At 40.7% G+C, this 144179-nt stretch overlaps 1 protein-coding gene and 1 long non-coding RNA gene across 12 annotated transcripts; both read right to left on the bottom strand.

Annotated features, from left to right (window-relative positions):
• Nucleotides 1–36989: 36989 nt before the first annotated feature.
• Nucleotides 36990–41740, bottom strand: LOC142032201 (uncharacterized). Its single transcript, XR_012650776.1, has 3 exons — nucleotides 39288–41740; nucleotides 38427–38588; nucleotides 36990–38048 (listed from the first exon to the last, which is right to left on the bottom strand). It is a non-coding gene; the product is annotated as an uncharacterized LOC142032201 (long non-coding RNA).
• Nucleotides 41741–42010: 270 nt separating this feature from the next.
• PCNX1 (pecanex 1) lies at nucleotides 42011–137209 on the bottom strand. 11 transcript variants are annotated; one of them, XR_012650775.1, is made up of 37 exons: nucleotides 136895–137209; nucleotides 128584–128792; nucleotides 122415–122520; nucleotides 119302–119347; nucleotides 118332–118421; nucleotides 114973–116673; nucleotides 103203–103335; nucleotides 98336–98520; nucleotides 90428–90518; nucleotides 88650–88707; nucleotides 86318–86535; nucleotides 85064–85217; nucleotides 84290–84322; nucleotides 83065–83236; nucleotides 79414–79524; nucleotides 78837–78928; nucleotides 77449–77558; nucleotides 75595–75700; nucleotides 73734–73826; nucleotides 72000–72150; nucleotides 69944–70085; nucleotides 68379–68556; nucleotides 67861–67969; nucleotides 67120–67249; nucleotides 65925–65983; nucleotides 64866–65081; nucleotides 64186–64439; nucleotides 63020–63250; nucleotides 61512–61612; nucleotides 60090–60240; nucleotides 58213–58443; nucleotides 57557–57831; nucleotides 55577–55818; nucleotides 54046–54482; nucleotides 52478–52618; nucleotides 48721–49015; nucleotides 42011–42547 (listed from the first exon to the last, which is right to left on the bottom strand). XR_012650775.1 is itself a non-coding variant. In XM_075030545.1 (37 exons), the coding sequence occupies exons 2-37, from the start codon at nucleotides 132436–132438 to the stop codon at nucleotides 48875–48877; spliced, it is 6957 nt and encodes a 2318-aa protein (XP_074886646.1). In that variant the 5' UTR covers nucleotides 132439–132530; nucleotides 136895–136980; the 3' UTR covers nucleotides 47428–48874. The 11 variants fall into 11 exon arrangements, 10 of the variants coding, with proteins under 10 accessions (XP_074886646.1, XP_074886640.1, XP_074886643.1 ...); XM_075030545.1 differs by lacking the exon at nucleotides 42011–42547 and adding an exon at nucleotides 132379–132530 and having other exon boundaries at nucleotides 47428–49015; nucleotides 136895–136980; XM_075030539.1 differs by lacking the exon at nucleotides 42011–42547 and having other exon boundaries at nucleotides 47428–49015.
• Between the last annotated feature and the right edge of the window lie 6970 nt (nucleotides 137210–144179).

Below are 144179 nucleotides of genomic sequence, written 5' to 3'. Positions count from 1 at the left end.
TAATGTGAATTCTAAAAGCTCATATGCAGAAATTAAATGCAGATAATTCCCTTCCCTTTTCAAAGTCTCTCCTTTCTTCTTTTTTTTTTTTTTTTTGGTCTTCTTTTTTTAAATCTTTGGATTTGCCACCGCTGAAACTTATGTTCACTGGACTTTTCCCCTAAATGCCGGAAGGCTGAACTAACCACCCAGTGAGCTGGAAATGGATGCAAAGGCCATAACTAATGCCAGAAAGGTAAATCACTGTGACAGTAAGAGTTTGTGGTCAAGATGCAGTGCTTAACTTGAATAGGAAAAGAGAGGATGCAAAAAGGCTCTTCCTTTGATTAAGTGCTGGGTGAAAAAGCTTGGAACTAATGAAGAGTTGATTTTAAATATGAAAAACTGGGGTTTGAGTTAAATTTCTGCTTGATTCTCTTCACTGTTTTTTCTGGAAAGCTAATTTCCGGTCTTTAGCTCCAACATTACTGGTTGGTTTTTCCTGCATTATATGCTCTTTCATATAATTTCTTTTTCATATGGCTGTCTTCAATCTTCAAAGCTGCTAACCATGGTTCTCCCATCCCCACGCACAGCGCAAGGCTCATATGCATCTCATAAAGTGATATTGCAAGCTCACATCGTTCACTTTGGGCAATTATAGAAAGAATGAGATGGACCGGGTTGGTTTAAAGTATATTTACACATGTTTATAAATGTCTAAGGGAAATGTGAGAATGCTTTTGACCACCCAATCATCAAGAGGCAGAAAAGCACCAAGAGACAGGTCTGCATACGGAAACACAGTATAGTGTCATTGAACACAAAGGTTAAATAGCCAGTCCTGATCCTTCCTGGCCAATAGAAAAACCAAGAGCTCAACAAAAAATACCCTCGCTCTAATAACTGTATCCAGTCCTTTATTAGCAACGGGGACCTATCAGGAAAGTGAAATAGGAGAAGCTTTGAGGCACATGTAACTCTGCAGGATTAAAAAACCCAAGCGGTTCCTATTTTCCTTCTGTAGCATGAAGGTCACCCTCCAAAGCCAGAGGCGTTTCAAGATGTTAGTGCACATTCTCACTGTGAATGGCTAATATATGGAGTATCATGCTCACCAGACTCTAGCAGATTGCCATGCAGGGTCCAATCCAGTAGGAACTCCATCCATCTATCCATCGCGTGGAGAAAGGCCATTTGAACACTTGCAAATTCCATACCTGCAGTTAACAAGACAGAGGCATTATACACACCTGAGATGTAAAACATGGACTGTAAGAACTCATCTATATATATGTAAGGAGGTTGCAAAGTGAGGAGTGCTCAGATCAGCCCCATAGCTAGACAAAAACCAGAACATGCATGTTTACATGCACCACACCCAGGCATTGGCACGCAAACCCAGAAATGGAAGCCTGGGGCTTGCAGCATTCGCTAGTATCCTTGGAGTGGCAGATTTTTCATTTTCTCTGGGGGACATTAGCAAGGACAAGGATTTTTGAAGTTCCCACCACCATAAACTATTAAATATTTATTTGGTTGGAGCTGTCAGCATCAGGAAAGAACAATTCAGTCAGGGTGTTCGGCACATAATGCATGAAGCAGCTGATAACCTTGAAACTGTGGCCCCAGAGGCAGCCATGCCTTGAGAATCGAAGTGTTCCCACAGGATGGAGATTGAGCAGAGGGAGGAGGGTTGGCAGCATTACCGGGAAGGAGTAGGGTAAAAAGGCTCAGGCAGGGCAAAGCAAGGCTTTGCAGGGAATAACTGCCGAGGGCAAGGATTCTGACCCCTCTAGGTAGCCCTTCCCACGGCTGTGTCCTCTGCAAGGGGGTTTTGTACGTGGGTGCAAAATGCTAAAGCCCTTCCAGCCTTACGGACGGTGGGCCCCTGAGGCAAGAGGCTTGCCTTACTGTAACGTGCTCCCACTCTGTCCACGTAAGTAGCACGGAGGAGCGAGGAGCAGGCACCGTGCTGGCCTTCAGGTGCCTTCCCGGGCTGCCTGAGCCAACCCTGCTCATCACCGCCGGAGCAGCACACGCTCAGCACCCTCGGAAACGGCTCAGACACCCTCCTCCGCGCCACTTACCTCAAAAGCACCAAGGGCACCTCGCGCTCTCGACCGGCCGTGCCCGCTCAGCCCGAGCTGGGGAGTCTTTGGGAGCTCATCCAGGGCAGAGGAGAGGGAAGGGGGGGTCTGCGTTTAGGAGAGACCAGGCAAAACCGAGCTCACGCGGACTCGGCCGTGCAGCTGCTGAAGTTGCAGGAAGTTTAGTTAGCGACATGGTTGAAATTCAATGCTGAATTGGCACTGTGTGCACCTCCGACCTGGGTTTTTCTTGTAGCAGTTGGCCGCGTTTCTGTCCGATCAAGCCTTCCCTCCGTGTGCCCGTGTGGAACAGATCAGCTTCTCCTCCCGTGGGGTTCACAGGGAGCCCGGTGCAGAGAGCTCTTTGCTGGGCACACAGAACCTCAAGTTACTGCTACTAGGCCAAAGCATCCTTTTTTTTTTTGGTGGAAAAATCCATCAGAGAGGGCCAGGAAAACTGTGTGGTTTCTGCAATAGCTTTCTGTCTCACAATTTTGAGCCATTCTCCCTCTCCTGAGGCTCACAAGCCGGGTTTTCAGCAGAGTGGGATTGCCACGAGTTCTGCTTCTGGCTGCTGCCTTTTTGGAGGATCATTTTAAGAGGAAAAACAAGGTGGTATTAATTTGAAGCAGATTCCCAGCTGGTGTCCACAAACAGGAGCCCATAGTTAGGTCCCCCATCACCACAGTTTCTTTCTTTCTCTGGATCCCTTATGCTGCGCAGAGGGGCAAGAAAAAGGAAGGAGAGCTGCAGGAAAGTGGCTGAAGTCCAGGTCTCAGAGACTTAAAAATTCCTCATTTCAAATTGCGCCTAGCAATTTTGCATCAGTTCAGAGGTTGTGCCTTTCCTGGTGAGAGTTGTTTTTCCACAATGCTGAAAAAAAAGACATGACTTTATGAAAGAACTTCAGGCAGGTTTTCAAGTTTGGTTTTTGGTTTGGTTTTTTTTGTTGTTGTTGGGTTTTTTTTTTCCTTTACCCCATTTGAGAAACAGCAACCACCAGAATAAATGGCTAATTCTGTCTTCAGGAGCATCCATATATCACCTGATAGATTTTTCAGGGAATTTTGTGCTGTTTTGATAGGCAAACAGATGCAGTTTTGTGCTATTAGTCCTGATGTATATATAGCAATACAGACACCCATCATACATCGTGAAGATGCTTCTGCCTCATCAGGAAGAGGACTGAGATCAAGGCCAAAGGTGCCGTTTTGCTGCTATATAATAGCCTGGTGCACTCACGGCAGCGGGGTGCAGCTCAGGTCTCCCCATCTCAGGAAGGATGTAGCAGGGTTAGAGAAGGGCAACTAGAACTGCTGGGAGGATGGAGAAGCTGCCTTATGAAGAGAGACTAAAAAGGCTAGTACTCCCCTCTTTGGAGAGAAGGCTGAGGCTGAATATGATCAAGGTCTGTAAAACCATGGAGACAGTAGGTAAAACAGGAATATGGAGATGTTCACGAAACCCCACAATACAAGAAGCTGAAGCCGAGAGTACTTGATGAATCTAGTAGGAGATCCATTTAAAACAGATTTGTAAAAGTTCACCTTTGCACAGAGGGTGGTGAACTTCTGGACCTTCTTGCCACGGGAGGGTGTGGAGCCAGAGAGCGTCAGCAGGTTCAAAAAGGTATGAGACAAATTCATGGACAACAGGTTCACACACAGATACCAAAAGGTATACTCAGGTATATGCCCTCTAGCACCCCAAATATAATAGCTGTGATTGCTGGGAAAGTTCAAAAAGGGGAGCGAACTACCAAAAGTGGTCAGGTTCACACTCCCTGAACAGGATCTCCTGCCATCGCCAGAGACAGGGCAGTGTCCTAGGTGAATCGCTGATCTGACCCAGTGGGGCATTTCTCATATCTTGTGTTTCTCTTGGGAAAAAAAAAAAAAAAATACCCAAACTAAAAAAAACACCCCAAACCATATATATACACTGTGTACCACAGAATCTCCATACTACCCAGCCATTGGTCTGCCCGTTGAGATTGTCACCAGAAAGGACAAAAGTAAGGTTGATTTCTGTCCTTCTAGAACAGGCATAAGACAATTTAATAACAAATATATAAATGCCACAACGAAGGCTACCTGAATTTTGACAGGTGTCCTGTAAATGAAATTAGATATTTTATTGCCAGTCCCCTTAAGGCTTTTAAGCTTCCACCTCACAGAAATTTGTTTCGAATTCTTTTCCAACAAATAACTAGATTAATAGATTTTAGCAGATGCCTCAACTAGTCTCTGTTCTCAATGGGAAAATTACATGAATTAAAAATCAAGGCTTTTATAGTTAGGGAAAGATGTAAGTGATATTAGGTTACTGAGTAAAAAGGGATCCTTCAGCAGTCAGACCTCAGCTGAAATCCTGCAATTATGCAAGGTGGGGCTCTTTTGAAAGGTCTCAGAGGAAGACATGCCATTCTCACCACAAAAATACGCTTCCAGCAAACAAATTAGAGCCTCTGTGCTGCTGTTGCTGCACAGAAAGGGAATTAAGTGGAAGTCCTTTGGGGGTATTGGTGAGAAAATTAAAAAAAAAAAAAAAAAAACAACAAACCTAACACCACCACCAAAGCAGATGCGCTTGGACAGACTTGTAGACCAAAACCACAATCTCTATGAAGGAACAAAATGAAAAACAGGACAGGGTGAATCAGCAGGCCCCTAGGCCCACTGCTCTGCTGTTGAAGCTGTATCTAACCATGCAGACTGTACAGCTGCAGCGTATCCTCACTGGTTGACGCATCTCTAGTCTGTATATTTATTAGCGTTTACTGCATCCTTCCTAATCACCTTCACAGCAGAAACATGGATTCTAAGTTGCTCTTATTCACTTGAGACATCCCACTGACTTGGGAGGGTACAGGCTGGCCCTTCCAACTGCATGCTGCAGGGCAGGAACTTGTCATTGTTACTTGTCTATAAAATGTCATTCTTTGTTGTTGTCATGGTATTTTACCAGTTGTACAAGTAATTAGCTCCCTGTAGACATGGTATTGCCAACCCCAGCAATCTTCAATGGCTTAATTATCAGAGTCTTAGAACAAGCAGCATTGTGTTCCTTGCTGTCTGAGCCATTGTGTTTCGCCTTCACTCTTGTCCACGTTCAAACTTGGAAACAAGCAATCGAGCTGAGGTGCTCACCCCACCAGTTCTCTGCAGAACTGCAGCTTTAAGGAAAACCATCAAACACTGTGCATCTTGATACATATCTTAACAAGAGAAACTGTCATTATAAGCATGGATTCAGCCATCATCTCCAAAACTTACTTATGGGCAGCCTATCTGTAGCTGATAGGAGCCTCCGTTCATCACCCTGGGACTTCTCTCCCACAATTTGGTCCTAAGATTGAGCCCAGATCTTAAAGTGTATGAAGAGTCTTGTCCAGATCCTCTGTAGGGACACAGATTTTGCCCTTAAAGGCTTTGGGAAAAAACTCACAGTGTGATTTAGAAGCCTGAACCTTACTGACTTTCAATGTAACTTTGGCATCCATACCATCTGAAAGCTTCTGAAAATATAATTTGTTTGTAATATTTCTAAAGACTAAACTTTTTTTTTCTAAGTAAGAGCACGATGATGTCAATTCATTCCTGATGCGAGTTTTACACTGCAAGTCACATCAAACCTTTAATGCCACTGTAGATATTGAACAAAAAAAGGGCCAGTTATGAAATTGTTATCGAGTGATATTCTGTGGCAGGTTTAATGGAAACAGAGGAAAATGTAAACTTTTGGATCAAAATCAGAAAGAAGCATCAGTACAGCTTCTATCTTGCAAACGAGCAATGCTTTCAAAAATATGGGCTGCATTCCGTTCTTTATTGCTGCCTGTCCATTCCTAGATAATAAACATGTTTAGCGAGGGTTTACTGTGACATATCTATATGTTTTGTTGTTATAGAGACTTCTGTAAAATACTCCCCCAAAATTATTTTTACCTTGCTATCAGCATGTTCATTACAAGCAGATTGGAACATGGCCACCTACTTCATAAACAAATCAAAACAAAGAAAGAGGGGAAAAAAACCAAACCCTGAGTCATACCCTTGTCTTCCTGACAACACTGAATCGAATGTTGTGCACTACTGCCTTAGTAAGGGGTAAAAGTAGTTAATCTAGATTGTCTTTGGACTAGGTAGCATGACATTGAATTGCTGGCCAGTTTATTTGCAGCCCAGCAGAGAATCAGCTGCAGATAAAACGAACAGAACCCTCACCTCCCTAATAAGCTCAAATGTCTGCTATCTCTTCCAGATAATTCATAATTGTCTGCTGTAAAGTACACATCACCTATACCCCACTCAGGAACAGTAAACACTTACTCATTGCAATGAAGAGCATTGCCTCTGGCAGATTAATTACTCTGACTTTCCTCCTCCCTAAGTAAAACACAGTTTCTCATTTTTTTCTGAATGTTATTTCAGTTCTTCATCCAAACACTTGGCAGAGGGACAAGTGCCCTAGACACTCCTTAAAACTCCAAGACCAAGTTCCTCATTTTATTTAGTATTCTTGTACGCTTTGGTTAAATAAATAAAGTGCTTTATGGCACTATCATTTCAAGGAATCTTCTCTGTGATTTTTTTTTTTAATTTTGCTTAATTTCCTCCTTTTTTTTTTTTTGTTAAAGCAGTTATGTAACACAAACCTTTCATGAAGATACTCCTGTTCTTGGCTGCTGTATTTTTGCAAAGTCCTCCCAGCAGAGGCAACTTCAGCTACTTATGGTCATATCACTGACCTTGAGTGAGCCTGGCACCCGTGGCAGCAGAAACACTGCACGGTCCGTACCAGCCCTGCGCTTAGTTTCATGCGATACCAAGACTAGCACAAATCGCAGCCGTGTAGTAGGCTGAAATGCACAATAAGGGCTTTTCATGACGCTGTGGGAGAACTTGCTTATCCTTTCCGGACACTTGGCAGGGAATTCTGGAAGGCCATGGAGGACTACGGGTGGTCTATGGCAGTAGCCTGCAGCCACTCTACAAAGCAGCGTAGTACACCCACTTGGCCGTCTAAGCCAACCGATCCAAGCTGCAGAAGGGTTTTGTGTGCAGATGGCAGCTAAAGTAGGGCAACACCTGTGCTCTAGCTCAAGTTAACATTGCAAAGAGAAACACTTTTGAAGTAATAGATAAAGGAAGTTTGAGAAGCCATATGGCCAAATGATGACAAAGGAACTGGGTGGTGGCATCGGGATTATCTATCATCAGCCCCGAATGGGACGTGCTTCAGGTGAGCATCCATCTGGCTTACTTTAGTGATCTGCAGAATGGTGCTATCATGTTTGCTTGTCTTGCAGAGGAATTAAGGCAGGCTAATTCAGCAGCGCCGGATTTGCAAACCTTTTTGAAACCTTTGGGTGGAAGGTGCACTGTCACATGTGCAATGTTTGTTTCTGTTCTCAATACTGCCAGCACATACGCGTGGGTAGCCTCAATAGATGGTGCTTTCTGCGTTCTCTGCAGTGACAAATGTCAGTTCCCCTTCATCGGTGCAAGATGCTGGTATTGTCTGTAACAAAATCCTCTTCCTAGCCCATGCACTTCACCGTGGCAGGGCGGGCTCCAACATGAGAGGCAAAACAACCCTTTGCCTCTGGTCCCTCATGCCAGCACAGCCACGGAGCCGATTGCCTAAGCGGTGGGAGTCTGAAAGATGGAACCGTGCCCCAAGACTCCACTCTTCCATAGCACGTGAGATCAGAAAGAGAAGCTGGGGTCTTCCCTGGTTGTACAGGCAACCTCAGGAGCTGGGGTAGTGCTTACCCCTACCCTACTCACCTACACAATTGAGTAACACCCATTTTGCTACCAGCTTGTCTTTGCTGCTTCCTGACTTTTTATATTCACGATGGTCTGTAGCCATCTCCTTGGTACACGATCTGTAGCCTCTGAGCTTCATGTGATTCAGCAGTTCTGCATTCCTACTCAGGACAGCAGAAACCGTCAGTGGCACAGCAAGCTGGACCCCTTTCTGGCAGAAGGCACCAGCCTGCCACGTGCAGTGCCGAAAGCTGGCTCTGTCGAGGGAGCACATCTTGCAGTGGAGGGATGCCTCATATATCTCTGTGCAAGGCACCTTCTGCATAGTCCAGCAGCTGTATGTTTTTTGCCAGTGACGTGAAACATCACTACACAGTGAGTAAAGGGGTTGGTAAGGACGATTCCTGTACCTTAAAGTGTACGAGGAAATCAGCACATGCTGTAGGAAAATGTTAAACAACGAGACTGTCGGATGTGTAGGATGGCAGGATTCAAGCCCCCTGGCTGGTCTGTACACAGCCCTGGGTTGCCTGTCAGTGCAGACATTCCTCTCCTCCTTACAGGGAAACAGGCATGGCTGCCAAAACAGTGGAGGAAAAAGAGAAACATTTTTTTAAATATTACTTGGAGGTCTGAGGACCGCAGGGTCATTTTGAGAAGTTTCTGTCCAAAGGGTGGTTGGTCTCCGTGGAGGTTCCTGCCAGTCCTCCCCAGCACCACTCGCAGGGCAGAGGGTGCAGCCCACTGCACTGATGGTGCTGCTCTCCGGGTGACTCAACTCCAAAATCTTAACGGCAGCGTAATGACTGGCAGCGTTAGCTCACAAACACCAAATCCAAACATCAGTTGGGGCTTCTCTGCTGTGGACAATGACACCTTCTGGAAGCAGGCAAGCTTCCTATGAACTTCTGAATGTTAAAATCCTCTTACAAAACCAAATAGGCTTCAGAGAAAGCCCAAGGGCATATTTTAGAGCACTTTGGATTTTAGCCTGTTTCAGCCTCTACTGCCAGCTATCCATCTGTCCTGCTAATGTACTTCATAATGCAGCTAGGTAATGAGCCTACAGCTCCGTTACTGGTGGATTATAATTGCAAGGGGAAAGGGAGACAAACTTGTTATGTGGGACTCAGGACGGGAGGACCATAAGGGGATTTTCTCATTTTTTCATTCAGTTAGAGAACCTATCGTTCCAGTGAAGTTATCCCCATTAGTAAGAAATATGTCCCTTTTCCTTGCCATGGGGAAGCTGAAGTCTGGTTCACAGGGCTTGCCACAGGGGCTCTCAGAGGTGATGTTTCACCGACATGAAGTGGTGTCTCTGGATCTGGCCATGCTGCCTCAACAGAGCGTGGGAATGGGCAGACCGATCAGGGCAAGAGGAACATGCTTTTGCTATTATGTTTTCCCTGCACATTAAAAGGCAGAGGTTTTAGACACAGAGCTCAGAAATGCTCCGACTCCAGCAATCACAGCTTGCCTTTTGTTCATGCCTGGAAACTACTCAGCTGGCACAGGTGCCTTCTTAAGGTCCAGCCAGCACGGATGGGATACAGCAGGATCAAGCTGTGGCCAAGCTCCTGCTCCTCCGCAGGTCCCCTCACCTTCCACTGCTCCCCTTGGTGCCTGAAGGGATCCCCGCAGGTCCCATTTACATGGCTCAGCTTTCCCTGGGCTGCTTTGGGAATTCCCCCTTTTGCAAAGGAATGATAGCAGGAGGCACATACATCCATTATCACCCTTTACCATCCTCTACAATGGGTAGAAACTGATCTTTGTAGTGGTTTATGGCTTTAGAAGCTATTGTGCTTTCAGTTAATTCCTTGATTTTAGCTGCCTGAGTCATTGATGAGCTGACTGCTCTGATTTTAGTGGTTTTTATTTTGTCTTCCTTGGAATGGCATTGCCCAGTGGTAGGCAGTTTACCATCTAAATGGACTAAATATAAAAGAGTTGTTATATTGTGCAGTCATGGTGGGGAAAGAGGATTTGTTTTATTTTGATGAGTAGTCTAAATATTTTCGTATCAGATTTTGGCATTTCAAATGCAGAAAGGGCTGCCTTTGAACTCCACTTAGCTACTGAGAAATGGCCCTTCTGCTTAATGTCACCAAGGCATCATCTTCTATAGTTTTCTAATAAGGTTTGGATCTGACCTACTGTGAAATCGCAATGTCAGAGTAACTTGACTGTTTTCAAGCACATTTCTCATGTAAGCGCTTGCCTTAGTTTAAAAATAATAGGTAAGCTGATATTTTAGTAATTTTACATTTCTCTTTGATTATGAGCTTCTCGTGATTATAAAAGTCAACTATAATATAGTAATGGCAGTACAATTATACAAAGCTGGTGTAGCCAAAAATTAAAAAAAAAAAAAAAAAAAAAAGAATTATACACATGCTATATTTCTGGAAGTAGCCAAGAATAATAGAAGCTGAAAACTGTCAGCAACTTTGACAATAGAAATCAGAGCCTTCAGGAGAGGCACACAAATACTGAGACTTCCAAAATGAGAGGTTACTGAAAAAAAAGGCTTGATCCCAGTGCTTTTCTCCGGGGCACATGCAGTGCTGACCCCATGGGCAGCTCAGGTCTCCTGACAGTCAGCAGCACTCCAGTTTCAAGGTAAGAGTCTCTTTCTGTTACACTACGGTGCTTCAAATGGAATTGAGTTTCCTCTAAGCTTCATGCTTGATGGAGCAAAATAATGTCCTAATTGTTGAAAGATTGGCTATTGGCCATAGCAACTTTAAAAAAAATAAATTAAAAATAGTCTGAATTATAAAACAGACAAAAAAAGCTTATACTCAGGCTGGCTTTAATGCCACCAAACAGACTTAGTGTTAGCTGTGGCTCTGCCTTTAAATATCAGCTTGTATCCGGCACCATCAAAGAAATACCCCCCTCGGAGAGCCCAATTCTCCAGCAGGACCACTCTGCTAGGGAAAATGTTGAAGAACAATGCACAGGCAGAAATAAAAGGCCAAACTGCTGCAGCTGCGTCGCTTGAAAAATAGAAGCCCACACTGAAAGAACAAGGGCTGCCTTGAACTGTTTGGACAGCCAATACCATACCAATAGCAGGAGGCGAAGACAAGTGTAATTCTGCCATCGGCTACCCAGTGTAATAGATTACAGTGGTGATCACATTACTGGAGACTCATTTATGCTGTATCCTGTTTTTCCATCAGGATAAAGACCTAATTTGGTTCAGTTTTGAGAAAATAATGATCTTTATTGGTTAATTGGGTTCATAAATAAATGTTGCCTACCATGTGTATGCACACTGAATGTTTTATCTCATGAACTCATCATAAGCCCTTTGAACCTAGTTATCTCCTCATCCTTTGTACACAATATATCTTATGTCTCATGAGCACCACTCTTCAGGAGGTTGTTAAATATCAAATGCCTAGAACAGTAACACAGGCACCAACCATTTTTTTGGGTTCATTTACACCCAGAGAGTCCCACCACCCACTCACCCTGGCTTGTCAAGCCTCAGAAACCAGAGACAGGTTGTTGACATCCCTGGGAAGTACCTCGCATACGGCAGCATCTCTGCTTTGCCAGGCTGGCCTAGCGTTACGGAGGGCTTGGGATGCCTTACCCAGCAGGGCAGCAACTCACACACACTCGCTCAACCCCTTTTGCAACTGCTGTGCAAATTATTTCTCACCTCACCAGGGCTTTGTGTGTGTTTTAACAAAAGTCTCACAGGTTTGGTAGTCTTTGCAGTTACGAAAGAGCTATCTTCACCTGGAAGGAGGAAGCCTGGGACTTTAAGCTTTTGTCTTTTCTTTTATATTTTCAGGCTCATTTTTCATAGGGAGAGTGAATGACCGTCACACTCATTTTGCCCTTGTTTTTCCCTAAGTTCAGGCTGTCCTTTGTCCTGTCTAAGCTAGAAACAGAATCAGCAAACATGCCGGAGCAAGTTCCACCACCGTTTCCTCAGCCCAATCAAGCAGAGTTTAGTCCTCCTAAGAATTACTCTAGCCAAGCTGCTTTAGACCTGCGCCGAAGGCACCGATTGCTCTCAGACCAAGCAGGAACCTCCTCAGCGCCAGCACTGCTGAAGTCTGATCTGCCACAGATTTGCATCCTGTATCCTTCAGCCTTCCCCGAAATTTCCCCCGTGCCCCATCCCTGACCCTTCCCGGTCTTTTCCATGCCCATCCCCTTCACACCTGCGAGGGCAAGTCCCGGCAAGGGCAGCCCGGAGAGGACAGCGGGCTGGCTGGAAACTGCCTTTGGCACAGACCGGGGCTGAGGTATTGCTGCCTACCTGGCAGCAGCAGGGCGTGTGTCTCTCGTCTACCCACATGCCAGTGTCGTGAGTTATCCTTCACAGCTCCGAGACCTCTGCTCCCTCTCAGATTTGTTTAAAATTAGCATATGGATGTAAAAGCTATGAGTGCTTGCGTGTGAGGGGCAGGGAGGGTAGGGCTGGAGAGATGTAGTTGTGTAAGCATAACTCACTTAGGAAAATAGGCTAAAAATAATAAAGCTACATCATCACATTCTTTCACAATGCTTCAGAAGAACTGGAGTGGTGCTTACAGCTGCGATAAATCCCTACTAAAACCAAAGGGAAGTAGGTGAGGATGGAAAAACCCCCTCTGTGTCCTGCTCGCTCTGCCAGGCAACACTGGACCAGGGTGCTGGAGCCCCTTGCCCCATCCCACTCCACAAATCCCCACTTATGTGCAGGCCGCAGCACTGATGCTGAGCAAAATCCTTACCACTCTGCTCCAGGTTAGCATACAGGAACCTCGTTAAAACCTCCTCTCAGCTGAAGGGCTCCCCTGCCTCCTAAACAGGTTTTTGAAGACAGCTCGTCAACAGGGATGACGCCAGGTGTTAATCTGTGCTCCCCCCAAGCACGCTGACTAATTAACTAAGTTCACAGGCTGGCTCTCTGGGAGCTCTGCTTGCATTTGTATGAAGGAGGAATATGACCGTTCAGGAAAGGAGAGACTGTAGGAACAGTAGGACTTTTCAGACCAAAGCTTTGCCAAAGTTTAGGGTAGCTGTGTACAAAATCGTGTGCATATTCACCCCTAGTTCTGACTTCTTTAAACATTGCTGCCCTAAGTTGACTATTCCCGTTATCGCTAACTTTTAGTATTTTGTGGTTTGGGAGCCTTTGCCGATGGAGGTGGGTGGCACGTACAAGGAAGGCTCCTGCTGCAAACAGCTGACACGCTGAGGATAAGATAGGAAGAAAAGAAAGAAAGAGATAAGAAAGAGACCACAATGTACTGCTGAGATTGTATCTGTCAGTACAGCCGGCGGTGGTCTCAGCACACCAGGAGCTGAATCACTGCTAAAGACTGTGTCGTAGGGTGTAGATACGGGCTAAGCAGTGTCTTCTTCAGCAGAGCCTGCAGAAAGAGAAGAGAGAGGCTTTGGCCACGGGGACCCAGCACAGCCTTATAGCAGAAAGCGCTTGGCTGAAAATAAACCTAGAGGGTAATGGCCAATGGCACTGTGGGCAGTTCAGAGGTGGGAGTCTAGCTCTCAATAAGTGATGAGCAGGAAAGAAAGGCCACTTGTTTCTCTGCTCCCATTTTTTGTCCCCTCCCTGAGCATGGAACCGGCCTGGCAGTGCCGATGGGGATGGGAGCGGGGCTGTGGCTGAGCTGCTCCGGCACCAGCCGCAGCTTTTGTGCTTCAGGACTTGGTTTTCCCCATTGAATGTTTGCTGTACCTAAGATGGGTAGACAGTCAGTTCCTTTTCTGAAGTTATGTATTTCTGTGGAGACACCCAGCTAGTCCCATCCCCTAAGCAGTAAGGGATACTGCTGTAGCAAGGGCACTTATGTCCCTCATTTATATCCATCTCCTAGGGCTGTCTTTACAGCAGGTTGGTTGGTGCAAAGGAATTGAACACTGCGCTGGGTGTCTGTGCTACACGGGGCCTGAAGGAAACAGGACAGATGCTTTCTGGTAAAGAGAGGAAGAGAAGGCTGACAATTCATGTGGTGCAATGCTGTGAGGGCTGCAATAAAAAAAGGAATCAACATTTCTTTTTGGCGGAGCCACGTTCCAATGGCTAAACAGGCTTTATAGTCAAGAAAAAGCCACATTTACACTGCAGTTGAAAATAGTGAGCGTACACTTTTATTATCTCATTAACACCCTCTCCCCTTCTCCCCAGGATCATTTGGCTCCAAGTCTGGCAGCACGGTGCAATAATGTTCCCAGCAGAAACAGCTGGTATGGAGACAGGATATTGTTCGAAATGGCCTGAGAGACGTCGTCACCAGGTGGCATTTATCAGCTGTATGCAAACGCCGCGCTTGAGTAAGGCAGTCTAAGAAAGGGTATCTATCTAAAAAAAAAAAAAGAGAAGTACAACTTAGCAAAGAGAGGATTTGTAGCTGAAACCTCCTTTTTAGTATAGGTGGAAGGGAAGGGAGTAATAAACAGCCCTGTTAAGCTAGTCTGTTGGCTTTAAACCAAGGTAATGAGGCATGCGGGTGCTTTGACAAGGAGCCAGAAACTGCATTTTGCCACCGATTTGACTTCTACCTTTTTTGTCTCTCTTAAGCTGACAGTAAATTCCTCACAGTCCACTGAGCATATCAAAATGGAGCTCAGGCTAGGTCTAATGCACTGTTAATTGGGGATATAACCTTTTAAAATAGTACTAGGAAAATCATTTACTTAATTAAATATTTCCAGTTGTGGAAACCGCCCTCTAGGCAAATTGCACCACCTCTTCCCCCTTTGCACACACAAAATGTAGAATAAAAATGGATACGCTCATTTTTTTCCTGCACACAGCATTTCCCACCCCCATCCCTTCTCAGCTGCCCTTCCTAGGGCTGCTTGCACAGGAGGGAATGTTACTCTCGTGTTTGAGTCAGAGAAGTGGGAGGGTGAGCTCCTGGCTCTGCTGCCCGCTTGTTTTGCAGCCCTGGACAAATTCTTAACGCCTCTTTGTGACAGCTTCTGCATCTATGTGGCCTGGAGACAAGCACTGTCCTTCCACCCCATCACTCTGCTCATTGACTAAGTGTCCACCGGCAGCTTAGACCTCCTTTGGTAGGAGATGTTAGGTAGAAGAGGACTAAGTTTGTTCAAGCCAGAGCACTGCCAGTCTGTTCCTTGGATAGGATGTTGCTCAGCTCTAGGTACAACAGACAAACCCTGCCTTTGGGGAACTGCAAGCAGCATGATCCCACCGCCCGATCGAAGGTTCATGACCACTCCAGGGAGCCACTGGTGGCCTGCATTGGCAGAGGCCATGTAGGAGGACAGAAGTACACAGCAAAATAGGCCTAGTCATTTTGTACAAATCTCCCTGACGCTTTAGAGAATCTCATCATGGAAGAAAACTTGGGGTTTGTACAGAGACAAGCCTCCTGAAAGGAGAGCATCAAATCTTAAACCCTCTTGCAGGAGTACTTTTTTCTCCAGATGCAGTACCATCACAGCCAGACCGAAAATGTCACCACTGTGCTTCTGGATCCCTTTCGTGACATGAACGCAAAGTTTCTATTGGAGAACAAAGTGTTTTAGTGATCTTCTAACAACCACCTCTAACTAACTTGCAGTACTTGCCCTGCAGTAGATAGGCTCCTTATATCTAAAAGGTGCCCTGCAGCGAAAGGTTTGAATCAAAACATACCTGCGTCTTTGTGCACAGTTGCTGTTCAGTGTATAACCTGTACCGGGTCCCCAGGCAGTTCCTTGTGCCTCTGTTTTGTCCAAGGGCACATCTATGCTACCACTGGTATCTGCTAATATTTCTTCTTTGCGACTGAGAGAATTTCCCCATCTCTGTGCGTTTTGCCTGCCTCCCGCTAGGTACCACGACAAATACGTACAAATGATGGCTTGCAAGCGAGGAAGGCACAGCAAGTCACGCATTAGATTTGCTTGTACTGCTCAGAGACTTGTTAACTTGCTCTCTCCTGCAAACGCCTCAAAGGCTGGGAGGTGCGTTCTCCAGCGTCCCCCATGGCAGCAGCACAGGAGGCAGGTGATGGAAGCCCGGCTTGGGCTGTGGACATCACGTACACGGCGCTGCTCCGGGGACTGCTGGGCACGCCAGGTTTGAAGGTAGCACCAAAAGCACTTTGGGGCACGCCGAGCTGTCAAAGGATGGCGTTCCTCAGCTGGCAGGAGACGCTCGCCTTGGAGCTCGCTCGCTCCTCGCAATGAGAGCGCTGGCCAGCTGCAACACAGAAACTGCATTTCAAACTGCTTCCTCAAAACCAAGGAAGAAAGGGTTTGGGGTTTTTTTTTGGCCCGTAATGAAAACAAAGGGGAAGTGGGGAAGCCACATTTATGATCTGGGTAGAAATTTTACTATCCACTCCAACAGGAAGGGTGTTTTCTGACAGGCTCTTCAGGACACCTGTTTTTCACTGCAGCGCACCTCCCCGCAGTGCCGGCTCTATCGCTTGCTGGTGTGTTTTGACAAGGAGCTTGCATTCCTTCCGACGCTATAAATTCAGAAGAGGCCAGGGTAATCTCTTTGTCTGACCTCCTGCCTCATGCAGGCCACAGAAGAGCCCAAGTTCATTAATACCTGAATTTATTCTACACGAAAATTAGTCTGGAATAACCACTGCAAAATTTATCTTTAACAGCCCTTAGAAATAATAAGTCCTCAGAAAGACAATGTTCTGCTGTCTGAGCGTAGCAATAATTATTTGATTATATGGGACATTTCAGACCCTTTTGTATGCAGCTGTTATGAGTTGTCCTACCTGTGCCTGTTTCTGAGTGAGTTTTAAGTACATTAATTGATGCCACATGCTGCCTCCATAAGGAACACGTGAGTCATTTGGCAGATTGTGTGAGGCCAGTTGGTGGGTCTCAGCCCAGGTCATAGTGGAGAGATGTCAACAGCTCAAGGAGCTCCCAAGTGTTCATCCCGCAGCCTAAATGGCTGGGGACCCCCCCACTTTAAAGAATACCCTCGTTACAGAGGTTTATGTAACATCTGGATAGGTGCCTCTGGTCTCTGGCCCTGTCGGAGTGATACCTTTCACTGGCAATGAGCTGGAGCTATTTTTAGGATTCAATGGGGAAACAAACCTTGCAGTGGTCTCATTGCTTAATTGCTCTCTATTGCCTTAAGTACAATGGCTAACAGCTAAAATAGACTTTGGGGTGTTGCCTACAGAGCACTGTAATGGTTTCCTGCTTTTTCTTTCTATTTGCAAGGTATTTTAAGCTGTTCTACCTTTCCTGGACTGCCCAAGAGGAGTGCACTGTGTTGTGCACTTTCATCAGCTGATTCTGGGAAATGTCAGTTATGCTGTTCTTCTGCTAGTAATACATTTCTTGAACGATTTAAAAATAGCACAGTATGAAACATTTCCATCTTCTCTTTTCTGGAGGAGAACTGAGGGGGAGTTAACTCTTTTCTGCTTTGCTGGAGCAAGAAGTTGTACAGCGTTCAGGGGCTCTGGGGCTGGAATCAGCTACTGATGCCGGCAGAGGCAACCTGACGAGGGCTCCTGGTGGGAGCCCGACCTAAAGGAGTCCCTCGTCGTTGTGGAGCCGCTGGCAGCCCCGGCACACGTAGCAGCCGTGTCAGTGCAGGACATCTGGGCATCTGAATGCTGACCTGCCTCTCTGCCGCTTTACAGCTTGCTCAGAGGGCTTCCCAGCCAGTGTCCACACGGCCAGCTGATGCTGACCGTGTTAAAGCTCCTCTCTCTCAACTGCTCCAATACACATTAACCCTAGAGTCTAAACCTACACTCGGAACTATATCTCCCAGACATCCACATCAGTCCTATTGTACGACCCCATTTTTAACCCCTGTCGGAGCACCTCAGTACTGGCTGCTTGGTCCGTGCCTTGTGTTCATTGGTGTCTCCTTCCTCAGCTGTTCAGTTTCTTGTTAACCACCCCTCCGTTTTGTTTTGACCTTCCAGCACCTTTTTCCTTTCTTTTTTGGTCCTCCCCTCCTGGCTTGTTCCTTTTTGCTTCTCCATCTCTGACATTTCCTCCAGGGGCACCTTCTCCTATGCTCCCCATCCGAAGGCAGCTTGAAAGACAGTCATCTGCGGTGCTGTCCCAGGGAGCTGCTTGGCAGCAGCCTGCTGTGATAAACCTGTATCTACATATGTCAGAGGCAGAGGGAGAAGAAAGATTCTTTTATCACCTGAGCAGCAGAAGCCTATATTCATCAGACAGCTTCTCCTATCCGTTTGCACTTGCCACGCACTTTTCCTCTGGTGTGTGGCCCCTTTGGGACTACTCTGGTAACCACAAGGTTGGGAAATACTGTTTCAACCGCAAAATGCAGCTTCCTCTTTCGATGACAATTAACTTTACCCTGGTGTCTGTGGACAGCCTAGAAACATTTAAACAACAACTGGTCTTGGCCTGCTTGTGTAAGCACCTCCAAGGTGCCCACATGGTGGCTCAGACTTTTTTCTCTGATGGCTCTCCTGGACACGTGTCTCCTCCAAACCTCCCCTGCCGAGTGCAGCCCCTTCCAGCTTTGCCTCCCCCTCGGTGTGACCCAGGTTTTCTGGATGCAAGCTGTTGGTGCAACCACACAAACGCAGATCGCCCGCATCATCTGGAGGTGGAGGAACAGTAAGAGGTCAGTAAGACTTTACCGGCACGTGGTGGTGGTGGAGGGGTAAAGAGGAGAAACAGCGATGCAGTTAAGTACAGATGACTTGCCCTGGTTCTGGCTGAGGTTTAGTGCCGCCTTTGCTCTGGGCTGCAGGAAAGGCTACACAGGAGAGCGTTTGCTTTGGAGCCCGCCCTGTTGAAACGAATACAAATATCCCCACCAGCCTCACGAGTCTGGGGCTATGGGGCGCCTCTTTTCAGACAGGTATCTAGAGGCACGTCAGGGCTTTAAACTGCTTCCAGAATGGTACTATCTCGTTTTGTTTTCTTTCTCTTCTGATGGGCAAGTAATACTCGTGGTAGGTCACCCTTGCTTTCTCTACCTGTCCGTAACTGCTTTAAAGCACTGATTAGATGGTTATAAATCACAAGGGATCTATGGTATTTTGAATCATTCTGAACTTTGGCATTATAGCTGAGGTCTTGAATGCACTCTCCAGCAAATCCACTCGCTACTGGTTTCTGTTTATTCAGCAGTGATGTCATATCAAACTTTCTGGAGCACTCTGATGGAGACTTAAGTTTATTAAAAGAAGCCTGGACAGCAGAGCCAAGTTTAGCTGCAGCCAATTTATTCAGTAAGACAGCAAGTTGGGTAGCAAAGCAGAAGGATAACTCTCACCTCTGTGCTGATGCCTGGCTTGAGAGCCTGCATCTGCTCCATCTGCAAATGCTGCCATGTGCAAGGGTCCGTCCTGAACAGGAATTATCTGCACCCACAGCAACCCAGGGTTTCAACCTTAGCTCATGTGAAGAAGACACCTGTGTGCTTTATTTGTCTCCGCTTGAAACTAACACTGGCCCAGATGCATTTTCCACCAAATAAAGGACCTACAGACATGGGGAGAAACAGTAGCATATTTTGCAAGAAAATGTTTTCCAGTGGGAAAATACTAAGTCGCTAATGTGTTTCAGAAGCAACTTCTTTTCCAGGAATTTTCCAACAACATGAAGGAAGGTTTCCAAAGTTGCTTGGCAAGCAGCATTGCATCAGTACGATGCATGGATTTTCCCACAAGTTTCCTTGCTCCTCAGGAACCCACCAATATTTGCCATACATCCCCAGCCCTTCCCTGAAAGAGATGCAATAGCTGGGAATGCAGGGCTTTTACGCTCCCTGATAAAGTGTTTGCTGGGAGATATAGACTCGGGAAGCCTTTGACATCTGCTGACTAAAACTGGCATGGTCCTTGTCACCTCCACCACTCTTTACAGCTGAATATCTGCACTCAAACCTCTCCACTGTAACGGCAGAGATGTGTCACTTCAAAGCAGCAGTTACCCCAGGTCTGTGAAGCGTGCTTCACCAAAGAGAAAAAAAAAATATGTAGCTACTCTGCAGTATGAATTTCCTGTGATTTCTGTTTCCTGGGCGATTCTGAAAAGAGTATTTTCCTTTAAGCATTGGAACAAAACCCAGAACGAGGGCTTCATACTAACAGTATACCCCAAGTTTCAAGCAGCCCTTTGCACGTACATGTTCCCTGCCACGCTTGATGCTGCCCGCACAGCCAGGCTGGGGGGGGGGGTCATCTCAATCCCGCTGAAACGCTAGCACTTCTTGAGGGGTGTGGGAGGTATACGGAAAAGGGTTAAAGTAAAATAATTTAATGGCTTTTTGTAATGCACCTATAACAAGGTGACCAGGACTAGCTGCAGCCACGGCTTTCTATGAGCACAGCTTCGTTTCCCCAGTAGCAGCGAGTTGTGCTGCTCTAGCGGGTTGAAGTGTGTTTTAAAGTGCTTCATACGTGTTCAAAATGTCCCGAGAAGGCCGTGCACTGGTGGCCTTTCTGAGCAGCTGGGAGGGGACCCGTGGCTGCTGCAGGGCCAGGGCACAGGGTGCCTGCGCCAGGGGCCCTTCCTTCGGAGGTTTGCTGCACAGCCTTAGCCAAAGCACTGCGATGCTGCCGGCCGGGCTCTCGGGCACTGTAGCGCAAGCTGCCTCACACAAAGGAAGGTGGGTGAAATTCCATGTTTATAAAGTACAAGCAGAACATCCCAGGGCAGCATAAAATATTACCTTTTTTCCTTTATTGGCACTCACAGGAACAGTTAATGCTCAGTTTGGATAGAGCTGACGACTCTGCTGTTGTTCATCGTTTATCATCTCTAGATTATTGTGGCTGCAAATCATTTGGTCGATTTCTCTTTTTTTCTGCTTCGCAGATGGCAGTGTCCATGAAGCATGACACCCTTGCGGGCATCTGACTTACTGCAAGGAAGCTCAAGGACCTTTCAGGATAAAATGACCCTCAATATTAATTGACCTCTAACGTTCGTGGACTGATGTGCTGTGATTTGCATGGGCCTTCCCAATACAAACTCTCTCTGCTTGGGTCTTTGCTTGAAGACTGTGCTGCTTCCAAGAGAAGCCTGTGCCAGTGATGGGCCAGCACACACAAGAGTGTAATTTTATTGCTGTGCTACTTTATGCTCATGCTTCAGCTCCAGTTCAACCTCTTCCAGGGTGGGGCTCTAATGCACTTAAGGTGTAGCTAGACTAAAGCAGCATGGAATAAGCCCACCACTGTAATATTACATGAAAGGAAACAGGCAGAAGCTGCGTTTCTCCAGCTGTTGTCCTGTTTTTTTCCAGGGTGGACAGCTAACAGAGCTGAGCAGCTCCTGCAGCTGCAAACAGAGGGTGTTTCCAGCCCCAAGACACACTGAATCAGTCAATGATGTGCTGTTCTCCTCTGCTGCCTTATTAGCAGTTAAAAACTAAGAAAACACAATGCCTTCCTCAAACATCTGCCTCATTTGCCTTCCTCTCAGCATAGCAACAGCCCCCACCACAGACTAGCCCTCATTACAGCAGCTTGGGGGGGAAGCGTAGGTCAAATTCTTCTCGCATAACGAGCTGCAACCCTGTGATCTTTAATAGGATTATACTGGGGGAAAAGGACAGGACCCAGCCTTGTGATTGCAGAGCAACTTATGATTCATGGACATCAGTGTACTATCTGGGGACATCCTGGACACTGCCTCCTCCTCCTCCTCCCATTAAGATTTCTTTGTGCAGAGACACAGGGTTTGTTCAGCTGTTCCTGACCTCAGCCCCTGACCCTACGCAGCCAGCACCATCCAGCTGCTGGTGGCTGGGCCGAGTCCAGAGCAGGATGGAGCAGCCCAGTGAGCAACAGAAATGACCAGGCATGCTCTCTTGGGGTTTGTGCTTTGGGTTTGACTGCCTTTTGGGCTGAATCGTCGTACAATTCGGTCTCATCTCCTCCTGTCCCTATAAAATACAGCTACTTTTTGCCTTGCAGCTCTCCCCTGGAAGAGTACTTTGATGATAACATGCAGGCTGGCACGGGCTGCAGCACTGGTGACTCTCAGAGGTGAACTTTGGAACGATGCTTCTTCTCTCCTGCATGCAACTTTTTTTGGTGAAACTTACAGGATCCTTGCTATTTTTGAGGCCCTCTTTGTCAAATTCAGTCGAAATTGGCTAACAGGCTCAAACATAAGGGTGACAAAATGGGTAGTCCACGAGATTGCACAAAACTTCCTTCCGTAGGAAACAGGTCTAAAACGTACCTAAAACTAGGTGAAGGAGTGCAATGCGTTAGGAAGATGGGCAGATTTAAGGGACAGAGCCAGAGCATGTGCAGAGGCACATGCCCCTCTCCCAGGAGCATCCTTCTGGACTGCACTCACAGCCAAATAGCCCACTCCCACCCACAGTTAAAAGCTCTTTCCAACATGTGTGATGGGCCTGTACTGAAGGGCAAAGACCTAGGCAATGCTGAATCATGCATTTGCCACCTCCCACCATCACTAATGCACCGTACGCCACTTAGGAACGAAGGTTCAGGGTTTCTAGAAATAGAGAGCAATAAAATATCATGTCATCTGCCTGAAGATTCAGCAGCCCACGTGTTCTCCCACACTCACTGCTGCACGCTGGTGCTTTGGGTAGTCCTCTGGCTGGTCCTTCAGCAGTGGATTAGATTCAAGCTCTGACTCCTGAGCAAGGGCATGCTTCAGAGACAAGCGCTCACGTCAGTGGCATTTACCAGGGGTACTGGTCCTCTCTGCAACAGGATGAAGCTTGCGTGAGTTCAGGACAGACGAGTGCTACCGGCAATATTATCAGTACAGCCTTCATTCTTCTTTCGCAGGAATGGGATGATCTGATTGTAACCAAGCCTGAACACAAGCCCCTGTCTTCTCAATTTAGCCCACCCCTTCACTGCAAAATACAAAGGTTGGTAAAAAAAATTCCTAACATATCCTAGTAGGGAGAAGAGTGTCTCCAGAAAGTGTCTATTTATATAATCTCTGCAGCACTCGGATACCATGGAAATCAGTAAAGAATAATATCTTAGTGAGCCCGTTGCATTGCAGCTTTACGTATCACTCTCTGTTACCAAGCTTAAACCTCTTTCAGGGTTCTGCCCCCAGGCTGGCCCCAGTGAGTAGTTATATTTTGGGATCACTTTGCATTTTCCACACATTTCACCACATTATTTCTAGCCATTTTTCCTTTCTCTGAGCCCACAGCTCCTCCCTGTCCAGTACTCTCCAGGAAGAGCAGCCAGGTAATGCTTATTCCCCCACCCGGCTCCTGCATGGGCATAGTTCTGAATACAGATTGCAGACTATTTAACATTGCACATCTCAGTACCACCCCACGATTCTCTTGTGCTCTCCCCTGATACCTTACTGCCAGCTATCCTTTATTAGCAGCGCTTTGGGCGGTTTTTAAAATTGCTAAGTCTTTGTCAGAGCCAAGGCAATTTGAATGATGGTTGAGGAACTCTTTTCAAATGTGCTTCTGAGACCCAAATATATTCCACTTTATTACATGCCCCCTGAATCTACTAAGCTTGCAATTCTAGCTGGTAGATTCATTTAAAATTCATTTTGCTGGGGCATATGTACATTTGTTAGACTCCTTATCCCATATTCTGAGGAAACTGCCCTTTAGGCAACCCTATTGCTGGGAAGTCTAAAGACCAAAGTCCAAAATGGTTTAGTTCACATCCAGCCCCTGTGGTGGTTCACTCATTAAAAGAGATTTCATGTCTGTCTGCAAACTTCATGCTGCCTTCTGATGGGTCACAGGCTCGTTAGAGACTCCTGTCTTCTGCTCATTTTATGTGATCGATTGCGATTGCAAGCTCCAAACCCTGATCCTCCCCTTGCCGGAGTCCTGCAGGAATATCTGATTTCTTTCTGGCACTGGTGATTGCTGTGGAGCTCATAGCGGCTCAAGACAGGCAGATGGGCAGCATCCAGAGGACCTGCCCTGGGGGACAAAGACTAGGCAACAGTTTTACATGGATGGTTTACTAACATATTTATCTGATGCCAGAGAGGTCACACATCCTTTTCTTTAAGCACTTGGGACATCAGGAAAAAGCTTTGGACTGTCTGTAAATATGGACAAAATATGAATTATTCAGCATTGCTGAGGATAGCTCTGTTATTCAGGGAGCAGCCCAATTCAAAAAGCTCTCCGGGTGTAAAGAACTACGAAAGAAATACCAGAACAGAAAGGAATAATGCGTGGCTTAGGCTATAAACAGCCATGTGTACCGAAACACGCGACAGGTCCGAGCCCTGGGTTTGCTGGCCCGCTGGCCGCGGGCACACGCGTGTTGAAGTGGCAGCTGCTCGCCCTGTGAGGAGAGAGGGACGTGTCCTCTGTCTGTCCTTTCCCTACAGCAGTTTGGGGGCTTCTGTTTGAATCAGCAACTTTGTAGGTAAAGACCAACTCTCTCAGCCAGCTACTTCAGCGAGTGGTTAATGGGACGGCTCTGGTCTCTGCACCCCTGGTGCGCTTCATACTCGCCCCAAGAAATTCAGCACTGCAGGGACGTGTCCTTCCACACATGCCCAATGCAGCTCCTCACAGTATTTACAATGATCTTTTGTCGCTTCTCAAACAATAAAAATGCAAAAGAAAGCTTTCATGCTGTAGGCAAGTGCGAATTCTAGATCATTTGGGCTATTAACCTTCTTACTTGTGGATATTGCAAACGTTTAAAGATCTGCTTGGCTAAGCACCCTTTCATTAGCTCATGTAGCTGGAAGTTAGATATGTGAACAAACTGAACAGAATGCAATGAATGACTGTAAAGATCATCTAGGTGGACTGCTAAAAAAAAAGTAGCTTTATTTTTGCTGTACACATTTTATGTACACATTGATTAAATACATTATTCTTCAAAAGGGAGCAAATTGCTCTACTCGTGCTGACCAAGGCTCAAGGAGTTAATGCTTGTAGCACAGCCAAGTGATGACAGGAAAGACCTGAGAGGGTTTAAATACTATGAAGAGCAAGGAGCCAATTAGCAGAATGGACCAGGATAGAATTAGCATTCAAGGGTAAAGATAGGAAAGGAAAATGTGGAGTATCAGGAAGGACTTTGTGGCGGTGAGATATGCAAAATTATCTCCCAAAAGTAAAGTGGCAGAAGCTCTACTGCTTGGTACATTTAAAATTAAGTTGGACAAAGCGATAGTGAGTGAATGCAAGATAACAGTTCTGCTTCAGCAGGAAGACGGGCTCAAGCTATTTTCATCTTCAGCTCCTTGGAGCTGGCTGTTAGCATGATCATTTCTAAGCAGGAAACTAAAAGTGTTCCCATGATAGCAGGTAACAGAGAGCTATGCCTGTACCTACTACTAGCTCTGGCAATTTTAAGACATTTTGCCAGACAGATCTATGAAGAACAGGAAAATCCATGAAGGCCGAGACTGTTTTTCAACTCTATGCTAAATCAAGAAAAAACCCAACACAAAATTCTAAAATAAATTGTGTGAGAGAGAGAAATTTAGAAGTAAATGGGAAAGAAAACAATAGAATATGTATACACACACACAGTGATATCATTAGGTTATACATAATAGACAGTCATTATAGCATCCTAACAAGAATTTACACCTCTGGACTACTGAGGACATTCCCCCAGTTTGCCTTGTAAAAGAGATGTGTCATCAATATTTTCTGGTTCCAGACTAAATGAGGCATTTTTTACAGGAGATGTTGCAAAAAAGCCCCTCTCTTGTGGCAACAGGGGAGTCAGGGCTGGGCTGGGACAGGTTCTACCACTGATTTCCTACACGACCTGAAATCGCTTCCTCTACCTTCCCCAGGGTAACCCTGACAACATGACAGTGGATGGGACCACTTGCCAAGCACGCTGCATCTTATATCTCTTGCTCAAATCATTCTGAAGACAAAACTCTCCCAGCTGTGACTAAATATTAGTCACGCACAGAAACAGGGACTTGCGTGAAGCGCGGTTAGCAAAATCACAGCCTACTATGGTGAGAATTTAATAAGAGCATTTAAACTCCCAAAGGTTAAAACAGCTCCCTTGCAAAGCAACTGAGCCTGGTGCTGAGTTGCAAGCAGCCTTAACGTGGTGGTGAGCCAAGAAGTCGGGTGGGAGGCAGGGGTCGAGGGCAGCTCTCTGCAACCACCCGCTGCAGCGCCCGATTTAAGGCACGATGCGATACGCTGCGGATCTGGCTCCGTACCTGTTTGCGGGTTTGCTGGAGGGGCTCTAGGACCTCAGATCCAGCATTGCAAGAGAGCGAGACAACCCTTAGGAAAAAAGGAAATTGTTGTGGAAAAAGCCTGCTATAACTCACGAAGGCAGCAAGCAGCTTTGAACAGGCACAGACCCTACATAATAAAAGCGACCTACTCATTTAATACATTTCTTTCAACAATAGCTGGGAACTATAAGGCCCAGCTGTGCAGCACAACACATCATCATATAGCCAAGTGGATACCTATAGATCTGACTTTAGCAAATTAAGCAATCCATTTACTGCCCATTTCTGCTACTGCTGAGATTTGCACATGGATAGTATATGAGGGGAGAGCAAAGATGCAGCGAGTTAGATTTGTGCTGCTGCCAATGTCTGTTATCACAGCAGAGAGAAGCATTGTTTAGATACTAGTCTGCGTCTTGAGATCTTGGCCAGAGTCATCTCAAAGCTACAGGATAACTTTGATCAGTAGCAGCTCCCAGGGAGCAGCTAGGCTGACAGCATCACCAGCCGTACAGAAGAAGGACAGGCCAGATGGAAATCAGGCCTAATACATTTTATGCTTGGCAAATGTCACTATTAATGGTGATTGTGACTACTTTTTCCTCAAAGCACACTTTCAAGTCTTAGGCTCACATTGCAATCTGGTTCATGTTCAGAAGGGAGAACAAGTCAACCCTTCAACACCCCCCCCCCCATCCCTGCCCCTGTAATGTATTTTTCTGGGAAAAGTCACAAGGTTATAATAGAAAAAAATGGGACAGATCTGAAATATTTCTGGGCTACAAGCCCTGGCCAAGCAGGGAGAACTGTTAAACACTGGGACAGTTTTCAGGCAGAAAGGACACAGCCCGGTCTCATACTTCATTCAAAACTAGGCTACCAAGAGCATTGGAGAGTACACCATAGGCAACAATCTTGCAGGGAGTCCAGAGGACAAGCAAACAGAAACTCAAAAATTAGCCATAAGGCCCCCCCCCCCCCCATTTCATTTTCCTAAAGCTCCACAAAACCATGCACAAGGAAAGCTGACTTTCCCAATAGAGGCAATTTTGTCTATACAATACCTGTGCCTGTTGTCCTGGAGGACCATCTGGAAGTAGCTGGTACTATGTTCTCCATTGGGCTTTCATGGCTGAAAGATTAGAAATACATATTTGTCACTTATATTGACATTCTTATTACCTCTGCCATTAATCTCATTACCTCTTCTGGCTAAGCTATTGCTTTCTTAAGCAGCTGACTGTACCCAATTAAGGAGTAAGCTGTGTATATCAAATCACATAGGTCAGACTTTCCTTCCTTCTCTCAGGAAAGGTGATTTTAAACAAAAGTTTCTATTAAGTGAGGTTGGAAAGAAATTCATCCTGGCTTTTATCTTAATGGTCTTTTGAATGTCACCTTTCCATTTAGATCCTCTTGTGATAATCAGGGGCTTCCCACTGACATACAAAGGCTTTGGCAGCTCTTTTCATAATACCTGTCCCTTCAGGCAGCGCTCTAATTCAGGGAGCTTGAGTGTCTATAGAAAGAAAAGCAGTGCTTATTAAAAAGAGCACACAAACTTCATCCACTCTGAGCCTCGTACATTATTCCCTGGTGAAAAGGATTTCCAGTTCCTCTTTATGGAAGTGGAGACTCATGAATACAGAAAACCCAGTGGATCAGTCTGTTAGTCATGCCATGTCCCCTAGCCTTCCTCTAGGATAATAGCAAGCCTCAATTAGGCACAAAAAGAATTAGTAAAATATCAGCACAAACGATCAGACATCAGATATCTATGTGGGACTTGATAATGAAGCACAAAGAATTAATTTTTGTCTGGAAGGCTGTATCTGTTGTGGTTACATGGCATTACCAGTTCTGTCTGAAATGCCTTCTCTGGCCCTTTACAAACTGCCTTTAAATCCCTCTTGAAAGTAATTTTCTTCCTGTCTCTTCTACAATGAGAAAACAGCAGGTACTGGTTTGGGGTTTTTGGTCTTTTTTTTTTTTTTAATATATGTATTTTAATATGCCTGCTACGAGACCCATTAAGAACCGCACCCTCACTGACAGTAACAGATCTCTTTCTTCATCCGATCTTAATGCTCCTCTTCTCATCACCTCCTGCTACGACTTCTGAAAAATACAACAAGCAGGCAAGGGGAGGCAGACAGCAAGTCTTCTCACACTTCTTATCCAACTTCCTGCCATTACAAAAATAGGTCTCCAGGGATGAGTGCTTACCCCAAAGAGTTCAGTGAGGTACAGAGAGAGGCAACACATGTTATTCCTGCAAGCAATAGTGTGATCATCGTGGCTTCGCCCTATTTCTCTTCACAGCCTCACCTGAGAGTGATTGCTTTGATCATTGCTAGTGCTGTGGGCAATTAATCTATCAGTGTCTGCTTTTTACAGCGTTTTGAAGAATGCTGCATTTGCAGGGCCCTTCACCAGGCATAAACTGATGTAGCTCAGTTGCAATGTGATGGTCCGGCCTAACGCAAATAAAAAAGTAAGCGTAGCTGCATGTTGAATGGAAAGATCAAGCTGAATTGCAATGTAATCCTCATCTAATACTGACACGGAGGCACAGTCACTGCCTAACAGGACACAGACAACCAAGAGCACAGAGTTGCTGATTAAACAAATAAAACAGCTCTGATGAGCAGAGAAATGCCGAATGCTTCCATCAGCAGTTCATTTAGGCAAGCTCTCAGCGCATGAGTAAACAGATGCCAGATGCCCCCCAGAGCAGTGCAATGATATCAAGAAAAATTCAGGTGATGGATGGGATATCTAAAGCCTTAAAAAAATCTATTTCCTTGCACTGCTTTAGAGCAATAAAGGAAGTATATCTGACACAAATACTGGCCAGCAACACTGGAATGCTGCACTTCTGCCTGCTTTCTGCCCGTTTCAGTTGATCAGCAAGATTTTCAGGAAGGTCAACACATTTTAATAATGTCATCCTGGCCAGAGAACAAAGAGTTTCCAAATCTGAGCAATTACTTTGGAAAAACTCAGGCTAGCATCCCCATCAATTCACAAATTTTTCATTCTGTGGGACAGCCCTAAACTGAGTGGGAGGCTAGATGATAAGCTTATGATAAAATCTCATTAGACCCTACCCTCAACAAGAAAAGCATTGCTCTTTGCAAGGAGAACAGAGCTTTTTCTGCCATTCCTGTACAAAATAATGCATGGGGCGAAGCTGCCCTCCTGCAGCTCTGGGGGTGCCTCGTCGCAGGCTGCGCTAGTGCAGCTCCAGCTCATCTCTGCAGCTCCGGCACGTTGGCCATGTGGGGCAATGAATATAGGTTTTGGTCTTGCACTTCTCCCTGCACTTTGTGGCATAAATTATGCCAGCATGTTACCACCCCTCCCTATCTAGCCGTGCCATGTCCTTTCCCAAAAGATTTAATGCCCAAGGCTTGCCTTTTTCTCTTCGTGTTAACGTGCTATAAACACCCATTTCTCAGAAAGTGGCAACAGCATTTGATTCAACCTCACGTGCACCATTATCGTCCTGCTCTTCATGGCAGTGCTACTCTAAGAGACCTGGACTGAATATTCAGCCTGGCAACTTATTCTTTTGGGGATTTGAAAGGATTTTTGTATGATTCTAGATATAAAACCCACAGGTATGTGTGGTTTCATCATTATCTCACCCACAAGTGGAATAACTACTTCAAGTACCGGTGAGAAAAAGCAATCTCAGGTAGCAAACCCAGGAATTTCACAGGTGGAAATAAATCATCCCTTTCCAACCTCAGCTCTCGGGAGAGAACAGCTGTGAAATGCCACCTTCAGCATTTATCCGCATGGAAGACATTAGCCCAGCTTTCCGAACTAGCTGTCACCTTGGAGCAAGGGAAAGAAAAAGCTCTCACACCCAGACTAACAGACATACAGACTTACTCACTAAAAGTATTGATACCTGACATGACAAAAAGGCCTCTTTTTTTCTTACTCATCGATATTTTGTTTTATTACAAAACACAACAACAAGGATAAAAGACCTTTTTCCCCCTCGTACCTGGACCAAAGCCATATGAATAGGCTTAAATCTTTCAATCAGGTGAAACAAATGCATGCTCGCCTAAGTCCCATTTACAACCCAGTCTGGGGGAACAGGAGTCCTTATTCTTTTATTGCACAGCTTGCATTGTGCTTACATCGTGTTTGAGTTAGCCTTATAAAGCCTAATGACTTCAACTATAAGGTATTAGATAGCTTATTTAGTTTAAATTGTTGACAAAATGCATATAAATTATTTACAAATCCTAATACAACTGCATGTCCAAACTCATGCAAATTCATTTTCTCTGTTAGCAGAATGATACGAGTATTCTCAAACAAAAGAACATTTTTTCCTATCTTTGCCTTGCAATATAAGCACCTTATGCAATATGTACACACATGTGTATAGATATGCACATGCACTGTGTTACAGCATAGCTGATACAGGTTATTTAAACAGAGGGTGCATGCATCTGAAAATTGCGCAGGGACTAATTGACAGTTTTCTGCTTTGCCATAATTCTTTCTCCTAGTGTGTGTCTCGTGGACTCTTAATGAAGCAGAGATCTAATGGAAAAAAAAAAAAGAGTCGCTAATTGTGTCATTAAAAAGGTGATGTGTTGGTGCACACACAGCCTGTCAAATCCAGTCCTATCAGCTCTTCAGCCTGGACTAACGCCATGTGCCTTGTAACACTAGCTGTGTTACCCAACAGCCAAAAGTGGTTCTCTCCAAGAGAAGGAGCTGTTGGAGGATGGTTGTGGGAACCATCCTCATCCCCGCCTGCCAATGCTGATGGCTGTCGGGATGCAGGTGGGTTCCTTGAATTGGATCGCAGGGGACTGCTGAGCAGGGCTCCGACTGATGAAGTTGCTCATCTTGACGTGCTTTCTGTCCAGCATTGAGCTCATGGTGGGTTGGGGTTTGAGCTACTGGTTCTCTGCTGGTCCGGAGAGAGGAGAAAGCTTTAACAATTGCATTAGGAAGCCCCTGGTTTTTTCACCATGTCAGCAAATGTGCAGCATTTGCTTTAGAGAGGACGCTTCCCTACCCTCCAGAAGCACATTTGGTAGTTGTTTTTGTAGGAGACCATTGTTTTTCTAAGTTACGCGAAGAAAAGCAGAGAAAGAGTTAACAAGCTCAGTCTACTAAAGTGAAATTGCATAGGGCAGGTGAGGACTTGTTCATCCTTCCACGGCACAGCTGGGAGCTTCTCAAAAGAAAAATCACAAGAAAGGTTTGTACCAAAAGTGAAGATACCCTGAGCATAGAGGCTGCTACGAGACTGAACACCCGTCCTCTTATATTCAGCTTCGTTAAAGCTTATTTACTAGCCATCAAATAAAAAGGTGAAAGTAAGTTACAGCACTACACTAAAGAAATACTGGGCATATTCCAGAAGTGCTAAAAGGTCATGGCAGTGAAGCATGCGGTGTTAGATCCATCTAACCTGCACCTGTGGGAAGGTAAAGAGGATGACACCTGAAGGACAGGATGCCATCCAGAGGGACCTGGACAAGCTCAAGAAGTGGGCCCACGTGAACCTCATGAGGTTCAACAAGGCCAAGTGCAAGGTCCTGCACCTTGGTCAGGGCAATCCCTGGTATCAATACAGGCTGGGGGATGAAGGGATTGAGAGCAGCCCTGCAGAGGAGGATTGGGGGTACTGGTGGATGAAAAGCTGGACATGAGCTGGCAATGTGCGCTCGAAGCCCAGAAGGCCAACCGTATCCTGGGCTGCACCAAAAGAGGCATGCCCAGCAGGGCCAGGGAGGGGATTCTGCCCCTCTGAGACCCCACCTGCAGTACTGCCTTCAGCTCTGGAGCCCTCAGCACAGGAAAGACATGGACCTGTTGGAGCGGGTCCAGAGGAGGGCCACAAAAATGATCAGAGGGCTGGAGCACCTCTCCTGTGAAGAAAGACTGAGAGATTTGGGGGTGTTCAGCCTGGAGAAGAGAAGGCTCCAGGGAGACCTTATTGTAGCCTTCCTGTACGTAAAGGGGGCTCATAAGAAAGATGAGGACAGACTTTTTAGCAGGGCCTGTAGCGATAAGACAAGGGGTAATGGTTTTAAACTAAAAGCAGGTAGATGCAGACTAGATAAAAGGATGAAATTTTTTACAGTGAGGGTGGTGAAACACTGGCAGAGGTTGCCCAGAGAGGTGGTTGATGCCCCATCCCTGGAAACATCCAAGGTCAGCTTGGACGGGGCTCTGGGCAACCTGACCTAGTTGAAGATGTCCCTGCTCATGGCAGAGCGCGTGGACTAGATGGCCTTTAAAGGTCCCTTCCAACCCAAACTATTCTATGATTCTGCTCTGCTTATCTCCCCCCACTGACTGCAGAGGGATTCTGAAGGACTATGGATCCCTGCTTGCTGCAGCAACCTAGTGACTCATGCTGAGCTTTGAGCCTCGCTGGGTAACCAGATAACCAGCTACTGCAAACCAGAAAAAAGGTGTTTGGTACCTGTGGTGTGCCAGGGGAGATGGGATGATGTGTCTCTCTCATGCAACCGTGGGAAAGAGACGGAGCCTGCATTATTCAATGCAGTCACAGGTTTTCCTCCAAAGGTTTGGGTTTTGCAAGCCTTCTGTAGCCGTCCCTTCCTTGGGGAGGGAAGGGGTGTCCAGTGAGAAACAACCTCCTGGTGAGCAGGTTTGTCTGCTCTTCATCAGTGTCTGGCGTGTGTTCATCCTGCTGCACCAGGGCTGCACATGGAAATCCTGTGAGCAAACAGTTCTCTCATCCAGGATAGGATGTGGTAAGCAGGGAAGTTCATTTTGCAGGGACTTTATTTTGTACAGAAGCGAGCTTGTGTGTTGTAGCTTGGGCAGTTAATTAAGAACGGAGAGCACTTTTCCTGGGGCAATGTGCTTGTTGGATAAAGACCTTCCTTAGAGACGGCAGTTGATATTATTTATGGCTTGAGCTGACCTAACAGCTTGCTGCCAAGGAAAGGAGAAGTCCCGCTTCTCCCTCCCTGGATTGACACCAGCCCTGGCAGCCCTCTGAGCTGCCTCTGCTCCCTGAGCTGGCAGAGGCAACCTCCCAAAGTGCCAGGGGAGCAGAAACCGGGAGCAGGAGGACCCCTCGCCGGGGCTCTGTGGCAGAGGAAAGGGAGCAGACAGCTGTTAGATCACATCAGCTGCAAGGTGCAAGTTCTCCTTCGGTGCTAAACAGAGGCGAGATGAAATCTGCTCGAAACACTTTGATCTGGCTTCTTGGCATACACAAATAACAGTAGAAGCTGGTTATAGCATTATTTTCCTGCAGGACACCTGCCTCATTCACTAGGCAGGATGGGCCGTCCAACACTCTGATTCATTCACTGCACAACATCCAGCACGTTACACAAGAAACATACACCAGAGAAACATATAATCAAGTAACGAAGCAGCGTCGTAACAAAAAGGCACTGTATTACAAAGTTAAGGAAGGAAGCACAACTTTATTTCTGTAAATACCTTAATTCTGAGTGCTTCCATCGGAAATGTGTCCTTTTACACGTAGCTTGTAGCGTAAGACTTCCTATTTTTGTAATGGTAAAGAAACTGCGTGCAATAGAATGATGTACCAAACCGAAGTTATGCCCAGCTGTGCACAAGCTTATTTGAGAGTGTATCGCCACAGCCCCCTGTCATAAGAAACAGTCGGGTCCTTTTAGCTAATTGATCTCGTGCTGCTTGGACCATTTCAGGGGGAAGGAGCGCTGCTGGCATTTCTTGTAGCTCTGGTTAATGGGCCAGAACTTCTTCGTATTTGTCATCTCAGCAGAGGTCTTGAGGATCAGAACTTTGAACTGAAGCACCTGTAGTGACATTTTCTGTCTAAGTACTTTTGCGGACCAGATTTCAGCTCCTGTAAGTGCTGAATTAACCTATTTCCATGACCTAGAAATGATATTTTTTTTCTGCATACACAGCATTGCTGAGTCTCAAGGTTTATTACGTCTCCCTGAATATTTGGTATGTTTCTTAAATCTCTTGCCTGTGAAGAATGTGAAAATCTTAAATTCTATCAAAAAGGAAAAAGTGCTGCTTGTTCTCACTGGAAAGAAAAACTGGTAGCCAAGGTGGAGTCTGTAGGTGCAGCAGCAGAAGGCAAACCTCGCCAGGTCTGCTCCGCTGCAGGCATCATTCCCAGCGCCCATCCTCCCTCTTCAGCCACTTGCCTCAGTACAAAATAACAGAACGTGGTTTTAAGATCTCTGCACACAATTCAGAATATCACAGGCGGGAACTCGGACGACGACGTGAAGTACAGATTTGCTCAGGCACATTGTGCCATGACAGTGCCAGGCAGAAGGTGGGTGTTCAGGGGGAACGGTCAGCCAGCAACTGGTCCGGTGACACGAATGGGACCCAGCAAGGTGTCCCACACCGCACCCTGAGGAGCTGCCCTGAAAGGCTCCCGCAGCTACTTTAAGTGTGACACTGTATACAAATCTCACGGACATCACCTGTAATTTGACGCGGTTTGTATTTAGAAAAGCCGGATAACTGAGGAATCGTGGTTTTGCTTGCAATCCTGATTTCTTGCCGTGGCGATGCTGTGACTTGAGTCTGGGGGCAGTGGTCAGAGACCCTCTGAGAGCACGCTGCCTGCGCCGCCCGCTCCCCAAAGTTTCTACCTACCTCCTTGGCTGCGCTGGCTTCCAACCAGCAATGACAATACATGTCACCGGTTTTTAACGCAGATGGAGTATTTATAGTTTAGGGCTTTTGTACTCTCTTCCATAGCTTAATTAGCAATATAATTTCCTGTAGATCTTCCTGTACTTGTGGGAACGGAGGAGAATGGCAATTACTGTGGAAAGCCAGGGGCAGCGGGGGGAGAGGAAGAAAGACACAGACATACACACAGAGCCATTTCTCTGCAAGTGCGTAACGAGGAGGTGGCACTGAGCTAATGCCAGCGGAGGGGACGGTCTGCGGCGGCTTTATAAGGGAGTAGTGACTTATTTCATGTTCGACTTCAGGAAGGTTCCCGTATTGCATAGGAAGAAATCTCGTACATATTGAAGTAAACTGGCTTCAGTCTGCACTACCAGCACAGCCTGCATTACCGATACTTTCACATTCGAAGAAAAAGGATCTAAACAATATTATAAGTGTGCCCAGGAAATGTGAACAGCTAAGATATTCATGTTACAGTAAGTGCTCAAAGGCCGTATTGTCTAAGGAGCTGTACAAACATAAAAGGCAAGATCCGTGCACTAAATCTAGCTTACATCAAGGAAGATGAAGGGAAAAATGTGAAGCAGCGATACAGGGAAGGAGGTCCAGAGCAAAGAGTTCCTGAGACACACTGTTCCCATGGTGAAACCAGCCTAAGCAGATCCCCTTCCCCTGGGCAGGTATTTCTCACAGAAAACCCTCTTCTAGCCTCCAGCCCTGTCCCGGGCAGCTGGACTTATGCTGGTGCATGGTGTGTTTATATCACCCCAAAGGCTTTTCTCCTGACTTCCATGAAGTGCATTGGCTGCAGAGAAGCCCCCCTCAGAGCTCTGGCTCCAGCTGTTGCAGGGGAAGGGGCTACGACTGCAGAATTCATGGCTGTGAGTTCAGATTTCCAACACCACTGAGCGTGGCAGCGCTCGTGGAGCTGGGCTGCTTTCTCAGCTGGCTTCTAGCTCTGTGTCGAGTAGGCTGATTCAGAAACCCTGCCTCCCTCCAAAAATGAGAAAATCTGAAGCTCACATCTACATCAGTATTATGAAAACCTTTATAGCATGACATACACATATAGAAATTGCTTCTCACAACACTTCTTTCCCATGAGGTGGATAAAACTGTTTTCACCTATGAGAAGGTATGAAAAGGGAGGTGGAAAGAATTAAAATGATGTGAAAGTCACCATAGCAGCAGAGTTTTGACTGCAATCCAGGCCCCTGTGCCTTGCTGCTCAGTTTTAACCTCTGCACAGACACCTTCTCCCACGGCATTCTTGGCCCCTGCTACAGCAGCTGCCAGCTGAGTCAGAATTCATATTTTAAGCAGTTCTCGCTCAAGCAATTATGTATTTTACATGACTGTTTTGTAATTATGTGCACAACAGAGGCATAGTTCCCTTCACTGCCACCCTTTGCATCCTCCTAGGTGTCATTTAAAACCGGTAAGGAAAACATTTAGAGAAGAGTTAGGAAAGGTGAGCATCTGCATGTTTATGAATGAGAGAGTGAGCCGGTAAAGCCACGCTTGTCCCCAGGCATTGTTTATAAATCATTTGCAGGATGAAAATGAAAATGCAGTTGCAGCCACAGATGTGAGCAAATCCCTGAGCTGGGCTCAGGCAGGAACGCTGAGCTACTGCTACAGTTTTCTCCGAGCTTCCAGCTCATGCGACCCACGCGCTTTCTGCCTAAACCTTTGTGCGATGCCTGCTTTGCTGCAGACGTTCCAGGACATGGCTCTGTGACGCAGCCTTAATTTCAGAAACTAGTGTGTGTGTGTATATATATATACAGACACATGGTACATATATGTATGTATATATTTATGTACATACACATAGAATAATGTGTCCTGGGATCTCTCTAGCAAACCAGGGACTGCCCCTGCACTACCCTGAAAGGCCCGGATACAAGCCACGAGGCTGAATCATTGCTCACCCTGCCCAAATGCCTTCTGCAGCCGGGTGACCGGAGGGTCTCAGCCTGAACATACTGCCCAATTTATGCTTTGCACGGTGCCTGTAAACTCACCCTCCTCTTCCTCCGTCCCCCCACCCCTGACCACGGAAAGACCTCAGGCAGCGACAGGCCAGAGCTAGAAGCAGCTTCCCAGGGTGCAGACAGTGACCGATGCACATCAGGCACGTAGCTGGCACTTGGGCATCTTTGAGTGGCATTTGGGCATCTTTAAGGAACAGCACTCCATCGTGGGTGGGCGGCCGGGCTGTGAGCAGCCCACACACCTGGGGGAGGGCAGGGGGTGCTGGGGGCGAGGGCGGGGGGGGGTGGGCGGCATTTTCACCTTCTTTCAAGGCACTCTTTATATAGCCGGTTACATAAAGCTGTGCAATTTGGCTCCTGTTGGGAGAGAAATGCGGGCGTAGGAGTACTGGTACACCAAACCCGACTGTAAAAGTCATCTGTGTGGTTTGGGGGTTTTTTTCCTATCATTCACCACTAATCTCTAGAACAGTCGCTGCTAAATATTTAATAAAACAGAGCATAACTTAGCAGTAAGTCATGGCACGCCTCTAAACCCTGAGCTGGCAGCCGGAGGATGGCCCCCGTACAGTTTTCCAGCCGTGCCGGTGCCAAGGCCTCCTGGGGACAGTGATGGGCATTCGCCCCCTTCCCGCAGGGGGGGACAGGGACAGTGAGGGGTGGCGGGGAGCTCAGAGGGGGCCCGTCCGCCCCCTCCCCAGAGGAGCTGCGGTGGTCGGGGGTGAGAAAGGCGAGGGGCTGCTCCCCTCCCTCCATCCCCCAGCTGCTGACAGCATCTTGGCCACGAGGAAGGGTGAGCACGCGTTTTTGAGCTTGGCACGGGAGCGGAAAAAGCACCGCTTCCCCTAGACTTGACATTTATTCGCGTTCACGTGGTGCGTTTCGTGCCCGAGACGAAGCCCGGCTCTGCCGTGCCGCTGTGCGGCACCGCCCGCACCGCTGCCGTCTCCTTCAGGGAACGCATTTTCCATAATGAAAACCAATTGTGTTGAAAATAGTTAGGGAGCCGTGCAGCGTAACATCACGTACAGATGAACTTGTAATTGCAGCCAGCGCCGCGCTCCAAGCCAATTACTCATTACACAGGTCACTTCCATTCATTATTATCCACGAGGGGGGGGTTGCAGCACAGGCAAGAGGGGGGGGCGGCTGGTTGCTCACAGCAATTCCTTGGCACACGTGCAGGGCTCCGAAGGGCTCCAACCTCTGCTGCAGCAGCCAAGCCGGAGTGGCAGGGAGGGCCAGGCAGAGATGGGGTCGGTCCCACTTGGTTGGTTAACATCAGCCTTAGCTGTTTATCAGCTTGGCAGCAGGTAACGCTGTTTCTGCTGTCTGGCGCTCCCAGTTTCTCACACCCAACAGGTACCTCGCCTTCCAGCTTATGAAGGGAGCTTGTAAGAAAGAAAGGGACATTTTACCAGGGCCTGTAGTGACAGGAGAAGGGGTAATGGTTTTAAACTGAAAGAGGGTGGCTTTAGATTGGACATAAAGAAGACTTTTTTATGACGAGGGTGGCGAGACACTGGAACAGGTTGCCCAGAGAAGGTGTGGATGCCCCATCCCTGGAAGTGTTCAAGGCCAGGTTGGATGGGGCTTTGAGCAACCTGGTCTAGTGGAAGGTGTCCCTGCCCATGGCAGGGGGGTTGGAACTAGATGATCTTTAAGGTCCCTTCCAACCCAGATCATCCTGTGATGCTACCCCATGTAGGCACACCCATCCAGCATGCTTGTTGTCCAGGCACAAACTCCCAGGGGCCGGTAATCCTTACCTGGGCTGGAAGATTTGCAGAGGGGATGAAAGAGCTCCCCGTGCGCAGGGTGCCCACTTGACTCAGAGATCCCAAGCAGTAGCACTTCCATATGAAGTTAGGGCTGTCTCTTCTCACAGGTGCTGGCTTCCTTGGTCCTAATGCGCTCTGCGTCACACCAAACTGAAAAAAAAAAAAAAAAAAAGAGCGCGGAGAAGGCAAAACAGCTCTCAGACCTCAGCCGTGGCTCCTTGTGAGCTGGCAGCAGGCAAACGGGCTGGCAGGCACAGCGCTGGGGTCTGCCGGTGGGCAGCGCGAGCGGAGGGGTCAGCGGGGAAGGTGGACGCAGCACGCGCAGCGCGGGGTGGGATGGGGGAAGGCTCAGTGCAGGCGCTGCTGGTGAACGCGGCGGTGCTGCTGCCCTTACTGTGGTTTGGGTCACCCTCTCCCTGCCTAGGCGGCCCTACGGCAGCGACGGGCTGGTGCCGTTTGCCCTGGAAGCGATCGGTGCCAGTGAGGTGCGTTGGTGGAGCTGGGGGGAGCGTGGCTGCAGCTCCCGGAGCACACCCTGGATGGCAGGGAACAGCCCTGGCCGGCCAGGAGACCCTTACCCAGGTACTTCCCTGACAGCATCAAACCAACCCACCTTGAATTATGAGGCATTTTTCAAATACAATTTATTTATTTTTTTTTTTTAAGTCAGGTAAGGCATCCATAAAGCAGATCATCCAGGCCACAGCCAGGAGCCATTCTCAGGGATCATTCTTACAGATTCGGTGAAAAAAGACAAGACCACTGCTGGAAGCTACAGCCCAGAGGTTTCCAAGCCTTAGGCAAAGGTGAGCGCAGAGCATTAAAACCAGGGTGCAGCAAACAGGTTACCTTGCTGTTCACAGAAAAGATCCTGAGAAGGCAAGAAACACGAGCTGCTGAGCTCTGCCATGGCCGGGCAATCGGTTACCACCAGCCCCACTGGGCTGGCTTCTTTGCAGCTCCGGGGAAGGAAACAGCCCCAGTCTCGCTGTAGATGTATACAACACACGTTGATGGAACAAAATGCTGCATTAATAGCAAACAACAAGAATGACAAGAAGAGGGGAAGCTGTAGTTTGTAATTACTCCTAATAAATCATAGCGCTGCTTCTTCCAGGAAGAGCTGCCATCTTGTAACCCACAGAGGGATGAGCTGCTACCAATTTGGCTTTCCACACAACCGAATGACGGGGCTTGTGATTGCACCAGCAAGGAGAGACATTGCAAACAGCATTGGCTTCCTCTCTCAGCGGGTGTCAGGGAACACCAAGGGCTGATTGCTCAAAGTGCTAGTAAGTATGAAGTGTGCAAGAGAAAAAAAGTTAATGTACCGCAGCAGTTACACTGCAGGGGAGGGGGAGCCAGTGTCCTCCAAACCTCAGGTGTCCCCACAGTGAAAAAAGAGGAGGGCTGGAATGGTTCCTCTTGCTGGAGAACATCGCTACAGCCTCTCCGTCCCCAGCAGGCACTGCCGGGACACGTAAAACACACTCCACCGGCAAAGGAGGAAATTGCTTTCTACAAAGACAGCATTGACTTACCGGTGACAATCTCCCACCTGCGTCTTCTGGCACCCGCACCACATGGAGCAGGTAGGCTTGCAGGAGAGATTCACCAGGGCACAGGTCCCAGGCAGTTTTTTCCACAGCAGGAGTGAAAAAGAGTTATTGAACTGTGTGCAGGTTCATGGTACACCTCTCCGAGCCATCCTGTGAGACCTGCCACACCAGTGGAAGGGATGCGGGGTCTGGACAAGCAGCAGGGGCTACTGGGATCCTCATCAGCCTACATTTCAAGCAATTGCAGTACACGTATGTGTCTGGGTTGCAGGAGTTAGCCATGCATTTCCAAGAACTACATGTGGAAACAGCAGCCATTTCATTCCCAGCATCGCAGAGGAGCACGGACACTGTGGTCTTAAACCAAGGTTTAACCTGCAATTTTGCATGAAAATGATAATGCACCACAATACATAGATAACGTTGCAGTGAAGAAAATGGCCTATTATGACCTTTTTAGTAGTTTCCAAGACAGATGTTTGCTAAATCAGAATTGTATTCAAAATTAATTTGCACTTCTAAGGAATTTGCCTCTGGTTCACTTAAATACAGGGGAATTACTGGAAAGAGGCTGAGAAATTATGCTGGAGCTGCCCACTTGATCTCTTCCAGCTTCCAGAAAGACGGAAGGCGGTCTTTCTCTTTCCTCACATATCCTTTGCCCAATATATCTTGCTGTTTGTTCCTCTCTTCTTGCTTCCCTAGCCATGGCATCGCTAACAGTCAAAGAAAATTATTGATTGGGTGGGTGTCTTCCTTTCTTTTTGACATCTGAAAAGACGTTACGAAACAACGCTAAAACCCCCCAAATCAAACAATCAAACTCATTCAACCCTACCCAGGTCCACGGAAGGAAGGACACAGACCCGAGCAAAGCCAGCCAGCAGCAGAGCCGATGGGGTCGAAGGGCTCCTAGAAAACCGCCCCGAGCTCACGCCAGGGCTGCGGCAGTGGTCGGGCACGCGCTGCTATCGCTCTCGGCGTGCCTGATCAGCGCAGGGCTGCAGCCAGCCCCAGCCACCTGGGCACACGAGCATCTCAGGGATGCAGGGTGCGGGACGGAGGGCAGCGATGCCCTAACCGGCGGGCAAGGCCGCCTGCGCTGCCGTGGGGAACACGGGCTGCTCTGCTCCCGCTGCGGGTGAAGACTTTCTCAGCAGTTTTCACTGACAGGTTTGGGACACTCATCATTATGACTACGTGGTGGCCCAGCAAGGTCCCAGGCACCTCATTTCAGGCTGCGCGATCCCTAAATGAAGCGCTCGGCCTCGGCCCCCCGCTCGTTCCTGCCCTGCTCCTTGGCTTGTTCCCGTTGCAGGGCTGCTAGGGTTGGGGCTGCGTTCCCACCTGAAGATAGGGAGGAAAGGCTTATATTTTTAAAGCAGGACCGGTTCCCTGACAACGTACGGGAAAGGGCACGAACTAGCAGGGGCTTTCTGCCACGGGGGCTCTGGCCGGACCCCCCCAGCCCTGCAGGGAAGGACTGCAGCGTCCCCTCCACGCAGGATTAACGGGGCGGCTCGGCACTAACCTGCTGCTTAGCTTAGCACAAACATCTGGGTGCTCCGGCAGGGAGTGGAGACGAAGACGGCATCGCCGAAAAAGAAAAAAAAAAAAACCAAAACCAAACCCCAAAGGCTCGCTAGAACAGATGAGCAAGCAGAAAGCCAGGTGGGGCTTTAAAAACGAGCTCTCTGCAATCACGGGCATTGTGTTTCGGAAGGGCTGGGGGGGTTCCTCCTCCGAAAGGCGGCCCCGAGCCCCCCCCCCCCCCCCCGTCAAGACCACCCTGCGCCCCCGGTTGAAAGCACACGGGGGCCAGGCCGGCAGCGGAGCCCCAGCCCCCTCTGAGCGCCGGGGAAGCCCCGGTCCCTCGGGGGGGGGGAAGCCCCGCTCTGCCCCGGCCCGGTCCCTGGGCGGGCTCCTGCCGCCCCCTGCCGGCGGCGGGTCACCCCCGGCCTCTCAGCGGCTGGGAGCCCCTTCCTCTCTTGAACACTCCAGGACTCAAGAGGGAACGGGGGGGGGGGTGGTGGTGGTTTTTTTTTTCTCCTCCTAAATAGCCTCTTCGAGCTTCACCATCCTACGGCGTGGGGCACACTTAGTGACGCGGTGTAATGAAGCTAAAAGCTGCTGCTCTGCAACTTTACCCTTTTCAGAGTTGTTTCTGACACAACTAATCTTTTCATGCGTTTTGGTAGACTGAAGGCAGCCCCAAAATCACCTGACTTCTCGGTTACAAAAGTATAAAGGCAGAAAGGGGAGCTGAAAAGGAACCAAAATGCTCAGCCAAAACCTCCATCCACCCAAATTTTTCTCTTGTTTACAGTCACAGCATACCTTGGTGCTCCTTCTGTTTACATAGCAAAGCGCAGAAGGCTGAACCGCCAGAAAAAAATGTTAAAACAGACCTCTTGCACAAGCAGTTTAACTGTGTCAGCTCAGTTCTTGAGTAACTTCTTCGAGTTTCCACCAAAAGCACTCTGGTACCCTGCATCATCAGCGCTACATGGGGTTAGCGCTGCACTAGGACAGGGTGGTCTGCACCAGTACCTAGGGGGAAAAAAACCCAAATCACTTCAATGAGTCGGTGCAAAATCTATTTAAGCTGATCCAACCAAAAATGAAAACTCTCTTAAGAGATGCTCAAAAGTAAGCGTGGCAAAAGTTCTGCTGAAACCCAAGTATCACCTTTCTACACAAGAATTATTTTTCAGAGGAAAGCTGATTAAAAACATGATACAGGATCATCTTTGGCATTACAAGGAAGCCACAGGATTGGCATTACACTCACACAGACCAGGTGTATGTTTTTAAAGCAAACATCCTGTTCCCAGTTCCCAGACACAGGCTCACGCATGAAGCACACAAACTGGATTCGTCTCAGGCAAAATTAAACCAGTAAATAGAGTCCAAGCCCTAACCGAGGCTCCAGTCCCCCAGTTTTTACCAGTTGCAGTCCTTAGGCTAACACCAACAGCAAGAAACAGTGGACTACAGTCTAAATCCATCCTTTCCTTTGCCACCTCTAAATCACACAGGAAGGGGGGGTTGTGCCCCTTTTTGATATTGTCACTGTTAAAAAAATATAGCTGGAATCTCAGCTGTTTGTTGTAAGCACAGCAGTTACAGACCTTCTGATCTTTTCAGTGAGACTCAGTAGCATTTATTGAAAAGGACTTGTTTTTCCCCTAAGAACATGTGTTAGATTTGTACTCTCCTCTTCCATTCACAAATTAAGGCCTGAAGCAGCTGTTGGTCAGGTTACCTCATCTAGCACAGGAACACAGAAGCAAGTTCTAGGAGACAGATAATGTTTTGGTTTGATTTCTTAAGAAAGCAGAACATCCAATCTTTAGTTTGAAACACCCAGAGCTGCCCAATGAATAAATTACTGTCATTTTTACATTTGAATTCACTTTAACTCAGAGGGGTGAGATGATGGTGTAACTCTCTGTACCAGCTTGAAGAAATGTGAGATAGTATACAGACAGCAGCTGAGTATTTTTAAATTAGTATCGCTGTATCAACAAGTGCTTCATGACAGTGTAGCGTTCATCAGGACTTTACACAGTGCTGCACTTGGCTATCAGCTCAAGGACCACAGAAAGTTAGAGATCACTGATTAAACCACACTAGGTAAAATATTGCCCTGGGAAGGATGAAGAATGGAAAATTACTGAGCATAGAGACAGTACAATAGTGTTCTGGGCTTTGAAAAAGATTCAGAGGGAAAGGAAATCTATGATAAATATGCAAAATGTTTCAACAATGACAAGAGAAAAACATTTTAACTGTGGAAGAGGGAGCACACAGCACTCATTTATGTAAAAGCATGAAAAAAGGTACGATGCTGGCAGTAACATAGGAAAAGCTGAGGTTTTCCTTCCTACTACTACAGCTATGTAAGAGAAAAAAAAAATAAGAGAATCCTTCACTAAAGGCTGATTTGAGTAAGCTTAAAATAGTTGTTACAGGGAATTTGTGAGAATGACATCTTAAGAGAATGCAATAGTGCAATAAATGACAACAAGTGAAAAAAGGATTTTTTATTTCTCAGTGTTTCTCCACTGTCAATACTGTCCTTTTGCTGCAACATGTTGCAAAAAACTCTCTGCCTTTTCCATTTTAAACAGCTACAATATTTACAGGCTGTTTCCAGTAACACACGCAGACACATACACACTCACAGACACGCAGGTACATATATCCCTGTCCCTGGCAAGGTATCCGTTTGCTGGTAGAGGCAATATAATATTTTCATTGTCCATTAAAACCCCAAAAGCCATCCTCCTGTTTATGCTCTACTCCCCTCTCCCTCCATTTCCTAGCCAGCAGCTTATTGTCAAGCTTTTGGGGGTGTCTGTGTAACATGTTAACATACCCAGCTATTTGATCACCATCTTTCAGATTTGTGGACTAGGTGTATTGGGATTATCTATTCAAACTGTACATACCAGAAGTCATAAAAATTGCTCATACTCAGATGTCTGTGACGGAGTGATGTATGTATACTCCTGAAATCTTTTGGAGCAGCCATCTTAATCACCTTTTTGGAAATATGCATATCATGCTGGGGTGAAACAAGCCACATGCTTTACTTCCCACCAAGGTGTTATGTACCCACTTTTTTACTAAGGCACCAGTAATTACCGGTATAATTTCTGAAAGAGTCCAGCGCAACTGAATGTACTGCATTAGATTATCAAATAGCAAGCCAGACAAGAAAAGAATAGATGCCTATATAATAGGTATAAAATTCCTTAATAAAATTAAGTACATAAAACCTGTGGTGGTATAACCCCGAATTCAATATAAGTTGAATAATATTTGAATAATATTGTTAATGGTAAGAAATGCAATATCCTGCTCCATTTTGTGAACGGAGAGTTCTGTAATTGAGAAAGATCTTTAAAGCGGTGTCTTTGTATCTACACTCCTAGGTCATATGGTGTTGTGTGCATTATCAGAGAAATGATCTGAAGTTGAATCTAATTGTAAGGCATCTCTTCTCCCCTCTCACCCTCACACCCTAGTTCAGACCAAGCTTTATGGCCACTTGCCAAACAGCCAAGGGCATGGAACCGTGCCACGAGTCTTCATCTTTCACCTCACCAGTCATCTAGGCTTCTTGTAAGAGTTCTTCAGTTCCCAAAGGGGTTGTGAACATAGGGGTAAGGAATGCCTTGTGATGAACTACACAACCAACCAGAAAAATCAAGACCACCACTCAGAAATACGCCATATGGCCCAGGCAAACCTACATGGAATTACCTCAAAAAATAATCATCATCATCTCTCCCCCCAACTTTGAAATCATTTCACAAATGCTGAATCATGAGATCCCCAGAACTCGTCACAAGTATCATACAGTGCAAGTGGCACAGAAGTCTAGCTGTCATCAGTAGCATCACATACATTTCAGGCTTTTGTTTGTCTGTTTTAGTCAGAACACTTTAAAAGATTTCACAAGGCTGTGAAATGGGAAGAGGTTTTAAAAAAATTAAGTAGCAGCCATTTTTACCAATGAACATAATCTAGTTAGTGGGGTTTTCAAGCATTTTTCTGTAGTTGAATATCTGTTTTAGGGAGCAGCAAGTCCTTACGTATGTACACATAGATACCACCTTTGAAGAAATCTGAGAGAAACAAAATCCATTGGGATCTACCTGGAAGCTAAAACAACTGGACTTCACTGGAATGTTCTCATGGCAAGAGAATATCACACAATGCAAGGGGACAGAGTTAAAGTACTCATCTATAATGGGTTTTCATGAAACCTTAAGAAAGATTAAAGAAAAATCTGCTCTATGCTGAGCTCAATCTCGACTGACAGGACTAATTGGAAAATATCCCATCTTTTCCACACTCACAACAGGAGAAAGATACTATGCATCAAGACAAAGGCCAAAGAAAACAAAAGATGAAATTATCTCCATCTGGAACTGAAGTTTCCACAGACAGATCTATCCTGCGGGGATTTAGAAGAAAACAAACACAGTTTCTGTTGTGCAAATGACAAAACAAAGACAAACTTTGCACAAACCAACATAAAATCATATGTGTATCTTAAGAGTTCTGAATACAGGAAAACTTTGAAAAAAGTTACTTTTCCAAAGCCTTATGGAAGAGTGAAATTTCAAGCAGGTGGCTTCTGTTGAGCAGATCTGGAATAGATCTGAGCGCTATGTGAATGGCTTTACAACACGTGTTTGCTGAATACCTGAAAGAAGGTATTAACCTGTTAACTGGTCACAGTAAAATCCATCTCCTGAAGGCAACACACCAAAAGCCTGAAGATTAAAAAAATCGAAAGATTCATCAATTCTCTTTGCCCCTTAAAAAAAGCCTTTCTTCCTCCCCATCTGCTGTTTGCTGATCTAATTCTAGGCAGTTACAAATTCTCTAGAATTTTCATGTTAACAAGCCATTAACTCCTATCATGTCTATTACCAGCAATGGACATTGTCATTATCTTGCCCTGAAGAGAGTAGAAGAGATTGTTCAGAGCCAGCATTAACATCCTGAAAGTTGCTTCAGTCAAGTTTTTTTAAAAAAAACAAAAACCCTACATCTTTTGTTTTTCAGTCATTTGTTTATCTCAAGGCTTCAGTAGAAGAAAAAAACTCATGCAACTAATAACTAATGGGGGCCTATTTTAAAAAAAATTCCTCTTTCTAAAATGAAGCAATATTCTTAGTGATATGGGAAACCGTGTAATTATCTGAAGGGAAGGACACAGAATAAAACCTTAACTAGAACACCTTCAATTCAAAACTTAACAGATTTTCTGCGTTCCTGACAGCAATATTACCAGACTGCTGAAGAAGGTTCATCTACTGTACTACATTTTCAGATATGCAGGAGATGAATTCAACTACACTGTAATATGCACATATGATAAACTACGTGGAACAGCAAAATTATTTCAATGGTGGCAGATCCAGAACTGTGCATTTATACCAAGACTAAATGGGACTGCATATGCATAAACCAAATAGTAATATGCAACTAAGATGCACAGTACTTCAAGTACAAGTTTGCATAGTGTATGATGTAAGCAAGGTCCCAGTATAATTTACTGGGAATGGTATCAAGAACTGACTAGCTACCAGGCACACAGACTTACCCTTTCATGGCTAGATGGCATACAGTGACTTGAGTCAAGACACCAATATTTCTTAGGTAGCTGTTTCTTCCTTTGTTTCTTCTCACCCCATATAATTTCTCTTACATTAGGTACATAATGGACAAAGTTTCTCTGATGTCAGAGAAATAATTACAATAACCTCTCTGGTATATCAGAAGTCTCTTCTGGTTACCTTACATATAAAGAAGCAGAGGTGACTGGGAAGAAGATGGCTGCTCCCAAAAGCTATGACTGTGTGCAGTTTCCCCACAGAGTCCTACATAATTACAGGTCAGAAACAGGAAACAATCACAACAGGTACATTTTTTTCTTACGGATTAAGAGAAGTGAGTCATAGGAACTGCAAGTAAAGAACAAACCAGTTTCCCTCTCACACTCCCATGATAGTTCTGAGTTACTTGTTTCCCTGAATACACACTTTTAAAAAAATACAATAAAACCTAGGATATGCAACACATGAATAATTCAACTTCACAGTTATAAATACTCAAATTACACTTACATAGAATATATAATCACAGAAAATAAAATTCAAGTCATAGAAAAGAATGAAGACTAAAGGGAAAGAAAAGGCAAGGTGGCAAAAGTGATACAAGTTTAGGGCTGTGCCTTCTATAAAAGCTCTTTAAAAGCTGAAGTCAAGTTTTTGTTGGGTTTTTCTGTTTTGTTTTTTGGGGGTTTTGTTGTTGCTGGTTTTTCTTTTTAAATTGGATGGAATCAAAAAAACCTTCAAGCATCCATGAAGTAATCATGGACCTGCACCTCCCCCTACAAAACTCAGCTGTCTCTGCCAGAGAAGAGCCAATGAAACAACATAGCCAGCTCTGGGTGTAAAGAAGCAAAGTAGCCATGGCTAGCGAAGGGAGGACAGATGAAAAGTAGTATATTGGGGTCCACTTTAAAGCTAGATGTGTTGTACAGATTTGAGGTACCACTGCCACCACAATAGTCTGATGTAGTACAGGGATACTCAGGTGCTTCTTTATATATTTGTTATTTTACCATTTATTGTGAAGAGGATGCAGCAAATGCACTTGTACGAAATACAGAACATAGAACCAAAACCATGGCACAGCCCTTACCATCAACATGTATATGGAGAGGGAGGGGATTAATCCCAAAGGCAATTTAAATAATGGTATTTTATATACTTATATTTATATATATAAATAAATGTTCTCAGCAATCTCAGGGTTGTTTTTAGTGCATTGCTGTAAAAAAATTAGTGCAGTTCTCATTAATGTTTAGCTCATAAGGAATAAGAATCTATACATCTGTTCAGTCTCTTCTTGCCACACCTGAAACCCTTACACTGTTTCACCAAACTGAAGGTTTGTAGTCAATTTCTTTAAAATAAGGTGGATGAATTCCACTCACTCTGTGACAAGACATGGCAATTTTTGGCAAAACAATTAGAAAAATATGAGGTGCTCTGATCTTAGAACTGAAAAGTTTGTTGATTTAAAGCATTACGCAATGCATAAACAAAATTTATAAACAAAAAGATATGTCTCAACAAATCTATCCTTCATGCAAATGTTTCTTCAGCAGCTAACAACTTTAAGAAATTTCTTACACTTGTTTATTTGGGGAAAGGGACTTAGACAAATGTGTTTCAAGTCCTTTCCTACAACTGGACCGAAGTTTCATGCCCTGGGAGCTGCTTCTTCTGGACCCTTCTTCTCTCTTCGGAACCGTTGGAGAAGGGCAAGTTTCAGTCTCAAAGAGATTTACACTTCAGCCCCAAGTTCAAGGACTCCAGTTTCAACAACAGCAACATATTTATCTTCAATTTGAACCAGCAGGATGGTTTTATCTATATGGGACCGACTACTCGGATCTCTGCTGCAAGGCACCCAGCGGTGAATCACCTGGGGGGAAAAAAGTAGTATAATAAAACATAAGTTCCGTAGGGAAAGCTGCCATATCAAAGTTGTGGCTGATAATTCAAGACCCTTACAGGGCAAAAGAAGCAATAATATAAAGCACTATACTGACTTCGTTGGTTGTTTTTCAGTGACAGCGCACTCACAGATAAGCTACTGATTTGAAGTCTTGCTGGAGATCTGCAGCTTACCTGAGAACAGCCAGCCTTTGATTTCCATTTCAGCAGGAACAAACAACTTGACCCAAATCAGAACCAAATAGTTCATGCAAAGTCAGTAACAACTGAAAAAAGTGTACACATATGGATTTGGGATATTTTGATGCTCTAGCTGTAATAGTCTTAAAATACCTCAGTGTTGTGCAGCACATAATAGCACAGAACTGTAGTTTTATCAGGAGGTAGGTGTAAATTACTGTCTCCTCTAAGTCAAATCCTTTGCCCTCGTTTTGTTCCCTACTCACTGTGAATTCAAGGTTGATCTTCTAAATTAAATTATTCAAAGATAATTTAAAATGAAAAAATATTACAAAAGAGGAAGGGTTTCAGAAACAGTGCCATAAACTACTGTCCCATACTCCCTTGGATCTACAGAATTCAGGTACTTTGATCTGCTGCTTCCAAGGATCCTGACTGATATTGACCATCAGAAGGTCCCTTTTCCATACAGGCCCTTGTACGATCTTGTACATCCCTGCTCAGCTGCCTCCATAAAAACACACCCTTAATTTCTGGGTGCCCCAAAGGAACCACAAGGATGCTCCAGTAACACAGTTTTAAGTATTGCCAGCTCCACAGAAATAGAGTTATCTCAAATTTGCCAGTTGTGGGAAAAGAACCCTAAATTCAAGACAAGGTAAGGTAAAAAGCAAATAAAATTAATTTTCACAAAATCCACGATAGTACAGTTCTCAAGAGTTCTAAAGATACAGGTAGGGGAAAAAAAAAAAAGGACAGAAAACCACAAGTAACCTACATCTTCCAAGATCAAATCCAAGAGACTCCCCTTAATCCTCACTATACCCAGCTGACAGCTGCCAATTTCTCTAACAGTGGGTGAAGGAGATTCAGCTTTGTCCACTGCATGAGTTCTATACTGTATCCAAAGGGACAGTATTTCAGCCAGGGAAGCATGGCATCTTTAGTTCCCCTTCATTTGATGCAACAGCACAGTATTTAAGCTGTCTATTCAAGTTTGACTTCAGAGGCTGTCCAAATAAACTTTTTACGATGCTGTATGGAATAAGGCCAGAAATAATCTATCCCCAGACACATAAAACATTTCCCAATAAAGTCCAAGTACTACATCCTTGTTGTCCAACTTAAAACTGGTGCCTTTGAGACAGCCAAGGGCTCAGTTTTACCATCTCTTCTATCATGATTGGTATTTATTTGATACCCATAAGTGACAGATAACATGCAAAATGATGTCACTAGACAGTCAAGAGGTAATAATCTCTTGCGGGGGGGAAAAGGGTTCTTTCACATGCCAGTGTCAGGTATCATAGAAAGATAATGCAGAGTATCCCTTAATCTCAAAAGTCCTGGAAAAAGTAGCTACTATACAAAGAAGAGTGCTAAATTTCATTTCCTTGAAGAAACCCTATAATGTCTTCATGTATTATATATACTGTACTGTATACTCAGCAAAATAAAAAGCAAAAGTTCGGAAAAAATGCTTTATGTAGTAGGAAAGTTTTAAACAACTGAGTGCTGAACTTCATACTGAGAGCACTGACATAAGGCTTTGGCTGGTAAACTGCTTGATGAGCAGCATCTCAGCAGGTAAGAATCATTTCTGCCTGTTTGCAGAAAGGACTGCAGCTGCAGGATCAGAAAGGGAAGACTGTCCTAAGAGCTAATGGCTTTACTGATACTAGTATGTTTAACCACAGGCAGCTGAAGCATGCAGTGGAAACTATGTCATCAAGTTAAATCCTCTCCTCATAATCACACATAGGATAATCTGGTGCTTTCCTCCTTTCTTCTTAGGTTAAAAGATGCTCTTCTAAAAAAACCTGCCAGTATGCTGCACCAAAAATAGATGAGAAGCATTCAGAACAGTAGCTTACTCTGACCTTCAAATCCTCTTGTTTTAATCCTTCTGTAACATAAATCACTGTACATGTCAGCATGCTGCAATTTGCAAAATACACTCACGAACTCCTGAAAAAAACTGCCTAATGATACCAGGCAACAGGTCGTGTTTCAACACAACCCTTTACATTCACCATCTTTAAGACTTCCTTGATCTGCAACAGCTAGCAACAAATTCCAGAAGTATAACGTCCAAACCCAACGTAACTATGAATGTTTACAACATTCTACTCCTAGGTGTTGCCTATGAGTAACCCTACTATCTTAAGAGTGGACTGTCAACTGTGATACAATTATTTGTGGAAGGAATTTATTTCCAGGGCCCTTCCTTCATATACATGTAACATCAAGGAAGATTTGGCATACACTGTGTTATCAGCATATTACCATTTCTTACCTCAAGTTTGCGCATACATCCACAATGATGTGGATGTGAACTGTCAGACAGCAAAATCCAGCCCCTGAATACAACTGAGGTAAGCAGTCAATCAAAGCAAATTCTTATAAACTGTCAGAACTGACATATTCCAAATGAAAAAACAGTTGTATTGATAAACCAGTGCAGATGCAATGCCAGTGACTCTTCCCTTTTACTATTTATCACTGAAAGAATACTCACTGGAGCATATTTATAGACATACAAGTCTAAAAAAATGTATGCCTCAGTAAAAAACAAAAAGCCTCAAAGATAGAGCTGTTTTCTTTTCCTCCTAAAGAGAGCCTAAATTGGGAGATAAGTTTTCTAACTAATGCAGTGAATTTTTATAAAATGCAGATACAACACACCTAAGGAAAAGGGAGACGGAGTTTCAAGTCATAGGCTTTTGCAAGTTTTAGTTACAGCAGATTTCCTTCTTAAAGGAAAGGAAACACCTATCACATACCTACTATATAATAGAGACATCTAAAGACAATCTCACTTCGCTCTATTTTCATCTGAATAATTTAAAAACAAATGCTGTTAACCACTCAATTAAGGACTCATTGGCAAATTGGCCTTCTATGTTTGCTCAAGGATTGACAGTTTAAGGAAAGGAAAATGAAGGTTGGATGAATGAGTGCAATGCTTGAGAGCTCATGACAAGACCTGGAAGAAGGCAAGGAGGGAGAGGCGGTTGACAACATCTGAGTCATCATCCTGCATCTTTTGGATACAGTTGCAGAAATATCCCTCTACTTCAAATCAAGATTCTAGACCTGCTTTTGTAGGAACAGCGACTTGGAAGACAGCTGCTGATCCAATTTACTACTACTACGTGTATCTTTGGCCTTAACATCAAGGCAGACTGCCATAGAATCAAGACACTCCCTTTTTTAAAAGATAGCTTGTCAACTTCTAAGCAAAACTTACATGGCCTTCCATGCCTTCCTGAGGACTCCAGTCTTTCCAGCTGTTTCTTCCAGCTTTTAGCCGTATCACCTCATCTGGCCACTGCAGCTCTTTCCTTTTTGACACGTTGATCCCTTCCAGTACTTGACTGGGATCCATTAACTATAAGTAGGAATTGAGTTTTGACTGTTAGTTCAGCCAAAATTTAAAAGAAACAGATAAACTGTAATCTTTTGCATACTTCCAGAGAACTGAGTTTAACGAACAGAAATCAATTTCTGACCAATTTCAATGTTGGAAACTCAAACTCCAGGCTAGGAAAAAGCTTGAACAGCACAGAATTTGGAAATTAGTCTGTGGTTCCAGACACAGCTGACAAGGTACCAGTTCACTGCTGTCTGAAGCAGCAGCTCTGGTTCCCTTTCCTACCCCTTCTTTCAGTTACACTAGCTCATGGCAGGGTCTGAGGAGCTGGCACAACACAAGCATTGGCAGCACATGGTCCAGTAGCAGGGAAGAGTTAAGTGATGATGAGCTGTTAAAACTGGCTCATCACTTCTTACAGAATATTTTAAGAAACATGGTCAAACATGGTCTTGGAGAATTTACTGTTAGATTGAAGAACTATTTATCTACCAGCATGGTTATTTGAGACCCACTGCATGTTTTGAAGTAAACTGGCCTTTCCACAGGGGCAGCAGGAGAAAACTCCTGCAAACTGCTTTGGGACAGAGAGAACTGCATTATGTCCACCATCCAAGGGCACATGTCAACTTTGCCTGTATCCTCCTCATGGAGGAATTAAGCAGTTTCATGAAAGGGCCCTTGCCTGCAAACTAAAGCTACTAAGTACAGACCTGCAAATTAGTTTAACTTTGCCCACTATGATGCAGTTTACAAAGTATTACTCTAAAATGAGGTGATTTCAGCAACAAAATCATGTTTGTTATGATCTATCCTATTAAACACACTTCTTGATGTTTCCCACTAATACACTACCAAAAACATATATGTGGGGCTAATAAAAGCTAGAAGAGCAAGAATACAAATTTCTGCATTTTCACAAAATCAGTAAGGCTGCCATGATTAACTTAGTCAATGGTGTACTGCTTGCTGCTCAGTAAACCCAGGCTTGTGGCAATATCCGAAGAATACATATGAAAATGAATAAATACATATGAAAGTGAAAATGAGTACTTTTACACTTACTTTTGTGGAAAATCTACTTGATTTAAAAGAAAAAAGCTAGTTGCTTTCTGCCCTGCAAATGGAGCTGTTTAGCTTTACATGTTGTAATGAATAAAGGCAAACTAAGTATGAAGAAGAACTGAGTTCAGCTGACGTTCTCAAAACTGCACTACAGCAAAACATGTAAGTAATGTAAACTGGGATGTCTAAGCATGTAGGAAGGCTGGCTGTCCAGAAAACCTTTTCTTCACATTAGTTCTCCAAATGTAACTGCACAATAGTTGTACACTGAGACATTCCAGACTGTGTGTATTCAAAAGTAGTGATTTCAACAACATACAAGGTAACACTAACAAAAGCATGTGGAAGCATAGGTTAACTTGTTCTTCTGGACTATTCACCTGGATTCTGTAAATAACGTCATCCTTTTTGGCTTGCATTTGATTTGCAGGGCTTGCATTACCACCTGACTGAGTTTCAGTTGCATTACTCCCTCCTTCTGTCCCTAGAAAGCCCACAAGGGCATGCTGTTTACAGGCTGGGATGCTTTGGCTGGAGCTGCTAGAAGAAGGCAGTCCATGCTGTGCGCTGACCCCAGTCTGGCCAGTAGGTTCCATTTGGTTCACCATAGACAGGCGGGACTGGATGGATGATGGGAGGTTACGAAGGGATATCTGACTGGTGGAAGAGCGCCGACAAGGCACAAAGCCTGTTGTGGATGTGCGAAGAGATGAATGACGACTGCCGTAGCAATAAGATGAATGGCTAGCTACCGAGGCACGGGCAGGGGAATGTCTGACAAGGCTCGACTGCACAGAGTGAGAGCTGTGACTGGTGCCTAAAAGCAAAAGATACAGAATCAGGAGAGTTTGATAAAGCCTCCCACCCACATTAGATTGCCAACACACATATGTTTTAGCACTTAGATACAAAACTGATGGGTCTAACAACATCTGAAACAGCTGTATTGCAGAAGACCTCTGTTGCATTTCATATAGCAGAGCATTTGAATACATTCCATTCATCTTATCTCAGAATTTTATATTCTGTTCAATTCACAATCCCTGCAAGACAAGTAAGCTTGGAAATGCTTCAGCCTTGCTCTTCCCACATTAACAATTTGTTTCTTAATATTAAGATTTAAGTTTCCCATGCTTAAGGCATTAAGGCAGGTAGAGATGTCCGTGTTTCAAAAAACTAAATATTCTTTCTTAATATGCTTGACTGGATGTTCAAAGATTAGTCAGAAAATTTGTTAGAGCAAAAGCTGTTTTTAAACAAGTTCAGAAAAATTTAATACCCTTAAAGTGAAAAACAGGAATTGCAGTTTATGAGCATTTGTGTCATTGCTTTTCCTATACTAAGTACTTGTAAATACCTCTCCACAGCTGATAGATCTAATTACATCATGTAAAAAAAAAGTTCATTCAACTACACAGACTTTTATATTCTTTGTGAGTAAAGGCAGTGTTTGGAAAGCTTTTTCTCAGCTTTACTATTTATCACCTCCCTAACTACAGTTCACTATGGACTCCTAGATAGGATTCAGCTAAAATACTATGGAAATAGAGAATCCATTCCGCTGTATAAATAAGAAACATAAAGACATTCACAAAAAATGACAAGTTTAGCATTTGCAGACTATACAACAGAAGCAAAAAGATCCAATCTGTAGAGACGTGTTATCAAAAGTTATTTAATCTATTTTGCCAGCACAACTATACTCCTATTGCTCAAATTTCTGTTTGGGAACTTTGTATTACATAAAATGGTACTGTAGCTTGATATGAATCCAGCAGGTGTTAACACCACAAAATCAAGTCACTTTTGTTTGCTTTTTAACTTAGGCCTGATCCAAAGAACTGGAAGGCCAGTTCTGTCTATAGGATTGTACTTGTATAAAATTGTTGCTTTGTGTTATTTTAATTTTACCCAGAGTGGAGGGATGAGTTGGTGGATGAGCTGCAGGAAGAGTTATGGGATGAGCTGCAACAGGAGGGTGCTGTACTGCTCCAGGTCCCTGCCCTGTAGTTGCACTCCCTCCTCCTTGCGACATGCTGCTCTGCGACTCATTGATAGTTGCATTGTTACTTGTGCATGAAGCTCCACCTCCAGCATCTGAATCTTCAATATTTCCACCACTATTGCAGCCAGCTCCACAGCCTTTCCTTAGTCTGAAAACATAATGCAATTGACACTTTAAGTCAGGCCTTGTAATCATCAGGATTTTAAGAAATGCCTTATAATGACAAGTGAAAGGCTTTACTCAGCACAATCCACAGCATTCCCTAAAAATCTGATAAAACTTGACTTTATTTTCTCAGAACATGCTTTGCAAATATAAATACTGCTTTCTAAGGGATTGCAATTTTCTTCATGACAGCTATTCAGGTAACAGTTATTTATGATAAGCCAAATGCTCATATAAAATAGCTTTTGAAAAAATCAAGCCACCTCTACAGTACAATAAAGTGATAAAATTCTAAATATAAAATGCTGGTAGAACATACTGGTTATTTTGTAACAGTTTAGTACAGTTTATGCTCCTTCACACACCAGTCATGTATTCTGATACCACAAAATCTTTGTCTATTCAGATGAGCAGGAAAAGAATCTTTGTTGGGTTTTTTGTTTGTTTACTTTTGTTGTTGGGTGTTATTTTTTAATGTATTGGATTTCTTGTTACCTTCAGTAATGTACACAGTTGTTTGAAGCACATATTGTAGTTATCACAAATCCTCATGTGAATTTTGAGCATTCAGACAATAGGTTATTGAACATTTTCCAGTGTATATAACCATACAGGCTACCACAAACCACATTGTTTGCATTAATAAACTTCAGACAGACACAAAAAACACAGCACATTCCTCCTCCCTTCAATTTCTACATTTTATTATTTTTCTTTATCACACTCAAATACACTGAGCATTCCTTTCCAATTTTATTTGCCCCTGGGATCCAGAATCCCAAATCATACACAACTTGGATCCAAATACTTTTCTGTGCCATACTTTCACCTGCTATTCTATCCATGTGTCAGACAAGCAGATGGTGACAGAAGAAAAACACCACAGACTGTAGTAAGTGTGACATATTCTGGAGTGAAACAGCATGTTCTGTTTTGATGTGCTGTAGATGTCTAAGTGTAAGTATGACCATCAGAACAGCTACAGGACTTTCAACTACAGCACCAGTTCCTGGAACTGGTAAGAACTGGGACACACATTTCTGAATGCCACACACAGCTGCCACTGTTGCTCTTGGAGCCACAGTCGTAAGGGGCCAGAAGTGCAGTAAAAGTTCTCATGGCTATAAAACACAGCACAGCAAGAGTTTGTACTGGGTTACCAAAGGGTCATGTGGAGAGGGGATTATATTATCCCTCCAGTTACTTGTTCTGGGTCTGACATACAGGGTATTTATAAGCACTCATGAAGTTCTGAACAACAACTACAGCTTGTGTTGCTACGCATGAGCATACCCTAACAACATTAATATTGGCACTTGCATGCTAAATATTTGCAAGACAGGAACCCCACCAAATAGTCCTGATTCTGTAAAGATGGTATTATAGACTGCAAAAGTTACAATACTGAAAAAAATAATACAGAAATTGCATTGTCTCATTCTTAGACCTGACATTAGAACTGAAGTTGTAGTTCTTGCACCTAGACTTTGTCTTGTTTTTTCTGGGCACTCATTTACATAGTTACTTATATGCCTTGATGATTAATCCTGTACCAAAGCAGTTGCCATATGCTACAGATGTGCCTGAAATGAAAGTCAAGGCTTATTTATTTTTATGTGACTGAATATTAAAAATTATGCTGTGTTGGGCATGTACGAGACTAGTTAATGGAATATGAGAGTATGAACACGCACTAATGAGAACTCATTTCCTCAGCTCACCTGTGCCACGTAGACACTATGAAGTTTCTGATGTTTCCTAAGCTGATAGCTCCCCCGAGAATCTCCTTAAGCTGTTCATGACTATCTGAGTAGGAAGTAGTCAAAGGTGAGACGTAGATTGGGTATCCAATTGGCTGGTCACAAGAGGAGTTGATCATGTTCCTCAGAGCTTGTTTTGCATTTTGGATGCTTCCTCTCTCTGGATTACGATTACGCAGGAACACAAGCTCCTGCTGTTGTCCTGCCCACAGGCCACGCACACACTCCTTATTCACCTGCAAAAGCCAAGTAGAAAGGCTGTGTCAAAGTGAAACAGTGAGAGTGTGTGATGACTGCTTTGCTGCACTAAGGCCTTCACAAGCGTATGTAATACTGCATTGCAGAACTGCAAGCATTCATATTCACTTATTTAAAAGGCTGAACTTACGGACACAGGCTGCAACAGTGAGAATAAAGCAAATCTAAGAATGGGATGAGATAAGATATTTTAAGTCAGGAACTGATTTTCTCATTAAATACTTCCACTATATGAGAAGCAGCAGCCCTAGCAATGACAGATCAATAACAACAGAAATTGAGTTGAGCCAGGAGTTCGGTATGGTTATAAAAATATACCACAACGTACTGTCACATTGCAGACCGTGCACAAAGCTTACCTTAATGACCCTAAAACTGAGATACCGCTTATTTAGCATAATGATTTTATATTCATTGGTGCCATCATCCATCACATGACGCAGAGCAAGGAGGGAGGGAGAATTGGAAAGAACTGCACTCCGCCAAGCAGGGTCCCCTTCATGTGCTATAACTAGATTTTCTTCATGGGTTGTTATGGCTTCATAAAGGACAGAAGGATCATCATATTCATCTGGAGAAGTGAAGTGATCCTGTTTCCAAGAACACATGTTAAGTAACATATGATCAACATTTTAGATGTAACTACAGACAAAGAAAATCAAACATTTCACACCTCTAACTCTTGAAAGGCTCAGTACTTTACGTGAAGTTAGACATCAAAATATCAGATACCTATTAAAGAACACTGTTAAAGATGATCTCTCTTCCAACAGATTAGTTTTGTTTGCTTGTGTTTGCTTCTAACTTAAAACCAAAATGACTGGAAGGACCTGCCTATTACTGATTCCAGTAAGTTTCTAGTTGAATTTTATACTAGATTTATATTTATTTATATTGTTTACAGAAGCATTTTAGTTTTAGCTTCTTAGCTTATTCACAAGTCTCCAACTGTAAAACACACTTAAGGTAAACCACTGATTATTCACGAGGCTGTATTATATGAAAATAGCAACAGGAAGAAAACCAATAAGGTTTATCTGTATTTTCTATTAAGAAGTTCACATAAATACTTGATGACAGACTATTTCAGCATCAGATACTATCACACAACATAATTCACCACCAGTCAAATAGAAACACAAAATTTGCAAGTTCAAGTCAGTATTAGGTCACATTATTTTCTGATTAAAAAAGGATAGTGGTTAATAATTAAATTTCCAACACCAGCTGAAGACTTGATATGCTATTGCACTGCAAGTGAATAAAATTACCCTTTAAAGATTAATACAATAATGTTCAGAAAAAACATTTTTCATTATTAGAGATATTTGTATTTTTCCTCACTTTTCATTCTCTGACTCAAGCCCTTTCTGCACAGTAACCCAAATATACTGAGAGCACTTCAGAATTGTTGAAGTGGTACTTCTGCTGGTTTCAACAACAATTTTGTAATTATTCTACTTTGCTAGATGTACTCCTAACATATGCATTCTGCTAAACTAAGGGACTTTGTGATACATGAAGGAGTTAATTCAATCACTGCTAGCTTTGGGGGACTTCTAGACTCTGAAGCAATCTCATCTAGAGTACCAACACTTCCCCCCGCTCACAGAATGTTTATCACTCGGTACATGCTTTCTTGTACTTGCTGAGCTTAGATGAGACATGCACTGGACAGAATTTGAGATTGTTCGTCTTTACCCTCACTTCATTATAAAGACCAACCCCAACTTCATCTTAGTGAAAGGCAACCTTCTCATTCTCACCTGAAACCTTACTGACAGGATCAATGAGTAACGCCAAAGTGTTATTACAACGCTTCAAAGAAAAAAGAACAAGAAAACCAGCTCCCATTGGAGGAGAGGGTTGTGCAGCTTTGAATGGCATGATAACCTTTTAAGCCAATCTCATGTTTGTGGGGAGGGGAAGGAGGAAGGAAGATATCAGAGAGGCTGTTCATAAGGGAATTATGTCTAGCTGGATATGAAACAGGGCTTGACATATTCTCTGATCTACACTTGATGTAATTTTCAAGCTCTATGCATAAATTGCATTCCCTTTTCCTCTATATCACCTTCCACATGAGCTATAACAAAACAAAGCACAACACATGATACTCCCCCATTTTTAGTTGTCCACCTCTACCACATGCCCTTTTATTCTCTTCCTCTTTTTTCTCTCTCCCAGATGCTTATTTTTAAAAGAACTGGACACATCTTCCTGTATAATCTCTCACCTGATGTAGCTTAAGTGACATCCGTATTCCAGGAACCACTACTTTCCTCAGCAATTCCATGTCAGCGAAGATCCATTCATCTCTAATTGAAGATATACGGAAGTCACCCTTAAATAGGGCATGCAGGCCATACAAGAAGGATTCCAGATTACTGTTGAGGGGAAAAAAAAATTAATGAAGAAACAGCCCAAATATTAACAGAAATACAAACTTATTCACAATTATCATTACTGACAAGAGCAGAAAATACTGAGCTGTACAGAAAGGCACACAAGTCTTCTCTATAAAGGTTATTTACAGGACAGGACAGGGAGAAGAGAACATACGAGTAGGGATGTGTGTGTAAGCAAAGCCTGGACACTAGATGTCTATGTGCACTCAACAGGCAATGAGTAAACCATACATGCCAGAGATTTTTTGCATCGACTAAAGTAAACAGGAACACTGTGAGGAATGCCTGACTTTATTCTGAAGATTTTTAAAGAGAAAGCTTTCCAGGGAATATAACACCACAATGGACCAGTTGAAGGAAGCTATGTAGCTTCCATTGTGCACACTTTAGTACAGAATAAAAATCTTGACAACTTCATTGTGTTTAAAGGCATTGTTTCCTTTTACTAAGCTAAATTAAGAGTGAAAAATCAAATATGCTCTGATCACTCTTGGGAGTGCATATCTGCAAGACTTTCAGGGGGCAATTGGCTGGTACTTAGAATAATTAGTCAACAATTTCCCTGAAAGTGAAGTAGCACAGGTTTTACAGTCAGCACCCAGCTGACCAATAGCTTCCACGTTCGATTATGCTTCTATTTATTTTCTTTTTAAACCATCATTTCGTGATTTCCTGAAACATACAACTGTATTTTACATTGGTCTTCCCAAGTAAGTTGGGGCTGTCAGTCTGCAAGAAAGAGGATGCTATATGATGACAGAGTTGAGCTGGAGATTTGTACAAAAGAAAACTGCTTGCCACAGAGCCAGCTAAACCGTGAAACTTATAATGGTCTGATCTAACTTCCATCAAGACATGTGTGTTATTCACTTTAAGAAGTTGTCTTCTCCCCCCTATTTCCATACAGGGCACATACTTGGAGCAGGAAATGGAGCTTACATTTAGAACTCAACCAGTTCTTGTTTTTTTCATCAGTTGTAACTGGTCCTTACCCACACCAGAATTTTCACCTTGCATTAGTTCAATAAAACAAAATGCTCAAAATCAAGTTCTCCCTCACTTTCTGTTCTTTGATTACGTTTCACTGGCTGTTATAACAAAGACAAGTTACATAGCATATCTGTCCAGTTTAAGGAAAGATCACATTAAATATCTGGGGTTTTTTATGAAGAGGTACTCATCTAAGACCTAACCTAGGAACCCAGAGGGATTTTGAGGATGGAAAGCTTACAACAACAGTATTTTATTACCTAGACATATGATGTGAAGCTGTTCCCAATGCTCTCCGCCCCAGAACACAGAGTCCATAACACAATGTCACCAGGGGTGAGTCCTTACTTGAATCCAGCGGCTTGTAGTAACAAAAGAAAAAAAAAGAATAGTCAGGTGAACAGAGTAAAGAAATCACCACAGAAACTGTTCTGCAAGAAGTAAAAAGACCCAAACACATAAAGGTACACACACTCAAGCATGCACATGTACCCACCACAACAGTACTCTTGCTCAGACTTTCAACAGGTTTGGTTTTTGGTTTGGTTTTTTTTGGTTTGGTTTTTTTTTAAGTTCTGCAAGTATGTAGAATACTTGTAAAGGCTATACTATATTTGAAATAAGACAAACTAAGCTGAATAGATGCATGCAACATTCCTCAGATACTGTGTATCTTGTATGCAAACTGTTGATTAATGAAATAATGGGTTAAGACAAAAATATTTTTAGTGAATAAGGTGGATTCTCACTTACCGGTTAGGAGTATATAACTATGAGTTAACAGAAAACTTCCCTGCACTACAGCTTTATTCAGGGGAAACTTGTCCTCAGCTCAAAGCCAGTAGTAGCTGTAGAGGATATATAATGCCCTAGATAATAGTATCATTCATTTAAGTGATTAGACCTGACTTTCAATACTTACACAAAATATTTCACAAGATAGTGACTTGGAGGGAAACAATTTTCTTCAGCTGCTTGTCATGTGACTGCAGAACACTAATTCTTACACCCATTAAAAGGGGCTTCTAGTTAAACTTTTACCACCAAAGTAAAATTGAACTCTGAAGTCTTAGATTCTTCATTAAACACATAAATTCATATTCCTGTCTTTCTAATCTCAATCAATTTCTGCTTATTCTCAAAGGCAACACTACTTTGACTGGACCACTGCAGTTTTTTGTAAACAGTAAGAAGTCAAGGCATTCCTCTGCAAGCATACTAATGTTTCTGTTTAAAAGGTGGAAGGATTTGGAGAGGAAAAGGGTTGAATATGGGATGATCATTTCCACAAGCCAACAATTCCAGTGGTCCAAAGGAACAGTATAGCATGACCACTAAGAAAGTAGTAGTCAGTCTTGTAAGCTAGCAACAGGTATTTGGGTTTTGGGGGTTTTTGTTTTGCTTTGGGATTTTTTTGTTTAGGTTAGGGTTGATTTGTAACCACTGACATCTAAGCACAAAACATCAATTCTACAAGCATACCCTTTTGTATGTAGATAAATGCCTGACTAAGATTCAGCAGATGGATTTGAGCTGGTCAATGAAAACTCATTAATGAACAGGTTAAATCATACACTACTTACAGAATTTATTTAAATTCACATCTCAAGAGCAGAATATCAAAATCAGTAAACTATAAATTAATATTTCAATTATAAATCTTAATTTAAAAAAAATCAATATTAAACCAGCCTGTAAAGTCAAACGAACAGGGGAAAAAATGAGATCTTAGAATAGTGAATGGCTTTCCTCACATGTTCATACTTACCTTTTCTCTTCGAGAGCAGCAATATTCTATCCAGTTCAAATAGATCATACAGAAACTCTCTCTTGAGATCCCTGCTAGACGGTGGTCATAATCCTCATCAATATTGGGGTTAAATGTTGGGTCTACATCAACATAATTGCGGTCTGTGCACAACCGCAGTCCTTCCTGCATTGTCTCATTAGCTAACCATTCCTCTAGCTTGGGGGATGTTGTGACATAATAGATGATTCCCTGAAACAGTCGTAATTAAAAATACGAGTCAGTATTGCAATAAAAAAAAAAAAGAAGTCAGCAATATCAATTGTTTCAACTCATTTGCATTATTTTTCTGGTAATAAACAAAACTGATACACAGTAGCATTTATTTAGCTCAGATGCAACAAATTTGCACAGAAAACATAATACAGGTTTGTATACAGGCATATTTTTCAAAGACTGTCGAGATTTCTGAAGCTTGCACTGAAGGAATAAGGAAAGGAAAAAAAGATGGGACAGGACTCCCACTGTAATTTTGCAGAAAGACAATTACATAGGACTTTTAATCTAGTTAACATGGTGGCTTAGATATTGAATTTCTAAAGAATTCAAACACTAAATAAAAAAAAGACAGTTTAACACCCTTGCATTTGCGGGGAGAGGCAGGGGAGAAACACAACTTGTGTGTAAGTGAATAAGTATCTTGGAAATATTTCAACCTGAAAATTTTCAGCTCTGAAAGAGGGTAGCTTATGAAAGACCTCAATTAGTAAACTGATTATCTGAAAGGATCTGAGGCCTGGAGTCCTCTTACAACTGCAGGGTAGGGCTTTTTTTTTTTTTTTTTTTTTTTAAGACAAAGATGGGTTTGGACTTCTTTTAAAGACCAAAGCAGCTTGGCTTTCTCCAAGAGAAATACACTATTTAACTTTTCATTTACAACACAGCTATCACATTTGGGTAACAGCTTTCAAGTTTCTACTCCAGCTTCAGCTAGAAAATGTCCTCTCTTAAGTAATCATCATTACAGCAAACTCTATCCTCCTTTGATGAAGGTGTTCATACATCTATAATTTGTATCACAATCTATGAACTTCTAATGTCTTTCATATGAGGATCAAGACATTAAGCAGTTCCTAGATGCAATCCAGCCTATCTCCCCCCAAGGGTCCTACTGATCTGAACCATACCTTCACATAGTAAGTGGTGAGAATTTTCCGGAGATCAAAGACTTGAAGCATGGAAGCCGCACTGTTGTCAGTGATGCTATAACCCTCCAGAACATACTTTGTCACAAGCACTTCCCAAGCTAGCCAACGCTGCCCAAAGGCAGCATTAAAGGAAAGCATGTGAGGAAGGTGGCCTGGTTCACAGCAACAAAACCCCTCATCTTCCTCTACACCTTCAGTGATGGCCTCTACTTCTCGTTGCTGGCAATAAGTTCCTTAGGAGAAAATACAGAAAAGAAGGAAGAGTTGAACACTTTATACGATTGCTTTAATATTGACTTGTGTTTAAAAGTGTTTAGAATCCAACTTGTCTCTAATTATGTTTCTGTAACACTAAGTGAACTATCTGCCAGTGAACACTAAAGATTTGGACAGCTAAATTTATCACTCTAAAGTCACATTTTAGTTAGTCGTCTCTAAGAATCAATTATGGTAGCCATGTTGCACTAAAATGGAAAGATACTTAGCATCAACTCTGCTAGAGCAAGCTAGTTTTCCCCACCAGTCACAGGGGCATAACGAGGCCCTGCAGCCCATTTTCAAAGCAATTAATTTACAAGATAGAACTGAAAATAACTTAAGTTTCCAAAGCAGAAGTCCACTTTTTAGTACAGACAATTAAAGAAGTGTAACAAACTCACCTCTGAATTCAAGCCCCCTCAGCTGGAAGGTGACCAAGCCATTTCCTATCTCTATAAGGTGTACTAGTGCATTGAGGTAGTCAGAGGCTAGGATGAAGCAGTCCCCAGTACTATAGTTTCCCCACCGACCCAACAACAAGTCTCCACATAAGCTGTGCTGAAGGGAACGCGTTAAATGTTCATAGAAGATTGAATTCAGGTTGTTATCATCTGAACCTGCAGGAAGATTGGATTTGCATTATGTGAATCTGAAGAAAAACACCAAGCTTGAATGTCAAGTATCACTTCACATTGAATCCTACAGTTTTCTTAACAGCAACATTGTTTTAAGGTCATTCTCTCACCCCACCCCCTCTTTTTTTAAGGGACAACTACTCCAAACAAATGCTAAGTGACATTTAGTATTTTTCACCAAGTTTTTTCCCTTCTTAGTCACTCCTCTATTTTCCAACTTATTCCTTCAGTTCCACTCATGCATCTCCCATCAATCTATTCCACATAAGGCACAAAAGCAAATAAGCACAGAAGTATCTCAGTAATGATGTTGTACTGGTCTCACCACCATGACATTGAGACACCCTCAAATAGCTTTTAGCTTTTTTTAATTTTTAATTACTTAAGAAAAATAAAATACTTAATACTAAAGAATAAAAAGCAAAACAGCTTAATGCATACTACAATTATAAATAAAGCAGGCACACGTAAAGGTAAGGGGGAAAACAAGAAAAACTTATAGAAGAGTAAAGAATAAAGCAAGAGAGATGATGGAGGAAAAAATAACAGTAGATATAACAGAAATGTTGGGCAGGGTTGGAGAAGATTGGAGGGCAAACTGATCATGAACCTTATAAAAAAAAATCTTATAAAGAAACATTGCCATTTGAAAAAAACACCACTACCAAAAAAACCCAACCCTAAAAAAACCCTACCAAAAAAACCCCACTCCCCCAAAACAAACAACCCCACCCCCAAACAACTCCACCAAAGAAAAACCCAAACAAAACCAGAACACTTCCCCCCCAGAAAAAGACCCCACCAAAATCAGACTAGGAAAGCTACCTGGATTTCGATCAAGCTGCGAAGCTAGTCTTGTATTTGAATGATCCACACGCTTTGTGCTGAAAATAATAAAGCATACAGTAATAAATTTTGTGTTAAGTAAGAAAAATCTAAGGGAAGAAACTACTAACAGAATAAAAATTGTTAAAAAATATTCCCACTGAAATAGTTTCAAAAAGTTATTTTAAAATAATTTTATATGCGAATTTGCTGCTCTTCCCACGTAAAAGTATTTTCTGCCTATAATAGCACTATGATCCAATACCTAATAAAGATTGTCCACAGTAGATAGCCATAGAAAAATCTTTAGCTTTAGAGATAAGCATATATATTTTCTTAGACAGATATCATAAAGCTTTAGATGTGACAAACTTAAACAATTAACTCAGCACAACTAACATTCTGGTAGACTTCACTGAAAGTGCAGTTTTCAGAAAGTTATTATTTCATTGCCTGAGGTTACAACTTTAACTCTTTAACATAAGATTTGGAATGTTGTATTTAAACTGTTGTAGTGTTAGAAGGGAAAACAGCAATAGAGCAGTGAAATTAAAATTTGATTCTCCATAAATACCAGAACTATCTGCTTGCCCTATATGCTGTTTATCTAACATTTCACTGGTATGATACTCCAGCAACAACACTGGACTTAAGAGAAATAAAACACAGAGAGGTATAATCTAACATGAAGAATCTTGTACTACTGATCCCACCTTGATCAAAAAAGATTTACTTTAAAGATTTTTATATTGAGGTTAGCCTGTTTTAGCTGTGAAATGAGCTATAATGAACATGGGTCAAATACAGTTATGAACTGCCCCCAAAACCTTTTTGTAACAAAAAGGTTTTGTACATAAAATTCACTTTCTGATTAAAATTGCACTTTACAATACTATAATTTTTATGTTGAAAAAAATTACCAGGATGGCATACCTCTAGGTAGAAGCTACTGCAACTGTTGCTAGTTTAAAAACCAGAAACTACAGTATTTCAGAAACAAGTTCACTGAAGACTTTCAGTGCTATAAACTGGGGTTTTTTTGGTTTTGGTTTTTTTTGGGGGGGGGGGGGGCAGCAGGGGGGGAATAGCAGTACTTGGAGGAAAAAAAACAACAAAAAACCAAACCAACACATTTAGCCATAGTTACATTATTAAAAACAAATGACACAAACTTTAAAGGTCTTTTTTCACCTACTTGTAATCTCTTTCCCAGAATTTGACAGGCCTGGCATATGAAGTGATGAATATTGCACTTCCCAGAAAAGGATTCAGTGGAGTAGAGAAGAAAGCTGACACAGCTGCTTGGACAAACAACATGGCAGAATCTGTAGGATAACAGAATTAAGGAAAGCGAAGCAACAACTACTTTTTTTTCAAGCTTCTGTGATAGCACCTGAAACAGACAGCAATGCCAATTAGGAGCAAAACAAGATCTTTAAGAATTTTTATGCAGTAAAGTATCTTTACAGTACCTCCAGCAGTAAGGGGATTTCTGTTTTTTAAAAAAACAGAAATAGGTGAAAATTTGGCACTAGACATGGTAGTCACTCTTTCTCAAAATTCTACACAGAGTACTAACTCAACACTCCATTCAAATCAGTCTACAGAAGCTTAAAATGCAAAACTCAAGAACTAAAACCACAGTTAGTGACTCTTCAAAAAGGGAATAACTGTCATAATAAAAGCTGTGTCATTTTCAGAATGAAGCATCTCCTGCTCTTTCTTTTATGTAAGAATTCTATTACTACTCTACCTGGTACTGTGTATTCATAGCATTGTGGCAAGGCAGAAAGTGTGCACAGTTTTTCATAAACGCTCACTAAACAAACCTGTTCATTCAGTAGATTTAGCCCATAATACATAATCCATTATAATGCAACATTGAGAAGTTATAAATACATGACTTGAGAAAAAAGTCTGCATTTTCAAAGGATACGTGGCACAGCAAAGGGCTGGGCAAAAGCATGGAAGGCAGATCCCCATGTGATCTGCCAGGGAGCAATGTAGGTATATACAAATCTCAATTTATAAAAGAGTTCCCAAAGCTACAGGAAAAAAAAGAAAAAAAAAGAGAGAAGAAAGATTTAGTGATTTGGCCGAGAATCAACATGCTTTGCAGTACACAAATATCCTGAGGAATTTACTGGTCACCCTACAGTTCTTACTGGTCTACCAGAAGCCTTGAGACTTACAAAAAGGATGTAATAATGAAGCAAGTAACATAATATGCACTTCATTGTTCTACTAACAGAAACTCATGAGATGTTTAGAAAGTTATATATGCTTCCTGAAGCAAACAGAAGTGCTTTGGGAAAGAGAAGTCTTAGCTGTCTTATAGCACATTAATTACAGTATCAATAGGACTGATGATCTGGAAGATTACCTATCAGTTAAGACTATCTGTTTTCTGTTTCAGATGACCTGAAACACCTAGAAATAGAGAGTTAAAGTTACCTTGCTGAAGAGTATGGACATGAAGAAGAGATCTAGCAGCATGGTCTCAGTAAAACTTTTGTAATCAAAAGTAAAGAAGAGCACTGTGAAAATAACAGTGACATACTGGCACGTTGGGCTACTGAATGATGAACGCAGTAACTTCAAGCCAGCTATTGTGATCATTAAAGCACCCAACCTGTATAAGAAATTCACACAAAACAGTTACTTATCTGGTGTCCGAAAGGGATTTAAAGACCACATAAATTATTGCTGTCATGCAATGTCAATCTCTTCAAACTCAAGGTTTAGATTTGGGGTTGCTTTTTGAGTTTTTTGGGGGGGCGGAGGGGTTTGTTTGGGTTTTTTAAAGACAACTTCAGATTATTTTTATTTATTTAAATTTACTATCCAAATCTTTCTATCAGTATTCTCAAGCCAATGAATATTCAAGGATTAGCATTATTTGTAAGAGTCTCACTAATTAAAAGAAAAAAAGAGGTGAAATATCATTGTACTCTGAACAGAAACCTGGTCTTTAATTTAGGTTATGAATGTTGAGATGCGAAAATGCTAGGAGTGCTCTAGATTAATCAGCAAGAGGATGTTAATGAACACTGCATTATCATTAGTTCCTGCATGACTATACTGCTCTAGCTTGTATTGGGGCAACCACAACTTAGTGATGGTTTTTTCTCTTAGTAACTGACAGATCAAAGGGTTATAAAAATAATGTTAAAGTAATGTAATGGCTATACTCCTCCCAAACATCTTTTAGTGACAAGATTAATGAACCCAAAGCAAGAACTTACTAGATCCTGGGATGATTAAATTTAAAAACCAAACCCCCAAAATCCAACACCCCAACCCCCAGTACATATTCCATTTTGTTTCAAGATTTATTTTCTCTACAACACTTCTGTTCTAAACCAATAGAACTTCAAACCCAAAAAAGCCACCTGGTCGCTGTTCTCGGAGGCAAAAAATGCAGGGCCTATTAATGAACTCTCATTCACTGAGACAGCCAGATACACTGCTCAAGGGATTATAACTAAGGCTCAGTTTAAGAGGCAGTGTGCAATTCCATCTGGATACAGATTATACTTAGGGGCTGGAAGGCCTAGGGAATTCCTTGAGTCCAGGAAGCTGTAGAGGGGCTGCAAGCTGGCACACCAACTCAGGGTACATTACACAAGTCTCAAACTTTCACGTGACAAAATACCAGAACATATTATCACTATCTTGAACTTGCAGTCCAGATAATCATATTATAGACTCTGAGGATCAACAAGGAAATTCTGGTATCACACTACTAGGTAATTCTGCAACCTACAATCTTTGTAGTATATGCTATGAATTAAATGATTTATGTTTGTGTGGGTTCTTAGTTTAACACTGTAATACTCCATTCAGTTTAAATCAGCAAGGTGACTTGGTTCTATAAGAGCTTTCAAATAACGAACGTCGTTCCTTGCCTTAGTTTTAAGGCAACAGCATTAACTGTCTTCCCATTGAGGCCAGAACTCACTATTAATTTCCCACCACAGCAGACATACTCAGATTACTTGATAGGCTTTTCTACTTACTCAGTATCCAGTTTCTTTGGACTAGCAATATTCTTAGCACTGCTACTAAGCTCATTGAGGACTATCAGTGGATAGATAACATTCTTCTCTACAAAAAGGAGCCAAATGTGAAGTTTCTCAAACCACATAACATGTGCAGCATCTGTCAAGATATATTAAAAAGAAGAAATCAGACTGCACTATCAAATCAAACTCAGCTAACAGAACTCTAACTGTATTCTCATACTGAACTTTCATAGTTTTATCTAACCAAAATAAAAAGAAGCTCCTTCTAAGCTACTGTCGATACCCCCAGTAGAGTTTTTGCACTGTTACACATCTATACAAAATGTAATACATTATAACAGTTTGCAAACTACTTGCTGGCTGCACACTGCAGGAAACAAACCCACTTGCCACCTCTTCAACAATTTCAACATTGATACTGATGAAGCTGTTTGACATTATGTACTTTATCTCATGCAAAAGGATGCATATTCCAACCGTATTTGAAACAAAAGATTCCTGGTTTACAACTCTACAATACAGAAGAGCATACGTAACCTGCCAACACGAATGTCTGAGACGTAAGAACTTCTTTTAAACTTCCACAGTAATTGCAAAGCCATGTAACAGGATTGCTATGTTTCAAATCAATGCAAATGAAGATAATGATAAAACTTATTATACAAGGCAGTGCAAATACAGGCTGGAAGAGACTATGTCAAAAGTTATGTTAAGTGTTGCTGCATATGTGAAGGGTTAAAGGTATACTTGAAAAAGGCTAGAAAAAGGCCCACCCCTCTTCATTGCTATGAATGACTGCACATGCCTAGATGAGCCCCAGCAAAACTGAGTTCCATTTCTACAATGGAAGCCATAAGGACAATTAGTCATTGACACAGCATGAATTCTCTCTAAGTTACAGGGACCAAACTGGGAGATGCTACAAACTTGTATTTAACATTACTGGATATGACCTTCATCTTTCCTGAAAACACTACTACATACGGAAATGCTGAAGTTGGGTATCAGGAAAAGGGCACCAACTATAGCTTCTCTAGTATTGCAGATTAGAAGTCTAGAGCATAAAATTGCACTTTTCACTTCTTCCTCCAAAGAGAGTTTGGCATCATGTTACAATTGCTATTTACCCAACTTTACACCAAATCACTGAAAAAAGAAAAAAGCCCACAATTTAGACATCAGTGAAAAGACCACACTGCATAACTGCTACAAAGGTAGGAAGTTTGCAAAACAATTCTGATAATTTTCTGCTCCTGAAAGCAGCAGGATGCTCACTTTCTTTTCATTACTGTCTTACAACTAACTGAAGAGAAAAAACAAAATAGCTTCAGTTGTTTCTAAGCCATTTTTGATAGAAATTTCTTAAGTCTGCTGTTAACAATAAAAACATTCCAACAGTGGAGACGCCACAACCTACCACAAGATTTATCCATAGTGGAAAACTTAGCAGTATAACTAACTTCATATCTTCTGCAGCCTCCAGGGAAAGATTTCATGGAAACACAGACTTTAACACAAGGTGCAAGTGTGTGTCTACACAGGTCAACTAGCAAGACTGGTCCCTTAGCATGTTTTTCCATTAGTAGGCCACTTGTACTACTTTGTTAAACATGTCAACAATACCATTAAAAATCAAATCCACGCCAAGATGAAATCTGACAGCATTTATCATACCTAACCCTCTAAAACATTTGAAAACTTACTATCTTGAAGAAATACCTAGTGAAACATATTCTACATTTATACAAAACTATTAAGGCAATCATTAGCACAAACTTTGCAACTTAAGATTTTGAAGACTGTGCTTTAATGGAACTGCTCTGAGCTAATGTTAGCACAGGTAATATTATTACCATCATCAGTTAAGAGATACATAAAATGTCACAGAATCAAAGCATGAGGAACTGAGAAACTAAGACACTTCTAGATTAGATGTCATTAAATACTCCAGTGGTGAGAATAACAAAAAAGAGATTAAGTGTATCAACAGGTAACACAAGTTGGTCAGCAACTACAGCAAGTTCAAAAAAGTGTCTTGAATGATACTTACTTCGGACTTCAAACTGATAGTATTCCTTGGTTTTCAGCAGCGGGTGAGAAAAGCAATGCCAAGGAAGTTGCTTTCGGAGTTGAGGCAGAACATAATGGGTCACAAAGCCTACCGTACCCACCAATGCATAGAGAACATAACTTAAAATAGGCTAAAAAGAAGAATTGAAGAAATTAAGGTTTGTGTCTATATAAACAAAATCGTACACTAATGATGTAATACCTTTTCCAGCATCTAGGCAGGTCCTACTGTAGTAATAAGTTGGGAATGTATTTCTTCATTATAAGCTATACTAACAACTTTAAGATCAAACAAGAAATCCCTGTGAGAGAACAAACCATCTGTTTCAAACAAATTTTCACTAAGTTGAGAAGTATTTTAAAGTAAAAATACTACACCAATCTGCCTTTATAGTCCATTGCTTCTGACCTGTCTGCACTTTATAAATGATAAAGCTATTATCCTCTGAAGGCTGAACCCAATTTATATTTACATCTGCTGGATAAAAGGAGATATAAGCATAATGAAAAAAATCATTAATCTTATATTCTCTTGAGAAGTAGGTAAGAAGCCTCCCACCAAGACCAAAACCCTTTCACAGAAGTCACAAAATACTACTATATTAACATAGTACAAAGACTGGATTTCACAGTAATGCTTTCAAATACACTAAAATTTTCTCTAAATTTCTAGATATGTCATAGCAAAATTAGGATTGCATTACCTTGTTATAAACTCTTGGTTCAGAAATTCTGTGAAGCCTAAGCCTATTGAACTATGCAACTGGTGAAGAACATAAAGTCAAGTTTCTCAAACATGGGACAAATCAACATTCCAGAGGGCTGCTGAAGTCCAGCCATACAATAGAAGAGATATTTTCCTTAGAAATAACTAGTACACCTGCTTAAGTAGGACACTTCACCTGAAAACCAGAAGCTACCTAAACAAATATGCTTTTAAAATTTATTTCCTTTAACTGTAGGCAGCAGTGGAAGGGTAAAATCCTTCTGAAATACATGCAAGAAACTTTCATTTGCCTTATATACAGCTGTTCATAAGCTAACCAATGGTTCCATTACAGGAATACCAAAAGAAGAAATTCAATAACTGCAACTCTCTAGGCAAATGCCTTTGCTTAAACAAATTAAAGCATAGGATCTGGTCCCATGTCATCGTGATCTAGTAGGAGTCATACATATGCACATTAAAAGTATCCAAAACAGTAATAGTAGATACATTGACAAGTAAAAAACTTGAAACTCAAAGGCTCTTTGAAGTCCTGTAAGTAACAATTCCAGTAAAGGGGTACTCCCCATACTATAGTCTACAAACAGCCATACTAGCATGCAATTGCTTAGTCAAGGTTCAGCCCCCCAGTCTTTAAGAATCAAAGCTTTTAAACATTTTTTTTTTAAGTTTCATTTTTCCTTACTCCAAAATGATCCTGACACTATTTAGCTGAGATAGATGAAGGAAAAGCAGGCATTTTGTGTTAAGAAACTAAAATAAAAATCCAGAATGTAAGAAGAAACTAGGAAGGAGCAGGGGAAAAGGAGCTTTTGGACACATAAAACTGGAACGTGAAGATCTTCATGTCATGTACTTGCCACACTACATATTTAAAGACCACCTAAAACTAGTCAGGAGACTTGGTGCAATACCAGGATAAGCACTATATCACATTAGAGTATTTGTATATAGAAGACACATGGCAAACGTGATGGAACACCTTACCTGTAAAACTGTAAATACTGTACTGACGTGAATTGCAAAATAGAGTACACCAATGACTATACACACAATCAGGTCAGACTGCAGTCGTTCACTCTGGGGAGTCAAAATAAAATAATCTTAGAAAATGCCAGCTTCAGTTGTCCTCTTCAGATTGTTAATGCCCATCAGCAGTAACACTGATTAAAGATTTTCAAATCATGCCAGTGTTAATTACTGGCATTGAAGTTATCAGAAATTTCACAACATAAATCTTATGGCTAAGAGCACTAGTTCAAATGAGTTAAGTGGAAAGATGCATACTCAAAGTGGGGCAGGAAAAATTAGTATACCCAATATATTCTCTCTCTCATTCTGGACTGTGAGAGTGTATAAGCAGCCCCCTACAGCACTGAAAAGAGCTGGAATGGCTAACCAAATTTCCCATTTATGATTTAACAAATGCTTAGACTATCGGGCAATTAAGAGCTCTGGAAGACAGCTGCCTAGACAGAGCTAACAACCAGGAAGAACAACTAGGCCCTTCAACCTTTTTTTCCCCTCTCCTTTGCAAAAGGGTAAAGAACAGCTTTGGAACAACCCTGAGGAATGAGTTTGAATTTTCCATTACGCCTAAAAAATGAAGACAAGCTGTTGATGACAAACAAACAAACCAACAAAACAAGTAACACCAGACTCAGTCACAAGGGGGCAATATGTACTTAGGGCCACTACAACTCAAGTCTCCCAAGTTTAGACCTGTTCCCACTCTGTAAATATAGTATTAATATTTTCAGCCCAGAAAATCATTAAAGGATTAACTACTCCAAAATCGGCCAAATAATTACACACAGCAATTATTGCTGCAAGGTCTTAACTTCTTGGGATACAACTTTTTTTTTTTAAATCAGTAAGTCCCAATTAAGAAAATACTGAAAGAAAGATTATATCATAATCCTCAGCTCCCCTGCCCCCTTGGTGACTAACAACACTGAGAACTAAAGAGGAGCTTGCAGCTCCTATGGTCATTTCTCTCCTGTTAAGCATTAAAAGAACTGCAGTTTCTCTGCTCTAAATATTTACTTGCAGTTTCCACACACTGTACCTTGTCACACTTTTGCCTGCTGTACTAGGAGAAACCCATCCATACAGTTATTCCCCTACAGCCAAGCCCTACACAAGGTTAAATGAATGTTCAACCTTCTTTTGTACAAGTTAAACATACTAAGCTTCTTAAGTCTTACTTACTGCTCCACTGTATGAAAACCAATAATGTTTAAATATTACTACTTTCATAAATATTTAGAGTGAATTTGTACTAAAGAATTGAAGTATGTACTAAAGTAAACGGAACAGGTTACATTTGTTCTTTAAAAAAACCACAGCAAAAAAAACCCAGAACAAAGCACCAAAACAAACCAACCACAAAAAAACCCACGCCACTTCCCACCATTTATTTTCTGCTTCTGGAACAGCACCCACAAAGCTATTGTTCACAATTACTAGAAATACTGAGTTAATATAGTTTTGCCACCATTAACTCTTTCCCACTAACTTCTGCACAAAAGCAAGTATCACTTATTATTATCAATATGAGCTAGAAAGAAATCCTCAATGATACTTCACTGAATTCACTAGAATTCCAATTCTCTCGCATGCCTCCTTTTATATAACTCAAATTGCAATATAAGCATTATACTCTTAGTGTAGTACATTGGTTCATACGCAGATTTAAACAAAAAACTCTGATATATCTATTCTAATCAACACCATGGTAATTAACAAGTGTTGTGAGCTAAGTAAGATCCAGATTGATGCTATACAAACCAACAAAAAGTAAATGCTTAGAATGAATTTAAAAAAAAAATTTAAAAAGCTTACTCACCACAGAATTTCTAAGCTTTTCAGGTAAAGGATCTTTTACTTCAGACAGAGGATCCTCAGGGTTTTTGTCTTCAGAATTAGGAAAAAATTTTGATTGCACTAAAGAGCTTAAAGACAGACAAAAAAGAACCCACTGAAAAGAAAGTATTGTTCTATGTGGTTTTAGAAGAATAACCAAGTCAAAAGTTCTCTTACAAGACGTTTACAAGAAAAAAAAAATCCTGGCATATTAGTGCTTTCACATGGCTGAGCAAGTTTACAAAGATGAGATCTCAACTTTTTAAAAGAATTAGTTCTCTGGTTGCACACAATGACCACCATTAAAGACAAGTAGCCAGACATTGTTCAAACAGCAGTTTCTCCAGTACCAACAGGTGTAACTGAACAAATACTGAATTTTAAGTGGAGTTCTTAGTACTCATGAAACAAACCTTTAGTTCATAAATAACTGAACAGAAATGTAACTTGGTGCAAAATTTAGAAGTGGCCTATTTGTCAACACCAATTAGAAAACCAATAATTCCTTGGTTTAATTCAAACTTCAACAGCAACAACAAGAACAAAAAAAATCTATACTACCCCAATTAATTCATGAACTAGCTACGCTGACCAAACTACTAAATTCTTAGCAGACCTTGCTGGTACTAAAGCCTGAACAACTTAGATATATAAGCTTTTAGAAGACCACATGCAGCACTGCTAGCCATACCTAAGCATCTCACAACCCCTCAATGTGATTTTTCTTACAATACGCTATGTGGTACAGAAATATGTATTATTTCTTTTTATGGACAGGAAGCTAACTATAGAATGAGCCCTACATCTTCAGAGATGTACTTGCAATTACATACTGCAATGTATTGCAAATGCTTAATTGTGCCATATCTGGCTAAATAGTTGAACCTGCAGGTCAAACATAAGCATCCAGGCTATAGCACTTGGAAAGAACAAAAGAACAGGGATCTAGGGACAAGGACCTCATACCAACTGAGTAAAGTCATCTGAACTAAGAGTAACAGGACAAGGTTTAGTTGTCAACCCAACGGTAAGAATTTTCCTTCTGTGTGAACACTCACGAATCATTAATCTCCCTGTTCACAGAAGAGGCCCCTCACTATTTACCCCTGACTACTGCTTATCAAATTCATCCAACATTATGGCTAAATTTAAATCCAAGTTCAAGCTCTGCCTAATCCAGTTATGTGACTAAGCCTCTATTGGCTATTCTGTGGGAGGTGTTTCTCCTACTGGAACTATCTTGTTTTACACACATAATTATTAACTGAATCAGAAATACCCTCATCAGACCAATACTCAACTCAGAATAGCAATGTGAATACATGTTTCCCCATGCTAGATGGGAATGCTCATCACCAAAACAGATCCTTATTGTTTTGCATCCAAGATGAAATTATTTGAATAAGTGCTTTGAGCGTACATTCAAGATAAGACCACAATAACAAATTAAGTGAGAAAAACAGTTAAAAAATCCATGCAAGCTTCAGTTTAAACTAGTGCTTTGAGCACCTCTTTAAATACTGAATGGGTACAGATTGTTCAGCAAATGCACCAGCTGAAAGATGGCACCTGACTGGCATTCTGGAGAACATCAGCAAGCAGTTAAATCAGATTTTGGCATGTAAGTGATTTGCCAGAAGTCACAAAGAAAGGTTGTTGTTTGAGGAGCAACTGGGTGCAAAATCTGATAATTTCTCTTTAACTACTGAACCAACATCACACTATTTTTGATAACGCTAGTGACTACCAGTTCAAATGGTACTAATATCTAACATTTATAATATTCCCTTGCAACTTGCTTCTTCCTTGGGGTAGGGACACAAACTGAGTCACTTACAAAAGTACAGAAGGGTCACTACTTTGTCTGCTGAGATGATACGATATTGCCACTAACAAACCACAAAATATGGAGAAGAGAACTGGAATATGCTGCCCATCCCAAGAATCCTGGAGACAGAAATGAAATGTTAATAAAGGAGACAGTGTAACACTTATCTGACAGACAAGAATTATGTACATCATAGTAAGAGAATTGAAAAGTTAACTACTATTCCACAAAAATGAAACAGGACTTTGAGGTAAATATTGAACAAGATTTTTGTGCAATGTCTAACTACTGATCAGAAACTAACATAGTGTACATCCCTTAAGCCTACACATTCTTAATTATTAAACAGTCATCAGTTTTCATAACCCTTATGAAGAATTTCCTGCATTCCTTGAGGCCACAGGTTCTTAGAGTTGCACTTAGTCACTTTTTATTTTTGAAAGTTACATACATTTTTACTCAGATTTATTTTTTTCTAATGTGCTGGATTCAGATTAAACCAGTGGCTTTGTTTTTGTTTTCATGATCTGTACTGGATCTGCAAAGATGAGACAGTGATCTTTGCTAAAGCTTGTTTATCTTGAACAGATATTTTTACAAAAGGCTCATGAGACAAATCTACAAATTCACAGAAAGCTAATGATGTTCTGTGGGCCATAGCATCATGGGAGTATTTCCTCTAGCAACATTTTACACAGAAAAAATGGCTGAAAAAAGCCAGTCAACTCAGAGTTGGAAGGCACTCATGCTACAATTAATTGTGAACTGAGAGCATTTGATTATTGGCAGACACCTGAAACCATCAAACAGCACCACCACCACCACACTGTTTTCAAACAGAATGGCATTTCAAGCAAGGAAAAGCTGTTGGTTTTGGGGTTGGTTTCTTTTTTTCCCCCCTTTGCCAGCTAACTCTACCTTTTAGATAGGCACACATCTTCACTTTGACACTATAAACTATTTCCTGGTTTCTTTTCAAATAAAGATTAATTTGAAAAGACTATTTCTGGTTTGCAGCACTGCAAAGAATGCTCATGTGAGCCATTTTGAGAGGTTAACAAACCAATACATGAAGACTGTCCTAGAAACAAGCCACACATAATTTTTTTTCAAGAACCCATGTAGAACAGAACTGATGGTAAATGCCATGTAGTTTTGGCGAAAAAAAATAGCCTGTTAGTGCAGGCACAAATCATACACCTTTTAAAAGCAAAATATCTGCTTTGTTCCTGCATTGCATCTCCTTTATTGACATCACAGTTGAGCAAGTATAAAACCTTATCAAATCACACTAATATTTCTAATTCATTTTCTGCATATTTAATTATCTAAGATACAAGGAAGCAGAGAACAAACCCCAAAATATTAATGTATGCTGTGTCTAAAATTTTGCTCACCTTCAGGGCACCATAGCACAGTCCATACAACAATGCTACTGCCACAATACTACAGATAAAACTGTAAAGTGCTGCAAGCAGGCTTGTGGTAGCTGAATATCACAGAAAAGAAAGAAAAATTAAACAGCGCTATCTAATTAGGTTAGAATACAAAATACTTCAGATTGTTCAAGAAAGATATCAGCCCCCTAGCTGCCACACCCCTCTGATATAAAAAAAAAGAAATCCAACCCACAGCAACTACTTGTATTTTCCCCTATAAAAGTTTTTTGAAAAGAGCATTTTATGTGGCTTTATTTACCTTATTTATTGAACAGCATTACCATGGGAATGGTTAACAACTGCAACAGAAACTAGTCAAGGAAGAAAGTATACTTTTTGACAGACTTACTAGGACAGTAATTTTATTTCTCAATAATCAATCAGAAGACCTTGCGCCTTTTTAAAAATACAATTAGTATTCTATGTTTAGAGGGTAGGAATACAAATAGTTTAATCACTAAATTTTTAACTAGCCTACTAATCTGATGGCTGCTCCTAATCTAATGCTTTTGCCACTGACATAAAAAACACTCACCATTGCCACCAAAGACATGAATATCCAGCTGTTCACAGAGATACATCACAAATGTATTCACCTGAGGCAGGAGACCAATGAAGAATACTATAGGGAAACATAGCGTAAACACTACGGAGGAAAAAAATAGTTGAAAAAGTGGTGAATATGAAAAACATAGCATGGTACAGTTTAAGTTCCAGAGTATCACACACACCATTGAACTCAACATCACTGAAGTATTTCTACTCTTATTTCCAAGGAAAACATCCATTATGTAAATCTCTACTTCAGTGACTCAGAACAGACTGAATATAGAGGTTACATAGACCAATAGTCAGAAGATTTCTTGCACTTCCATTTTAATCACTGTAGAAATGGACAGAGGCAAATTCAGGCTTCCCATTTTTATTTAGCAAAGATCAGCGAAGAGTGTTTACAGATTAGAAGATTTCTAAGTTTTCACTCATTGTGAATGAGGCATATCTGAGCCTAACTGCCTGTCTGGAGTTACAAGAACAAGCTAACACCAGCCACACTGACGTAAGAGAGGCCAAGCATTTCACCTCCTGTTTTTTTTGCCACTAATAACATCTCACAATTTCACTCATTTTCCTGCACCACTTCTGAAAAGTTCTGATCCTAAATGACTTTTTTTTTAACACAAATTGGTAGCCATATGAACTATTAAAACCTCTGCAAGTTACAGGACTTAAGAATGCAACGATATATGAATGCCACTTAATTTTAATACAGAGGATGGTGTGTCCCAACCCATACATATCATGTACTTCCCATCTGAAGGAATAAAAGATGCAGAAATAATCTTCTACACAACTGTCAAGTAGTTCAGATGTAATTCACAAGCAGCAGCATATCAGAAGACCAAAATAAGACAATATTGAAGTATCCTGTAAAGAATCACAAGTCTCAACTTTAAGTTTCTAACTTCACAGGATACTAAAGGAGATCACATTAGAAATATCTACAGTGAGACAGGCACTGAGAATCTGATTATTTTATTTTTTTTTTTGCTACTCATTGGTGAAGTTAAATAACTAAATGTTGTTTAAAAACCATGTAGGTTCAGGGCTTGGGAAAAACATTGAGATCTGCATCTTTTTACTGATACAAGTTAGGACATATAAGACTAAGGACCAGATACTTAGGACCTAAAGAAAATATTTCCCAGAATTCTCAAGTCAAACCAACTCAAATTATTACTCAAGGAAGTCTACATAGGAGGCAAACAATAAAGTGTTCTCTCACTGACAGGTTAAAAAAGTTGATTCATGAAAGGCCTGTAAGTTGAACTGTCTTGGGTCCATTGAAAACAAAATTACAAAACAGATCTGGGAATACATAATTTATAAAGAGTATTCCAACAAAAAGCCAACATTTCTGATGGCTTTTAAAGTCCGTAAAAGAATTGCTCTCTAATGGGGACCACCTAGGTGAAAACAGAAAATAATTGCTATAAATGTGGAATAGTTTTAGACCAATTGATCAAGTCCAATATGTGGGACACAATAAATAAGTTATACCAGTCCTTACTTGTCTGTTGGCAAGGTCACAGAAATTATGTTATCTAAACACAAAGTTTGCCTTGCCCTGCACCTGTGTTGTTCTAGTAGCTATGCCTGGGAATGGGAAAAAAAGGCAGCTGAGATTTTTACTTTATGCTAACAAAGTATGTTTGCTAGAATTCAGCTTGCTTTGCAATACACAAAAGGTTTTCGAAACAGTGCTTCGGCAACATTAAGAGTTGCTCCAAAGGCAAGGGTGTGCGTGTGGGGCAGGTTTGGGGTTTTTTGGGTTTGTTTTTTGTTTGTTTTTTTTTTTTTTTGGGGGGGGGATTGGTTGAGGTTTTTTTTAAAAAAGTGAGAGCTGTTCTGACAACATGAATGTTATTGGTAGAACTGCTAAGAAATATAAACCACATAAGCTGGTGCAAGATACCCGAGAAGAACAGTAAAACTTCAAGTGTCTAAAAGCATTCAGGACTCTTGAACTAAGAAATTTCAAAAGCTAATCCCAAAACAGACAGGGCCTGGTGAAGATGCCAGCATGTCTTTTTAAAACTGGAAAAGACTCTTAAGTACTTTTTAAAAGTAGGTCACTTTCACAATACAACACACCACCTACATACACATTCACATATTACCTTATGGGTATATGGATATACATTATGGCAACAATTCAAGGTGATAGGAAAGGGAAGAAAAAACTTCCAAAAGTGACAAAGCATAAACAAGGGGAAATGAAGCTAGTTCTATCTTGAATGAGTCAAAAATATCTGTTGTCTTAACTTCTTTTTCCATCACAGATATAGAATGAAATATGCCAGTGCATGACTAGATCCATGGAATCTGTAGAAAAGCACTTTTGGAAATGCCTGGACAATATTCTGTTCATAAATAAGTGGCTTAGACCTTTTCCCACTGGACATTTACATTTAAATACAGATTTACTAGCGGAAAGTCAAAGGGGGAAAACAGTATGATGTATGAAATTCAGGATGTTCCTAAAAATCAAGTAATAAAAACCAATACCCAAAATGCTGAAGCCAGTAATTCTTATTAATGAATTAAAAGTCAAAAATAAAAGTTTTTAAAAAAAGAAAAAAAGAAGAATCAAAACCAAGACCAAGTTTTAATCTTTTCTTGGACAGAAGACTGTCCAAGAACTGGAGGCATGCTGTCATAACATTTAACTGCTGTAGTCTTCCATGCACAGATATTTTGGTACATCTGAAGAGCACGTGTGTTCAATTTAGATTAATTCTTACAGATTTTCTTCCCCCTCCAAAGAGGTGATCCAGAGAGGATCACCCAAATAACTTTGCTCCATTAAAGGATATGCACAAAGTTACCATGATAAGATAATTTTCAAATGTTTATGTTCTCTTGCCTTTCTATGTGCTCTGCCTGAGATTATGTAGCTGTTACTATTTTTCAATAGCTTTTGTAAGTAAACAGGGGAAAGGTTTGGGGGTTTTTTGCGTTGGGTTTTTTGGGGGGTTGGGGTGTTAAATGCCAGCAGTATTGTGAATGCACTGTGCTGCTCAGAATACAATCAAAGTACCTTGTACAGCCCAAAATTATATTTTTGGTACTGCTGATAGGCCTGTTCTGAGAAGACACACATTAAATAAGATTTAATCTGTCTGTAATGTTTTTAAAAATTGTGTCTGTCTGGATTGTTCTACCTAATTGCTAAACACAAATAACATGATTTAAAACAACTCCTGCTCATTTGCCACAAGCCCCTCTAGAGACTATGAAAGAGTCCAAATCAAAACATTTCTTTAACTACTGAGCAGCTAGGTCCAAGCACAGGGTAGCATATCCAGGTCCAAGTTAAGAAGAACTAACAGAAGGTTCAGGGATGAGGACTGATACTAGATAATTAAAAAGCTAATTATTTTTTTTTCTGTGCCACCATATTAGCTGACATTTCTGCAGTTTGTTACAGCAAAGCTATAGAAGGGGGGAATTTTCCCATGAACTTCAGCAAAACTAAAACTACTCTTTCCAAAGGAAACTAAATGAGCTGCATTTAGAAGGTGATGATGCAACAGTGTCATAACAAGATGCAGAGTGGAAAAAAAACCCCAACATTTGCTTCACTGTGGTGAATCAAACAATTCAAACCCATGAAAAAGCCACTCACCTATAACTAAGTCCCTGGCTGAAAGCAGCAGCAATGGGTTGGTGAAAGCCATTCCATACAGCCTGAATCTTGTTGTAGATATGTTTCTGCTGCCATAATCCAACAGCCAAATAAGACCACAACATAAACAGAAATATACAGGCCTACTATAGGCTATGATACGATTATGACCCTGTTAAAAAAAAAAAAGAACATGTTTCATTATTAGCAGAAAAAGTAATGGTTACTCTTCTGTTACAGATAATTTCAGAATCAAAATTAATCACTGTTAATCAATTAATGTACTGTCACCACAGTACATCCTTAAGTTTTGTTCATAAAATCCTTAATGCATTGCCTTGCAGTGATACAAGTCTTTTTCTTGTGGGTTTGGTATAATGAGAACACAACAGATTAAGTTAGACTAACCTATATTTACCCTTATTCTCCTCTAACTTTTAATGTATTTTTCTTGTAATACTAAATGCCAGAGAAACTCCGCCTGGGCTTCATAAGCAAGACAGAATATATTAATTTTGAAGAAAAAGCAATTAATGTTTATTACTCAGATACTGCTCCTGCTGGGAAAAAAATAATCATCTGTATTTGTGTGTTCATTAAAACATACAACTTATTACCTAAAATAATATTAATTACTTGCTACAGAGGAATAATGCTTTTTCATATCTTATTTAGGACATAAAAATATTTTGTCTTGGCAATCTAGCAGATGCACAACAGAATATAAATATATTGTGCAACACTAGCACATTAACATTTCCATACTTAAATGTTAATGCTCACTACAGCATTGCATACTCAGCTTAGAGTGAAAAAATAAGGCTGTGTGCACACTAGATCAACTGAATGATCTACAAGACCAGAATAGAACCTCAAAGCTGCGTCAGTTCATACCAGCATAGCAAATCACAACATTAAGAACACTTCTCAGTATAATTGCTTGAATACTAAAGATTCATTAAAAAACTTATTGTGATATGGCTCTATAGCAAAAGCTAGGCTTAAAACAGGGAGGACATGATTTGCTAAATACAAACAAAGCATATGGGGGGGGATAATATAATAGTATCAGTTCCCTCCTCACACACTAAGACAACATAAGCCTCTCGTGCCTTATGAGGAGGTACATAAGAGAAATGCTGAAAAGATCAAACCAAAAAGATCAATTCTCTGTGGAAGTTCTACATCTGCAGGGTTAGTACAGTGGCACGTGCCCATGACTTACATGTCGAGGGGAAGAAGAATCTGGCTGAACGCTCTGAAACCAAAATGGATAGAGGAAAGTTACCCAATCTACGGATAAGTTTACCTCCCCTCACCCACACTTTCTTGATTAAAGTTCTTTTAATAATATCTACAATTAACTTTACAATGCCACTCTACAGCCTTTAAATAGCACAGTGTATTAAACCATAAAATCTGTTCAAAGAGTATATGTCTATAGCCAAAGTTTTTAAAAACACGTCATTTTTAGAACTTCTACCTTTTTTGTTAAACACAAAATGTGTTACACGCTTTAATTTTAAATCTGATTTCTACCCTAATAGTCTAATTATAAGGAAATAAAGTAATTCTTAAATTGCAAAGATACTGTTAACAATTGTCTAATAAAAACTAAGATTCTGACTAAAAATATGCTTAGATATAATTGTTTAATATGAATGCATTGAGGTGTATGCACAAAAAAAACCCCACCACAAAACATAAAAGCTTCAAGTTTAGTTTGTAGGCTGTTTTCAACCAGTCAGAATGTGCTCCTCTTTGGGAAAACAAAAAGTGCATGAGAACAACAAATAAAGAGTTGTTTAACAAACATATGCAGAACCATTCTAGTGAAGTGACCTTGCATGTCCATCTATTCAACTTTCCATGAAGCTGAAGTTTACTCATTTCTTCTGAAACAATAAACATGCATTTTTTGACTTACAGCTCTAACCTGCAACACCCAACCAAAGTTATTTCTATTGTTTATAAAAAGTTAAGATAGAAATTAAAATACCTTCAATAGTGAGTACTGACAACTGGCTATTACCAGGCAGAACTGGAAGACCCAAATATCCTTGAAAAAGCCCTCTATAAGAAGTACAGAGCCCAGAAATGCAACTAGAATAGCTAGGATGACAGCTAACACGTTTTCAAGGATCTCACGATTCCTGTATTGGAGAGACAGGGAAGGAAAAAAAAAATTAAAAGCTAACTATGTCTAGAAAAAGCTGCAAGGGAACAGTTAGGGTCAGAAGTTAACAAGAGTTATGCTGCTGGTAACAAAGTAGTTAAGAAAAGATTTAAACTTCCATAGACTATACTAGCACACTGTCTTTTAGCAAAGCTAGGAGCTACCAGGTTTTCAATGATAGCTGAAAGCAATTAGTATCTTACAGAATTGAACTTTAAACAGCAGAAGATAACTTCAGCAGATAACTTGAGAAATAATTCAAATGCTTAACCAGAAGCATGGTCTGTAACAAATCTATATTCAATGCCCACAAAGGATGATTACAAGCCTGTGAAAAATATATGCATGATAGCTTACCCATATATAATCTGTCATTCATCATTTTGTAATGAAGAAACTAAAAACACTCTCACTTGGCTAAGATAGGCCAAGTGGAATAAAGAGAATTCTATGTGATATAGGTAGTGCTGAGGAACACAATTAACAGTATTTCTGCCTAGACAGAATCACTACTATATTGTTTATCTCAAGGAAGTTCATTACCAAAATTTAAATACTCTATATATTCCAAAAGCTGGTAACTAGGGGTGGTGGGTGTCACCTTCATTTTATTCCACTAAGTAAATGCAGCAGGGACAACAGGTTACGGTATTAGATGACCCTTTGGAAAAATGCTTTGAAACAGAAAGTAAATTTTCTCTACTTCCTGAAATAATGTAAGTGTATGCCAGGTTCCAGACCCTTTCAATTCTTTTTTTGAAGAAGATTATTTTCTAGCTTTAAAGATTAGCAACAAATCTCTATTGTTGACTACTCAAATATATTATCAACCCACTCATGCAAAGTGAGGGTTGGGGTTGTTTTTTTTGGTTGGTTTTTTTTTCCTTTCTAGCATTGGTGGAGAAAAAGGGAGAGTAGCCTTCATTACTTTAGAAATACTGCATTTTGTATTATTCTTTCATCTGTCAGAGTACAGTAAGTACAATTCTCTAAGGATAGCTTTATCTGTATTATTCACAGTTTAGTTACCATTTTTTAATCTTTACTTTGAGGTCTAGTAACATACAAGGATCTCACCTATCAAATAAAGCCAGAAGAGTTAATCTATCAAAATTGATGCTAATCCAAAGCTTAGGAAGGATCCAAAAGCGATAGTACTGCTTGACTTTTTGAGCTGCTTCCTCTTGAGGTTGCATGTGGTCCTGAAGGTCAGGGCTCAGGTCAATATCCTGCTGCTCCAGCAGATCTGTATCCATGGTTAGCAGCCTGTTCAACCTGATCTGAGGAAGAGAAAGCTAAGAGAAAGTCAGTATTAACAAAAGCTCATTTTTATTATATCACTGTATTCTACTGAAAACTGCTTTGGAATAAACTACTAGAATTATTTAGTTTCAGTTTTGAGAAGTTATGTGTTAAACTTGCTTCTTGGGCTTCTACTTACTTTTCCTATCCTTATAATGGAAAATGAATAGCACCAGCAGCAATAATAATTTGCATACAACAAAACTGTTCGGCATTTTAGCATATACCTTATTTCAAATGAAGTATGAGTATGTCTTCCAAGCACATTATCCCATTTACTCTGAAAACTTCAAATTTGAAGACAAGTAAACTGATATGTGAACAAGAATAATGTATACTACAAGAATAATCCAATTCTGAATTTAAATAAATTACAACACATTTCATATAGTCAGCTAATCTGCATGCACACCCATGCCGAATGGTTGTTTTTGCATGACAAAGCAACGTATGCATGCATCAGTGGTCAAATTCAAACTCCCTACATTCAGAGTATACTCAAAGTAAAAAAAGCTCTACCCTAACTAGTCAATTACTACTTATAACTGACTATATTTCTCACTTATTTTGTAGTTTGCCACTCTAAAGTTCTCTTGAAATCACAGTAATACTAACAACCATAAAGGACATTTAAGGAGAGCACTCAGAAGGTTACCTAACCCACTTTATAAATTTCATTAACAGGCCAAGAAACATCTGAATGTGCTGCCCTTTATTCTTAAACAGTATTGTCGTTAAAATGTCATTTATGGAAAATCTTCACAATCTTTTAAGGCAAAGAGTAAAATTTAAATACTCATGTCACCTTTAAGTGTCAAAATTATAGTTTTTCCTTTGTTTGGCTTTATGAAGTTTAACATTTGGTTTCTTGTTGTTGAAATTTTCTCATGACTCCTTAAAGCATCAGCCTACTGTAACTATGCTCAGCCAGCTTTTCCTTCCTAGAAAAATACTAATAAAAACAACAAGCAGGAACACTCCCTTTCTAAAGGCATTTAAAAAATATGAAGTGTAATATCTAAGATAAGCTGTGTCAAAACAGCTGCTTTTCTGACTTTTTAAAAACTTGGTTTCTTAAAAGGTAGAATCACCATAATGTAACATTTGTCAAACTAATAATAAATTTTAGTGGAAATTTCCATTTATGCACATGAGCTAAGCTTTTATAAATACAAGTTTGCCTTAAACAGAATCATTCCCTCCGATAGTACCACACTGGCAAACCAATAGCACATAACAGAAAAAGAGGCTGTATTACAAGGGGTATGGTGGAAAACAAAGAAAGTTCCTCTAGCAGACACCAGGTTTGAAAAGCACACTCTTGATCAAAGGCACAGTCAGGCAAATGGAGGTCTCTAGCTCCTCTGCCAGATGCTGAATCCATATTTCATTTTCATTCTTGATTAGGTCATTAGGTATTTCAATATACTTTACTTTGGTTTCCTAGATTAAGAATCATGACCTTAAGAATCATGACCATTTGCACTGTTTTCATGACACAGCAGAATCAAGAGTACAGGTATGTCTGGACTTGCCAACAATATAAAAGGTTTGAGATCACAAAACTAAGGAGTTTTAAAGCTATTTACAGTATGAAACAGCGTAAGCCTCTGCCTTTTTTCCAAGTCGCTCCTTGCGTATGAATTAAGATTTTGTACAGCAGATTCCAACAACAAATTTTTAAATTCCTTTCAGAGAAATTACTGAAGTTTCTCTTGGTCAGAACATGACATTTATTCTTTCTGCTGCCTGCTAGTCTTAGTAATGCACAGAAGGAAAACTCTGTCCAAGTTGTCCAGTCATCTCTGGAAACCCTTACAAGGTATCTCAGAAAACCCAATTTCCACTTGATTTAGAAAATCACTATGCTTTAGATCAGAAGAAACCATTTATATCTAAATTTTAAAGTGCTATGCAGAAAGATGAGTTTGCATGTATGTATGAAGACACTGCAACAATAAATAAATACTTTATCTTCATTTAAACCCAGGCAAAAATCCTTCTTAAGAACAAAGAACTACCACATAGGATGATTAATCAGTGCTATAAAATTGGAAAGTCTTCTGGTTTTTTTTGCATGCTTTAAAAATAAATAAGAAAAACTTACTAGATCATGTGGATAAAAGCGAACTGAGGTAGAACTCGATACGTGAGAGTCCGTGTCACTATAAGAACAGGGGAAAGACTTCAGATTATAAAACTACATTTTATTTCAACAGGCCACTCAAATTTTCTAGTCTCCCAAATTAATTTTGACTCCTTGAAAATTTTATCTAAAAATCTTTCTTTAAGTTTTTCCTTTGATCACATATTTTAAATACAAGTATCCTCTTATTCTTGCGCATTGTGGTAAATTCTGTAGCTATAGCAAATCAGAAGACTCTTTACCTTTACCCTTGGTATAATTTTCTCAACACCCTAAGTTGTCTAACAAGGATTATCATGACAGTGATTATTCCACTTGAAAAACAAAGATGCTTCATAATCTGTTAGCTACTGATGTGTAAACACGCATCACCTCTAAAGGAGTGCAGAGTCCACTATTCATTCACATACAGGGTTTTTGTTAATTCTATACTGTTTTTATCAAGGTCCCAAAACTGCTAAAAATAGTACTTAACACGAGTATACTGAGTTAATCTTACATTGCTTTTGAAAAATCTTATCTTTAAATAAACTTAAACCTCTGGTAAGAAGAGCAAAATTACTTTGCAATTTCCATTCATTAGAGATGAGGAGAAATTTCTCTTACTGTATGAGAGTCCATATCCAACCATTGCTTTTTTTGCCCAATTTTGGATAGCTTTTGGATGTTTGTATTCCATGTAAATCACATGGCTGTAAGACTTGTATCAAATTTATGCAACTTTCCTTCAGTTCCTTAAGATAAAAACATTCTTTGTTATCAATTTTACTTCACTGAAACTCAAGTAGTCTCTAAAGCTGAGATCTGATTATTTAGATGTGGCCATTTTGTTCCTTCCGTTAGCACATAAAACTTCACAACAGCAGCCATCAGCAAAGCCATTGCATCTGGAACATGCAAGCAGTAGAGGCAGGCATTGGCAGCTTTGTGCAAGGAATACAGAACTTTTTGTCAAAGTTCAAGTCTACAAAAGGCGCTTGCACACTTTCACAGGAAAGATTTGAAGATGGGAGCTTTTATATTCATTACTCCATAATTCCAATAACTATTCCACCTATACACAGTGGGAATTTGTAGCATTCAGCATGACGCAATAGCTTCAGAGCAGTTCTATGTAGTGAAGTGGATTAGGGTAGGGGGGAGCATGGGAGGTTTTGGGTTGTTTTTCTTTCTTCTGCCTCCTGTGCCTTCAGAGAAAGAAAGGGCATCTTTCCAACAGCAGATGAACTTTCCAGTATGTAGCTGGCTATTTCAACTGTCAGTCAAATTTTAACCTCAGGCATGTTAACACTTCCATGTATTGTTTCATGCCATCTATGAACTTAAGAACAAATTTATCAGTTTACATTTGCTTCACAATTGGAAGTTCATTTGTAAATAAATCAATAGCCATTAAGGTCAGCAGCCACCTACTTTCCCCAAACCTGCGTTAAATCCTTTAAGAAAGGCTTTCTATAAGCCAATCAAAAACATATTTGTCAAGTTGTCAGTTTAGACGTTTATTACTTAAGCTAATAGTAGTCCTCGTTTTCTGAGAATTATTTAAGTGGAGAAGATTATTTATGCAGTTAGTGTCATCTTCTAGTAAAAATCACTTAGGTTTCAAAGTAAAAGTATATGGATAGCATTTTATACTGATTTTTTTTGTAGTCCATACTAAATAACCTTTTAAAATTTAAGTCAAAGATTTGGTTGCAGTAAGACAAGAATCATCACTCTTGACTGGCCTTCACACACACCAGATGTTGGATGCTCTTCTTGCAGCTGGCTCAAAGTTCACAAGTGACATGTCGCAGCCCCCTGTCTCGTAGAGCGTAGAACTGAACTTACCTATTAAAGAAAAGGTAAAAAGCAGGTCAAAATTTCATAGTGTTTCATCCCACTGGCACTAGTTTCTATTTATTAACTTACTTAGACATCTAAATTTACATCAGTGTCAAAATATAAAATGTGATTACACATTAATGTGTCAGAGCACACAAGACATTAGCTACTCAGTCCTCTTCATACTGTTTTACATGACATACATACAGTAAACTGCAGTACTGAATTAAATTTTAAGAGTTTGTATTTACAAGATGTCACCATTAACACAACATAAGCACAATGTAAGCCTCCCCCCCCCGCCCCCTGCTTTGGAGAATAACCAGGTGAACAACTTGCAATGACCACCTTCTTCAGTTCTTCCCCATTCCCCCACCCCCAGTAGAACAATCAGTAAATCACTCGCTATCAGCATTTAAGAACCACAGCAGAGATTCCTCACATGTACTGAATAAAATTCTTTTGAGAGGCACATGTCTATTTGATAAGAAACACAAAGAGTGAAAGAAGTGGCCAGAGATGCTTCATAAGTTCCACCTCTAGAAAAACTAAAAAAAGGAATAGCAGGCAGAGATTTATTCTACAAGCCAGAAGCAAACGCTCTGGTGTAAGAACAGAAGACTGCAAACTAATTTCTCAGATAAACCATCTGGAGTTACTGGAAATCCATTAACCATAATTTCCTAAAGTTGTTATAAAAGACTTTTTGAATGAACAATATCAAGCTATTCCTAAATATATAGTTAACAAAAAGTAGCTGGAGATTATAACTCAAATGATAAATTACCTTACTCACAATATGATGCTTTTACAGTGCCTTTCTCCCACAATAGTCTGATCAGAGAGATAAGGTTTGTAATTTCCCCTGAAGGCCAGGTTCAATATAGTTCAGCTCTGAACACAGGAAGCTGATTTTGAAATTTTGATCTTATATGAAGTGTTCTTGCCAACTTCTCCATCTCTTCTAGCTCAAAACGCTTAAGCCATGATGCAAAGCATGCAATATTTTAAGATCTGCTTATACGAAACAAAAAAATCCCACTTAGGAGCATCTGAAGCAAAAACTGCGTACACCTCTCAGCCGCATGTCTTGCAGCTCTTGCTTCTTCTGTTGATACAGTATAACAAGCAGTCCCAGGAGAAATACCTAACAAGAATCAGAGCTTCCAATCTTTCCCCTTTCTGCAAGAACCTAACCTGTTTCTGATAGTGTTTTTTGCTATATTAAAAAAAAAACCAAACCAACACACCACACTGTGATCCTGCTCCTACTTCCCTTCAGACTCGCAGACAAAAAAGTTCAATTTAGAATTGTTTGAATACAAGGACGTTAAACTTGAACTGGATGATTAAAACCAGTGAAACTAAGGAAAAATACTGATGTATTGAAAATATCTTCATAAAGCTTTCTACCCTCAGAGGGGGCACCTCAGACCAACTAGACACATAGTGCAGCTGTGCTAAGACCAACCATTCTGACAAAGTAGTCAGCTACATAGTTCAGGAGTCACATACAGCATGCGTCAGAGCTCAGTAATGTAACAGCTCTTTCTCAATATTTAATTACATCTGCTATAGGCATTTGTAAGGAAATACAAGTAGAAAGTTCACTTGTTAGGGTTTTTTACTCAATAGTTAATATTTTAATGAAGAGCTTCAGTTAAATATCCTTTGGTTTTTAAAGCATAGTGTAGTAAAGAGTTGTTACTGAAGTTTAAAATTTAAAACAGCGCAAGAAATTAGGAATCTTCTTCCCCACAACTAATAAATAACCTTAGTTACACAGGGCTATTTCTTAGCTGCATCAGTAAAAAAAATTCAACAGCAAACATGAAGGTATTAGATAATATGCTTCAGGTTCTAGTCAGGACAAAATTATGCATTATTATGGAAAAATCTGGGTAACCACTCCTTAAGAGAGAAGGAAACTTGGGTTAAATTCTTCCTGTTTTTGCACTACTGAATTGAGAGCCTGGAAATTAAGCTAAGTTTTAAATTAATAAAATTCTAGTCACAGAAATTAGAATATCCTACTTGCAAGATACAACTTCCCATTCTCTTGGGCTGAGATAATACAGACATATTTGTTTCAAAAAAGTTTACTGAACTCTTACACTCGTGAAATGTCTGAAAGGGGCCTCAAACTATGAAAAATTTTAGCATAAACCACTTCAATTTAGAAAGCATCTACAGTTCCCTCACATCTAACTTGTCTTTGAATCTGTCAAAATTTACTGCATTTGTACTGTTGCTGTAAGCACTTCATGGCCATGGTAGGATAAAACAAACCTCATTAATAGAGAGGTAGCAAACAGACAGAACACTTAATTCCAATTGTTTACACACAAACTACAAAACAGACTCGGGTTTTGCCATACTTGCAATTCACCTCCCTACTTATATAGACTTCTAATTGCAAGTTAGCTCTCTGTCAAGGAAAGTATGGCTTCTCAATAAAACAAAGTTGGCTTTTTTTTGTTTTGCTTTTGGTTTTTGTTTTGTTGGGTTTTTTTGTTGTTTTTAAATCAAAAGGCTCTCCAGAAAAGCCTCAACTCATCCAAAATAGAAAAGATGACAGGACTATTCAGTGCTGTTCAGGATGCAAACCCTAAGGTGTGGCTGGAGATTCTACAGCTGAGCTCCGAAGTCCCATCAATTAAATACTTTTTAAACTGTGCGAGGCAACAGCTTCCACACAGCACACTCAAACTCTAATGAAGGATCCCAATGCTCCCAAGATTCAATACATATGGACATACCTCGCATTTTTAGTTACCCTGGTAATTTTCTCTCCCTCCCATTCCTAGCTCTCCCACAGCGTTCTCTGAAGTATTTTTAATAGCATCACACTGAAGAAGCTTAAGGAAGTTTTCTCTTTAAGGACTGTAGTTTTATCAAGTTGTGAACAAATGGCAGACTCAGAAGTTCATTTTACAAATAAAGAAATACAGCCCAATAGCATGTTTGTCCACTACACAGAAATGCTTGTAAGTTCTCCCCCACCCCTCAAAGGGAAAGCTACGAGTTCTTAGCAAATTAAAGTCACCCAAACAATATTCTATTTGGATCAGGTTACAAAAATAACAAAACCAAGTCATTGATACTTAGGCACACAAATCCAAAACACATCTTCATTCTGACATAAAAGAGGAAAAGATGAATGCAGTTCCTTTGAAACAAGAAAACTTGTTTCAAAAGACAAAAATATCTCATCACCAAGTTCAGAGACAACCACTTAACAGTTCAGTGTACAAGCTGGTGTTCCCACAGTTATGGGAATCAATGAAAGCAACAGGCTGATAAGCTTACACAGATGAAACTTGGAAGACTTAAGTGGCTCAGGATCCAAGTAAAATGGTGCTCTGATCATTTCTTCACCACATTTCCCAGTTTGCCATCTAACTACCACTACTTCGTTTGCCATCTAGCTACCACTACTTCGTTTGCCATCTAGCTACCACTACTTCGTTTGCCATCTAGCTACCACTACTTCGTTTGCCATCTAACTACCACTACTTCGTTTGCCATCTAACTACCACTACTTCGTTTGCCATCTAACTACCACTACTTCGTTTGCCATCTAACTACCACTACTTCGTTTGCCATCTAACTACCACTACTTCGTTTGCCATCTAACTACCACTACTTCGTTTGCCATCTAACTACCACTACTTCGTTTGCCATCTAACTACCACTACTTCGTTTGCCATCTAACTACCACTACTTCGTTTGCCATCTAACTACCACTACTTCGTTTGCCATCTAACTACCACTACTTCGTTTGCCATCTAACTACCACTACTTCGTTTGCCATCTAACTACCACTACTTCGTTTGCCATCTAACTACCACTACTTCGTTTGCCATCTAACTACCACTACTTCGTTTGCCATCTAACTACCACTACTTCGTTTGCCATCTAACTACCACTACTTCGTTTGCCATCTAACTACCACTACTTCGTTTGCCATCTAACTACCACTACTTCGTTTCAAACATCTCAAACTAGTTCTGAATGTTGCTAACGCTTTTTGACTTTAGATCAAGATATATCCACCTACTACCTGTGATAATATTTTTTGAATCCTAGTCAGCAAAACCAAAGCCATCAGAATTTGAATACTCTGTAGTGTGGCAAGGAGCTATCATTTCTAAAGGTCAAAATTTTACCTTCAGCTGCAGTATGAAGACTCCTAAATTTCCAGTTAGAACGGTTCAAAGCCGTTAATTTTTTATTTCTATGAAGTTTGTCAAAAGAGTAACTTTATTATGCAGAATTCCACAGACTACAAGATATTTTCAATAGGAACAATGGGAAGTGAGTACTTATTTTCTACCTGTACCTTAGAAAATACTCCCCGATCCATCCCAAATAAATTACATCTACTTAATTATAAAAAGGTATTGAGGAACTGATTCTAAAGTGTTTCTAATCAAGTAATCTGTATACATTTATCTTTAAAGAAAAGTTTTGATCTTCAAGACCATCCAACTGCCTTCATAAATTAAAATACTTCAGTAAGTCTGAAAGGTTATTGCTTGCATCTAAGTGATACAACCAGAAATCCAACATAGCACTATAATTGTATTGTAAAGCTCCAGATGACCAGTTCTTCTTAATCGCAAAAGCAATATTAAAAAAATCATCTAGCTGAGGACAAGAGGCTGTTATTTCACCCCAGTTTCAGAAACTGGACATCTGTTCTAGCAACTCAGTACATGGATTCCAAACTACTTCAAATTGTAACACCTACAGCCTTCGCTGCAAAGACTGAAAAATCTCACCCATCACCTACATGCCTTTTATGCTCACTAATAGCTGATTCTTGAGACATCAGTACTACCACACTGTGCTGTGAAGACTGTCATTCACTTAAGTCACAGTATGTGTTTTGCTGCTTTCTGGATTCATATTATGTTAATCCTGCCTATAATCATGGCACTTGGCCTGCCACCTTTCCTTTCCATCCTGTTTCCTTCCCCCTCTTCCCGCATGAAACAACAACATAATTGATAAAAATCTTTCTACCTCAAACCTGGAAGACTAAAGATAATACCTCAAAACATCTCTTGCCTTACTCCCAGGACAATACCCAGTTAAAGACAACTGTATAGTCACCAGACTGCATGTAGGCTAGGCATAATACAGTAAGGTTCATCCTTCATAAAATAAGCCAGCAGAATCAACTTAACAGACATGAATCTTTAAAGCAAACAAAAAAATAAAAATTGTATGTCTTGTTAAGAGCTGCAGCTTGACATCAACACATAAATGGCAAAAGTGTAGAAGCAGATACTGCATTGGTGCACAAAAACAGGAGTCCTAAATGGGGGGGGGCTTTTAAAGTAAATTAACACATGCTCTGTTTGTCTTCCAGAAGAGCTGGAATATGCTAATAGAATTCCAGTAAGAAGTTCTTATATGCATTGTACAGAGATATATAACCCCATCTACTATGTTTGTCACTTACATTTCCGGCTGCTGTAAATCAGGTTTTGTTTCCATTTCTTTTCCCCAGCCTCTGTTTTCAACATTTTTTTCTGCCCTGGGCAGTCACAGTGATTTCCACAGTGACAAAGAATTGGTCATATCACCTACGTTGCTTTGATCAGCATCAGAATAAAAGTTAAAGAAAAAACAAACAACTACCTTCCTGCACTCCCAAACCGTACACAACCTAAAGGGGGTCATCTTTCACTGTAATGTATCTCGGGACAACAGAGCAAAACCAAGAGCCTTAGACTTAAGGGAAACAGAGCAGTAGCATTACTTCATCCATGACTGAGGATAAAAAAAAAATTCCAAAACAAAAACCCAAGCAAACCATGTACCAGTTATAAGGAAAAACACTCTGCCTTCTTGTCAGGCCTGATAAAGGAATCACACATGTGAAACCTTGCACCATTTTGCCAACCATTTTACTCTAACAGAAGACAGTACCTGTCACACAGTCTGCTATGCAAACTAGAAAATTTGCTTTTCCTAAAATAATAAAAACAAATCTAGCCTACAATAGCTGCTTTCACTCATGGAAGGTTTCTAAACAGACACTGAGCTTCAAATTGGGAATAAACCCCTATTATACATCAGATTTTTAACTGAGCAGATCCTGGAAGTTTTGTGCCTCCCAAAGGCAATGTGCTGTCCCATATAACTGTAAGCACAGTACAGACAAAATTTCAGAAGAATTTAGCTATATAAATTGCTGAAGACTCCAATACATACCAAGTGCAATGAATATGCCTTTTTAGGGAGCCTGAATGCAATGTTGAATTTCTAAATGATTCACTTACATTACTATGTTGTTGTGGAAATCAAAGTGCTTAAGAAAGTCAGACTTGCCTAGATTGTGTATTAAATCTTGAATTATATAAAATTTGATTGTATTTTGGGTAAGATGAACCAAATCCTTCAAATACAATAATGGTGGCTTTAAGAATAAATCTCAACATTAACCTTGGAGAGATATAACCAGTGTCCCTGAATTTCAGAGTTATAGTCCAATATTTTTTCAAACAAGAAGAGTCCAAATTAAGTAAAGACATCTGTAGTTTCATGTGACAACTTTCAGAGACACATACAAGTGTTGAGATAGAAGTCTTGATTTTTCCATCTAGAAACCAGTAGAGCCACAGAATCCAAAACAAAAGTTATTGGATAAGTAGATTGTGTGTATTTACCACATCTGTAGTTAAATTTTATAAAACATCTTGGAGAATGTTAGGGTTGTTTTCAGTTTGATTATACTCAATTTTTCCTTATATTGCAGCTAGATGGTGCAGAAGAATGGCAATTTGTTAGCCAAACACATAGAGTGGTACCACAGCCTGACAACTCTTGACATCTTCCCCACTAGTGGAATAAGATGACAACTCGCTTATCTTTTAGTACTGGGTTACAGTAAGTTCCAAAACAAGTGTTTTGTCAGTGTTCTGAGCTAAGCTGTACTTTTAGGTTATTACAGCTGACAGCCGCTCAAAATACTGTCATTAATAGTTGTCAGTTCTAGAGATGCCCATTTTAATAATTTGAAGAAGAATTCCATATTAATGCTGAAGTCATAAGTAATTCAGGCCATGTATAGATAACTGCAAAGAACCCTATCAGGAATTTTTCCACATCTACCCCTGCATTACTGTGTCACAGGAGATCAGTCACTTACAATGACCATCTTAACTTCCTTCTCCCTAGCAATTTTATTAGCTGCATAGAAGTTCATAAATAGCTAAGAATACTACATAAAATGGACCATGAAGAACTAAGGAGCACTATGAGGCTCCATGAAATGATGACATTTGAGATAAGAAAGTTCAGATTTTCTTCCAATCTCAACCTCCTAAATTAAGGTGTACATGAAAAGTAAAGCACTCCCATTTACATGAGGATTTCTTTTTTGAACAGCAGCTAAACAAGACTCATCTAAAAAAGGTAAGATCAAGAATTCCTAGGGACCGTAACAAATATTTTTTTCAGGAACCAGAAGATCCCCAAAGTTGGTCTCAATCTCTGCTCAGCTACCTGTGACAACGCAAGAAAACTTAGGCATTACACGCATTACATAGTTCAAGTCACGAAAGCTCTCGCACCGTCGCTACTCGTAGCTACGCATCCTTGGAGCATTTCCCATCATGCATTTGTTAGAGAAAGTGCCTGGAAAGGCGATTGTGAAAGGCAAGGAATTTACGCGCAATACAGCATTCCAAGAAACGCACCTACAAGACTCAGAAACAAAGCCAAGGTTAGCTGATTTTCACCGCGTTATTACCGATACATCTGCCGTATTAAAACTTCCATGTCACCAAGGTTACATAAGGCCTGCATACCAAGTTCATCGTGCAAACTGCTACCGCCTACAGCAGATGCAGTGGCATGTGATGCTTCTAAGTGGACACTCCCATTTCTCACCAGCAAGGAGGCGCTAGCGCCGAGCACAGCTGCCTGGGAAGGGGGGCGGGACTGCACTCTGACCTGGGAGGAGGGCTGCTGGCCTTGCTGACCATCTTGAAGGCTACGAGAAAACACGGATTGGGGACACATTACCAGGGAGAAGAGAAAAATAGCTAGAAGTGAAGCAAAACAAGACTTTTTAGTTTCAAGAGGAACACTTAAAGAGAGTAGAGCGTTAAGAAGCCACTTACTAGGGCTAAGATAACCCACAAGGTCTGCATAGCAGAGTATTTGGACGCTAGTTACATCAGTAATCTAGAGGTGCCGTTCCTGTCCTGCTTCTCAGGAGTAGTATTGCTTTCTAACATCTCCCCAAGTCACCCTCAAGCATATTCTTCTAAGTCTCAATTTGGGGGTGCGAATGCAAATTACCAGTGGTTAGTCGAATTGTAGACTAACCTGAGGTTATCACCTATACACAGTGGTCACTATTCCAGTCTTCTCATGATAGTTGGGGTCCTTTTCTTCCTCATTTAGGTATGACTCCATCAACTGTTTAGTTGACCATTGGGGGTTTTTTTTGGTCACAATAACATTACCTTTCTTGCTATTAATCTGCACTCTAACTACAAAATGTCTTTAAGCTGTGTTAGTAGCCATATGCTACCACAGACCTGGTAGATAACTGTAGTTAAACATTTGGATTCAGAATTTCTTTTACCATATTAAGAACGCTTATAACAAATTACAAATTGGCAAAAGTTTTAAGTCTATTTTGAAGTTATTTTGACAGTACAGCAAAAACTTTATTACTCAGTATTACTACCACAACGAAATTCTTCTATACCCAGACATATACCTGCACCAAAAAACAGGTTCTAAAAGTCAACTTGGGCTTCAGAGAAATTTGTAAATTTCTAGCCATATGAGTACACAATGCTTGAAAATGTTAGTTCTCCTCTTCACAGCCTTCTCATTGTCATACAGCTTTAAAATAGCCTTGCAAACTTCAATTTTTTTAATAGCTTAATATTAAACATGGCAATGTGTCAGAATGCATGACATTTACACTTGTATACCACATCTACTCTGCAAGATTAGTGTTTTTATTATCCTTCATTTTGTGCATTTAAAGAAGTTACTGTCAGTCATTAGCTGTGGGACATGAAATGAAGAAATTACTTTTTTTAGACAGAAGAATTTATATTTTAAAGACTACAGAAAATATCTTAAACACTCTTTTGAAAAACAATCTTTATCACCTGTTGCTTTTAACATTTCATTGTTTACTGTGTGATGCTACAGCTGGCAAATGAGGCAACTGAAAAAGCATGATCTTACTAAGAGTTAAGGGGTTATATCTTATGTACTTGCTTTTAACAGTATTTTCTAGAACATCTACTTTTCAGTTCTTTTGTTAGACCACCACTGGAAAACAAAATACGGATATAAGTATAAGAATAGGTGTTAAGAAAAGCTCATGCAAAATAAAGCAGACATGCACACAGCTCATGAGGTAAAAAATTGCAACTCATTATTTATTGTATTCTAACATATTTGAATCCAAACTTTAAATTTGGTGTTTTGCTGCTGTACACAAGGCTTTCAGTGAGCTACATGGCAACAAAAGCCCTAAGGAAGCTCACATACGTCCCAGCCTTCATTGTCTCCCTTAAGTATTATCAGCAACACCAAAACAATGCTAAACAATACTGCTTTCCCTTAAATAGTAGCTATGTATCAAAAGGTATATACAAAGTTGCCCTTTCAGTGGTTATTCGTATCTGTTCCAATAAAAAAACCCCAAACATCAACATTAACAGATTGCACAGATATGCAAAAGATACATTTACTCTCTACCTAATTAATAATTACAAAAATAAAATTCTACTTCAGACAGTCACTTGCATTTTTGTATCAGACACACATGCGTACACTATTGACTACATAGGATGCCAATGCATACTTATGTTTAAAGTGCCCAAAACACTGTTGACATTTAGGCAGCACAAAAGCAGGGGTGGGTGATTGTTTCGTGGTGGGGTGTGGGTTTTGTTTTGAAGTTACCAAAGTACTCTTGTGTCTAATTTAGCATCAAACCAGCAGAATCTACTAGACCAGGTTTTACTTAAGAGTATACTAATGCCAAACACACACATATACCATGCCATTGTCTCTTTTACTACACATTCCACAGAGGAATTGAAAAGTAATTGCAATAATGGATAGGAAATAAAAAAATTCAGGTTGAACTCAACAGGTTCTAAGGGAACATCCCCACAACATCCAATTTTATGCCAGAGTTAGAAGATTAGGAGATTAAAGTTTTGCTGGCAAGAATAAGAAAGAAGCAACATCAGGGCAACTAAAGATTAGTAAATCTAATACTGTTAGAAGTTTAACATCTGAAGTCATATGGATTAGCAGTATCAGGAACTATACCAAGGCAGCTCACCACTAGCATATACAAGTAATGTCAGTATAGTTGCAGTGATATTATGAAAAGATACTGGTGGTAACTGGTTTAAAAAAAATAAATAAATCTGTATTTCTTCACATTTCTTCCTTATGCACAAATATTTTTTTTTTTTTTTAAATCTTTAAGGGTTTCTTCTTCCAGCAACACACAGAATTTACAATGAAATTAAGCTACCCATGTAAAGGAAAGTTTTTTCAGACTATTCATCTAGAAATCAGAACAGTAAATAAATACAATTTTTCAGATACATTCCACAGTTGGTAGTTCAAATGGAATTTATGTCAAACAAATCTGAAAGCACTTTGGTGTTTTGTTGGAATAAGGCAATTAAACTCCACTCCAAGGGACACTCATTTAGCACCACAAACAATACTTTCAGCAAAATAACCTCACTAAGTGTTCCATTCTGAGCATATGTTTATAATACAAGTATTTCTGATAAGGTGTGTCATTTTGTCAGAGAAAGGACAGAGTTTTGTGGGTTTGGTTTTTTTTATTAAAAAGGAACAAATTTAGGTAACTGGAAGATGCATAGAGGAAATACAAAGCTAGAATATTTGATCCACTTTTTCACCCTTGAAAACCTCGTTTGATTAAGAAGTTACTTCCACCAACTTCAGTTTTCTCATGGTCTCTCACTGAAGTCCAGCTTAAGCCATGGGAACCTTAATGACTGCACTAGTACATGAAAATAAGGGAGCTGTCAGTCTCAGTTTAAGGGAGTCCTTTATTTGCCCTACTTTCTACTGGTCTAAGAGAAAGAAAACTCACTATTTTCTGGCTAATGCACAGTTAAGGAGCTCTGATTAGTCTGCACAGCCTCTTATGAAGCAATACACAAAACCATAAAATCCTCCTTTTAAAAAAAAGAAAAAATCAGATGCAAATGAATGCAGTAGAGCAAAAGTGATCTAACAGAATGCAAAGTTTTAGCATCCCTCACTATGAAGTAAATCACTAACTTAAATATGCACATGCTATGTTCAGCAAGACCAGAAACTTAAAAAAATAATTGAAATTATCTGATTACTGCTACTATAGTGCACTAGCCACAAAACCCACATCTAACTAGTTTCAGTCCTTGATATAGCAGAAGGCAATCCTTCAATTGTTAGATATTGGGTACCATTCTTAAAATCCCCCTACCTGAGGAAAGTTTACAAACTTAGTCCTTGATTATTTCAGTAGTACCACAAAGATGGCACAATTCCTCCCCCATCCTCTATTGTAAAGTATCTTCTTTTTATTTGCTCAGTTTCTATAGTTTTTTTCCAGTTAAAACAATTACACAAGTATTCCTGAAACACAAAAGCAGACTGCTCCTATTATTAAAAGATAGCTAGCATATGAAGGAAGATCATTAAGAATACACAACACAGATAATTACTCCTGTATATTTATCATATAATTGGAGAAAGAATTACTTTGATGTATATGGGGGAGTGTTCCTTCCTCTAGAGGCAATGTTCTGCTCACCAGATTCTCCAATACCATAGGCAACCATGGGATTGAAACATTTTAAAAGCAAGTTTAAAAACTTATTGTGCTTGCTGCTTCTACTTTTCAAGCTGACAGACCAGAGTTGCTGTATGTAACATATCACTAGGCTCAGTATTGTTAACAAACGGGCCAGTGAAGGTCGGGAACTCCTGGGATACATGTAATAGTACATTTTAAACATTGCCAAGGCATGCAAAGTGCCACACAATTAGATTTAATACTGAACAATACTGTGCATTTTATAACAAAGGCATGGCTATTACTTCATTATTTCTCTTTTGCTGTAAAAAGCTGCAGGATGTTCATACAATCATTTATCTGTATTTTGTACATGCAGAGGTTCCAAGTCTAATTTAGCCCTTTCTAATGTTCTGCCATTTTGTTTTTATGCTTCTCTCTCTCACTATCTACAGATGTGAGAAGCGATTACAGTACTAGTCCCTAATGCTTGCTTACTTAAAGGAAAGAAAACCAAAATGAGGAGTGGTGAATAATATTTTCCTGGGTTTTTCTCCTTGCTTGAAAGTAAAAGTTTGAGTTTTTTGATAAAAAACACTGAACCTAAGTTTGTTAGCATTAGTTCATTTTGTTATCAATCTGAAATCAGCTATAACATGTTAGAGACTGGCTATCCTGATCATTTTGAAAATAGTGCCACATATACATGCACAATTCAACAAGCCCACAGTGACATGCAGTGACAGCTCAAGGAGGTTATGGTGGGGAAGGAAGTAAAAAGTGCTTTTCTGGCAACACTGGTGGGTGTGGGGAGAAGTGGTCTGCTGCATGCATGCTAAATATGGTGGAACATTTAGATACCCTACCTGAGGGGTGATCCGATGAGCAATGTAGGAGGGGTAGGGTTACTCCCTGCATTGTGCCGGCGTCGTACTGCCTGACGCCTAAATGTGCTGCGTTCACGACGAAATGTGACAGTCTCCTCGCTGGCTTGTGCTGCTGCATCAAGACAGACTTTAGGTCAAATAAGAACCCATCCTATTTATGTACACAGTAACTTAAGACTCCTTTCTTCCCCCTGACCCTCCCCAAGTTAATGAACTTGACTTGCAACAACAGAAGTAGCTTATTCACTGACTGTTCAAATAACCTGCCTCAAGACAGGATCACAACACACAATTATTAGTAAAAGTTTGGGTGTTTGGGAGATGGACTGTGTGTGTGTGTGTCTTGAATATACAGCTTTTTTTTTTACCCCCAGATCCAAATAGCCAGTTTGCAAAAACAGTTGGGTATCCCAAATCCCTTCCATTTACACAGGGCTGGAAGAGACACACAACTGATCTGACTCTTTACCTCATTTAATAGATAATTAAAGGAGAAGCCTAAAGGACAACCTAGAAAGGCTGTCTGCCACTCCTCACTATAATATTCTCTTCTCAATTCTGTAATTTCTGCCAAACAGGTAGGGTTGAGGTTAACCTCATCATACTTCCTAAAAGGACAAAATAGAGTTGCTTTTTTGTTTTTCCCCTATAAGCACCAAGGAATACATGTTGCTCATTTTAGACTAGTTACACTATGGCTTGGAAGAGCAGAGGGTTGAGATTAAGTGAGATAACTACTTCTTTGTAAGGACTGGTGTTTGTTATTTCAACTCTCTAAAAAAAAGGTTTGGTCCACTTATAAAGCAACACTGTAAAAACCTGTATATATACTCAAAGGAGTCTAAGATTTTTCCACAGATTACCATCCCAAATCCACCTGTCCTCCCTAAGCTTCACAGTCTGAACAACTTTGGATTTGGACTGCTTAATGGTATGTCTGCAATCTCAGAGCCTTCCTCCTGAACCAAGGAAGCTACTAACCAATTTGAATGCAGAGCACTAGAGAGCTCAAATGAACGGGCCACAGAGATAATAGGTTTTGGCAGGCAAGTGGAGGGGGGGAGGGGAGAACAGGGACCAACAAACAAAACACAAAAAATTTGACATGAAGTCAGTGCAAGAGGAGAATCACAATCTTGAATGGGAAGTCACAGCTTGGTAGCCAAGAAGCCTGTTACTAGAGTGAGAAAACCAAGGGTTGTGTCAAGCCAAAATAAACAAAACAAAACACTAAGGGAACAATACTTTTTTATGGCAGAAAAATCACAGGCAGAGTAGTCCATGTTCACTTAAGTGCACTTCAAGTTACAACATTCCTGTCATTAAGCTTTCAAAACTTGCCAGCAAAGATGCTAATGCTGGTCTACAGGGAATAGCAACCTATAGCAACCTACTACTGCTGCTGTGTATTACTGCCATTGCTCAAGCAATAAAGACTGCATGGAACAAGAGTCTAGTTCCACCCATGAACCACAAGTTATCAAGTGAATACTGTATATGAAACTTCAACCTGTAGTTTGCTTTAAAAGCTAAGCTACATGAAGAGATATACTTTAAGACCAACATTACAGTTATAAGCATTTCATTACCAAAATGTCAGAAGTGAAGGACAACCTTAATTCAGTCCTTTCCTAGATTTTCAGGAAACCTGTGGGATTGCTTACTTTCTCCTCACTCCTCCACAACTGTTTTTGTTATTCTAAGCATGAATAGATGATACTTCCTTTTCAGTGTACTTCAAGAATTCAATACATTTCTCTTGTGGTTTAACATACAGCTTCATGCTTTGCTTTTAATACACAACCTAATTCCTTCAAGGATTTCTTTATAGCTCTCATACTTGAAGTACTGGGAAAGTAAAACATGCTAAAGATAGGATAAATCCTGACTTCTCTGGTGAATTAAGTTAACACACATGAGAACAAAACTGCCCACTAATTTTGGGTGCCAAATTGTAAAGCTCAATTTTTCCAGTGTATACATCAGCATATAAAAACTCATATTCACAACTCAGCTTCCACTGACTTTGGATGCAAAAGCCATTCCACACGTTTCTGCTAATCAGGCCATAGTTAAGCACCATGAAATAAAGAACAGTGACTAGTCTTAACTGAAATGTAAACATCTTAATTACCATGAAGATGGTAAACATCAGCATTCATTACATCTTAATTATCATTTGCAACTACTTGGCAAAAGCAGCATTCAAGTGCAATTCTTCAAGGCAGCATACTTAACACTGACAACATCTGGTTTTCTTTTCATATCCTTTATTCAGTAAACATCACCTTCTGCAATAAGTGAAGCCCAGATTATGGAAACACTAGAGGTCCTTCCTACACAGCTCCAATTTACCACTAAAAGCAAGTCTACCTCAAATACTGACTGAGGCAGTGTCCTGTGATAAAAATAGAAAAATATAAACTTGGTTGAAGATTAAAAAATTAAAAATCAAAATTTGTATGTACTCAGAGATTACATTCAAAGCTGCACAGGCAAATAGTTCTGGCATTTGCTAACTTTTTATTATTTCACTTTAACCTTTAAAAAAATCAAAGTAGATTTTAGCGTAGCGTTCTACCTAAGCTACCAAGGGATCTTTGATTTATCTTGAAACTTTTCTTCAATGTACATCTTCTATATACACTCCTCCTGAATGTAGGTGGTGACATTCAGAATCACTAAGCAGGTCTACACATTCTTTTGAAACGACTGCACAGCTTTTCAGCCCAAGCAGCTCCGAGTCTGCTAACACTATGCAACATCTCAAGAAGCAACATGTTGAAACTATGACTAAGTAAAAAAAAAAGAAAAGAAAAAACAAAGGAGTTTGAAGTATGGAAAGCCAAACTGAGCAAATTTTAGCTTTGGTTAGTTGTTTTGGGATTTTGTTTTGGGTTTTTTTGTTTGGGTTTTTTTTGTGTGGTTTTTTTTTTAAACAAAACCCTCATTTTAAAGAACACACAGGATTAAAAAAATATACCAGTATGGAAAGGTACTTATGTTAATACATGTTATTTGTGTTTCTACTTTTCTTTAATGAGAAGCAGTACAGCTGCTCATGAGTTCACCAGTAAGATATAAGATAAAGCTAAATTATCCTCCATCATGCTTTGAGAGCAGTTTAATCATGACAGAAATAGCTTTGTTTTAACATAAATAAGCTTCCTTAAATATTTACAAAGTAACATAATGTTTTGAAGTTTTAAACCAAAGCTAAGCAAATAAAAATATCCCCATAGGACATTTCCCCACTTCGTGGGTTGTTGTTTTTTAAAAATACATCTTTAGACCATCACTCGCACTTCTCCGATGCTGCTACTTACAACCACTTACTCTAGACTCCCGAAAGGTAAGATCCAACATCTAAACTCATGTACAAAATCTGGATCTAATAGGGAGAGATAACATAGGTTATACTTTACAGTTCCTGCTTACTTTAAGTAAATCAGTAAAGGAAGACTAGAATGTTTGTTGTTAAGTGTTCTGTTTTTCTGTTTTATCCTAGATTTTTATGTTGAAACACTACACTTCATTAGTGTCAAGAAATTCAAGTATACATTTCTTCTGCATGATGTTGTATGAATGAGCCCCCAACATTACCTGTTCTCAGAACAGAAAAGTCAGGTTTGAAATTCAAGTGCACAAGTTAAAGATACAAACCTACATCCCAGAGATAAGTAATACTAAGAGGTGGAGACGTAATGACAACTTTGTAGCAAACTTAACCCTCCCACACCTATTCCCAGCTATAATACACCTAATTTCAAAGACAAAATAATTTGACTTTTGTATTTGTTAATGCTACTGTGCATACGAACATGTATTTATTAAAATTCATCTTTCTTCTTTCATTACACTTCTGATTGGAAAAAAGCCAAATTAGCAGTTACACACTGAGAAAGTCATGAGGATATCACTTTGTCGTCACACATTTAGAATGATACCTTGCCAATAAAAGGACTAAAATTTATTGTAGAAAAAATTCTAGAATAACAAATAACTCGCATCCCTTTGCCAAATAGCTGGGAATATATGAACATAGATTGAACTATCCTGACTGCAGGTTACGCCTTTCCAAAATTTCTCTTTCTATACTACATAAGCATTTTTGATGTAAACCTCTGTAGTTCCTCAAAGTTTTAAACAGAACTGAAGACTCAGAGTTTTACACTACAGCTACACATTTGTTGTACAATACAACTAGCTTTAAGAAATGAAAATATTTTCTTTTTAACATGAACATTTACACATACAAGCCAAAGCTTTTACATCACCCTGCATGTATGTACAACTGCTTCTAACCAAAACTAACAAGATGAAAACTGAAAAAGAATTTCCAAGTTTTATTGCATCAAGTCCCATTTCATTTTCGCTAGGCAAAAAAGCTGAACCCAGTGCCTCAGATGAGTTCCAAAATAGATAAATTCTTCCCAAGCAAGAAGATTCCTGCAAAGATATGGTACTGAGGTAATACAGAAGTAAAGTACCCATGTGGGTACCACAGAGTTATCCAAATAGAACTGCAAACTTCAGTCTGACTGGAAAGAAAACAAAAAACCCACACACAATGGAAACAGTGTCCCTCACTCTTCTCAGGAAAGAAGAAAAAAGCCTAGATGGTTTTGAACATGAGTCAGGTTAAGCATGGTTAAACATGCGCATGGAACCTGAGCGATGCTTGGACATGCCATTTCTCTCCCTATCAAGTGGGAAACTGATCTAACTATTTTCAACCAGTTGTAATGACCAACCCTACAAATTCTCAGTGAGAGCTGATATGAAGAGTTTACGACTCATGCATTCAGATAAGCAATGAAATCTGGCAAAGTATGTTCAGTGTTAGAAGACAAACCAAATAGCTGAAATTTTGCTCTTCTACATCGAGCATCTATATCTCATTTGTGTTCAAAACATGAGAAAAGCCATACTTCCCACATGCATTTAGGGGTTAACACCACCAGTCTCCTTACAGCTGAGGCATTCATAGTTTATTCTCATATGCCCTAACACTATTTTAAAAACCATACTTGTAAGATACCCAAGTAGAAAGGAATCTGTTCAGTCCATATCTTCAATATACAGTTATTAATCTCCATGGATTACGCTCCATTATAAGACCTACAATTGCAGGGATTTCTTATAATTCTCTGATGAAAAAATAAGTATTGGCTTATAGTATTGTAATTTACTGTGGACCTTTAAAGAAAACCACGCCAATGACAATTTCTGAAGAATGGAGACATGGGCAGCAAAAGAGAAACAATGAAGAACAGAGGGACATCAAGATATAAACTTTTGCTAGAAAATAGGGCAGAGAAAAAACCCACACAATTTAGGAAGGAAAGCTTGTCACAAAAAAAAAAAAACAACAAAAAAAAACCCAAAACAACACCACACACACCAAACTCAAAAACCAAACCTGAAAGAGAAACAAGGGAAGTAAAGCCCAAGACTTCAGTGTTGTGGTTGAATGTACAAAAAAAACCAAGTTTGAGACGAGGCTGGAGGAATATTTACAATTACATCAAACCAGTCACTACAACAATCTGAAAAGCAAAACACTGTCAAGCAGGGAATAACAAGGACAATGAAACCATCTGTTTTGCATTCTGAACCAAGCAATTTTACAGACCAACTTAATAGACAAATTTCTATACTAATGCCAAAGATAAAACTAGGAGTCTCAGTTGTTCTACCTCACTGTACTTCCTACTGGAATTATTCCATTTTAAAAACATTACTCACACAGACTTCTTGAATATAATGTTGATGGACTTGGGGTCAAAGAGCTAAAGCTATGACCTAATCTGATCCCCTACCCAATATAGTCCCTATAGCCAGGGATTTGGGTATCAAAAGCTAGTATTATGTTCATAACCTACATTAATGTTCATGAAACTTAATTCTGATTTTGTATTTGGATTTATTCACCTTAAGGAAAAGATGCTTTACATCTTTAGAACACACAGCATTTCCAGCATAAGTGGTATTCTATGTTAGTATGTCATACATAGAAAGTCATGTTTGCTTTGAATGGGCTTCTATTAACTATAACACCAAATGTTAATTAGTAGCCAACCTCAATATATCCTGGAATTACATCTCATGGCTACATTTGGCAGCAATGTGAGCACTTCCGTTACAGTTCAGAGAGCTCTTGGAACTTTCTCAGCTGTATGCATAGCAATAAATCCAGGTACATCTACTAAGGAGCATGAAAAAAGTGGCTTATAAACTTAAGTTAGTAGATGCAGCTTAATTTTATACCAAGTACCAAAAATTCTTATTTAACTCCTGTTTGAGATGAATACTTGGCAAATTTATGAACACATGCTACTTGTCAACAAAATTGAACCATTCTTTCCAAATTAAGTAAAAATTACTGCGAGAAGGAGTTGCACAAACACTACCAATCTAAGACACTAAATAACTTGCTTCCACAGCAATGCAAAGTATTTCAAAAGAACTACTACTTCTGGTTTATTTGGGAGGCTTGAAAGAATTTAACCAGGGTCAGATTTTATAACTAATATTCCCAGGGAAACAAACAAACAAAAAGTTATATGAAGTGTATTTTACTTCATTTTTAACTGTTGGTATATGCTGTTATGCTGTGGCATGCATTTCTCATCGAGTATACTGAATTTCCCTTACACAGCCCTGCAGAACTTCAGGTAGAATGTCTGCTACTCTGTAGATGACACACTAAAGGAGCATGTTTCCACCAAGTTAACAGGAAGTCTCTTACTAGTAGTACTCAGAGAGCTTTTGCCAAGCAATTACACACATTCCTGGCTCTCAACAGCCACTGCTGTGAGCTGGACAAAACCTGAGGTTTTTGTTTGTTTGTTCCCCATCGCCACCTTTATGGAACCACAAAGTATCAGGAAGATGGTAGTTATCTTGGTCATAAGTCATCTAATGAAAGCCCCTGTATTATCCATAAATACCAGAAATGAGACAAAACAGGCAGGACAGAATCCCCACACAATGTACTAAAACTGCATTTTGCATTAGTAGGTAGTGATTAACAATTAGTAGATGCAAGATTCATTCCAAGTGTTATTTCATTGCCAAGTTCCAAAACTGCAGAATTCCATTTCAGCCTCACATATCACTCCTAATGCTGTTGACATCTTTAAGTGTTGAATGGCAACATCTCGCCTCTGCTGAGATGATGAGATATCCAAAGTCAGCGGTAATTCTGTAAGACTCAACCTTCACACACAAAAGCTGTGATATAACATTATGCTTTCAAAGCCAGATATTGGGAAGAGCTAACATTAAAATTTCTATGTCATGCTTGAACCAAATGCCATGTACATTATGACACTGCTAGTTGACATCTAAAAATCAAGTAATGGAATACAGTCTTTTGGTTCCAATAACGAACCTCATATGGAAGAGAGTCCCTTTCTACTGGCTAATCTGCTTAATCTGATCCAGTTACAGGAGGGGTCCTGCTGAACACATAGAGATAGCCAACATACTGTAACCTGGTTGTGTGTAACTTACACATTTTTCAGTTTCTACCATTTCCAAACTCTTTCATAGTTTGATTTCTCATGCAAAACTGTTTGGTTTAGCAATTTGAATGTGAACTGATAGACTCCCAGAAAACAGACCAGAAGCCCCATCTTCTGTAACTGTATTAATTCCATCTGCAGAAAGCATATGAAACTAAAGCCATCAGAAGCATGGAACAGCTCTACAACACAGGCAAAATAAGTAATGACTGTAGACCATATGCAACATAAGCATAGTAAGAAGAGAGTGATATACTGTGGCTGCATAGCAGGAAACTGAATCGTACTTTTAACTTTGTAGAGGATACTGTCTAATGATCACAGGCAGATATGCTAAGCATATATGTACATACATGCAGACTGAGAAGATGAACAGGTTTCCATACACCATATGAAATGCAATATTCTAGTCCAAGCTCACAAACCCCTATTTTGCCTGCCTGTAGAGATGTACTGCAGACCACAAAACACAGAAGAATAGTATGAGCTGTTACTTCAATATCGCTATGCAATGCACAGAAGGAAAAAAGCATTACATTACATGCAGTTTTATTTACAAAAGGGTATGTAACTCAAGAACTTAAAATAAATAAATAAATCTTAAATTACAGCAAGCTGTAAAAGAGAGTAGCAACTTAAAGCATGCATCTTTTACAGTTAACATAGAACTAGGGGAGAACACTTAACTTTTCAGGTCAGCTGAAGTTTTACAAAACATCACTGTCATATACAGCATTATGTTGGTTCTTTAAATCATTACAAACAGGAATCCAGAAATAGCACATATCTGACAGAAACCAGGCATAGGAGACTATCAAGGTGGTACTTCCAAAATATCACTGGACATCTAGGCAAACTTTTATACATCTAAACAACTTCATTTAACCCATAACCCATCAATTCACTAGCTATTTTTAGAGGCTGAGCAGTTAAACAGCAATAACGACTATTGTAAGACATCTTCCATTTTTTTCATTATACATCCACCACTTGTATTTAATTACAGAATTTTCAAATGCTGTTTGTCTGCATTTGGATGAACTGCAATTTCTATTTAAATGTACTAGTTACCTTGTAAAAAGTGAGTCATTCACCACTTCCTGGCACAATAAGATAGAACCGAAACTGCTAAGTTGTATCTGCTGAAGTAAGTCCCAAGTTTGTATAGCATCCTGCTTAGTACAAGATTACTAAAAGCCATATCCTTTACGGAACACGTTCTAGCAGTTACACAAGTAAGAAAGTACTTTTTGGTTTACTCCCCAAAGACTTGAAGATAAAATGAAGTTCTAATTACTGATTTAAGTCATATTTGAAAAATAGGAACTGAAAGCTGCTGACTGAAAAAGAGGCGGCGGTATTAATAACAGTCCTTCGGTTATCCAGCCTGCCATCTGTTAATTATTTGTTGCAGAAAGTTATAAGCAATCACAAAAATTAAAAAATGTTTATATAAATTATAAAATAATCCTTTCAGCAGGAGGTTGGACCAGACAACCTCTAAAAGTCCCATCCAACCAATATCCTCTGATCTTATGAAAATCTGAACCAAGCTTATTCTGTAATTGATCTGCTACATGTAAATAAAATAACTTCTAATTTGCTCAAATAATTTCTATACACATATAAATATACATCATATGTGTACTACACATGTATGTATGTCTTTAAAAACACTCCCAAAAGGTGAAGACAACTCAATAGTGTGAAATACTGAATATAAAGCAACTTCGATTCTAAAAAGTTAAAATGTTTTCTCCAATTACTATTAGTCACAGGTAAGCCCAAAGAAGAAAGCCACAACAGCTGTTACAAAACTTGCAATATAAGCTATATATTTGGGAATACAAAAACAACAAAACACACACAAAAGAAGAACCAGTAGAAATGAAGGACAACATGAAGGAATTATTCAGATTGATCATGAACACATAAATTCAGAATAATTACTGACTTAAATATTTATGCAGTCCTGTGGCATCAAGTAATACTAAAGAAAAGTGATATTTTTGTTCTGCTTTCAAAAAAGCAGAATGACATTAATTTCTTACAATCATAAAGGAAATACTTCCTATTCTGCTGATAATAAGAAACATAAGATAGAGCAAGTGTTATTAATCATATGATGTCATCAAATCTGGAGAACCTGAATCCAGATTGCTTCTTAAAGTCAGCCTGAAACCCACAGGCAAGTAACACTTGTGTGCTTGCCATTTATTAAAAATACTAAGAACTTCAAAATGACCATTATCTAAACTAAGTTTAAAGGGGAAACTGAAGAGAATAGTATGTCAAGAATGACAGCAAGGACTTCCCTGCTTAAGCTGCTACAGATTTGTGTCTTTAAGATTGCTTTTAAATCTGTTAGGGTTGGTCTTCCCCCACCATTTCAGTCTAAAAGAAAAATCAAAATATTTGGCAGTATACAGCATCAGTCATGCACTGATTCTTTCAGATTACAGATTACTGGTGAGTGCATAAAGTCTGACATGTTCTGTAAGGTAAGGTATATTAATCCTCCTTTGTATATAAGGAGAGAACCTTAACAGTTTTAAGCTGTAATAACACAAACCAAAATGAAATTAAAACTTGTGCTAAAGGTGGCATAGAGTCAAAACAGTAAATACATAAAGCAGACCTTTTATTAGTCAAATTACCCTCAGTAGACATAAAGAAGAGATGCTACTTTAGCAAGGCATATTAAGAATATGTGTTAAGTATTTAAGCTTGCACAGTTAGTACTGGAAGAGCAACCTGGACTCTTTCATTAAAGCTACTGCAGAACTCTGTTGCTAAGAACAACAGAAATACAGAAGGTACCAATATATGCAGGTTTTTTGGGTTTGGGGGGTGGGGGTGGTGTGTGTGTTTGTTTTAAAGTGAAAGCACCTAGATAGGTCTGAACTAATTGTAAGCCAATCAAATTTGATCAGTAATCAATAAACAGCTGAACTTCAGTGTAGCACACTTTTCCACCCCCAAAATTAATTGTACTAATTCTTAGAGTTTGTTCTAGTGTCAGGGGAAAGGAAAAAAACCAAAAGGACTATTGGTCATCTCTCATGTTACTGTGAGCTGGAAGTCTCTCCTTTTAAGATGGAAGAATCACTACTTTGTTTAGGCATTCTAAATAAGCACAGTAAATTTGCTACAATTTCTTAAAAATATCTATGTCTTGATCTAAAATACAATTGTATCAAGCATTTGTGTGCTTAGCTAACAAGATCCAGATTATCTGGTAGGTATTACCCTCAAACAATCCCAAAAGTCAGACTGAAGTAATTAGCAATCCCATACTGCTCTGAAAACATATTTTAAACCCACTTGTCTTCCACAACACAAAAAGCCTTCCAGTTAAGGCAGTCCATATGGTTAACCAAGAAGAGAGACTGAAATGTCATAGGAAGTGATAAACAAAAAACTACTAAGAGCTCAAAAAATTTTTTTAAAAGGCCCCTATTAATCTATATTAATACCACCTACTACAGGTAAGCTTAGTACTTGCATTACTCCAAGCAAAGCAATACTTATAGAAAGAGGAAATTACATTCCTCTCTCCAGCACAGGAAGGTTATTGTGTTCTCATAATGAGGACAAAAAAACCCCAACCCCAAAGTAAACAACACTGTCTAGCCAACAATGGCAAGGCTAAGCAAAATCAAATCCCTAGGCAAATTCAGCTTAGTAACTAGACCACCTTAAGAATGCAAAATTGAAAGCAGCATGGTAAGAGTTTGGGGGTGGGTTGGTTTTTTTTAGTACCACCTCAAGCCATGCCAGAGAGATCATCTAAGAGGCAGCAGTAACTTCAAACAATCACTTCCATGTTCACAATCTTCTAAACTGCACAATCTTTCAAACAAAAACAGTCTCTCTTTTATTGTTAACTTTTAAAATAGTACACATAATTTGAAGTCTGAGTAATACAATGGAGCAGGTCTGATGTGATCACAAATAATAATTTTAAGATACAGCTTTGGTTAACAGACTACCAGTTACAAACCCATAACACCTCTACTTATAGATTTCATAACATTTCTTTGAATTCAACTCCTGTTTGTGTAGCTCTTCCAAGAGATTATGAAGAAAACACTTTGTCATGTTTACTAGGCAAGAATGAAGAAACAGGAAGATGCTTAAGCATAGTTGTAACTTAACTCACAGGTACCAGACTCATTAACAAAATATGGCAAGGTACTTCTGGTAGGTCATTTACTTACCTCCACTTGCTGATTCTTGCTCTTCCCCTTCAGGAAACGTAGCCTGGCTTGGTAAGCTATTCCTAGAACGAGTGACTGACTCTAAGTGTGAAGCCCTTCCCAACAGAGATAGCTCATCTAGCACCTCTCCTTCTTTGGCTTCCAAATCAGATTTTGAAGTGGTTAACTGTTTTATGTTACCTGGTGCCATTAAACTATTTGGGTCATTTAAACACGCTACAGTACCACTGTCCAGGCTTAATACTCTAGCACGATTCTTGGCACTGTTTGTGCTAGAAGTCCGACGTGTAGATCGTTTTTTGCTAATTCCTTCAGAGCCTACATGGGTTTTGTGAGCATTTTCAGGGTCTGTGCCCCCACGTTCTTTAGAAACATATTTGGTCTTTAGAGCACTGTACTTTCCCTCAGGAGACTGGCATGAATGGGAGGTGGTGCTGGAAGAGCTATCACTGCTGAACTGATGAGCTGACTGCATACTTGATGTCCTGCTCAAGTCACTTTGATCACTGGAGTCCTCATCGTGACAGAACACAGCACTGTGAGGTTTAGTACCAGATACACCTCGGAAGGAAACATATTCCCTGTGCCGACTTGAATCAAAACTACTAGCCCGCTTTTTTCCTGTCCTTCTCCGGCTGGACTTGTGGGTAGAAGCTGTTCGATGTATTAAACTAGAAGATTTTGGTCGAACATCTCCTTCTTTTTGTTTTCCACTTGTTTCTTTAGAAGCTCTTGAATCTACTAACACAGCTAGTTTTTCACTCTGCTCATCTCTTTGTTCAGCAGCCTTCCCAGGTGGCCTGTCAGCTTGCGTAGTCAATTCATTGGCATGTGGGTTCTTATTGGCCTCTTCTGAAGCAGAGGCACCAAGACCTTTCTGACTGTGTGTCTCATCAGATGCATTAGAACCCTTTACCTCTTGAACACCACTGTTAGTGCTCACTTCCACAGCAGTCCTTTCGCTACTAGTCCTTTTGTCAGTAGTAGAACTACTGTCATCCTCCGAGTCAACACCACAGTCCTTTTTCTTAGCATCCTTTTTCTCTTCTCTAGGAGACTCCTCCTCGTGCTCTGACAACACACTTTCTATATGTGTTGAGCTAGTATGTTCACTTTTATAGCTACTGATAGTACTATTAGTGTCACGATCAGTCCCACTGCAGTAGCTTTCTGTTGAACCACTGCTTCTAGTACTCAGGCTTCTCAGACTGTCCACACTTTTATCTGCTTTCAAGGATTTGCTCTTCCCACTCTTAGCCAATGGTTGAGGGCTGCTACTTTTCAGAATGTCATCTAATTGAAAAACTCCTGAAATGCAAGAGTTCTCAGCCAAGGACTCTCTGGATCCAGAAGGGGGCTTGGAAGCTTCTAACTCACTGACAGGATCTAGTCCTCGTTTTTGCTGGTAGAGAGGGAAGTCATTTAATGAAGCATCTGGAAAAGCGACAGCAGAGCTAGAAGTCCTTGGTACACCTCGTGGTCTATGATCCTTCCTATAGGAGTGAGAATGCAGAGTTACAAGCGAAGCTACTTCTGTGTCACATGCACCGGTTTTAGACTGGTCCACAAGCTGGTTGTTCGAGAGGCACACTTTGTCACTGCTGTCTCTTGGCAAATCCTGTCCAGAGGACAATGAAGGTTGGATGGAGACAAACGAGTCATTCGACACCAGACGAAAAAGCTTCCGATCAGTTGCCAAATCTGTTTAAGTACATATTTAAAAAATATTAATGTAGAATGTTCAAGTATATTATACAATCTGCTTTACAACTGCTTGTTTATATCAGATAAAGTAAATAAACCGACAAATCCATTTGCAAGTACTACGCATCACATTACCATTTAAAAGATTTCCTAGCATCTGGGCAAACCTGACAGACTTTTATTAGCTGCTAAGATTAAGCTGGTGTTGATGGTTTCTTTTTTTAATAAAAAAAGACAACATGATTCTGAGAAGTCCCCAACTTCCTCTATTGCTCAAGTGTGTCAGACTTCATTTTTATATATCCCAAAGTTTCTTAATCATTAAAGGGTACCCTACCTTTTATTTCCTACATGCAGATAGCTGTTTCACAAACTTTAAAATTATTGAAGACGACAGAATAAACCCCATTAACACTGAAGTCACAAAAAAACCAACAAAAGTCACCTTTCCTACCAGATACCAAGTAAGCTCACAGTTAGCAAGGATGCAGGCACTGGCAGAGGTCTGTTGGTATCGTAATGAAACTCTCTACAAAGTTACTGAGTTTTATGTCTCTAAAACTGGTGCTGTTAAAGCAAATCATAAGGATTTGCTGTTAGCTTTTGGTCAGAACAATTGTTTGTTATCCATCACAAGCAGTCTCCTGTAAAAGTGTCCACCTGCAGGTAGTATTGAAAGTCAGGCTACTTTCCTGTTTGGTACTGTCACTAGAAATAGAAGATCTGGAGGCCAAGTTAAGTTACTACAATTACTAAAGTTTTGTAGAGTGTATTTGCCCATGTGTTGAACTTAGCCTTCACGAACAGTTCCATTACTCAGCTGAAAGCAGTAGAACCTGCTGCCTATTACGACAGCATGGCCACCTGTAATCTTCTATTTTAAACATTTTCTGCACTGAATCACACAGTAACAATTGAAAGGTACCCATCAGTCTGATTAGAGTGGCCAAAACAAACTATAGTATTCCCAGAGTTAATTTTCTGCTAAGTCACCAGGTAATTTAAAGTCAGTAAACAAAAGATTTCCCTACAGTTTTATGCTCTGTTGTAGTCTGAGCAGACTTTTCCCCAGCAATGAAACCAAATGAAAAGTGAGATCTGAAACAAAATTGGACAACTGAAGAATACAACCTAGCAGTTTCCTTACATGCTAGGAAAAAACAATTACAAAACTCTGATAGCTTGCATATTAGAAGCAGCCTATAGCTCCAGAAATACAGAACTCTGGACAGGATTATTTACTTTACAGAAAAACACACCTGGTTTTGGAAAAAAAAAATCACTTGGCTGTATTGGAAAGCAAAGCAAATTAGTCTACAACAAAGTCCATGAATCCCAGGCCACTTTCAGTATGACAGAGATCATCTAGAGACATGTAAGCTAGCTATCTTTCAGCAGTAAGGAGACAGTAAATATTTATTACCTGCTGGAAGATGCCAGAACAAGAAACACGCAGCACACAGCCAAAGAATAAAGTTAAAAGTATTCAAGCTATGCATCCCAGGAACTCAGAGTAATTAAGAATGGAAACAGAGAGCTTCAAGATATCCTTTCTTAGAGTCTATCAATAAATTGCATTAATATATTTAGCATGTTAAGCAAAGGGTCTTTGGTAACAAAATACCATGTTTAAAATGCAGAATAAGAAATTTTACCTTGTTCTTCACTCCCTTCTTTACACAGGCTAGAACTCTGGCCAAGACTTAAACTGATATCATCAGAAGTCTTGGCAGTGTCAGTATCTCCTGTGAATTTTAAGAAAGAAGAGTACTAGTGCTCAAAGTATTAACACATACATCTACATACACTGCAGATTTCTCACCTGTCATGAATGACTGTTGCTTTTATTTCTTCATTTGAAGGTAAATAATAATTACAAGTAACAATATTTGTCTCATCTTTTAGAGATAAGTATTGTCTATTCTATTTCTTTTATTTTGTATATAAGAATTTTCATTCAACTACACAGATCTTCCATGAAGAACTGGAAAAGTATCTTACACAGAACCCAATGGAAATAAAGATATTTTTTTTCCTTGAAGACATATCTATTTGAATATTCATTTTTGCATGGTTGCCAATAAAAATGAGGGGTGGATTGTAACAAAATACTTGTAAAGAAAAAAGGTAAGAAAAATCAGGAAAGTGACAAAAAATCACATCTCATTTTCTTTTGTCTTATTACCAGCTTAATAAATTTACAAGATAGCAACTTCACATACTACAAATAATTTATCCTTTCATCTCAGAGAAGTTCACAAGGGCTACCCTGGACAATACTTTTGCTAGACACCAAGCAACTAGAAATAATCAAGTCATCGAAATACAATACCAGAAGGGTGATTGGTTGCACAGAACTCAAAATAATAGGGAAAAGTCCACTCAAACCAACCCCCTGGGTCTGCATTTACAAGCAAAAGAAAAAAATGGTTTTACATGGAAAACAGAGCATGGATTCCAAAATATTCTCTCCTAGTGTTTTACACAACATAATTTGCAACTCCAAGGAAGATTTCTTCCAGTTAGTAAATGGTAATAGTAAAAGGTAGACAGTATTTGGAAACAAAATAGTAAACAATAGTGAAGTGCTATGGCAAGGTAATTTTAAGTAGCCAAAAATCTTACCTTTGATGGTTGCTGCTGTTCCCAGACGAGATAACCCAGATCCAACCTAGAAACAGGGAGTTATGTAAAAAGCTGTAAACTTTCAGAAATTACCCAACTGTTGTTTCCTATTACTGCAATGTATGCATTTGCCTATACATCTAGGAGAGATTTGCAAAGGCACAAAAGCATCCAACAGCACAGTGCTGTAAAATCCTTTCTGACTCAGAATGTTTCCACTGCAAACAGAGATGACAAGGCATCTGATGAATGCATCCAACTATATCACTGCATCATTCTGTTTTATAGCTGATATACTTGGAGATTTTACTATGCCGATTTTAAAAACAGTTTCTAATCTAGGAATTTTCCTTGAAAAAAACTTGATGTGGAAACAAAACTACTACTATGGTGGCACACTAATAACTGCTGCTGTAAAGCAGAATGTTTAATGCAATCATCCCGGTTGCTTAAAATGCTTAAAGAAAACACTATGTTACTATAAAACTTACCTGTTCAACATAGTAAACACCAAGCTAAATCCAGAAACTACTCCCATGGGAAAAGATACATATTTTTACCAGGGTTAGTTTTCAGGTCTGTCAGAGTTGATCCAATGACCAGGTAATCACAAGAACCTAAGTGTTGGTACATGGAAAGTGGCAGCAGCATGAACAGGGGATATGGCAGGATGATCCCTGCTGGCAGCTAGATAAGCTTAAATCAATTTAACCTGATTATTTTATTACAGTATCTTATTCTTCCCTCTCATTCCTGCAAATGCAATTTTTCTTTTGAAGACAGTTTCCAAGTACACAGATTACAGCTATCTCAAAGCAAGTTAACTGGTTAGTAGAAGACTACAGTATTCCTTGACCTATCCTTGGATATTAGTTACAATCACATTTCAAATTTATAGTATCTGCTTTTCAGCCATGTTCAATGGCTAACCAGCAGGCATGTACCTCCTCATACAAAAACTAGCTAGCCATTTAGGTTTGCAGTCTACATACATCCTGTAATCTGTAGCAGATTATTTTGCAGAGGTGCTAAAGAGAATTTAGTCTTTCCTTCAACAATATTTCCACTACCACCTCTCTCAAAACTTTGAATAACACACAAAAATGCAGGTGTCAATTAAACCACTCAGAAATAAGATAAAAGAGCACTCAGGCAAAATCTGAACGCAAGATGAATAAAAATGACAGCAATTTTACTTTACTGTATACTTATTGGGATGCTGTTTTTCAAAAATCCCTAGTTCAAATGACTCTGGGGAAAAGAGAGCATAATTCTACTAATTCTCCTTTGTAAGCACTGCAAATCTAAGGTAATGTGAAGATGTGTGCAGATTTTTTTCAGCCATACTACAGAAGAACAATGGCTTTGCTACGTGTAATGCATTAAGTGAGCTCTGGCTGCTTTTTTGCATTTTCTTTACTACTATGTCACATATACTTTTTGTTAGTCATTTTGCCATGTTTCAACTTTTTTCCCTTCAGTAACATGCCTTGCTGAATGCTGTAGCTGAATGCAAATGCATCAGCATGGGAAAGTTATTTCACACAAAAAACTGAACAGAACTCGGATGCTTACTACTCACATATCCTTTTGATGCTGCAAATTCAATCAAAAGGGACTAGTGAACACTAATTTTACCATCATAAACGCATTTTAAACACTATACTTCCATTCACAGTAGCTTTAACTGAGTTAGTGTCAGCATTAAAACACACAGGAAAGAACACAGAGCTTCTTCACACACTTTAACATTAAAATTGTTATGAGTATGTTTGGAATAGTTTTGTCTCCAAAGACCAGTCAAAGAAACATGATCCCCAGCTCAGTTCTGTCTTCCTACATGGACCATCACTTCCTATTCCTTTGAACACTACCAAATACCTGCTTTCTTCAAAGGAAAAAGTCTCTTTGAGTATCTATGCTACATAAAGGAGCATTATTCAGATAAAACACCAACATTAGCATAACACTGCATTACATTATATACTGCTTGCTCAGAGAGCTAATTAGAAGGACTTGATACTGTAATACCACACCAAGGATTTCAACGTCATTCAAAAATAGCTACTGTATCTTTAATATGATGCTGCATTGCTCATTGTCAACATAAGCATACAGTCTGGCCAGTCAATCTACTTGTCCTCATGAAGAGTGGGTAAAAGAAAGATGCCACAACTGGCTAAACATCACAAGCCAAATAGAAGGAACAGCATATGCAGCGCTATGGAAGTTGAATGCATAAGTCTAGCAGACACAATAAGGAAGTGGAACAACTTCCCTGGTGAAAAGGCAACTAGAGCATAATGAAGTTGCATTAAAATCTAATAAAGCCAAGTTCCTCAGCACTTCCATCTGGTGTGCAGCAGCCCCTATTTTTTGCTTTCTTCCCACCCCTGTTGAAGCATCAAAATAATGAAGATTTTGCAGAGGTCGTCCAAAATTAAACAGTTTTAGTGTTTCCATTTCTACCAGTTTATCTTGCTCTGTACTTTAGCAAATTAACATTTTTGACTGCAGAGTCTGAACTGTCAGGAATAGTAACTTTCAGAAAGCTATTTAGCATTGCAAGGGATAAATCAGCAGTGGATACATTCTAAGACTTAACAGAAGCCTCCTCAAATTCAGCACAACTAAAGTTTGCCAATTAAGCATCTAGATGACATATCAAACAAAAGTAACGGAGGAAAACAAAGTTAGAACATAAGGATAAAGTTACAGCTTGAGCTACCTAACAGTTCACTGATACCAAAAGGATGAGGGAAGTCCACCACAGTGGGTCTTGGTACTTATTTGACCATGTTCTGAGCCATTCTGATTTACTAAATCAGAAGAAAGCTAACTAAGCAAAAGGGAATACTTTCTGATGGGACAGTAGGTTGCCTTATAAAATCCAGCCATTCCTAAAACTGACAAAAGATGAGATAAGCAACAGCTATGCAGCTGGGAGAATGCAATACCACCCTAATAAAGCAGTTAAGAAATACAGAAAGGCAAGTTGTTTATCCTAATACAATAAAAAAATAAAATAATAAGAAAAAAATCAGCAAAGATTACGCTACAGATTGCAAAGCCAGCAGTACTAACACAACAACTGCAGCAGTTTTAATTCTTACCTGGCTGTTGGGATCTACCCCAGCATAAGAATTGCGTGAACTACAGCCCACAGGGGGAGTTGCTTCTCGTATGAACTCTGACATCTCAATCCCTCCACCAGGGTCACTGAGAGAAACATAAGAGAAAATAAATAAATAACATTAACCTACCAGTTAAACAGAAGTTTGTCTGTCTATGCTAAGTGTAGATTCAAAACAATTTTTCCCTTTTCAAATACCAGGGGCTCAAATACATCCCAGTGTCTCAGATGAATACTGCCCCCTTGACACAGGAAGCTCAGTCAGACCTGGAGCACCCTATCTACTATCACAGAAACTGCTGCCTTGTAAAGTCCACTGTCACCAGCCAACACAAACTGTAAAGACTTAGGAGCTACAAGGCATTTCAAAATGCTGACATATAAACTCTGTCTATACATACACACATGTAGCTTTCATATCATGTGTCCAACTATAGACACTCAGAAATCAATCAACAGAAAGAGTACTAAATAGAACTCTTTCAAAGAGCAAGGAAAGGACTCCAGATCTTTTCCTTAGACTGGATCTAGGAGCAAAAGTAAGGATGGGTTAATGAAGAAATACACACACTGTCAGTAAAAGTTATTAGAAAGGCAGAGACATACAGGGACATGGTATCTCTCCCAGGGATGCAAACCACTTCTTTCTACCAGAAAACAACTTCCCTTCAGATAATTTACAGGTCCTACCAAGAAGTATTTTGAGGTACAATAGATATATTATGTCCTAGTGATTTCACTCTTTCAGGATTAAGTACTAGTTTGAAAGTATTTTCTAGATCTACATCACCAAATTGTAATAAAACATAATTCAGCTTGTCAAAGGCAGATACTTACGAAACAAAACAAAGTTGGATCTGCCCATTAGGACAACAGGGTGTGAAATGAGTTGGGGACTACAACTCAGGGATTCAACCTAGGCACTGTTTGCTAACTGCAAAGAGGGAGAAGTTGAGGCATTCTTTTTCCCCTCCCAATACACTTCTCTTCAATCACCTTGATCCAGGAGACTTCTGAACAGAAGTAACTGCAGTGTAGTTTGACACTGACCCTCTCTGCTCCTTCCCAAAGATAAACAACTGCCTCCCAACAATCAATAATTCAGAGCTGTGGCAAGTCCACTCCAGCATTTTCCTGGAGAAAGAACATATGCACAACCCTTCTCCAGCTGGAGTGGAGAAACTAAAGATCAAGGCCCTCTGGAGAAGGGGACAGAAATGGACAGCAGCACTGCAGGGCTTACTTAATAGACAGCTAGTCTCATAGAAAAAAGTCTCATGCAATAAGACCAACACCTAATAATTTTTGTAATATATAGACATCAATCTCGGATATTATAAACAGTCTATCTGTAGACTAAAGGACCTGAAGCATCATTCATTCTGCAGGATGACATTTCAAGCTGTTGTCTTCTCAGAGAAGCATAAATGTACAACCTTGGGAACCACTCTAGATCATACAAGACGCCCCTCAACCTTCCTATATCAAAGAGATGACAAAAAAAGACAGTTTGAAGGTAGGAATATATTACTTCAGTAAAAATAAGTTAACTTGAGAGACGACCAGCCATGCATTAGCACAACAGTTATGGCCCAACTCCAGCAAACTGAAGAACTGAAAAGCCACCATTTTAGTACAGCTCAGCAGTAAGACATAAGCATGCTCTTATTGACAGCTGTTTACAGAGCCCTCTCTGACCTGCTATTATCAATTGTGCTAAGGCAGAACCAGGTAAGGAAAAACAAAACAAAAAACCAGAATTCAGCTTCAATAATTTGCACCAGCTTTAGCCAAACTAAGTATTCCTTATGTAAGCATTTTAAGAACACATAAGAACATAATATCAAGTTAGAGACTAAACCGAAAAATTCTCTCAATGCTTAAGTTCAGCATACATTATGATGACACCTGAAGATATAACAAAGAACTCCTTTCACAAAAAGATGAAATTCCTCTCCTGTTTGAATAATTCATTAATACTGCATATGATTAAAGTATGTCTTATGAAGTAGAAAAATAAGTTAATGTGAATAAGCTCTCATGCATAGAACTGGGTAGTTAGCCAGGGTGGGAGAAGGAGGTGATTTTGTCTAAAAGTAAACCAACAGATATCAGCATAAGCAACAATACAACCCAACACCACCACTCTACTCGCAGCTGCTATATTCTGTAACAGCACCCAAACTAATGGATTAACAAAAGCTAGTAACAAACAACAGATAAAGTCTGCAGGAACAAGTAGGAAGTACAGATTTCTAGGACTAATCATTGTATGCATAAGGATCTGGGCTACAACAGCATGTAGAATCCTTTCAGAGCTATTTTCTGCTAGAGCTGTGGCTATTCCTTTGCTATTAAGTTCCACAATCAGTTTCTCAGTTTGCTGACTTAATACTTTAGAGCAAGTGGCACACTTTTCAGTTTGCAAGCAAGAAAACTGAAGTGAAGTTACTACACAAATTGAGAAGACCGAGTAAATTATGTCCAGCTACCTGCAACAGAGATTGCTGTGGAAGAGGCATTCAGAGACTGCACAAAACAAATTAAAACCAGCATTTCTAATTATTAGTAACTGTTGTATCTAAAATTACAATCTGCAGCTATATTACATTAGTGTGTCACAGACTAACTGTAAGTCTGAAGAGGCTTTAAGTCTACATGAGTTCAGAAGTTTAAAACCTGATGTAGGCTGACTAAAGAAATCTGATACTCAGACTAGAACTTCCAGAGAGAATTTGGCACAAGCAATTTTGATTTCAGGACAAAGCAGAGAAAGTTTTATTCCTTTCTTTTGAACACCTTCTTCTGTCCTTAATTTCCAACAAAAATAGTAGGAAAACTAGTCAGGAGGCTGCTCTCAAAACACTGGACCACCACAGCACATACTGCAAATACTAGACTACAACAGTTTCAAGTATTAAGAGAAGTTTTCTTTAAAGCTTGAATCACTAATTATAGAGTCAAAAAGGCAAAACTCCAAGCTCAAGAACAGGTCTGCCAGCCACAGAAAAATGAAAGGAAAAGAAACAGCAAAGGTAGGGAAATAGTTGTAGAGCTTACTTTTTTTTTTTACTTCTCCTACTCATACTTAAGTAGACTGTACATAAGTCAAAGATGCAACATTCTCCAGCTGTCAGTTTTATTTTGGAGAACTACATGTGAAATTCATGTAGCATCATGATTACAGCTCCCCCATGCTGATGGAGATCAGGGACAGCAGTGTCACCAGGTTAATGCTTTATGATACTCTGAACCATAGTAGTCACTGACAAGAAAGAAGCCATATTCATATCCCCCAAAGCAAGACTGACTTAAGTGTTTTAAAGTATCTATGTGGATCCAACCATACACAACAAAGAGTACACTTGCACTGTTCCTTCAACCTTTTACATGAGATCAGGAGCCTGTATCCCCATTACTTTTCATGAAAACTCACAGAAGCACTACTAACACCACCCTCTTAAGTACAAAAGCAGCAACTGCACCAGAAGCTACAGAAGACCACAAATCACATTCCTGTCTCCAAATTAAGACTAGCTTCTTTCAAAAATACTAACTAGAAAATTTTGGCTTTATAAAGAGGATGAGGAAAAAATAAACAGGGCATTTCTTATGGAACAGTAAGCTGTTCTTTGCTTAAGCATGCTGAAGTTTTATGAGAAGATTAAAAATACCCAGAGTTTGATCCTATTCACAAACCAATGTGAACCAAAGATAAATGAGCAGTTCACATAAACCTACAAATGACAGCACAATTTGTCAGATACCTGAAAGCACCGCTTTGCAGATAAACATCTTCAGAAAGAAAGAACAGTAGTTCTTAGAAGCTAAACAGAATCCTGAACACAACTTTTGAACAGAAACCAAACTATTGCTCAATCCTTAAAAAATATTAACATTCATATCTAAAGTGGTCTCAGGGAGGGGGTGTGTGGCATGGTAAAAACTCTAGGACAGCTTTGCACACTATACTATATTTATTTGGTTTCACATGTTGTAGCCTAAGCTATCAAAACCAATATTCTACTTAGGCAAATATTTAAGGTAGTATGTCTACTTAGGTCTTCCCTATATCCACCTTAGGCTAGGGGAGCAGATTTTAAAAATAAAAAAAGAAAACCCTACATACACACTTTCTTCCAACACAGTTTTTTATTAGTGTTCGGATTTAACTTATTCAGAAGGTGACAGCTCAGTATGAAACACTCACTCTACATCCCCTCTACTGGTTTGAATGTTATCCCAGAGTTCTTGTAAGCTTCCAGGCAAAGATTAGTATATACTGTACATCCCACTTACCAAAAGTAACTCCGTAATTTCTGCATTGACCTTGTTCCCAGTTCTAGTTAAGAGACCTGAAAGTGGGAACAAGGATCATATAAAAGTTAATGAAACTTTAGTTGGCAAGCAGGACACACAGCATCAAACTAACCTCTACTTCTGAGCTCACAAATGCTTATAATGTAGTAACTTGTCCCATGTCAACTGCTCCTTAGACAAAACAGAACTTCTGAAACATCCAGAAGTAATTCACAATACTAGTAGAAAGAAGTCCCTTGCCAAGTCTTGGCTACTGTTTTGGAAGCAAAAGCTATATGGCTTGAAAAAAACCAAAACAAAAAACACCACACAAAAACATCTAAGGATCACAGCTAAAACATGCATTAGCAAGGCTGCATTGAAACAGAACAGACCACTAGTTTACTTTCATGAATTTTATTAAGCAGAATAAGCATTAATATACATTTCAGCAAGCATTGTCCCCAAAACAGCTCAATACAGTTTTAGTAAAGTATATGGTGATCTAAATGGAGTCACAATTAAAATCAGCAGGTTCAGTTACCAAAAACAACACGGAAAAAGGGTCAGGTTATAAAAGATTGATACAAGTTACTGTATATCAACTTCAAAGGAATCTAATACACTGTTTTTGCTAACAATACCTGAGCTGAGAGCAGATACAGAAGAACTTAAGACCCATCTCATGAGAAGCTACCCCACATGTACAGTGAAGTTCTTTTACTTCTAGGCTGAGCATTTTAAAGAGTATCACTTTAACATTTCCTTCCTTTAAGCATGCTGATAAACTGACTTAAGAGGCTTCTTTCAACTACATTTCATTATGGCACATGTCTCCATGTAAAAGGTTGGGGGCGGGGGCATGTTGTGGGGTTTGTTTGGTTTGTTTTTTTTTTTTAATAAAACACACACAACCTTCTAAGAGTCAGGACAGCATACGAATTGCCTCAATTTGAAAACTATTCATAGCTACTAGTACCAGAAACTCAGACAAGAGAAAGGTCTTCTTTAAAAGCTAACAATTCAAGGCTGATTTATTTCATGCAGTCTAACTCTTAAGATGGCCTCAATTATCTGGAGCCAAGCAGAGGCTTTGATAATAGAGCTTGTAACACATCCACAGTCTGATCAGACTGGTTAGGCTGGCCTTGTTGATGAGTCATCTTTTGCTCTTCTTTCTCCAAATAGTCTGGTCAGAGGAGGAAAACCTCTGGGTTTTTTTTTTAATGCTGGTGACAGCAAAGATGATCTGTGGAAAGGAATCACCTCCTACTGACAGTACACTTCAGACTCATCATCTTCATTACTGAGCTGAGAAATTCCAACATTTCCAAATTCACAGGACAGTGTTCTCAAGAAGACAATGACTGGAGTCAGGCACTGCATCTGACTCCTGCTTTCACAAAACTAAGCAAACCGAAACCCTATCAGACATTCCTTTTAGTGATAAAAGGCTTAGCATGTAGTATGTGATCTTTGACAGCTACATTTTTAAAACTAAGTCTACTGCTGAAATAAGATTACTTGTACTGGTTGTGTTCATTAAGTATTTAGTGACCTAATCAGCACACATTTTCCATGGTATTGTTTCAGTGCTTCCAGCATTTTCAATACTACTCTGGAACTCCTTTGGGAGAGGAACCAGGAAATTTACATGAATCCATCATTTCAAACCTAATACATAAATAAGTCTGCTTTTAAAGACCAAACTTAAACAGTCTTTCAGAACTAAGGAGGTCTGCATCTATATTCCTCAGTGTTTATTTCAACCACCATTCCAGTTACACATCTGCTGAAGACAGGACTGTTTATCATTTGAAGCAGTATATAGACATCAGCAGACACCTTACCTGGGCCCATTGCTGTCTTTCCTCTTGGCTGAAACATTGCTTTGTTCTGGTTTTGCACCTCTGTCCATACGCTCACTGGCATTCCTCTCCACAATTTCTCCCTCATCCAGTGCCCTGTGCAAACGGTAATTCACCATCTTCAAAACGATAAAGAGAGCTGCTATCACCGGGCAGTAGACAGCTACTATCATCATGGAAGAAGGAAGAGCCTTTCAAAAGAGAATAAGAAAGAGTTAATGAACACAAGGTCAAATGTCCACAAGAATAAAGCTAGAGTTTAACAGTTTTTCCATACAAAAAATATTGATCATACTGAAAATGAAGGTTTAAACACACACCCCCTACAGTCAAACTTTGTGTGGAGATTGTTAGAAGTCTAGCAACATAGAAAAAAGGAACAGTTGGACTACAAGATACCAAAGCACCACAGCAGCATGCTAAGTAGACCCATCACTGGAGCCTGAGAATCAAATTCAACTTCTGTTCTTTTTTTCCAGGCTATTGGAATGTAAGACCTAGACCAGAAAACCTAGAGCTAGCATGACTTTGTGTCACACCCAATATTTTTGATTAGTTGTTACGAACAAAAAAAAAAATGGGAAGATTTTAAGCAACTTGAAAAGTAATCCAAGCACGGGTTATGACCTTATTTCAGGGCTAGTACACAGCACCAAGTCCATTTTGGAAAAACTGATGCGAGTTTGACAGCATGGTAGAGGGGAGAAAACCCATTCAACTACCTAATATAGATGTTTTGACTTCACTTGTCAGCTTCCAACAGCTACTCTTGCATGACAAGATACTGATCAATCACCAAACCCAAACTCTTCCCTACCTGCATACAAAAAAAAGGCTATTTACATTTGTGGCTCACACAAATGAGCAGTAGTCCACAATAACCTGCAAGAGCACACACTGGAAAGATTATTTGTGCTAGACCATTACATGCCCATGGAAAGGCAGCTAAGACAGATGTTCTGAAGAGAGTTTTTCAGCTGTGTCAAAGGTGGCCAGAAGCCACATGAAAAACCTCAGTCCTGAATTCAGCTTTTGAAATTCCACTCAGAGTTAAGACTTCTCATGCAACTTTTGGTGAAGCCCATAAGGCTTTTATAGATCAATCACTTCAGCAACAGGTATTAAGTGCAGCCTAGTAACTATTTGAAAGAAGTGTTCAGAGTACTAGTTAAACTTCAGATTTCACTTCAAGGCTTTCACCCTTCTAATTCTCCTTTTATTCTTATTTATAATTTTGCCATTTCCCTAGGCAGTCACTAAACAAAATGAGACAATAACTCTTAATCTTAATCCACAAATAGACCACTTCCCTTGCAAAAGCAACAGGAGTCTGTGTTCTCAAATATTTTGCTGCATCACTACCCTTTACCCCACTGATGTTGTAGTTTGATATCAAACTCTAACAGCCATAAATACACACAGAGACATACAACAATCAGAATTAGCATTTGTTACCCAGCATGAAAGTTAATTTAGTAGATGAGAAAAAACAAATGAATTGTCTTTAGACCTCCTAGCCTAAGGAGAATTTCAGCTTGTTTCATACATCTAGTCTCCCTCCCTATACGGACCCCTACAAGAGAAGAGTCTTTATGGTGATCAAAGCCCCACGCACATCTTGCGGCATCAGAAAGGGAACATGACCGGAGAATAAGACAGAGACCCCTCTCTATTCTGCACATAAAGCTAGTTTTAGTCATTTAAGAGAGATCTGATTACAACATTAGTATTTCTACATATTCAAGAGCTTATAGTCCTAGAAGAACTGGCAGTGCTTGTCACACTATTTAAACAATGAGTTTAGCAAAAACACTGTTCAAAGAGATCTCCAAATACAAAATATTGTACCAATAAAGGGGATAAAAGAATAAATGTTTCTAAAGATTGTATTGACTGTTGACTTCAGAATAAAACCAATCCTTAATCTGGCTGCTCATTTTCTGGCAGTAAGCAAAAACAAATAACCAATATAACATTTCTAAAGCCAAACAAGTATAAATAATTGAGTCTGGAATCAATGAGAAGGCAGGTTACTTATTAGGATTCTTTTATTAAAGGGATCAAGTTTAACCTACCTTTTCCTCCAAAACAAGTCAACACCTAATATAACATTTGAAGTAGGACAGGCAAACTAAGCTGAGGTATGCTAACTTACATTTTGCATGCTGAGCTGTACAAGACCCTAATGGATAGTGAGATTCACTTACCAAGCACCACCTCAGAAGGAGAAAGAGGAAATAAAGCTATTTATAAACAGCATCAGTAAACAAGCAGGAGCCATAACGATGCTAATGGCTTCCATACAAACCCTGAAGCAATGCTACAAGGGTTTCCTCAAGAGATGCGGTGCTTCCGCTTCCAAGAACTTCAGAGGTAGCTAGCTCCCTGCAGGCAAGGGCAAGCCCGTTAACTTTGGCAAAACATCTGAGCTTCCTGTACCTGCTAAGCAGTCTGCTACCTAGTCAAAGAGAACTTCAACTATCCTCTCCTTTGCAAGTACCTAGTGTTCAGGAGCCATTACCAGATGTCAGTTTAACATTAGATGACAAAAGCTAGAGTTAGTCTATAAAAGACTTGCCCATAACTTCTGTCCCAAGCACTCTTCAATTTCTCCCCTCCACTCTGTCAGCAGTGAGGTCACACAGTGTATCCAGTTTATCTTGTGGAATGCAAAATCTGCACATCCTGTTCTCAAAGCTTTCATTTGCAGAACAAGTGGGGAAAAAAAAGGTTAAACACCTCATGTAACTTGCAGCAAACCCAATAAAGAATTAAAAGGGTACTTTTTCCTCACATCCTGTTTCCACAGGATTGCAGAAAGTTAAAAATACATTAACTCACTCCTTTTCAGTCTTCGTATTCATTAGTAGTTACTCCGCTCTGAATAGGGCATATACTCTGAGAACAGAAGAAATTTTAGCATGTCTGGCATACTCTGCTGTCTGATCATACTTTATATTAAGTCTCATGCTGTGGTACAGCGGTGCTACCCACGGTACCAGCAACTCATCTGCATGCCAGCGTCAAGAGGAAGAGTTACTGCAACCTAACCTAAACCACTGGTGCCTTCTCTATTTTTGTTTGCCAAACTTAGAAGCATTCAACTTCCATTTGGGGTCTTCTCTCCACAAGCCATGGCAAGTTAAAGTGAAATTAGTATTTTAAACTGTGCTTGACATTTTACCACATTTGAGGAGAGACAGGTCCCTCACCAGTGTAACTGAACATCTTGTACAATACCATCTTCAAGACTGGAATACAAATCTAAGTCCTAAAATTTGCAGGTAGGTCTCACTTCAGTTCTTTTCACAGGTACTAAAACATTTTTATTGGGCACAACAGACCAAAAACCTCAGGTTAGAGCTTGTTAGCAGACACCAGCTGGCTACAAGTCTGTAGCTGCAACAGCATTTCAGAGAACATCGCATTTTACTGCACATCTCTAGTCACTTCCATTAGCACCAAAAGAAAACATACACTGAACAGTAGTAGTCACAACAGAAGCTCTTGTAGGAGAGAAGAAAGAGCTAGACATGACCATGCAAAAACTGCCTGCTTTAATTACATTCTGTTGAAAACTTCAGTCATCTAATGGCTGAACAAACCCAGTCATTAGATAAACTCCTAGCTGGAAGTATTTCCCTGTATCTTAAAAGGCAGTTAAGTAGTAGTCTCAAAGATGGAGGGTGAGAGGAAAGACACTGATTCTCTACCACCTTTCCCTCAGGAGTTACTTTCCAAATTTAAACCTTTCAAGACAACTTATGAAATCCATACTGTACACGTGGACAAAAGGTAAGATGCAGGAATACACAGCTGAGGAGTGGGACTGTCCATTCTGGAAGCTGCTGGCTGTCAGGTCAGCTTAGCTGTATCACAGCACACATTTTGTGAAAAGCTTTAAGCACTCCTCGATTCCAGTGGTCAACCTAGAACAGAAAAGAAACCTCAGACCACTAGCTACAGGACGAAAATATTCCCATTTGAACTACAAAGGTCACTGTATCTTGATTCATCATTTCAAATACACAACTGCCAGGAACCAGAGGGAATTTCATTGATCGCAGGCTGTGCTACATACTTATGAAGAAACAAAGACTATATGGATCTTACCGAATCACATCTCACTTTAGTTAGACACTACAGATGCAATGAAGTTTCCAGATTCTTTTCAAAAAAGAGATGTGTAGGTGTTACCTGTTGAGAACATTCATAACAAAGTCTCCCAACCCAAATCAGATTGCAAGTCCTTACGTAAATGTGATATCAATCAAAAAGTTCATTAAACAGTAACAGTTGGCTTATAAAATGCTTTCAAGTTCAAGCATTTCAAGGCCAGTATTTTATAGAAACATTCATACCAGAGAAGAGGAAAGGTCAAGAAACAGCAGATGTACTTTTGTCACCATTTTTGTTTATGAACAGCCAGAGCCCTTAAGAACTGCTGTTATCTGGAAGCATGTTCTGTTACAAGCTATCTAGTTTTTGACTGAAACCTCAAGGTGTATAAATGATACTGGAGTAGCCAAGAAACTAGATGTGACTTAGAGCCACATGGGATACTAGGGATTCTCATCATACATCCAACTTCAAGTACTTAAACTCTTAGTTTAGGAAACAACACTTATTTCAGAAACTTCACTAGAAAAAGACTTTCACATGAAGCTACATTTATATGACCTACAACTATGTAAAGAAGTCAGGAAATCAAGTGCCTATTAAGTGAACTGTTGTCTAAATGAGCTTGACTTTGACAGACAAGTTCTGTAGGTACATATGAGCCCATCACCCCAAGCAAGGTACAGTCCTGGCTCCTCTTCAGTCACTGGCAAAGTTCCCCGAGTGCCAGAGCCAAGACTTCACCCCCTCCTGCGCACGTGGTGGGGCTGAAACAGCATTCCGACTAGGGGAAGTGCTTTGGCAGTCTCCACTCTTCCCCTCCCCCTTGCAACACTGATGCATAACATTGGCCTCTGCATTTAGGGTATTTTTTCCAACTCTGCCACTGTATTTTACAACCTAGTTGTACAGTTTCCCCATACTGTAGCGTATTTTCTTCTCCCAACTTGAATTTTGGATTAAAAACAGGGATCAGCTCTTACAACAGATATGCAGATCAACAAGCACAGTTGAGTCTGTTACTGAATACAAATATCCAAACAGGGTAGTAACTAGTCTAGAAAGCAGTATTTTTACATGCATGCTGCCAAGCCACAGATCCAAGAGTACAGACTCAAGCAGCTTCACTCAAGCAGACATTTCTCTTCCTCTACAGCCCAATTGCTTCATTATCTACACTTTTCTTTTTGCCACACTTCTGACAAGGTCAGGTTAAGTGTATAAATACACATGAGAGAGATAAGTATCCAGATCTGTAATATAGATACATTTATTTATACATCTGTCTCTCCTTCACACAGGGTACAGACCTCACTTTCATGTGCTTAAGCTCAGCAGGCAGGTGAGGGACCAAGGAAGAAAGGCTAGCTGAATGCTACTGCTAATCCCTTAAGTTGGTTTGCACCATGTGTTAAACCCATCAACCCTAACAGCACTGGCATACACGTGCAAAGAAACACATGGATTTATGTTATTACTTGCGAACCACAACCATTACCATATTCCATTCTGAAAATACAGGATCAATAGAAGGAACACACAGACAAAACATTAACAACATTGGGTGCAATAAACCAAGTCTTTAAGCAATAAGTGCATCTAAATTACCATATTCAAACGCTATTAAGCATTCCACTCCTGTTGAGGGTTAAATAACATTTGAAAAAAGTGATTAGCTTACTATAAAATGCATTCAGCCTTGAGAGCCAGCTACAAGCCAAGTTCTTAGGGGATACTTTCGCCTTTGTTGCTACAAAACAACTTAGGAATAACTATAGTTATTGCTGCCCCGATACATCAAAGCAATACTATGATCTTCAAATTCCTTCTGCAAGGAAGTTTTAGGTAATATAAAACCTGCCGGCATTCTAAGCCTTTCTATATACCTTGGTTTTTTTAAACACACAGGGTTGTCTGCCAGCAACAAGTCATTTAAAGCTAGCTTAGAAACTCCCTCCTACACACCAGTGAGCCACGCTTACAATTCAGATTACGATTACCTAAGACTTTTTAAGCAAGTTCTGCTTATTTATGTATGTCCTACAGCAATGCAACATTTACTGCTTTTTATTCTGAAAAAGAGCTTAAGAGATGCTACAGAACTAAGATGACCATCATGGTTCTGCCTGTTTAGTTTATGTCTAGACAACACTTAAAACTGCAGAGGGTGGAAAGAGGGAAAACAGCCAAATATGATTCAATCTGCTTTAACTTGTGACTAATCTCCCTACTTATTCTCAGAGAAGTTGGCACTTGTTGTTGCATCTTTAACACATCCAGAGCTCTGAAGCAAGAGAATTTCTCTGACCTCAACAAAACCCGAAGCAGCTTGCTTTTGCCCGTCTTCTCTCTTTCCACAGGAAAAGAAAAAAAGTTTAAGCAACACCAAAGTTTACCCCATAGTATGGGTAACTGAAGCTTAACTGCTGCTTTAAGAGCAGCAGGACACTCAAATGCTGGTCCCGATTTATCAGTTGTCAAAGGACCTATGTACAACATAGATCAGCCCCCCTTCAAAAGTCCCCTGCACATGCAGGATATAGCTGTTCGCAAAGGTGTGGTGAGCTTTCTCAGCAAGGCAGTACTAATTAAATAGACTATTCTCTCAAAGCAGAAGAGCAGTACTTCTAAATACAAAAAAGCTACATTTGAGACCAAAAAGACTCTCTTCTTCCTATACTCAGTGGAACTCCAAATAGATGCAGATTCACAGATTTTATAGAGAAGATCTCCTTAGCTGAAAGTTTTATCTAGCTGTTGTCACATTAACTTCGGTTTTAAAAGCAGTTTGTCTCAGTCTGTGGTTTCCTTGCCAGCAGTCTAAAGTTTTCAAAAACAAAAAGCCTTGGAGCTACCTTTTCCAAGACACAGTAATACGAATTAAAAACTAACCATACAGGGCTGTAACCTCCTCTTCCACATTAGCTGTTTTAGTATGAAGTGTCTCATGCTGCAATCTTACAAATTGCTTTTTAACAAAGCAAACGCCTGACCCCAGAGCTCTCAATCTGCAACTGCACTTCTTGAGTTTTTCCTCCAAGGTTTCATTTGTTAACTCACATTTTTTTTTCACAATGCAGTTTCCACTTTAAGTTGTCACAGCATCTGGACCTGGCAGACTTGCAAATTACATTCTACCTCATGTGCTCAAAGCTGGTCACAACACACCTAGTACAATCACACTTTTCTACCAAGAAATCTGAAGTGAAATATTAGTATTTCAGAAGTTACACACAACATACACAGAAAGAAAAGTTCTGGCCAACAGGAAACTGCCCCTTCCCCTCATAGCTGATCGCACCTCTCCTAGACTTGTTTCCAAGTCCAAATGTCAATAAAGTTTCTAGGTTCAAAGGTTAGTATTTTAACAGCTTTGATCGAAGTGTCAGATACAAAGATATACTCAACAGGAATTCTCCCAAACCAAGTACACTACCGTCTGGACACAAGCAAAAAAAGTGCAAGTAACTTCTTGTCAATAACAGAGAGTCCAGATACACTGCCAGCCAGCACGCAGTTCACTACACCACGGCCAAATAAACTTCTAGGTTATGGAACCTGAAGCACATCCCTCCCCCAGCCTCCGAAGTCAGAAGAGAAAGCAACAGAGCTGCCAGCCAGAAATACTGGCTGGATCTGACAGCTCCTACAGCAGCTGTGCCTTTTCCTGCACTACCAGCAGACCTGCAGTGGAAGCTAGTAGAGTTATGCCCAGTCCCGAAGGAAAGTAAACAGAAAGCCGAAGGCGAAACGCCAGCCACCGAAGCCCTGCCGCGCCCGATGCGCCCCGCTAGCACCCACCCCCATCTTCCCGGGAACAGCTCCGTGCTTCCGAAACGCCGCAGCCTCAGGCGTACCCCGCGCCCGCCTCCATCGCGGCTGCCGGGTCCGCCGCGGGCCACCCTTCGCGGCGGCGGGCGCCGACAGGGCTAAGCGGCGGCCGGGCGGGCCGGCCCCGGGGCAGCCCGGCAGCGGCAGCGCCGCGGGCAGGGGGCGCGCGTGCGACGGCCCCGCCGTCCTTCCCGCCCCCCCGGGCCTCCCCGGCCGCCGCTGAGGCGGGCGGCCCCCCGCAAGGCCCACCCGCCCGCCCCGAGGCCCAGGCCGACACCGCTCCCCCCCACCCACCACCACCTCGTCCCCCGCCCCGGGCGCGGCGGCGGCGGCCTGCGCTCACCATGTAGAGGGTGAAGGGGAAGCCGAGCAAGAAGAGCCACAGGTAGAGGTGCAGCGCGTTGACCCCAGCGCCCTGGTGCGGGTCCTGGTACCAGCCGCCGCTCAGCGCCGCCCACACGCCCTGGCGCAGGATCTGCAGCACCTGGGAGCCCATGGCGGCCCCGCTCCGCCGAGCCCGGCCCCGCTCTATCCGCCCTGCGAGCCCGGGCAGAGCCGCGCGCCGCCCGCGCTCCGCGACAGCCCGCACGGCCGCAACCGCCGCCGCCGCCTCCCCAGCAACGCCGCCGCCATCTTATGTCCGGGCCCCGGGCCGGCCGCCCGCCCCCGCGCCGCCGATAGACCGGCAGCCCTTGCGGCAGGGGACGCCCGCCCCGCGCTCTGTCGCCGGGGAGGGACGACGCCGCGGGGGCGGGGCGCCCGCTACTGCGCCTGCGCGCTGGCTCCCCGCTGCCCCCGCCTCCGCCGAGGAGGGCGGCGCCGCCGCCAGCGCCCCCTGGCGGCGCGGAGGAGGGCGGCCCTGGGCGGGAGAGGCCCAGCCGCTGCCGCCGGCCCTAATCCGGCTCCGGGCCCTAATCCGGCTCCGGGCCCAAACCCCCACCTACGAGGCGGCGGGAGGCCGGGGACCGCCCGGAGTACTGGGGGGGAACGTGTCCCCCGGTCACCGGAAGGGGGCTCACGCCTGCGGCCTGGCCGGGGTGGCTCTCGGGGTGCGTGACGTGTCAGGGTGCTCCTAGAAAATGGAGGGAGACACAACCCTCGCCAAGGGCTTTTGCTTCCCCTCTCTCAGGGCCTTGCTCCTGGCGAGGCGCGGTGTCCTCTTCTTGTGGCAGGGCAGGAGGACGTCGTCCTACCGTACACTTCGATGCTTTAAAATCAAAGCAAGATATCAACTTCGCCGGTTTTGGAGTCCTTCCGTTTACTGTCAATACGTGACTTTACCAAAACCCTCACGTGCCCATCCCCGCCATGGGGTTTGTTTTGTTGTTGCTTTCAACACATACAAAGCCAGAATCACTTGGATTTACGAGAAAGGAAAGCACAACACAGCAGGCCGTGGGTGCGCCATGAGTCTCACAGGTTCAACTCTGCTTCTGCAGTCACCTGTTTTTACAGAAGGTCACTAATTCTCACCAAGTCCCGGCTTTTCAAGCTTTCCCCTTAGACAAGCACATCCCAAAAGTCACACGTCGGGTAGAAAGGGACAGATGAGGGAGTTTCGAGAGTGCTGTCAAGCTAGGGAAAGTGGAGGGCGCTTCCTTCAAACCCTACGAAGGGGTAGGTAATGCTGAGGATCCCTCATTAAATTACCTGACTCTCCAGTCATATGTGGGAACAAGTAGCTTTGAGGGCACGCTATGATACTGTCGCTGTGGTGGCAGAAGGATCCTACATAAATTCTGTCCTAAAACCAAGTTACTGTCCCACTCCAGCAGATACAACTCAGGAGAACAGCACCTTCTGGTTCTCCACTGCGGAGGAATTGCAGGAATGAAATAACCCAAGCACTCAGTCATGACTCATGATGAGCATGCATTTGGGCTGGTGTTTTCAAGAGGCTGCGTTAATGCCACAGTCTCCACAGTGTTTTTCTCCCTGACAGTTAGAGAACCAATGGCAGCATTTGGCTATTCTTGGAAAACCAGAAGACAGAAATGACTGACTCAAAGCAGATGTAGATGATTCTTTTTTGTTTCCTCAGTGGGAAAGTAGGGAGAAGGGATGGACACAAAACCCCGATGATGGGTCTCTTCCCCCAGTATAAACAAATAAACCATTTTTAACTTTATTATTTCAGATAGTGCATTTTCAAATACAAGACTGATAGCAGTATTTTGCAAAGAAGCATTTTTTCACTCTGTCAAACAGGATTGAGATATGAAAGGAAAAAAGGATGCAGGGAGGGGGGGAGAAGAGGGAAAAAAAACAACAGAGAAAACCTACAGAGGATTATCTTGGATGGGGAGGGGGAATTCCCTTTATCCTTTGGGATAAAGCCAAGCATTACAAGCCTCACCGGTTACAGTAGGCTCAGAAAAAATAAAACTATGAAGCCTGTTTCAACTACATCATTTTCCAAAATACCATTAAAAACTAAACTTTCAAATACAGCTGTTAAAAGGTGAAGTTTTTAGGATGTGTTATGCATAAATATACTATGATTCTGTAACGATCAGGATTATGAAGCCTTAGTTCTTCCAGCAGCTGCTTTATGAATGTTACATAAAAGCTATTCACATTCTCCATGAAAAGGAGGCAAGAGGGATAACATTCATTAATAACGTGTCTGAAGGCTGCAGTACATGCTTTAAAAACCTTTATGCTTCTGTTTAGGAGCCAATGATTAAATCTGGACAGAGGAGCCTCAGCCTCATAGTAATGATTCACGTTAAACAGTGCCCCTGTGTGAGAGGCTGGATGCTGTGGAAGCTTATGGCTGCTTCCCCAGCCCTGCTCCTAGAAGTCATTGGACCAGCCATGAAGTGATAGAGGCTTGGGGGGGGCGGGGGGGGGGTTAAAGTGAAAAACGAAGAGAGGAAACGAAGCATAAATATTACAGGCTCAACCCTGATCCAAAACAGCATAACCTAGTTTAGCACAGATAGCCCTGTTCAAGAGCACTTCATCATGGGATGATCTAGTCTGTGTCCAGTAAAATAAGCGAGAGAATATCACGTGCTTGAGAGGACAATTAAATTTCATTGTTTAGCTATTTAAATGCAGACAGGCTGAAAACATTAGGACAGAAGATGGGGAAATAATATTATTGGAATCCATTCATGCCCAAAGGTAAAATTGATAACCAGCCCAGTCGCAGGCATCATTACCAAAGTAAGAAAAAAAAAAATCATTACTAGCTTTTAAGGGAAACAAACAATCCACATATGGATAAAAAGTAACAGCAGTAGACTCAATCTGTGCATCGAAGCTCTGCAATCCAACAAATAACTAACTTATTTTCTGCACTCTACTTTAGCCTTACAGTACTTCTTTGGGGTGGGTATTACTCTCTGTACAGGAAAAGAGTGTGCTTTGGGAAAAATAAAGCACAACATCGGTGAAGAGTGAACAATTTATTAGATAAAATATTTAAGAAAGGGGTCATTAAATCGAGTGATTGGAGATCAACCTATTTTTCTCCAGCATTTCTCTCGTAATTTACTATGCCAAGACTAAGGCAGAGAAGCCATTTGCCACAAAAGCCAGCATTACACAGGAGACCAGCTCAAAACTAACCATTATTTCAGCCAGACAATACTTCAATTCCATTTTTCCTCACGTTCTTTATACATGTACACAGTCAAGTGCCCTCCTTACAACCACAGGCTATTGGGGAAATTTCTGTAGGAAATTAATATTATTGCCTCTGTTAGGTTTGCCGTCATATTAAAGATATGGCTGTTTTGACTTGAGCTTGGCCAAGGAAGAATGATCTTGTAATCATATACAGCAACACTTTTCTTCATGACACGCTCCAGTGGGTTGAAAGGGCATTTGCAAAATCAGGGCAACACTGTATGTGGTGCACAGTAGAACATAGATTATACCAAATACTCAGATGGATAAACTAATCACAATTTCTTGACCAGCCTTATGGGCACACTTTTCCTTATGGGTCATATTACTAGAACAGGGAGTTGATCAAAACAGTAACAAAACACTGAAACCTGCCACAAAAATGCTTCAACATATTGCCATTTCTAAGAATGATATTGTAGCATGCTTTGCACCATTAGTAGTACTTTAGTCTCTCTTACCTTCTCATTCAAGGGAATGAAGCTCTACACTTTCCCTCCAGACATCTTTTGTGGGATACCCCAAATTATCATTTTTAAATTAGTTATCAAGAGAATTCCTAAGTTTTATGAGAACATAACTTGGATAATTAGGACAAGAGGTGAAACGGAAAGTTAAAAACAATATTTTGCCTAAACTAGGTGAAATTTAATATGTCCAGAAACAAGCTTATGATTGGCACTTCCTTGTCATTTTTCATTACAGTAATCATCACAGTATGATACCAACCTGTAAGTAGCTAATAAAACAAGCAGCAGAAAATAAGAAAAACACTGATTTACTCACTTCACAATTATGAGGGTTAGCACTTCTGTTTCCATGCTGGATACAGGATTTGTTTTCAGACAGAGATTGACAAACTAGGCCTTGGTGGCTCACTACCAACTTTTATTTACTTCTTCCTATTGATTCCTTGTCTCAGGATCTATAATTAGGCAGCAGCATTTCAACCCCGATTTTTGGATCCTGCTGACATGTACTACTTACTGTGGCTTGGATACAGTATCCAAAGCAGCAACTTTGGCTCCAGAAAGAAAGAAAAAGACAAAAGTCAATTTTCTATATAACTGATCAGCCTAGAAGTGCACCTACCTTTTGATTTCCTGAAGAAGCAATAATTAAAATATATACTTGCTACTTGGGCATTAAGAGTCTTTGCATAATTTTAAGTCTTGACTTTTTTTTCCACCATTTGCCTATAATTGCAACCTGGTTAAAAAAGGGTTTATCTGAATTCAGAAGGTTGTCATAAATGGTGATAAATGTGTCTTATTCTCACATTATCTGATATGAGAATTAAGAAGTAGGCTTATTTACAAGGGTGATAGAAAGCAGAATGTCATCCTACAATAATACTTGTTAGCCTGGTTTCACTGTAAGATAGCTAGTTTTCTTATAAAACCTGTCAGGAGATTGTTCTAGATTTGCTTTTAATTGCAGTAGAGCCGTTTTTGACAACTGCAGGACTCTGCTGAACACGTTGTCATCATGTTAGCATCTGATGGCAGCTTATCTGCTGTTTGCACAGTTTTTAAACAAACTTCTAAAGAAGAACCAGATCCTTTCACAGACCCCACTCCCTTTCTAGCAGAGAAGCCACGCCACATTCAGCCTTCCACACTAAGAGATCACTGTGAAATTACTCCGTGAAGTTCAGCCCTATATGTTACCCCTACTCCCAGCTGGAATACAGCGTTTAGAAGCAACAAGAAAAATACACCTAGTTTCTAGCATTTCGGTACAGACCAGGCACAGATTTATCAGCAGGAGGGTTACATGGCAGGAGACCTCCTCTCCCTGCTGTGCCGGCAGGTTCATCACTCACAGCACACGATGCAGCCCCAGCTGTGTGCCAGGATACAGCCTGCACCCACCTTTATCACAGCTACGGCACCACACACACTGCCACATCCACCTGCTCTTTCAGGATACACCCTGCCCAGCAGCTTGGGGGGCAGACCAAACCTTTCTCTCTCTCTCAGCGTGGGAGAACATAGTTCTTGCCCTCACAAACTAAGAAAGGGGAAGAAAGGTTAGGGTTTGGGGTTTGGGATTTTTTTTCTTTATTTTCAACTATCCCTATGACTAATATAGCTCTTCATAGTACTTCACAGTGCTACTTAGGGAGAGAGCAATTCACTGAGTGGAGGATGCTAATTACTGATCTGCAACCAGTTGAACCATGAAGCTCACAGTCCCATTAGTCCTGCTCTTGCGGATTGTCTCAGCTGTCTGCTGCACCTTTTGAGTATGTAAGCTCTTTTCGTACGCTCTTTGAGCCCTGTGCTTTTCTCAAGACAAAATAAGCAGACCAAAGCGAAATTCTCCCTGAAGAAGAGCACTTACATAAGTTTCTTATTATCAGGGAGTGCTGAAAGGGGAAAACTGTTTAAAATAGATCCATGCAGACAAAGAAGTCCCATGACAGCTAAGAAAAAAGAATTCTTACCAACTTGTTGATAGCAACCTTCTGTAAGTCACCACTAGAACAACAGCATCTTCAACTCCACTCCTTTTCTTTGTTATCTAGAAATTGTCTCTACGCAGCTTTCTGCTGTACATTTTTAGCAGCTACACGGGCCCCAGTCTCACTATCCTAACCTCTTGCAGCTGCATCAGCATGGCTGAAAAATCAGTTGGAATGGCTTAACAGTCCCATTGCTAGAGGCAGAGTGCAGTTTTAAGATGAATTTTCCTCTTAAATATAGTTCTGTTAGTATTTCTTACAAGATAATTGCAATGGCATCATCCACTTTCACATTACAGGACCTAATTGTGTGAACGTGTCCATACAGAAATCACAGAGAGAAGCATCATCTATGTCCCAATGACCACAAGGTCTCTCTGAAAAAGAGGAATTTGCTAGCATTGCTGGTACAAGAATTGCTTAAAAATGCCATGGAGATGAAACATAATAAACAAGGCTAAAATTAGAATATCCAAACACCCAGCTGACAGTATTTTAGCAGCATTTATACCACATTCTTTAAAGTACAGCACAGTGGTGCCTCACTGTAAGAAATTCTAGCAAACAATGATTCATGATGCCACTGGGATAAACTCCTATTTAAGGTCTTTGTTCACAGTTAAAACTCTCTGTCTGAAGTACAAAGCTCCCACAGTGTACGAAAGAGTCCCCAAGACCATCTTCTCAATTTTAAAGGGTTTCCTCTCACTTATGGCTTGTGTTAACCATTTTTCTAAGAAAATTAAGCCTTTCGAATTGGTCAGTCCCTGCCTAGGAGAGAGTTTCAGTTAAAGTACATTGTCAGAGGCAGAACTATAAAAAATATTGAATGCTTACCAATTTCAGGCTAATGAAAAGAGGCCAAAATTAGGAACCACAAGGAGGAAATGTGGGCAGAATTTGCAGAATAGTCCTAAGACGGCTGGCTTATCAACAGGGAACTCTGGAAATCCGTGGAGTGACTAGTGGCATTGCAAGGTGACAATATTGTAGGGGATATAACTCACAATTTCATGCAACTGGATTTCATACAAGCACTTGGGTCTACTTGGGCAGATTAGTTGAGAGGCCCTGCAGGCCTTGGCAGTTTCCCTAGATCTTTCTTGGATTTCAGCTTCATTCTGAATAAACAGAAAACTAACTTTATATTTCTGTCTGATTTTGACTCCTTTTCTAACTGTGTATGTAAGATTCCTCGCTGAATACAGCCTTGTCTGAAGTGGAATATGGCAGTGACTGTGTGCTTTAGTAGGAGGTGTGAAGAATAATTTTGACATTCAAGACTATTGGAAACAGTATGTAATTCATTGCCTTGAGATGGAATGTGGCCATAGTTAGCAACCTGAATTTGAGAAAAGAACTGCAGGATCTCAGTTTTAAATGCCTTTTGGAAGGTAGCATCTATAGTCACACACTGCTTCAGCACCAATATAGGTCGGTCGCAGCAGAAGCAGTGCTATTTTTTAAACAACCAAGGTTTAAATTCCCAGATATTGTATGATTTATACTGGCAAGAAATCTCAGC

Source organism: Buteo buteo, chromosome 6 (genome assembly GCF_964188355.1).
Source record: "Buteo buteo chromosome 6, bButBut1.hap1.1, whole genome shotgun sequence".
Lineage (NCBI taxonomy): Eukaryota > Metazoa > Chordata > Aves > Accipitriformes > Accipitridae > Buteo > Buteo buteo.
This window is presented reverse-complemented; position numbering and strand designations above follow the sequence as displayed.

Bases quoted from the DNA above. Each gene is read 5' to 3' on its own strand.
- PCNX1 (XM_075030539.1), bottom strand. From the start codon at position 137,047: ATGGGCTCCCAGGTGCTGCAGATCCTGCGCCAGGGCGTGTGGGCGGCG. The intron at 98,521-103,202 runs GTAGGGTATCTA...GTTTTCTCGTAG, and splicing joins CTCATCGGATCACCCCTCAG to CCTTCAAGATGGTCAGCAAG. The intron at 65,082-65,924 runs GTAGCTTTCCTA...ATCTTCCTGCAG, and splicing joins GCAGCTTGATCGAAATCCAG to GTTCAGATGATAACAACCTG.